Source organism: Melozone crissalis, unplaced genomic scaffold (assembly GCF_028551555.1).
Source record: "Melozone crissalis strain CALT ecotype California unplaced genomic scaffold, PUWL_Pcris_2 ptg000254l_1, whole genome shotgun sequence".
Classification (NCBI taxonomy): Eukaryota; Metazoa; Chordata; class Aves; order Passeriformes; family Passerellidae; genus Melozone; species Melozone crissalis.
The window spans coordinates 230231-348773 of record NW_026536012.1 but is presented as its reverse complement, the minus strand read 5'-3'; the positions used below and the strand labels follow the sequence as shown (position 1 = coordinate 348773).

At 51.9% G+C, this 118543-nt stretch overlaps 6 protein-coding genes across 9 annotated transcripts; 2 read left to right on the top strand and 4 right to left on the bottom strand.

Annotated features, from left to right (window-relative positions):
- The first annotated feature begins 4636 nt into the window (after positions 1-4636).
- Positions 4637-20810, top strand: SERBP1 (SERPINE1 mRNA binding protein 1). 2 transcript variants are annotated; one of them, XM_054294537.1, is made up of 9 exons: positions 4637-5114; positions 8166-8325; positions 9400-9537; positions 9656-9751; positions 10304-10378; positions 12102-12279; positions 17774-17947; positions 19567-19605; positions 20380-20810. In XM_054294537.1, the coding sequence occupies exons 1-9, from the start codon at positions 4754-4756 to the stop codon at positions 20434-20436; spliced, it is 1278 nt and encodes a 425-aa protein (XP_054150512.1). In that variant the 5' UTR covers positions 4637-4753; the 3' UTR covers positions 20437-20810. The 2 variants fall into 2 exon arrangements, with proteins under 2 accessions (XP_054150512.1, XP_054150513.1); XM_054294538.1 differs by having other exon boundaries at positions 4638-5114; positions 9680-9751.
- Positions 20811-24946: 4136 nt separating this feature from the next.
- IL12RB2 (interleukin 12 receptor subunit beta 2) lies at positions 24947-38260 on the bottom strand. The gene is made up of 15 exons (XM_054294564.1): positions 38203-38260; positions 37009-37335; positions 36522-36636; positions 35892-36070; positions 35531-35670; positions 34844-34988; positions 33134-33213; positions 30641-30857; positions 29397-29597; positions 28179-28280; positions 27947-28102; positions 26671-26805; positions 26286-26373; positions 25571-25670; positions 24947-25333 (listed from the first exon to the last, which is right to left on the bottom strand). Exons 1-15 carry the CDS (start codon positions 38258-38260, stop codon positions 24947-24949), a joined length of 2430 nt encoding a protein of 809 aa, XP_054150539.1.
- Positions 38261-41154: 2894 nt separating this feature from the next.
- IL23R (interleukin 23 receptor) lies at positions 41155-62230 on the bottom strand. The gene is made up of 17 exons (XM_054294562.1): positions 62035-62230; positions 60882-60959; positions 59741-60025; positions 59373-59496; positions 58854-58860; positions 58348-58507; positions 57740-57885; positions 57015-57174; positions 56531-56613; positions 56156-56372; positions 54168-54391; positions 53313-53370; positions 51682-51732; positions 49877-49973; positions 49316-49406; positions 47598-48142; positions 41155-41461 (listed from the first exon to the last, which is right to left on the bottom strand). Exons 2-17 carry the CDS (start codon positions 60937-60939, stop codon positions 41155-41157), a joined length of 2613 nt encoding a protein of 870 aa, XP_054150537.1. The 5' UTR covers positions 60940-60959; positions 62035-62230.
- Positions 62231-67410: 5180 nt separating this feature from the next.
- SLC35D1 (solute carrier family 35 member D1) lies at positions 67411-76222 on the top strand. Its single transcript, XM_054294548.1, has 12 exons — positions 67411-67562; positions 68083-68116; positions 68194-68280; positions 68644-68711; positions 69586-69657; positions 70179-70247; positions 70489-70591; positions 71049-71141; positions 74236-74303; positions 74645-74723; positions 74880-74962; positions 76108-76222. The coding sequence occupies exons 1-12, from the start codon at positions 67459-67461 to the stop codon at positions 76214-76216; spliced, it is 969 nt and encodes a 322-aa protein (XP_054150523.1). The 5' UTR covers positions 67411-67458; the 3' UTR covers positions 76217-76222.
- Positions 76221-80535, bottom strand: LOC128949653 (calcium-binding protein P-like). The gene is made up of 3 exons (XM_054294561.1): positions 80472-80535; positions 76828-77311; positions 76221-76785 (listed from the first exon to the last, which is right to left on the bottom strand). Exons 1-3 carry the CDS (start codon positions 80533-80535, stop codon positions 76302-76304), a joined length of 1032 nt encoding a protein of 343 aa, XP_054150536.1. The 3' UTR covers positions 76221-76301.
- Positions 80536-80571: 36 nt separating this feature from the next.
- Positions 80572-117956, bottom strand: MIER1 (MIER1 transcriptional regulator). 3 transcript variants are annotated; one of them, XM_054294531.1, is made up of 14 exons: positions 117884-117956; positions 117666-117758; positions 103823-103847; positions 102758-102903; positions 97324-97491; positions 94196-94328; positions 92610-92674; positions 92219-92291; positions 90476-90627; positions 89676-89757; positions 87804-87898; positions 86755-86882; positions 83774-83910; positions 80572-82039 (listed from the first exon to the last, which is right to left on the bottom strand). In XM_054294531.1, the coding sequence occupies exons 4-14, from the start codon at positions 102854-102856 to the stop codon at positions 81714-81716; spliced, it is 1458 nt and encodes a 485-aa protein (XP_054150506.1). In that variant the 5' UTR covers positions 102857-102903; positions 103823-103847; positions 117666-117758; positions 117884-117956; the 3' UTR covers positions 80572-81713. The 3 variants fall into 3 exon arrangements, with proteins under 3 accessions (XP_054150506.1, XP_054150504.1, XP_054150505.1); XM_054294529.1 differs by lacking the exons at positions 117666-117758; positions 117884-117956 and adding an exon at positions 116863-116968; XM_054294530.1 differs by lacking the exons at positions 117666-117758; positions 117884-117956 and adding an exon at positions 116863-116968 and having other exon boundaries at positions 87804-87895.
- Positions 117957-118543: the final 587 nt, after the last annotated feature.

The following is a 118543-nucleotide window of genomic DNA, read 5'->3' as shown; positions in this document are numbered from 1 at the left end:
ATACTATTTTGTTGCTTTGGACTCTAGCTTGTACTGGAGTTTTAGTGTGTTTGGCACAGCAGCGCTCAGCGGTGGAGTCACTTTATTTAATGCACGGCAGTTTACAGTCAATCCTTATTTTTTTTAGATTACACAGAGGCTAAATGGGGTTGTTGAAGGGTGAGCTGCAGAGGCAGCTGGAGCTGGCAGGGAGGAGCAGATTCTGCTCAGACAGCCACCAGCCTGCCCAGCAGGTTCCAATGGGCACGTCCCAGTCCTCTCAGCACTGCTGCTCTCGGCTGTTTCATGGAGACATCTCTAATTTTTCCCCCTGATTTCCCCCAGTAATGAGCGTGGGAAGAGCTGCTGGGGGTGCAGAGAGGGGCTCGGGCAGGAGGGCTTGGTGCCCAGCAGGAGCTGAGCCCAGCAGTGATGGGTCCTGTGTGTGCAGGCTTCCCTCAGTCCCACAGCGCTGTGATCCCCGTGCTCCTGAGCTCTCCTGAGCTTCCTAGGAGGGGAAACATAATTTTCTCCTCTTCTCTGTATTTTTAAATTAGGAAGGCAAAGCCTCTCTCCTCCAGGGCAGCTTCCAAAGGGGGTGTTTGGCCACTGCAGCCAAGGAGGCTCCCGTGTGCCCATCCCTGGAAGCGTTCAAGGCCAGGCTGGAGCACTGTGGTCTCGTGGAAGGTGTCCTTGCCCATGGCAGGGGGGGGAATGGAATGAGCTTTCAGGCCTTTCCAACCCAGCCCCTGCTGTGATTCCATGATTCCATCCCCCAGCCCCTCCTGGCACTGCCATTCCACAGCTTTGGGAGCCGGGGAAGGGGTGGCTGGAGCACAGCTCGCAGGAACCAGCCCAGCTCACAGAAATAGCAGTGACAGGAGGAGCGTTTGCTGTACCCGACCTTCTGCTTCGCGCGGCTCCAGTGCTGCTTCTCCAAACTAAAAATACCTCTTTACCTTGGCTGCTCCAAGGAAGAACACTTGCTCGGCAGGTTGTTTAGGATTCAGGGGAAGAGAGTTCAGGCAGAGCTCAATTAGTCTGCCTTAATTTACAAGCCAAGTTCTGTGTCTGCATGATTTGCTTCGCTCGTCTGTGCACATTTTAAAGCACGGAGCAATGCTGTGGGAGGGCGTTTTTCACTGCACGTACTTAGGGCAGAAATTCTGCTGTTATTCACATGTTTACAGCCCTCTTCGTAATGAAACTGCTGCATTTTCTGCCATATTAAAAAAAAAAATAAAAGAGCTGGCGATGTGCTGAAATGAGCAGGATATGTGGGAGGATAAAGATGTGCGTTGCAGATCGTGGATCTCCTCGTGAGCTCTGCCTTCCCCTGCTCGTTCCTGCTGTCCAGCTGGGCAGTGCTGGTTAATTCTGGGAGCTCTTCTCGGAAGGGATCCGTGTGCGGATGCAAGCTGAGAAGTTGCTACGTTTCTCTGTGATGTGTGTGAATTTTTTCTCACTCAGAAGTCATGGCCATACTTGACTTTATTTGGAAGCAATCTCTGTATTTCCCGTGGCCTGGAATCACAGAACCATTAAAGTCAGAAAAGACATCCAAGATCCAACCTAAGGGAAGAATTCTGATAAAAAAATCCTCCAAGCAACATCCTCCTTGTCCATAAGTGATTCTGTCAGCCTATGCTGACAGCAAAATAACTGAAAACCCCACAAACCGGATTTATAAAGTCCAGAATGAGGAAAACCATGGTTTTGGAATGGATCAGGGACCCGGCCGGACACTTTTCCCCCTGCTGCGAACTTGCTGCATTTCCTATTCCTGCTTATTAAGCAGGCAGCTGACAGCTGCTGGCAAAGCTTGGGAATAGCAGAGGGGCGCGGCGTGTCCGGAGGCTCTCCGGGCCTCTTTTGGGCAGCAGCTCGGGAGCAGCTCCTTAGGTGGGATAGCCCTGCGTGTCCCAGCCAGAAATAGCCCTGGGAATCTGCTCCCCTGGCCGCTGGGAACGCCGGGCTGCTCGCTGGGAAAGGGGAACACATGAGTCTGTGGTGCAGGAGGGAGCCAGCCCAGCCTTTGGTGGCAGCTCCTGGAGGATCTCTGGGTGTTTTGGGTTTTTAATCACCCCCTCGCTGTCTGAGTGCAGACACTGCCACCCATCCTCCCCTCGGAGGCTGCAGTGGGTCTGTGTCCTGATCCACTGTGGGCTGGGATTCCAGCAGGGCTCTGCCTGTCCGCTGGGGAAAACTCATCAATTTCAACGTGCCAATTAATGAGCTGATCTTCAAATTAGGCCTAAACACAGGTGACTTCTGTCCTGTCCTTGTCCTTCACATGAGCAATGACCTTGTGTGGGTGCAGCACTAGGATCTTCCCTCGGTGTAAAGAATTCCTTTTAGTTTAAATACTTTTAACACCCTTTTTTAAATATCAGGAATGGTAATGTTGTCTTGAGCCCGGAAGTGCCTGAAAACTGTGAATTATACTCGAGGAAAACGTTGTTTTTTGGACTTTTGACCCATGTGGCTGACTGTGGTGCCGTTTTAATGCGAACAGCAGTGTGCAAGCACGGCGTGTGACACTCCAGAGCGGAGCTGGAGCTTCCTGCAGGTGCAATTCCTGCTTCCTGCTGCACGGAATGCACACCTCTGCTGGTTGTGCCCACGTGGTGAGCATCTCCCTCTGTGTATTACGCACTCCAGCCTGTTTTCATCAGAGAATGGAATGGTTTGGGTTGGAAAGGACCTTACAGACTGTCTGGATCTACCATGGGTGGGGACACCTTCCATTGTCCCAGGCTGCTCCAACCTTGGACGTTCCAGGGATCCAGGGGCAGCCACAGCTGCTCTGGGCGCCCTGTGCCAGGGCCTGCCCACCCTCAAAGCCAGGAATTCCTCCCCAATATCCCACCTGGGAGAGGGAAACCATTCCCCTTGTCCTGTTTGGCATGTGTTTAACCCAAAGTGTCACCCCAAACCTTTTACCATTGGAAATTTGTGGGGTACTGAGCAAATATCAGCAGCACAGGGGAGCCCCTCGGAAAGCAACAAAAGGCAGATGCTCTGCCTCCCCTTGGAGCTGCAAATCCCAGCCCTCGGAGCCCATTTCCTGAGCAAATCCCCTCCCATAAAGCTGCCGGTGCCATCTGGCAGGAGCACGTCAGGGATGCGAGCGGGAATTGTTGCTGTTTTGTCCCTAAAACGTGCGTGTGGTGCCGTGTGCCTCGGAGCGTGTGACGGGGAGCCCAGGCTTTTCCTGGGAATGTCCTTTCCAGTAGGTGCTGCGTGGTGCCCTCTGATTCATCCCTAAAAGGCTCTGGGAGAACGTGTTCCGTCCTTAGGGTGTAATTTATGGGGATTATTCATATCCCACAAGAGGGGGAGCTGCTGCAATCCCCCTCAGAGTCGCCGCAGGAGGGGATTCCTCAAAATCCTCCCCAAAAGTGAGCACGGGGAGCTGTGGCACTGCAGGGAAACATAATACATAATATATAATGAAGAACAATCCATGAAACCAAAACTTTATTCATTTATTTGAAGAAACTGAACTAAAACCACCAAGCTTTGGCATTTTCCAAATGCCAATTTTAAGAAACTAAACTTTGGAGTTTTCCAAACCAGTTGGTGTTGAGTCTTGAATTTATGAGCAATACGCATCCAAGAACTGAACAAATGCAATTAAGTTAATTTTTAAAGCAATTATTTCAAGCTTCTTGGAGCAGGCAAAGCAAATATTGGAAATAACATCCTTGCTGAGGCACAAAGTTTATTTTATGACAAAGTGCCAAAGTGTTCTGATGACTTAGAGATATAAACTGTGAGCAATCAAATTGTGTTTTGAAGGACAAGTCAAATATGTACCTCTTTATTATGTTTTTTATATATTATGTTTTATATTGATTTCTTCATATAATGCCTTTCGGTTATAATCAGATACTACTATATACATATTATAATATATCAATATTATAATAGTGGTATGCTGATCTATAATTACATCAATATGTTACTATTAATATACAATAGTTATTATGTTAATATTAACATCAATTGTGCATTGCATGTTATGTATTATGCATGATGGATTGGTATTACATATGATACATTACCATAGATATTATAATATCCTATACATTACATATTGTTATATGTAGAAATATACAGTATTTATTTATATTGTATATTGCTATATTGATAACATGTATATATTAATGTATGTAATATATTAATATGTATAAATACAGCTAATATGTGTTTATACCACAAACATTTACCACCTCCACTTCACACTACCTGCTACCCTCGCCCGCTAATTAGATGAGCAGAAATGCCCACGAAAGCGGCAAATCTTATCATAACTTTCAGATCAAGGCCTAGAAATCAACTTTTATTAGTTAATAACGCCAAATCTTTAAATTCCGCTTTATTTAGGTTTTATTTCTGAGGGAGCCCTCACGAGGGAGGTACCATCTGCGGGCGAGGCGCGAGGGTCGAGGGGGTCGGCGGGGGGGGGCGCGGTGCGGTGCTCCGCCCCGCCCCGCGTCCCCCCTCCGCCTCCCCCGTCGATCCGTTCCCCCCCGTTCTCCCCGATGGTAGAGCCCACGGCGGGAAACCCCGCGCCCGCCTCACACAATGCGCGCGCAGTTCGCGGCGCGGCCGCTGGCGGCGCTGCAGCGCCCGCCCCGTGGGGGTGCCCGGATGTGGCCGCGCCGGAAGAGAAGCGCGTCTCCTCAGGGCCCGCCATCTTGTGCGGCAGCGAGCAGGGCGCGGGGGGCCCGGTAGCATCCGCGCAGGATCCCGCCGACGGGGGCCCATCATGCCCGGACACCTGCAGGAGGGCTTCGGGTGCGTCGTCACCAACCGCTTCGATCAGCTCTTCGATGACGAGTCCGACCCCTTCGAGGTGTTGCGCGCGGCGGAGAGCCGGAGGAAGGAGAGCGGCGGCGGCGGCGGCGGGAGCCAAGCGGGCGGCGGGGCCCGCGGCCCGGCGGGCGCCCAGAGCGGCTCCTCTGGCGGGGCTGGCGGAGCAGGCCAGGCGGGCGGCGGCGCGGGCAGCGCGGCCAAGCAGCTGCGCAGGGAGTCGCAGAAGGAGCGCAAGAACCCGCTGCCGCCCTTCGCCGGCGGGGACCGCCGGGAGGATGGCGGGGGCCAGCCCGGAGCGCCGCTGCGGAAGGAGGGTGAGCGGGCCGGGGGGTCGGCGGGGAGGGTCAGCCGGGCCGCACGGAGGGGGCCGGGGCAGGGCCGAGCCGCACGTGGGGCCGCGCATGGCGGAGCCCGCCGGGGCGCCCGCGGGGCCGGCGGCGGCGGCTCCGGGCTCGGCCGGCCCCACGTGTCCCGCGGCTCGGCCCGCGCAAAATGGAGTCGGGCGTGCGGGGCGGCTGGGGCTGCCTCCGTGCCCGCGGGAGGGAGAGGGGCAACGCGGAATGGGAAAGGCCAGCCGTGAGGGGAATCGCGGGGTGGCTCGCGTTGGAAGGGATGGGAGAGGCCATCCCGTTCCATCCCTGCCACAGGGCACCTTCCACTGGCCCAGGCTGCTCCGAGCCGCGTCCAGCCTGGCCTTGGGCATTCCAGGGATCCCGGGGCAGCCACAGCTGCTCTGGGCACCCTGTACCAAGGCCTACCCACCCTCCCAGGGAAAAAATTCTTTCCGATATCCCATAAAACCGGCACATGGAATCCTGGAGTGGTTCGGGTTGGAAAGGCCCTTCTCGTTCACCCCATGCCCTGGGCAGGGACACCTTCCACTAGGCCTGGTTGCTCCAAGCCCCGTCCACCCTTGTGTCCTGGTCTTGACTCGTGTTTCTGGGGCTCCGATGGATTTTACAGGATATCTGGAAGTTTCTTTGCTTTCCAAGATCCGTTTGGGTCATTTTCTAGGGGAACAGCGTTGATAGCCATCTTCCTGTTTTCCTCTATATTTAAATAATCACTTGCACGAATTCTTAGTTTCTCTAAATTTTCACGACATCTGACATGAAAAACTTTGGAAAAAGGAGATTGAAGCACAAAGAGACTGAAGAACACGCTTTGGGAGCTGGGAGGCCGGGCCCCACATGGACAGGGAGGGATGTGGGCACATGGCGTCCCGTGCGGGCAGCGGCTCCACCGCGCCCAAACTCCAGCGCTCGGCAGGTGGGTCACAGCTCGGGCTCCAAGGAATCCTTGGAAAAAAACCCCATCGGAGCGTGGTGGCAGCAGGGGACGTGGGAACAAGGGAATAAATAACAGGTTAAGTGCAATTTCAGCAAGCTTTTCACAGAGCACGGTGCAACATAAGAGCATCTTAATGCTTCCGCATTTATGTTACAAAGTGGTTCTGATTCTCCGCTGGTTTATGCTGTTGAAGAAATAAATAATTTTAGTATGTTATTCGTTTTGGAAAGTGGGTCTTGTAAATATTCGAAAGCAGCTTGTGAGAAGACAAATTTAGGAGCATGTTAGAAATACTCTTTGCTCGTGGATGTTGTGCCCATTAACGTTAGGAGTGCTTTCTGTGTGAGGGATGCAATAGTTTGTCCGGAGTCCCAGTTCTCCAAGGCAGTGTCCTCTGGAAGCCTTAGCGGGGTGCAGGATTGCCCCACGAGGTACACCTGGGACACCGCAGAGTCCTCGGCGCCACAGGAGGAGGGCTTTGGGCAGCCCCTCTTCCGATTTTCACAGCTTGTTTTCAAGAGCAGTGTGAAAAATAACTATTTTCGTGGTTTGTTGTGGTAGTGAAACAGAGAAAGTCGGGGCTGCTGTTGTAGCAGTGTGGTAAACAAAGTCAAGTTTGAAAATGTCTATTTTTGTGCGTGGCTGTTTTTGCAGTTCTGGCATCATAAAGGTGCTCGATGCCAGGGTTTGTTTCCTGTGCGAGTGTATTTTAAGCTATTCCACTGCTCCATAAGGCTGCAAGTGATTTGCCTGCTGAATTAGCAGTTCAAAGCTTGGCGATGCTGAGAAATAACTCGTATTTTGGGTTAGGCTTCAGCAGGAGCCGGGTTTTTCTGAGTGCAGGGCGTTGAACTCGAAATTCAGAAGCCGTGGCTGTTCCATTCCAGTTCTGCAGCATGCCTGCTCCTCTCCCTGCTTCTCCTGCTCACCGGGAATGCCCGTCCCCCCTGGAGAGCCCTTCTCCCAGTGCAGCCCGCTGGCTTTAACCCCTTGCTTCCCCAGGGAGTCGGGAATGCTCGGGGAGCTCCGTGTGCCATGCAAACTTCATGTTAAACACGGCTTGGAAGGTGAGGGAGGCATTGTTCATCTGGGTGTGTTGGCTTGGATATCATTACAACTGCAACTTCTGTGGCCCCACCCAAATTTGACATTGCTTGCTAGGCAGGAACTCGGTTCTTTAAAAAATAATTAAAAATCAGCTTTGAATTTAAAAGCTGGTTTGTTAATTTTGGAGCCAGTGCTTTGGCAAGAAAATGGTGTAAGAAATGTGTTTGTCCTCATCTTTTAAAGAAGAGTAAACAAGGCCTTTCACATGAGTGGAAAAGAAAACTGTGCTAGATCTTTGAGAGGGCTTGGTAGAGAAGAGAATGCCCACGGGAGGTTTTTATTTGCAATAAAAACCCTTTTAGGAGGCCTAGGCAGGGAGGAAGAAGGCTGGGCAGCTCGGTGGCACTGTGGATTCTCAGCTATTTTGAGGAGTGCTCCAGAAGGAGAATCTTTGTCAGGGAATGTTGGGCTGGGAGGATCCATGTGGGTGAGGAGCCCGGTTAGTCACTGACCAGCACCTGCAGGTGACACCTCTCCAGGACAGGTGGTGGCACTGCTGCCCAGAAGAGTTTCCAAGAACAGAATCACAGGATCATTCAGGTTGGGAAGCACCTCCAAGATCATGGGCTCCAGCTGTTAGAGCAGCACAGGATGACTGTCCTAGGGAGCACAGGATTGACTGGTCCTCGGGCCAGTGAGGTGATGCTCGCTTTGTTTGGCTGTTCTTCAAATGAAACCCACTTGTTTTACCTGAAAAGCACCTTTCAGTGGAAAAAAACAGTAATAAAATCCTGCTTACCTTGCTCTTTGTTTGAAAGTTGACCCTGTTGTTTCATTAGGGATTACCTGAGTTCTCAGTCAAACCCAGTTTGAAATCCCGGGTGAAAAAGGGACCGAGAAGAGCCAGGTGGGAGTGGGGCTGCTCAGTTAATGCAGCAATAAAACTTCTCTTCCCGCTCGGTTGCCCGGGGCTGGTATCTGTCCCCAGCACTGCACATTCCGTTGATGTGTCTGGCCTGATGTTGCAGGGATAAGGAGGATTGGCAGGAGGCCTGACCAGCAGCAGCAGCAGCAGCAGGGCGAGGGCAAACCCATCGACAGGAGACCCGAGCGACGGCCTCCCCGCGAGCGCCGCTTCGAGAAACCCGCCGAGGACAAGGGCGACGGAGGAGAGTTCTCCGTGGATAAGTAAGAGTTTTGGCTTGTTCATAAACAGCTTTCCTAGCTCTGACAGGCAGGCTGTCCTGCCTTCTGCTGCTCAGGTAAAGAAGCTGATTGAATCAGGATTGAATTCCTGTCATGCAAGTGATAACACTTCCCTTTGCCATGGTTTTGTTTGCAAACTTCAGTTATAGCCTGGGAGTGATGTGTGTGAACAGGGTCATAGGTGTAACCGAATTATGGTTTAAATCGGGATATTCACCATATTTCTCTACATCTACAGCAGGTAGCTCAGGAAGGGAACCCAAACATAGCTGCTTCCTGCAGGATGAGATTTGTTTGCTGTTACAGCTGTGGCTTTAATTTGCACAGCTGACTTAAAGCCAGCAAAAGTTTGTCCATGTAGGTGTGTGCACCCTGGCTGCAGGGGCTTCAGACCTGGAAGTGGTGAAGCCATCTTAGATCTATGTGAAATTTAAACTGTCTTGAGTATTGTGAGGCAGCCAGAATTTGAGTAATGTTCAAATATTAATGTTTTAGTTGCCAAAGTTAAAATCCTTTTAAAAGTAAGTTGGATAAAAGTGAGTTTAGTTGAAGTTTTAACATCAGTTAATTATGTAACAGAATACAAAGATTGAATTTTGGAATTAGTGCCAGAAGACACAAACAACAATCCTGAGTATTTGTTTCCAGATTCTAAAATCATGGAGCTGCAGAATGGTTTGGGTGGGAAGGGAGCTTAAAGGTGATCTGGTACCAGCCCATACCACAAGCAGGGGCACCTTCCACTATCCCAGGTTACTCCAAGCCCTTCCAGCCTGGCCTGGGACACTTCCAGGGATGGAGGAGTGATTTACCTGAAATTAGAGCCTGAACCCAGCTACAAACTAATTATCAAAGGAAAAACAAGTAAATAAAGTTCTCAGGGATGAAAAGGACCGTGAAGTACACGGTACATTTTTGGAAGCCGATCACTGGACCCAGCTTCCAGACAGTAATAATCAAAGCAAAACCAAGTAAATAAAATCCTCAGAGAGGGACGAGAGCATGAGATGCTGTGTGTTTCTGGGGTGGATCCTGACCTGTGTGTGTTCCATGCAGACCCATCCTGGACCGGCCCATGCGTGGACGTGGCGGCCTGGGCCGGGGCCGCGGCCGCGGGCGCGGGATGGGCCGAGGCGACGGCTTTGACTCTCGTGGCAAACGGGAATTTGACAGACACAGTGGCAGCGATAGATCGTGAGTCTTTGCCTTTTCCTGTCCCTCGTGGCTCTCCTTTACCTCCCTGCCCCCCGTTTAAAATTGATCTTTTGAATTTCTGTGTCTGGACACTATAATGTTAACTCAGTTTTGTTAGTTCTGTTTCACATTCACATTTCAGCGGCCTAAAGCACGAGGACAAGCGCGGTGGCAGCGGATCACACAACTGGGGAACCGTCAAAGACGAGCTAACGTTAGTATCCTGTCCGTTAGCACTATGTTAATCAGCCCTAATTATGGCTTGCAGAACACCCAGATTGAGCTGCATTTTTGCCTTTGATCTCCATGGTTTTTGCCACGCTTCTGCAGAGTTTAAAACCCCAGCGATTTCTTGTAGCATAAGAATAGCTTCACTGTTCAACCAGAGTTTTGGGGAAGTTTGGGAGGTCTTGTGCTGGTTTGGTAACAATTCTTGGTTAAAATGAAACTGTTCTACTTTTAGTAAATTTTGATCAGGATAAACACACATTTTGTAATACAAAAATTCAACTGTCCCATTGAGATCTATTTTTAATGCCCAGATCCATTTTGTATTGGGACAGTGGGAGCCTTTCAGGAGGGGTAGTAGGAAGCATTGGGGAAAACCATTAGTTAAGTGAAAAGCATAGAGTTTAAAAGGCACAGAGAGCACCAATCCTTACTGAAACAGTAAATCCACAGTAGATCTTGATGGTTAATCTTACATAGCTTTAAAGAGGGATGAAGTTGTAAAAAAGGCCCAACTCCCACCGTTATGTAATTGCAGTGAATTGGATCAGTCAGCTGTAACTGAGGAAACGCCGGAGGGAGAGGAGCATCCGCCTGCTGATTCTGAAAACAAGTGAGTACCACCCTCTCCGTGCTCCTGGGTTACCTCACAGGTGCTGCTCCATTCCCTTTAACCTCTGCTATTTATTCCACATCTGTTTGGCCAAACTCAGATTAACAGTAGATCATCCACAGTGCTGCTGAATGAGTCTCCTTAAAAACCTTGTGTCTGGAAATTGTTGCCTTTAAACTGTTCCTTGGAGTCCTGCAGGCTCTTTCAGATTTATTTATTTATTTATTAATAATAATTTCTAATACACTTTGAGTCTTGAGATTGCAGCTCCAGATTCCAAATCCAAAAGTGTCTGTGCTCAGACTAGGTAGCAGCACCAAGCAAATGGGACAGAAATTCCAGTGGAAGGCAACTTTTTAAACTTAATTTTCCAGAGCAGCCTTGGAGACTGTGTGACTGAGCTGTAGGAGAAAAGTTGTATCTTTCATTGTCCAGGCAGTTTTCAAAGTTACCTGGGTCTCTTCCCATCTCACTTGGACACTGTTACAGGAGGAACCAGGGACTGGGTGAATGAAAGAGTAACCAGAGAAGCAGAAGGCGCCTTAGTGATACTGAGTTGATGTAAAATACAATACAAAATTTTATGGTAGCCTAGTGTGACTAATGTTGTATTTTAATGAGGAGTGGGCTTTGAAGAGGGCTCAAAAACTTCAAACAGAATTTTGAAGTACTTGTTCCTAATGATTCCTAAGGTGTTTGCCATGGCTTGGTTGCCTCGCTGAAAAGTTCCTCTATATAAAAAAGCATCTCCACATGGGTAACTTTTTAATTGTCTGGTTTTATGTGGATCTTTGCTCTCAGAGTTTCAGCAGAACTGTAGCATGTTTTACTGCAGTAAAACAAACTTTGGCTAGAACAAAACAAATTCTGATTACATCCTATGTCAAAAATCATTCTCTCCTACACAGTGAGAAAAAGTTGAAATATGGGTAATTTGACATAAAACCTTTGCATTGTTGTTCAAAATTAATGGCTGTCAAATGAAAACCTTTGATATTGAGGCTTGCATGATCTTTTTGCTGCACATACACAGCATTGGTTTCCTATAAATCAGAAATTCAGTTGCATAAACACACTGAACAATGACCAGAGGCTTCCAGTGGCTGGAATATGATCTGTTATTGAGCACAGTGGTTGTGTGTTTTACTTAAAAATAGCCTTTGGCAATAGGGAGATGTGCTGTATCTCACAAATAACGTGTGTGCAGTTACTTTTCCAAATTAGCTGGAAGTAAAACTTGCTTGAATATATCTTTGGTTCAACAAAGGAAGCAAATTATCCAAAGCTTCTTAAATTCTGGTTTTTAAAATACTAAAAAGCTTGAAAACTGTGGGAAGAACAAGTTTTCACTGCTTTGACTTGAATGTTTATGTGAGATGTGTTTCAGAAAGGGGGAAGGAGCTCCAAACAAGTCACGCCAGAATTTGGGCTTTCAGATTTGGAAATAAAATTGACAGTAATGTGGAGATTTGATGGCATGTGCCAGTTTTAATTTTAACATTTTGCTGTGCTCAGAGGTGGCTGGGTGTAATTTTTTTGGCACTCCCTCTAAAGGAGATGAATTTTCCCGTGGTGGAAGTGGTGTTCATATTTTCACCCCTTAACTGCTAAATCCTTGACAAAGTTCAATTTATAATCTGGTACCAGCCAGCACATGGGGTTGGAATTGTATGCAGAGCGTAAATGCTCAGTTGTGACCATGATGTGCCTGAATTGACCACAGGGAGAACGAGGTTGAAGAAGTGAAGGAGGAAGGCCCCAAGGAGATGACCCTGGATGAGTGGAAAGCCATTCAAAGCAAGGATCGTGCAAAAGTCGAGTTCAACATCCGCAAACCAAACGAGGGAGCTGATGGGCAATGGAAAAAAGGATTTGTGCTCCACAAGTCAAAGAGCGAGGAGGTAAAGTGCCTTTCCATACTCTGAGCCTCCACCTTGTGAGGCTTTTGCTGTTGATGAGCATTTTTTGGAGTGGAAGCTCCATTTTGGGAGATGCTGACGTGTTGTAGGAAGTTTAGAAAGTGGGAGCAGCGTTTTAATTTGAACTTCATTCTTGTTCATATGAGCAGCATTCTTTAGCAGCATTGAACTGCTGCAGTAGCACAAGTGGCCATTCTGGCTGTGGCTGGCTTCAGGAGCTGAGCTGTGCCCTTAGCTTTGTGAGAATTGCCTCTTGGTGAGAGTTCTAGCGGAATGTTGTCAAGTCTGCTTCCTAAAAAAGGCAGCTTGTGTTATTTAGCATCTGCTCTGCAGTGCACAGGTTCATGGTACCTGCTAAGTGATGTCAGCTTGAAGGAGGACTGGTCATGCCTCAGAGACCTTAAACCCAACTGTGCATTTGAAATTGGTGGTGTGGGTGTCTCCTCACTTGGTGCTGTGACACAGACAAGCTCTTGGGGAGGCAGTTGGAATGATTTATGTGCTCCAGTGACACTCGCTTAGCTGCTGTAGAATTGTTTTAAATTTGTAGTTTCTCACTTCAGGCATCGCATAATGTTCATTATTCTGTTCCAAGAGTGGCGAGGGGAGATGCACCAGGGAGGGAAGTGCTGAGGGCTCTTGTTTTGTAATGCAAGACTGTGCTAATCTTTGGTTCTAATCTTTGTTTTTAGCACTCTGTAATATGTTAAGTAGCTCACTTAAAGAGATTGGTGGCAGCAACTTTGTATACTGATGGTGCTGAGTCCTTTGAAGTGCCTGGATAGTGTGTAATACTCTGTTTGCTCTCTAAAATGTATTCCTGCTTTTTCACACCTTGCCAATTTTTATCCTGGGAGCTAGGATGTAATACAGGGTGGGGGGCACTGCTCAGAGTTCAGTGAAAGTTCCATTTCTGCTCTGGTTGAGCTCCCAGTGAGGCTGACTTGGTGACAGACCAGGCTGTTTGTTTCCTTGCTGTGTGGGACAGTCCTTGGAGTGATTGCATGGCTGTGTCTCCTCTGAGCTGTTCACTAAATGCTGCTTTCTCTGGCTTGGGTAGAAAAGGGAATTTGAGTTACATTTCATGTTACTGTGTGCTGAAAGAATGTATTAAACAGAAGTATTTATGTACTTTACCAAGATTTACTAAATCTGGAGTTCTTCAAATTCCCTCAGTCTCTCTGAATCAGATTTATTTGACATTTACTCATCTGAGAGCACTTTTTTTAATATATGAGCCTATTTAATAGTAAAGGTGATGCTACTTGTGAGAAATTTAGAGGCTAGAAAAATCCAGACTGTATTTTCCATTTGAAAACTGAATCAGTTAACTCAAAAAACAACAACCAACCTAACAAAACAACCAAGCAAAAAACAATAACAAAAAATCTGAAGAAGAACTGTTAATAATCAAATTACTGCCGTGAAGACCTGACATAATTAGTAGATTGTTCTATTTAAGAGGTGAACTTCTCAAATAAACAAGTTGGATATTTTTAGCACCATCACACAAGAAGGTAACGGCCTCTTGCTGCGTAAGCATGAAAGTGAGGTATTAACAAATGTGCCTTCAAATTGAGCTGCCTGTAGCCTGCTTTATTGTCCAGCCAGCAGATGTGTCTCCCCATCTCCCTTCTTCATTGTTCCCTGATCCCATGGGAAGCAGTGTGGGGATTTGCTCTCAGGATTATAGGAGAATAGCTCTATAATACAGGCCTTAGGAAAGCTTCCACTGCAGCTCCTTTGTGAGCAGCTTTAGAAGGCAACATGTTTTAAAAAACCACCAATCACCTGCTGTTTCCTCTCTTTGTCCTCTTGGATGTACTTAGGAGTCAAGAAATTAAGGTTTTTCTGATTCTTATTGGTAAGAAGGAGATGATGGATGGAAGTGATTTGGTTTATAGGTAAATTTTGGTATTAGCCCCAAATCTTCCATACTCTTATGGCTGAAAAACCCTGTGTGCCCCAATGATCTCCCAGAAATCTGAGGTGTTGTGATGAGCACCTGCATTCCTGTAGCTTGGAAACTCCTTGGAGATGCCCCAGGAGTTGAGGAAAAGGGAGAATGAGGATCTGCTGCTGCTCATCCTTGGGAAGATCTGTCCTCCTTTTCCTCCTGGCTGAGGTCTGTGCTGTGTTCCCCTTTACTCTGCAGGTACTGGCAGAATGGACTCAGTTCTGTCTCAGGTTCTTGCTGCTTTAATGTGACATCCAGGACATCCATCTTCAGCAGCCCTGCTGCAAGGAGCCTCTTCCCAGGACAAGGGTTATGCCATAGCACAGAGTTCCTCTTTTTCTCTCCAGCTGATTTAGTGCCTTGAGTCTTCAGTTCCTACCAAAAAAAACCAGGAACGAGTTATATTGTGGACAGATCCTAAAATTCATCCCAAAAATGGAATCCAGGACTCCTGGAAAAACTGATACCCAGTAGAACACTGTCCCTGCTGTGCCTCTTCAAACCTCCTCACTAATCCAATCCTTCCTTAGAGGAGCTTGCACTGGGAGATTAGGAAATGTATTTTGGAAAAGAGTGATTCATCTCCTCAGAGCTGGGAGCAATGACTCTTGAATGAAGGCTCTGCAGAGGATTTCCATGAGCAGTGATTCAAACATCCCAGCTCTTCTCATCTCTGTGCCTGACGTGTGGCCATGCTGGAGACCAGCCTGCATGTGTGGTGTCTGCCAGGGCTTCCTGCAGCTCCTGGGCAACCTTCTGCTGTCCATCCACCTGAGCTTTTTCTTTGGTGTCCATCCCCCTGAGCCTTTTCTTTGGTGTCCATCCCCCTGAGCCTTTTCTTTGGTGTCCATCCACCTGAGCTTTTTCTTTGGTGTCCATCCATCTGAGCTGGTTTTTGGTGTCCATCTGAGCTTTCTCTTGTCTCCACCCTTGGCACCTCCATGCCGTGCTGTCTCTGGCTGCGTGCACAGCTGCTCCCTGTGCTGCTCCATGTGCTCAGTGCCATCTGTACCAGCAGCTCCTGTGACCTGATTACCTGTTGTTCCTGTGTGTAGTTGAGTCTCATTTCTCCCTTTTGTTTTCTCCCTTTGTTCCCTTTGTCACTTGGCGTGGACACACAACTGTCACCAGACAAAGGCGATGACAGAAATGCAGGGGAGTCTGCTGGATTCACATGAGGTACTGATCCTTTCTGTGTCACTGCTGATACCTGCTGTGAGCATCAGCCCCTTCAGCAGGGAGCCTTTGGATATTGAAAACTCCCCAAAAGAAAGAGTTTTCCTGATCATGGAGCTTTTCTGTCCATGCCTGTTGTCTCACTGTGCACCACCCAGCACCCACCATGGTTTTGGTCCCCTTGCTGCTCATCCTGCTGGTTTCAAACCTTACCATAAGAGCTTCTATCATGAGTTGTTTTTTTTTTTGTTGCTGCTGTTTTTCCATCTCTCATTGTCTGCCCTTGGCTCTCTTGGTAGTTTGTTCTTGATTTTTGACAGCCTTCCCTAAGACTCTTAAGGGCAGCGCTGCCTTCAAGAAGTGATCAGAAATTTAATGTTTCCCCAGATTTTTCAGGATAAGCAACTTGTTCAGTATGTCTGACTTATCACCCCAGTGATGGAAGAGGCTGAGGACAATGTGCCAAGTCTTTTGTTGGAGTTTTAAATGACCTTTAATTACTTTGGATAGAGGAATCATCAGGTTACGTAGGGAATTTGCAATGGTTGGTTCAGTGGTTACACCAAAATCAAAATGATTTTTAGTAAACTAGTGATTTGTTTTTAAATAAAAACAGCATAAGGGATGGAAACACACAGAAATATTGCACAAATCCACTGATCCCACCACTCCTTGTAATCCCAGGAAAAGGAATTACCACATGGCTAGCAGTAGTTGGAAATAGAATCTCAGTACCCTGCAGTGATAAAAAATGAAATAGCAAGAAAGGAATTTGGAGCATCTCTAAGGTGGTATAGTGTTTTACAGAGTGATGGTGTTAGGTTTGAGTAGTGCCATGTCAGGCTGAGGTGTGGAATACTTTCCTTTGTTGAGACAAACTTCCTAAGTCAGGCAAAGAAATTTCCAGGGGCAGGAAAAATGAAATGAGGAGTGGAGAAGGGACCAGCTGTTCTGTGGGATACATCCCAGTGGAATGTGTTGGAAATAAAGCAGCAGGGAAGGGATGTTTTGGATCAAATTGGGGATTCAGGGAGAGGACAGGGGGGAATGGCAGGGATAGATGGGATATTGGGAAACACCCATGGAATCCCTGGCAGCAGCTTTGGCTCCAGACCTCTCCATCCCCTGGCAGCCTTGTAAAGGCTCCACAAATGGTAATTAAAGATCACAGGGCTTAATTGCACAATGTGTTGCCTTTGAAAGTCCGAGTGTTGTGTAACTGCAGCAGGGCAGTCAGTTGGAGTTGGGAAGCTTGAGCCTGCACGTGGCATTTGTGTAGGAAAAGCAGGGAATTGATGAGTGCTGTGCCAGGAGCTGGGCCTTGGAGGGGAGGAACGTGTTGGATGTTGTCATGTTTGCAAAACACCACGGCTGAGCTGTGATAGGCAGGGTTTTACATTCTTTGTATTATCCTGGATGCCAGAAACTGCCTTGCACGTGGAAATCTTATTTGTGTGAAACAGGAGAAATAACTGCTTTAAAAGCACCTGGTGGGTTCAGTGAGTAACTGAAATTTTCCAAGGTTGCTGCTGTGGGTAACTCCTGGGAGCATCTCTTGCTCCTCCAGGCTCAGCTTTCCACCAAACGCACTGGGAACAAACCAGTAAGGAATATCCTGGGAAAGGTGCTGAGATCCACATTTTCCAGTGTCACTGCTGAGACTGGTTGTGTTTTAGCTCCTTCACCTCCTTGTGTTGGAGCTTTCTGTGCCTCATTTGCTGTTACAGTGAGTGCAGAGCAGTGAGGGATTCTCAGCAGATCCCTAGCCTTAAATATTTATCAAGGGCTAAAGCAAAAAAAGTGTGAATCCTCAGGCAGAAAAATCAGGGTGGGTGATCAAGAGTGGAAAAAGAATGGAAGGAATTGGTGGAACCAGGACACAAAATGGGAGTTGCTACAACATGAGATTCAAGCCAGTACGCTTGGTAATAGTAGGTCTGGTCTGGGATTAAGGACATGTTGCTGTGGTGGAATTTTGGGAAGGATTTCCCCTTGGAAAAGGAAAGGTCAGGAAAGGGAGGTCAGGCATTGGAAGGAGCTGTCCAGGGAGGTTTGGCGTGCCCATCCCTGGGGATGTCCAGGGAAGGACTGGATGTGGGCTGGTCACAGGGTGGGGATTTGGCACAGGTTGGACTCAATCCTGGAGGACTTTTCCGACCTCAGCGATTGTGTGAGCTCATGAATTATCTTGCAAAGGCAAAATACTTTGGTTGCTAAGAAATTCCAAGTTTCCCAAGGGAAAAGCAGGAGTGGGTGATGGGGCTGTGCTGGCAGAGCCCAGCTGCAGTGCCCGGGAGGGGATTTGCTGCCGTTCCCCGGCTGATGGAGGTGTGCTGGTTGCAGGCTCACGCTGAGGACTCGGTCATGGATCACCACTTCCGCAAGCCGGCCAACGACATCACATCCCAGCTGGAGATCAACTTCGGAGATCTGGGCCGCCCCGGGCGCGGCGGCAGAGGGGGCAGGGGCGGCCGGGGCCGCGGGGGCAGGGCCAGCCGTGGGGGCAGGACCGACAAGGTGAGCACCGCCCACCCCAGAACACGGCCCTCACTTCCCGCCCTCACTTCCCGTCCCGCTGGCGCCTTCCCCCTTCCCGTCCCGCTGGCACCTTCCCTCACTCCCTGTCCCGCTGGCGCCTTCCCTCTTCCCGTCCCGCTGGCGCCTTCCCTCTTCCCGTCCCGCTGGCACCTTCCCCCTTCCCGTCCCACTGGCGCCTTCCCCCTTCCCGTCCCGCTGGCACCTTCCCCCTTCCCGTCCCGCTGGCGCCTTCCCCCTTCCCGTCCCACTGGCGCCTTCCCTCTTCCCGTCCCGCTGGCGCCTTCCCTCTTCCCGTCCCGCTGGCGTCCTTCCCCCTTCCCGTCCTGCTGGCACCTTCCCCCTTCCCGTCCCGCTGGCATCCTCATCTTCCCGTCCCGCTGGCGTCTTCCCCCTTCCCGTCCCGCTGGCGTCTTCCCCCTTCCCGTCCCGCTGGCATCCTTCCCTCTTCCTGTCCCGCTGGCACCTTCCGCTTCCCGTCCCACTGGCATCCTTCCCCCTTCCCGTCCCGCTGGCATCCTCATCCTCCTGTCCCTCTGACACCTTCCCTCTTCCCGTCCCGCTGGCATCCTCATCTTCCTGTCCCGCTGGCGCCTTCCCTCACTCCCCGTCCCGCTGGTATCTCTTCCCCTTCCCATCCCGCTGCCATCCTCCTTTTCCCATCCCGCTGCCATCTCTTCCCCTTCCCGTCCCGCTGCCATCTCTTCCCCTTCCCGTCCCGCTGCCATCTTCCTTTTCCCGCCCTGCTGCCATCTTCCTTTTCTCTGCCAGCAAACCGAGTGTTTTAAGCCCAAGTGAAAGCCCTTCTGTGCAAAGCTGACTATAAACCAGGCTGTTAGCACAAAAGGTTGGAGCAGTGCTGTCACCAAACACAAACAAGGGAGGGTGGATTTTTAGCGTGCCTGTCTTTGTGTCTGAACCTGAGGAATGACTTCCCAGCGTGGACAGGTCTGGATGTACCGTGAGCTGCCTGAGGTGGTGCCCCAGCAGAACCACCAGTGCTGGTTATTTTCAGCCACAGCCAGGACACTCTGTGTGCATTGTGACCTGCTGGGGGTGAAGGACTGCTTGTACAGCTGCATGTCACATCTTGAACCTGAGGAATTCACATTTCCCAGCTGGAAACAGGGCTCTTCCTGGTTTTTCTCTAACCTCCAGTGATGTTTTTCCCTTCTTTGGTGCTAAGGCACAAGGGGAATATACTGAAAAAATACTCATTGGAGTTTGGGAGACAATATGTGAAGTTGAGGCACTGCAGTGTAGCTACAGTGAAGATTTGATTTATTATGAATCACTTACTTGCCTTAAAGGCATCAGTCAAATGGTTACTGGTTGGAAAATGGGCTCAGTCTGTGTGCTGTGGTTTCCTTCACACAGATTTGCTTGGTTTTGTCCCTTCTGGCAGACACAGACTTCACAAATTTTAGTTTATTAGTTGGGAAGCTCTCTCCTGACAACAGTATCAGAATATTTTAAGGAATTGAAATTAAACAGTGGTGGCTTGGTTTGAGTTCTTTCACTAATACTCTTCAAGAATGCTGCCATAAAGTAATTCCAGGCTTTCCTGCACCTGACTTTGTGTTGCTTTTGTTTCCTTGCAGTTGGTCAAGGAGTTTGATGTGATCCACACGCCCAACCAGGTGGGTGAGCTCTGCATGAGCATTCCCTGGGATCAGGGACCAAAACTCCCCTCCTTTTTCTGGCTGTTCCTGTTCTTGTGTGCTGAGCAACTGGAGATGCTGAGCCTGTGGCTTAAGTTACTTTTTAATTCTGGTTTGTGGCCTGTGGAGTCTTAGGTAAGGCAGAGACTCTGCAGCTACAGGTGTTGATGCAACTCTCATTTTAAATATATTTCTTGATAAATTAATACCATGACAGAAAGTTCCACTATCTTCCTATTCTTCTCCAAAGACCAAGAGTATGAAATTCCTTATTTCTGCTCTGGTTTTTAGATGTGGTGCAGAGTCTTTCAGAAAACTACTGAGGAGATCCTTGGCTAATGCGTGAAATTTTAGGGCTAAAAATTTGGCACAAAAATTATTTTAATCAACACCTGGTTTCTGAGAAAAATTAAATATGAAAAACTTAATTTGTGCTCCAGAAAGGGCCTTTTCAGTTGTGTCCCTCAGTAAGGATTGTCCACAGGGAAGGATCAACCCATGGCAGGAGGTTGGAATTCAATGATCTTTAAGGTCCCTTCCAACCCAGAGATTTGTTTAAGAAGAGAATTGTGCAACAATGATGTGCAAACATCAATTTGCCTACAATTCCTCTCCAGATAAAAAAAACCAGTATAGAAGGCGTTGTAATGCTTGGAATAAATAAAAAAGGGTTGTTTTTGTAGTGATTGCTCCGTCCCCGAGGTGCTGCCACCTCTGCCTGCAGGCAATAACTGTGTGATGTTTCTCTTTCAGTCAAGTGCTTCTGCTCCTGACGTAGATGACCCAGAGGCTTTCCCAGCTCTGTCCTAAACTGGATGTCATAAAGCCAACCCTGCCCTCGTCGGGCCTTCCTCTCCGAGGCTTGCATGCTTAAGGATCCTAAAACAACTAAGAAATTGAAAAAAACAAAACAAAACAAAAAAAAAAAAAAAGAGACTGTCATTCATACCATTCACACCTAAAGACTGAATTTTATCTGTTTTGAAAATGAACTTCTCTCGCTACACAGAAGCAACAAAATATGGTAGTCAAGTTTTGTATTTAGAAATGTAATGGTAGCAGGGATGTTTTCATAATTTTTTCAGAGATTATGCATTCTTCATGGATACTTTTTTGTATTGCTGCTTGAAAATATGCGTTTCCAAACTTGAAATATAGGTGTGAACAGTGTGTACCAGTTAAAAGCTTTCCCTTCATTTGTGTTCATTTTTTTTTTAATTTAAAGTCAGCATTTTAGACTTTCCCCTTTCCCCCCACCCCAAACTCCAAACTAGGTTTTAATTATTACACACTACTTCAGTTTCCTTAATTCCTCTTTGGCAGATTTTTCTCAGCCCATGGAATCTGTGGAATATTAATTTAGCAGGCTGTTAGTGCTGAATGGAATGAACTCCTGGAGTACTTAACTTTTAATGCTTCACTTCCAACATGGAAAACCAGTCATATTTTCATCTCTGTTGGGTAGTTTGTTTACACAAAATCTTTCTAGAAAATTGAAAGCAGATACTTGAAATCAAGAGTCAAAGCACATTGGTTTATGATTCAATACCTGTGTATGGACCCAGCAATGGGTAACTGGTCTGAAAACCAGGTTTTTAAAATTCCTGTATCCTACCTTGCACTCCCCCTCTGGACCTTTATTTCCTCTTCCTTCCCTTCAAGAGAACAAGATGCTTTTTTGGCAAAAAAGAAAAAAGAGTTTTTTAATGACCTTTGCTTTTTGTTTGAGAGGATATCCTGAGATTGGGGGAATTCCTGTTATTTGGAGCTGGGATACCCTGAGATAGAGGGAATTCCTGTCCTTGGAGCTGGGATTCCATGAGTTCAGGGGAATTTTTGGTCCTTGGAGCTGGGATTCCATGAGACTGGGGGAATTTTTGGAGCTGGGAGTGGGGGGAAGGTGGCAGCCGTGGCTCTGGCAGCCCAGGTGATCCCAGGTGGGCTGTGGGATTGCACCCAGGTGCAGCAGTACCTGAGGCATTCCCAGCTCTGCTCCAGGTGTTCCCAGGAGGGAGCTGGGCTGGCTCAGGAGGGAGCTGGGGCTCGTGGTTTTGGGCTTGAACAATGGCAATCTGTGCATGGGACACCAAAAATCCACCCCAAAACCTCAACACTTCACCTCTCCATCCAAATGCAGCTCTGGCTCAGTGCAGTGCTCAGGATCTGCTTGGGACATCACCAAGGAAAGTTTTTCCAGGGAATGATTGTAAGAAATTCCTTCTCCCTCAAAATCCACCATAGGTTCAGTTTCTTCCCTGTGTATCCCTTCAATGCACAAAAGGGGTTGAGTGAATGGCTAATAGGGGATTTTGTAGGGGTTTTATCAGCATTTGGTAGGAGAATTGGAACAAATCTCCCATTTTATTTCATGTTTTCCTCTTTGGCCGTTAGAGCATGTTGGTAGTTTTGTAGGTAGGTAGAAAACGAAAGGTAACCCCCTATTTTTGTAAAAACTGTGCAGGACAGGCAGGAAGTGTTGGAGACCTTGGAATGTGGAATAGCAGCCTGCTCAGCTGGGGTGTTAGCAGCTGCCTTTGCTTTTCCTGAGCTGTTCTCCACCAGAGCTCCAGTTGGGACCCGCTGTGAGTACCATGGATCAGTTCCCTCACCTGCATCTCCAGCCCCAGGCAGGAGGAGGAGGCAGATTTTCCATCTGAGGGTGGGAGAATCCCTTGGTTCTCCTGACTCTGCTCTGAGTGTTGTAGGAGCTCAGCTGTTCCTTCTCCCACTGCCTGGTGGGATGTGCTGCCCTTCCACCTTGGGGACAGCCTGATAACACCCAAACAGGTGGAGCAGAGCTTTCCCTGGACACAGCCCCTTCTGGATCCAAACTGCTATTCCAGTTGCCGCCCAGGTGATGTTGCTGGCTGGATTTTCCCTTTTTCTGCTCTAGAGCATTCCCACATGGCACCTAGAGTGATTTTCAACACAGCTTGTAACTCAAAATTGGTCGTTCTGCCAGATGTAAATTCACCTCTTTCAGTCCATTTGTGTCAAGAACTAAAACTGTGAACATTTATCTTTAATATTGGTGGGTGTTAACTGAAATAAAGGTTTATTTTCATGCTCTTTTAAAAACAATGTGCTGAAAACCACATGGAAATGAAACCACTGAGGTTCCTAGTGGCTCACCTAGGGTCTGCCCCAGGAAGTCCAGTTTGCATTCCAATTCCCAGGATGGATTTTGCCTTGGAAAAGCATCTCCTAAGTAGGTTATTAGTGATGAATGAACTTGCTTTTAGTAACATTCTCTGTCCTCTTGCTTGCTCCTGCTGTCACACTGAATCTAGGGGACTGCAACTTTTAAATTCTCATCCTTTGGAAAAGAGAGCAGAGAAAGTTGGAGGTGTGCAGCAGATTGGCTGTGGAATGAGCAAGGGCAAGGTTTGAGCAGGGGAGTTATCAGAGCTGGAATGCTGGGAGGGAGCAGGGGGGGTTGATTGGTCAGCTCCAAGAGTTAGCTGTGTGGGAAAGGACAAGGATTCTCCTGGAATGTCAGAAATCAGAGGGAATGTGTGGTGGAGCTGAGCCCACCTGTAACTGTACTCACAGGGATGGCTTTGCAAAGACAGAGCTCTGGTTTAATAAACCCAACACTCACAGCCAGCTGTGCCACTTGCAGCTGTGCCAGCTTCTGCTTCCCCAGGGTCACCCCAGGACCCACCTCCCTGCCTTGGGCACTCTGGGCTGCTCTGCCCCAGCCAGGTTCCACTGGGGTGTCCCCAGGACAGCCAGACCTGGTATTGCTGCTGGAAAGGGTGTCCTGGGGGGGAATCACCTCCTGGGATGCTCAGGGACAGCGCTGGGAGACTGCCAGGCTGGAGTCACAGAGCTCTGCTCCTTGTCTCTTGGAGTGAGGCTGGACACGAATCCCACTTTGTGATTGATTTGGAGATTTGTGGGGTGAGGACAAAATTAATTCCAATCCTTAGGGTGAGGTAGAAAATCAGCATTCAGACAAATATGAATGGCAAAATAGTGCTTTATGAAAAAAACCTGGTTTTTGGCATCTGATTTGCCTTTCTAGCCCAGTTTGGTTTGCAGAGCTGACTGGAGGGGCTGAGTTGTGGTGCTCAGGCAGAACCCTCTCAGCAGGGTGGTTCCCAGGCAGCAGGTTCTGCTTTTTTGGATGTCTGACCCAGTTCTGAGGGAGATGTTTGCCTTTGGTGCCACCCAGCCAGGTGACACAGGTGGGAGCAGAGCTCAGAAGCCCAAAGTGCTGTGGCTGAGCTGGTATTTGGCAATAGCCAAATCTGCACTTGAGTGGTGGCGGCAGCAGCTCTGTCCCTGCTTGGGGATGCTCCAGGTAAGTTCATACCTGGGCTGCTCCTTCTCTAACTGCAACCTTTCAGCTTTAGTTTTAATTTTTAATTGTTCTGTGTAAAGCTGGAGCTTGACCAGAGAAAACAACAGGAAGCCAAGTTCAGATTTCCAACATTTTATTTCTATACACACACACCTGGTAAACAAAGTCATTAAATGTGTAACACCCTTGCAGCCTGTAATTAGAACACTCCAATAAATCACTGAAATTCCTCTTGACAATCCATTTGACTGAGTACAGATGCTGCCTGATGCTTTAGTTCTGGTGAGGAATTTTCCTGCCCTGAGCTGAGGCAAGGAAGGGGCCCTGGCTCTGGTGCTGTGTCCCCTGTGGGTCTGGTGACACTGGGGACTCGACTTGGTGCCAGGGGAGGAACAAGAGGTGCTGAGCTGTTCCATCCTTCCCTTTTGCAGTTTCATCCTTCCCTTTTGCAGTTCCATCCTTCCCTTTTGCAGTTCCTTGCTCTTCCTGGTGGAAATGATGATTTTTAACTCTGATTCTGGAACAGGGCTGGAGGCAGCCCAGGCTGCAGGAAGGGCTCCCCAAATCCCCAAAATCCAGCTCTGGCATCCCCAGTGTGCCTCTGCAGAGGAGCAGCCACGTCCTAAGGTGAGGTGTGACTGGGGAAGGGTTTTGTCACTCGGAGGTGTCACACGTGAGGGACTGGATTGGGTGTGCTGAAACACTGAAATATTTCATAAATGCTAAAATCCAGGCTGGGCTCACATCAAAACACACTGAAATACTCTGTAAAGTGCCAAGATCCCGGCTGAACTCACATTGAAACACCAAATACTCTGTAAAGTGCCAAGATCCAGGCTGAGCTCACATTGAAAACACCGAAATGCTTTGTAAAATGCCAAAACCCAGGCTGAGCTCGCATCAAAACACACCGAAATGCTTTGTAAAGTGCCAAAATTGCTGCCGGGCTCACATCGAAGTACTCTAAAGTGCCAGAATTCTTGCCGGGCTCACACCGCCCCCTGCCTCCCTGGGTCAGGAGCTGCCGCTGAGTTTCACTCGGTCCAGAGTCAGGTTCCCCGGGCAGCCGAGGGCGGCGGGCAGGAACGCCGAGGTCGGGAACACGGACAGGGGGCTGGGCTCGGGCTCGGGGGCCGGCTCCGGGGCCGGGCCGCCGGGGTTGCAGATGTACTCGGCCGCGGGCTCGGGGGGCTCCATCGCCTCCAGCAGCAGCCGCTGGTACAGCTCCGGCAGCCGCTGCTCCTCCGCTGCCCACTCGCCGTGCCCCCCGCTGCCAGCGCTGCCCGCCTCCTCCTTGTCCGGGGGCTCGGGCCGGGCCGGGCTCTCCTGCACCGGGCTCGCTTCGGGCTCCTCGAAGGCGCCGCCGGGCAGGAAGGGGCTGGAGGGAGCGCTGAGCTCCGCCTGCGGGGGACACGGAGTGAATCCCGGAGTGAATCCCGGCACGGAGCTCCGGGACGCGCTCCCCACGGCCGCTCGTCCCGCTGGAAACGGGAGAGCTGCGCTTTAATTCCCCCAGCAGAGATTATCTGCTGCCACAGATTGCTGGATTTGCTGCTTCGGGAGATTACTGGCTCGCACGGCTCCAATTGCTTTTTTAATGAAGGGTGTGGGATTAGAAGGAAAACCCCTCTAATTTACCTTGGCAGCCGCTAAGCTCTTGGCCCACGAGGCGTTGGCAGGGTCGGGAATGGCTTTGCTCTGCCACTGCGGCAGCAGGAGGGACAGGAGCCGCTGCAACCTGCAGGGGGATACATGCAATTAAAAACGTGAATGGTGAGACCTGCAGCGCCCGTGTGCTCCTCGGGTGGGGAATTAACCCAGGTGTGATCGTGGATCCGCCCTCAGAGCTCTTGGCTGGGTGGGTATAATTCCCAGGGATTGCTCCCCTTCAGTTTGGTTTCAAGATCTGGTTGAAAATTCACAGTATCTATGGGATACAGGTGTATTTTAAGCTCAGAGCCTGTTTTTATTATCATTCATGTACCTGAAACCTTAATTTTTAACAATCCTCACTGTTCCATGCTCATGAAGGGGCATGACCATCCTATGGTCATGGGAAAGGGACAAAGGGAAAATGTTTTTAAACTGAAAGAGGATCTATTTAGATTAGATGGGAGTGAAGATTTTTAAAATGCCCTGGCACAGGGTGCCCAGAGTAGCTGTGGCTGCCCCTGGATCCCTGGCAGTGCTCAAGGCCAGGCTGGACACCTTGGGGCAGTGGGAGGGGTCCCTGCCATGGCAGGGTGGCACTGGGTGGGATTTAAGATCTCTCCCAACCCAAGCCTTTGTGGGATTTAATCCCTCCTGATAACCACCCTGGTTTTACTGGGACACAGCTGATGGATCCACTCACACTCTCCTTGCTGGAGGCACAGAACAAAGGCAGGCTGAGAGGACGAAGAAGCTGCAGATGAGCCCCAGAGTCAGCCAGTCCCCAGCACCTGGAATGCAGAGCAGCCACCATTCAGCTCCAGCAGAAAGAGGAAAAAAACCCCAAATCTTTCTGTGCTCCATGGATAAACCACCCTTCACCACAGAGGAAAGAGCACAGCACTTCGGAATTTGAAGGCAAAGAAAAAGATTCCACATCCCAAACCCAGCTGAGACTGCAAATCTTCAGCACCAAGAGATCTTCAGAACACTTGGAGAGCTCCAGTGACTGCAGAGGAGCAGGGAAAGCGTTCCCAGAGAGCAGGAAAGGGGATCCAGGGCCAGGAGCACCCACACCGTGTCCTCACCGTCCAGGCAGACGCTGTCGCTGTTGCCCCGGGGCCCCTCCCCGGCCGCGGTCGCCGCTGTCACCCAGAGCTCGTGGGGCTCGCCCGGCTCCAGGTGAGGGAGGTGCAGGGAGCGAGGAGCCCCGGCGGGAACGGCTGCGGGAAAACGGGGATGGAAATGGAGAGCCTGGCACCGGAATTACTGCCTGCAGCTGGAACCGGGCTCTCCGTGAAGGCAGGATGGGGAGGAAGAGGAAGAGGAATAGGAAAAAAGAAAAGGAAGAAGAATAAAAGGGGGAAAAGAGAAGGAAGAAGAAGAGGAGGAGGAGGACTAAGGAAAAAGAAAAGGAAGACGAGTAAGAGAAAAAAAAAGAGGAAGAGGAACACAAATAAGGGAATGAATAGGAAGAAGAGGAAGAAGCAGAAGAAGAGGGGAAAAGAGAAGGAAGAAGAGGAGAAAGAGGAATAAGGAAAAAGAAAAAGAAGATGAGTAAGAGAAAAAAAGAAGAGGAAGAGGAAGAAGAGGAGGAATAGGAAGAAGAGGAGGAGGAATAAGGAAAAAGAAAAGTAAGAAGAATAAGAGGGGAAAAGAGAAGGAAGAAGAGCAGGAAGAGGTTTAAGGAAAAAGAAAAGGAAGATGAGTAAGAGAAAAAAAAGGAGGAGGTGGAAGATGAATAAGAGGAGGAATAGAAAGAAGAAAAGGAAGAAGAATAAAAGGGGAAAGGAGGAGGAAGAAGAAGAAGAGGCAGAAGAGGATTAAGGAAAAAGAAACGGAAGATGAGTAAGAGAAAAAAAGAAGAGGAAGATGAATAAGAGGAAGAATAGGAATAAGAAGAGGAGGAGGAATTAGGAAAAAGAAAAGGAAGAAGAATAAGAGGGAAAAAGAGAAAGAAGAGGAAGAGGATTAAGGAAAAAGAGAAGGAAGATGAGTAAGAGAAAAAAAGAAGAGGAAGATGAATAAGAGGAGGAATAGGAAGAAGAGGAGGAGGAGGAGTAAGGAAAAAGAAAAGGAAGAAGAAGAGGAAAATGGAGGAGGAAGAGAAGTAAGAGGGGGAATAGGAAGAAGAAGCAGAAGAAAGAAGAATAAGAAGAGGAATAAGAGGAGGAAGAAGAAAAATAAAAGGAGAAGAGAAGATGAGGAAGGTAAGGAAGAAAAAGATAAAGAGGAATAAGAAGAGGAGGAAGAAGAATAGGAGGAGCAGGGAGAAGTGATATTTTCAGGCTGAAAGTGATCCCACAGGAGACCCTCAGCAATGACAGGGGAGCAGGGGAAGCATTTCCAGTGCCAGGCACTCACTGTGGACCTCGGGCTGGCCCTGCCCATCCTTCCTGTGCAGGTAGATGTGGTACCCAGTGATGCAGCCCCTCTGCTGGGGCGCTGGGATCTCCTCCCAGGAAACCAGGACGCCGCTGGCCCAGGGGGTGCTGAACATCTGCGGCCCAGCTGAGGGGGCTGCAAGGCACAGGAGTGGTGTTAGAGCTGGGCTTAAACGCCTTACAAACACCTGGACAGCATTCCTGGGGTTTACCTTGAGCTGTGGAGTTTCCCCTGACTGATGCTGCCTGCCCAGCTCTGTCCTGATAAAGTGCAGACACGTGGATCTGATAGCAGACGTTATCTCTGATGTGCTCTGGGGGGAGAAATTGCAGCTGCAGAGCTGCTCCTGCAGGGATTTGGGGGAGAAATCGCAGCTGCAGAGCTGCTCCTGCAGGGATTTGGGGGAGAAATCGCAGCTGCAGAGCTGCTCCTGCAGGGATTTGGGGGAGAAATCGCAGCTGCAGAGCTGCTCCTGCAGGGATTTGCAGTCAGGGCAGAAATATTGCAGCGGCTGCTTAAATCTGAGATAAATCTTGTGATTATTGATAGATCTTTCATAAAGAAGGGAAAGAATTTTTTTCTGATCTATTGAGCCTGGCAGAGCCTTACTGGGCTTTAAACTGGAAATTAATGGTTGCCCACTGCCAGAAGAAAGGGATAAATAGGATATTGGGAAGGAATTGTTCCCTGGCAGGGTGGGCGGGCCCTGGCACAGGGTGCCCAGAGCAGCTGTGGCTGCCCCTGGATCCCTGGAAGTGATTTTAGTAAAAATGATAGAAATATATAGAAAATATATAGAATATATAGAAATATATAGACTATAGAATATGGACTATACATAAATATATTTATATATATATATAAATGTATAGAAATGTATAGAAATATAGACTCCCAAACTGGTTTGGCTTGGGAGGGACCTCAATGCCCATCCAGTGCCACCCCTGCCATGGCAACACCCCCCACCATCCCAGGCTGCTCCAAGCCCCATCCAGCCTGGCTGAGGAGCCCAAATTCCCACCTGACTTGTTGCCAAGGATATTTTCCAACCAAGCTGGTGCCGTGCCAGCCCGGGGTGACATTACCTGCTATCACAGGTGGCATTACTGCTATCACAGGTGGCATTACTGCTGTCACAGGTGACATTACCTACTATCACAGTGGACACGTGACATTACCTACTATCACAGTGGACATTTCCTGCTGTCACAGGTGACATTCCCTGCTGTCACAGGTGACATTACTGCTGTCACAGGTGACATTACTGCTGTCACAGTGGACAGGTGGCATTACTGCTGTCACAGGAGGCATTCCCTGCTATCACAGTGGACATTTCCTGCTGTCACAGGTGACATTCCCTGCTGTCACAGGTGACATTACTGCTGTCACAGTGGACAGGTGGCATTACTGCTATCACAGGAGGCATTACCTGCTATCACAGTGGACAGGTGTGTCGGGGGCAGCTTCACCCAGCTGTGGGGGGGCTGCAGCTGTGGCTCCCCCCAGGGCTCTGCCCACTCCACCAGGTACCCCCCGAGGGGCAGGGCGGCTCCGGCAGGGGGGCTCCAGCTCACCAGGATGCTGCTGTTCCCCAGGCCCACGGCGCTGACGCGCTGGGGAGGGGGCAGATCTGGCAGGGGAGAACAAAACCCAGAGTCAGCACAAGGTTCTGGCAGCCTCAGTCCACCCAGCGATGTGGGGTTTGCTGGGTCTCATCCACTTTGGCACCGTGGGGAGGATAAAATGAATTGTAGTGAAAGGGAAGGTGCTGATGGCAGGGTGAGGGTTTGCTGGCAGGATCAGCGACATTCCTGCCTTTTCTCATGGATGGGACACCCACAGCTCGGCCTGGCTGTGCCATCCCAAGCTCTGGCAGGGCACAACCCAGCACCCTGCCCCAATGGAGGCACTGGGATGTGGAGCTGCTGCGGTGATTCCAGAGGAGGAACGGGGACATCCCGAGGGCTGGAGCCCCTCTGGCTGGGAGAGCAGGAACCGCAGGGAAAGGGGATCTGCACGTCCCTGAGGGTCACTGAGGTGAGCACAAGGCGGAGGCACCGCAACCCCTGCAGGGGTGTGGCCCGGCAGGGGTGTGGCCCGGCAGGGGTGTGGCACAGCAGGGGTGTGGCCCGGTAGGGGTGTGGCCTGGTAGGGGTGTGGCCTGGTAGGGGTGTGGCCCAGCAGGGATGTGGCCCGGCAGGGGTGTGGCCGGTAGGGGTGCGGCCTGGCAGGGGTATGGCCCAGCGGGAGTGTGGCCCGGCAGGGGTGTGGCCCGGCAGGGGTGTGGCCCGGTAGGGGTGTGGCCCGGCAGGGGTGTGGCCCAGCGGGAGTGTGGCCCAGCAGGGGTGTGGCCCGGCAGGGGTGTGGCCCGGCAGGGGTGTGGCCCGGTAGGGGTGTGGCCCGGTAGGGGTGTGGCACGGCAGGGATGTGGCCCGGCAGGGGTGTGGCCCGGTAGGGGTGTGGCACAGCAGGGGGGTGTGGCCCAGCAGGGGTGTGGCCCGGCAGGGGTGTGGCCCGGTAGGGGTGTGGCCCGGTAGGGGTGTGGCACAGCAAGGTGTGGCCCAGCAGGGGTGTGGCCCAGCAGGGGGGTGTGGCACAGCAGGGGCGTGGCACAGGGGAGGTGTGGCCCAGCAGAGCAGTTCTCCCAGCCATCCCCAGCCGCAGGAGCCTTACCTGGGCTGCCCAGGTGTGTCAGGACGGTGGCAGGGGCGGAGCTGCCCCGCGGGCTCTGCGCTGTCACCGTCACCCTGTGCCCCGCCCTGGGGGTCACCCTGGAGAAGCTGGTCTGGGTGGTGCGGTGGGACTGCGCCGGGAGCTTCCCCTGCTCCAGGGCTTCCAAGGTCACGTTGTAGCACAGGATCCTCCCTCCTGCCTCCCACCTGCTCAGAGCCTGCGGGGACAGGGCCTCTGTCACCGGCTGTGAACGAGGGGCTGCCCCCTGGGAGTGCTGGGGATGGGCACGGAGGGACAGCACACAGGGAATGGCTTTACAGGGACACAGGGCAGGGAGGGATGGGATGTTGGGAATCGGGAATTGTTCCTGGCAGGGTGGGCAGGCCCTGGCACAGGATGCTCACAGAAATTTTGGCTGCCCCTGGATCCCTGGCAGTGCCCAAGGCCAGGCTGGACACTGGGGCTGGAGCACCTGGGACAGTGGGAGGTGTCCCTGCCAGGACAGGGGTGGCACTGGGTGGGATTTAAGGTCCATCCCAATCCAAACCATTCCAGGATTTATTTGTCCCACCCAATTCCAGTTTTGCTGTGATAGCACACTGAAACCCTTCCTGCCCTGAGGACATTGAAACCCTTCCTGCCCTCAAGCTGAATTCACACTTTTTTTTTCACTGAACGCCACACTTTTTCACAAGGAAGGCAAAAAAAAGATGATCAGCTGCTCAGCTGGATTTGTCAAAATGACCAGGTTTTGCTTGGGAGGAAAACCCTGGATTTTACTTAAAGCCACCATAAAGAATTATTTAAATTGAGCCACTCAGAGCACACACCTCTGCCAGTCTGCGGAACACCACACCCTGGTTTTACTCCCCTCTGGGCGCCTGCAGTTGTAGTCTCAGTTTTAGTTTCCTGATGTTTCTGTGACATTAATTCATTTATTTAGCTGATGTTTGTCATAATGAAACAAAGCACAAACCAAAACGTTTGCAAAGCTTTGGGAGCAGCTCAGGCCTGAGGCAGCGCTGCAAACCTGCTGAAGTTAAATTTTCAACCCTTTTCCTGGGTGTTTGTGTGAGAACAAGGGCACACCCTGGGTAGGAAGTGGTGCTGAGTGTCAGCCTGGCCTGGGAGCTGCAGTGAAACCTCTAAAGGCAGTTTATTACCCTGTTTTATGAATGATGCTGCAGGAAGTTACCCCTGATAAAGAAAGTGCTGCAAGATAAAGGTCTGCAAGCTGAAGCCACAAAGTCTGGGGTCACAGAATTACATGAGAATTTCTGCTTTCACTTGCAGCGTGGTGTTGTGTGGGGGGAACACAGTGAATTTTTTTACCCAACTCTGGTGGGTTTTAAACCAAATTCTGTGTGGAATGTGCCCTGTGGGGTTCCAGCCCCCAGCTCTGCCCAGCAGACCCCAAAAATGCTGTCAGGTGGGGAATGTGGAGAGGGGCTTGGGATAAAGGGAGGGACGGACAGGACACAGGGAATGGCTCCCACTGCCAGAGGGCAGGGCTGGATGGGAGATTGGGAATTGGGAATTGTTCCTGAGAGGGTGGGGAGGGGTTGGATGGAATTCCCAGATTTGCTGTGGCTGCCCCTGGATCCCTGGCAGTGCCCAAGGCCAGGCTGGATGGGTTTGGAGCAGCCTGGGACAGTGGAGGTATCCCTGCCATGGAACAGGATGACATTCAGGATCCCTCCCAATCCAAACAATTCTGGCATTCCGTGAAATTGCAGGCAGAAAAATGCTGATGAGTAAGAGGAGGAATAGGGACGGGACCCTTGGTCTGTGTCTCTGTCCCTCGGAACTGGTGAAACCTTTGTGCTCCTTCCCTGCCATCCTGAAAATCATCATTTCCCCTCTCACCTGGCTCTGGTTTCATTTCCCCTCTCACCTGGCTGGGTTTTGCTGCCTCTGCTGGGCTATCCTGGGTTACCAGGTGTGCCTGGGGCTGTGTGTTCTATCCCATCTGTCAGAGGTGGGGCAGTTGTCTCTGTTCATTGGGCAGCTTTCTTTATCCCTCCCATACCCAATCCTCCCTCCAGGAGATCTCTGCTGTCCATGGGCCATTAATTATTAATTATCTGCTGTCCATGGCCAGTGAGTGTCCCTGCATGGCTGATCCAATCCCATCATCCCATGGGGAGATGCTCCGCCCAGGGGAGGAGCCAAGCATTCCTACCTGGGTACAATCTGAGCTTTGGGACAACAGAAACAGCCTTTCCCTGCATTCCCAGAGGAGCAGCTTTCTCCTGCTCTCACTCTGGCAGGTTTGTTTTGTATTTCTGCATTTTCATTTTATTTTTATTTTTTCCCTAATAAGGACCCTGTAATTCCTTCTCCCGCATCTTTGCCTGAGAGCCCCTTAATTTCAAAATTATAACAATTAGGAGGGAGGGGGAATCCTTTACATTCTCCATTTAAGGAGGCTCCTGCCCTCCTGAGCAGGCACCTGTCTGTTCCAGCCAGGCCGTGGGGTCTCACTGCACTCACCTTCCAGAAAAAGGAGAGGTTCTGGAGCCCTGAGCCCAGCTCCTGCTGCCGGTACCACACATCCAGGGTCCCTGTTGGCACTGGAGACAGGGAAAAGCAGAGCAGAGGCAGTGGTTGGGGCTTGGAGCCGACAAACAAGGAGGTAAAACCCCTGAGAAAATTCAAATGTAATCCTTTAAATGGCCCTGAAGTGCTGCAGGGTGTGATAACCCGGGTTTGCTGCTGTTTGGCTGCTTTGAGGGTGGGATCAGGAGGAGAACAAGAACCCAGGGAGAGGAGCTGGGGTGTCCTGACCTCAGTAAATCTGGGTGGCTCCCAGGGGAAGCCACACATCAGAGCACAGCATTAGCTCCTGTCTTTGCATAAATTTGAGGCTCCTCAAGGTCCTTGGGCTTGGCTCCATCCATCCCAGAATAACAGGCAGCCTCGGATGAGGGCGTTTAGGGGATGTGTGGGATTTTACTGTCCAGTAAATGCCTTTAACAGCTTCAACCCCTGTTCCTTCCACAGTTCTGACTGGAAACTCTTGGTATTTTGAAGAAACCTCCCAAAATGGCATCAAAAGGAAGAGCTGGCTCCCAAAATCCAGCACCAGAGGTGAATGGGGAAGGAAAGCTGAGGGGACAGGGGATGGCAGAGCTTTGCTCCTTGAGCAGCACCAGCTCATCAATTGAAGCATGATCATTGACAGCTGGAGCAGGGGCAGCTGAGGAGCACCAGGGCTGTGGCACAAACCCCTCCAGGTCAGCACGATGGGAGCAGCTTGTCCTGGGGTGACTGCAGAGAGAGACAGGAACAGAAACAAAAAGCAGCAGCAGAAATAAAACCAGAGCACTGGCTGCAAGCTCGGAGCAGAAAAATCCCAATATGGGATTGCATCTGCTGCCCTCCAGCCTGGCTTTGAAAGCCTGTGAGCCACACGAACCGGGGCTTTGGCAGCTCACACAAAAAGGAGCAGGAGCAAGAATTTCTCCTTGGGAAGGGTTGATTTTGGGTGATAACTTGTGGAGAAGCTCAGCTCCTGCAGCACCGGGCGGTGGGGAGGCGCCCAGAGCTGCTCATGTGCAGCCTCCCCTCGCTCTGAGGGCACAAAGCTCAGCTGAAAACCCCCGGGGCAGGGTGGGGGTGACAGCCACAGACTCGGGGTGCAACCAAACGGGGAGAAGGCTGTTGAGAGGAAGGTGGGGGAGGCAGGGAAAAGTTCACACCTCCCAAATCAATCAATGTCTCTTACAGAAATCGCTGCTGTCACGGGGGAAAGGGGAACTGGGTGAGTCAGAACAGCACCAGCCCCACGGGCTGGCAGTAATTCACAAAAACGAGCAGCCAAAGCCAAGCTGGAGAGCAGAGAATCGCAGAATTACTGGGGCAATCATCTCATTCCAACCCCCAAATCCTTCAGCTCTTCTCAGGGAGCTCTGGTTTGGAGCAGCTTCACTCTTTGCTCATTAAAAACGCAATTTTCTTACAGAAACTTCTCCCTGTTGGCTCGGGGTCTGGATGTGGAGCTTGCCCAGAGGAGCCCAGCAGCAATTTGGGCTCCTGAGCTGGAGTTTGCTGTGGGTGCAGAGCCCAGAGCTGGCTCAGGCAGGGCAGATCTTTACCAATTTCCCAGTTTAACACCAATTCACCTTTACCTGCTGCCGGGGTGCTGCCCTGGGCAGGGCAGATCTTTACCAATTTCCCAGTTTAACACCAGTTCACCTTTACCTGCTGCTGGGGTGCTGCCCTGGCTGCTGCTCCAGTCGCTCCACAGCCCCCGGCCCGGCAGCATCCTGCAGCTCACCTGGAACTCGTGGGCTGTGTCGGGCTCCAGCCCCTGCAGGTGGAATCTCTCCCTGCTGAGGCTCTCCACCTTCAGTGGGGATGGAGAAATTGGTGTTAGACTCCCGAGGAAACGAGGGCTGCAGGCAGCGAGAGGCCGAGCTACAAATTCAGACACGGATTTAAAAACAGCAGCCTCAGAAACTCAAAGAATGATGCAAGGGAATCGTCAGGCCTGCAGGGTTTAATCTGAAAAATCCCTCATAGCAAAATCTCTATTTTAAAAGCTCCCAGCAAAGCGTTCTTTTTGCCACTTACAGTAAAAATTTCATGGAATCGTGGAATGGTTGGGTTGGGTTGGGCTGTCCCAGCCTGGCCTTGGGCACTGCCAGGGATCCAGGGGCAGCCACAGCAAATCTGGGAATTCCATCCCAACCCCTCTCCAGGGAATAATTCCTGATTTCCAATATCCCATCTCAATCTACCTTCTTTCAACTCCCAGCCATTCCCTGTGTGCTGTCCCTCCATCCCTGTCCCCAGTCCCTCTGCAGCTCTCCTGGAGCCCCTTCAGGCCCTGCCAGGGGCTCTCTCCTGCCCAGCAGCTGCAGAATTCCAGAATCCCATCAGGATTACCGTGCTCCAGCCGTGCCTGCCGAGGGGACGGTGCCTCAGCCTGCAGTGCTGGGCCTGTGCCTCGTGGTGCCACACGATGGTGCAGCTGGTGCCTGAGGAATCATCAAATTCCACCGAAAACTCGGGAGGGAGCGGCTTCACTGGCACCCAAACAGAGAAACAAACAGAGAAACAAACAGAGAAACAAACAGGGCTCAGTGAGGCAGCACGGCCCTGAAGGGGGTCAGGTGGGAAATAGGATTGTTGCTTTAGGCTGGATGGGTGGTTTTTCCAAGAGGTTTAATGTTTAACGTTTTTTCCAAAAGGTTCTGACTATTTTCAGGTGTCCCCAAGGTCTGGAGCTGTCTGAGGGGTGCCTTACCTATGTCTACCAGCGTGAAGGTGAGCGGCTGGGAAGAGGCATTTCCTAATGGATTGGAGGCAGAAACCACCACGCTGTAATTGGAGCCAAAATCCAGCCTGCTCAGAGCCCCAGAGCCAAACAACACCTGGCTGGGAGCTTCTTCTGGAAAGGAAAAGGTGTTGGTGCCGTTGGAGAGCCTGGAGCAGGAGCAGAGGATTGGTTGGGTTTCTGTGGAGCAGGAAAGGTGAGCTCTGGGGTGTGGGGTGTCCTGGTTTAGGGATTCACCCCAGGACAGGGTCAATCCTGGGGTGTGGGGTGTCCTGGTTTAGGGATTCACCCCAGGACAGGGTCAATCCTGGGGTGTGGGGTGTCCTGGTTTAGGGATTCACCCCAGGACAGGGTCAATCCTGGGGTGTGGGGTGTCCTGGTTTAGGGATTCACCCCAGGACAGGGGGACAGGGTCAGTCCTGGGGTGTGGGGTGTCCTGGTTTAGGGATTCACCCCAGGACATGGGCACAGGGCTCCCTTTCCAAAGGGATGGATTGGCACAGCCCCTTCACTGAACCCCGAGGGGGCTGGCAGGGCACGCTGAGGAAGCTGCTGCAGGGGATAATTAGGCGTTAATTGCATTGGCACCCCAGCACTCACTGTATCCCATAGGCAGTGGGGAGGTAGGTGAGCCTGCCCTTGTGCCAGGTGCAGGTGGGACGTCCCTGTGTCCCCTTCTGGATACAGGACACGTTCCTGGGCTCGTCTGGAGGGTCTGAAACAGAAATTCCTGTCAGTCCTGACATCCCTGATCTCTCAGGATGGTCCTTCAGGCCAACACCTCCATCCAGAGCAGGCTGCCCAGAGCTCCAGTGGCTCTCCCCAAAGATGTGGGTAGGGGACACGGAGGGGATGCAGGGCAGGGAGGGTGGTGTTTGCTCTGGGCAGGGACATTTGTTGAGCCTCCCTCCCCTCAGGAATATCAGAGCTGCCCAATTCCAGCCAGGAATATTCCCATGGGACTCCCAGCAGCAGCCCTGGACAAAGCCACCCCCTGGCAGTGCCTCTCGGGCTTCCCTCTCCCACAGGGGAGCTGCGAGAAGCAATGGAGAGCTTCGGGCAGCGATCCAGAAGGGATTTTCCTTACTGCCACAGTGGATATCGATGCCACAGATGAGCGCTGTCCTGCCCCCGCCGATGCACTTGCAGGTGAAGTAGTGCCTGCCCTGGGCGGTGACCAGCAGGGTTTTGCTCACCGAGCCCCCCTGGGCTCGGCTTTGCTCGGAGCTGTTGAGGAAAATCGCTGCCCGGCACCAGCCCCGTGCCCGCGGGGCTGCCAGCTGGCACGACAGGGTGACGTTGGTGCCCGCAGGGACGGCGCAGCAGGGGCTGGCGCTCATGGTGCCCTTGGCACAGAGCTCTGTGGCACCGCGGGCGGCTCTGCCGGCGCTCGCTGCCCCCCTCCTGCAGGGCCCTGCGAGGGAAAGGCAGGAACAGAACCCTCAGCAGAGCCCTCGCTGCCTGCAGGACGGGCTGTGCCCCAGCAGGAGCCTCCCCAGGGGTTCGGTGGGGAAATGCCAGGCTGCGCACAGGAACTGCTGGCACCTGTCTGGGATCAGCAGCCACGGGCCGCTCCCAGTCCCCAAAATCCCAGGTAAACACAGGTAAGAACTGCCAGAACCCTCCTTTTGTTGGGATGGGGAAAGTGCCTGGGTCAGCAGAGGAGCAGGAAGGACCTGGAGCCAGGCTGGGACACCTGGGGGGGCTCACCTGGAGAGGAGAAGGATCCAGGGAGAGCTCAGAGCCCCTGGCAGGGCCTGGAGGGGCTCCAGGAGAGCTGCAGAGGGACTGGGGACAGGGATGGAGGGACAGCACACAGGGAATGGCTGCCAGGGATGGATGGGAGATCGGGAATTGAAAATGTTCCCTGGCAGGGTGGGCAGGGGCTGGGCTGGAATTCCCAGAGCAGCTGTGGCTGCCCCTGGATCCCTGGCAGTGCCCAAGGCCAGGCTGGAGCACCTGGGACAGTGGGAGGTGTGCCTGCCATGGCAGGGGTGGCACTGGGTGGGATTTAAGGTCCTTCCACCCCAAACCCAAATTCTGGGATTCTGTGAACCCGTTTTTTCCTGTTTATGAGCTCTGCCTGTCCCAGTGCCTTTTCTCACAAACCCAACAGCTCTGCCTGGAACTGAAAACCAAACAAACTCCCTGCATCACTGATGAAACCCAGAAAGGAAAATGTTCACTGGCACTTGGGGCAGAAGCTGGAAAAACCCCACCCCAATTAGGCTGAGTGCTTCATCTCAGAGTTAATTGCTGTGTAGGAAGAAGCCTCTCTTACCTGCTGTGAGGTGCAGCACCAGCCACAGTGCTGAGGGCACGATCCGTGGAAATGGCATTTTGGTGCCTGGGGAGAGAGGAATTCCTGTTACCAGCTCCAAAAACGTGGAGATATCATGTACACATCTTGGTGGTTTTCTAATTTTCCTGCTTTACCACTTTCTACTTTATTGCAAAGTAGAAAGTCGTAAAGTAGAAAAAAGATTTGTTCAGAAAATCCCAAACGCTCATTTTGTGAGACCTTTCTAGTGAACATTCTCTGGTTTTGTTTGAAGCCAGGGGCTGTGTTGTTGTTCAGCAGTGTCTCAGCCCAGCCAGGAGCTGGTGCCTTCTGTAGGTGATTCGCAAGTGCCAGGATGAGCAATCTCAGCAGCTTCTTCAGGGAAATGCTCTGCCTTCCACTAAGCCTGGGGGCTGTGTCAACAGCCTGCGAACAGCTGCTGCTCACAGCGAAGGGCCCGAAATATCTGAGAAAACGGGCAAAATCCAGCCTGAAATCCAGCCTGAAATCCAGCTTTAAAATCCAGCTTTAAAATCCAGCCTTAAAATCCAGCCTTAAAATCCAGCCTAAAATCCAGCCTGAAATCCAGCTTTAAAATCCAGCCTCAAAGTCCAGCCTAAAATTCAGCCTCAAAATCCAGCCTGAAATCCAGCCTCAAAATCTGGCTTCAAAATCCAACCTTAAAATCCAGCCTCAAAATCCAGCCTAAAATCCAGCCTCAAAATCCGGCCTTAAAATCCGGCCTCAAAATCCAACCTCAAAATCCGGCCTTAAAATCCGGCCTCAAAATCCAACCTCAAAATCCAGCCTCAAAATCCAGCCCTGCTTCAAAGCCTTTGGTCAGAGGATGTGAGCTCTGATGGGAGTAAAGGATGAGAAACTGCTGAGGAGCAACTCCAGCTCAGAGCTGAGAAAAAGGGAAATTAATGGGAAATTCGGGTGGATTAATAGAGGGAAATTAATGGTAAATTCGGGGGAATTAAAAGGGGGAATTAATAGGGGGAAATTCAGGGGAATTATTAGGAGGAAATTCAGGGGAATTAATAGGGGGAAATTGATGGGGAATTCAGGGGAATCAATAGGGGGAATTAATGGGAAATTAGTAGGAATTATTAGGGGGAAATTAATTGGAACCCCCCTCCCAGGTGGCACAGCAGGGAGGGAAATCAGCCTTGCTGGTTGGAGGGTACTGAAACACCCTCAGGGGCTGTCTGTGGGTACCAGCCTGGTCTGTTCATGCTCTTACCCCAAAATCTCCTCAGAGAGCCCCAGGCCACCCTCTCTGGCCCCCGAGGATGTGCCCCAGGGACTCTGGCTGTCCCTGCAGCTCCGAAGTGAAAGCAGCTGAGAAGCACCACAGCCCAGAGCTGGCTTTCAACCCCACTTGTCCCTAAAAAACCTCTGCTGTGCTTTCCAAGAACCGGCAGGAACAGCAGGCTGGGCAGCAGAGGAAAGAGGAACATCTCAGTCATTTCAGGCACAATAACCCCAAACGTGTGCCCCGAATCTCACCCATCCCCAGTTCCTGGCACTGGGTGAGTTTCTGGGGAAGCTCTGTGAGGACAGTGGCACCCCGGGTCACCCCAAACCTCCGCACTGTCCCACCCGGGGCTGTTCCCAAAGCTGCCAGGAGTGAGGGATGGAATCAGAGCCCAGGGATGCCAGGAGGGGCCTTGGGCACTGCTCTCCTGGGGCTGCTCCATCCCAGCCTGCAGGGAATATCTGGGATGGTGAGAATTCCTGGGCAGCAGCATGGCCGGAAAACACGGATCCCGAGGCAGGAAAATCCCGGGACAGAAGCACCCCAGGGCAAAGAAGATCCCGGGCAAAGAAAATTCCAGGTAAGAAAAATCCCAGGTAAGGAACATCCTGGGGCAAAGAAAACCCTGGGGCAGCAGTATCCCAGGGCAAGGAAAATCACAGGACAAGAGCATCTCACAGCAGAGAAAATCCCGAGTTAGAAGCACCCCAGGGCAAGAGAATCACAAAACATTGAACATCCCAGGACAGCAGCATCCCAGGGCAGGAATACCCCAGGGCAGGAGCATCCCAAAGCAATGAACATCCTAGAACAGCAGCATCCCAAAGCAATGAACATCCTAGAACAGCAGCATCCCAAAGCAATGAAAATCACAGGGGCAGGAGAATCCCGGGGCAAAGAAAACTCGGGGGCAAAGAAAATCCCAGTGCAGGAACATCTTGGAGCAAGAATATCACAGGGCAGCAGCATCCCAAAGCGGTGAAAATCTCGGGGCAGGAGAACCCCAAAGCAATGAAAATCCCGGGGCAGGAGAATCCCAGGGCAATGAAAATCCCAGAGCAGCAGCATCCCGCGTGGTGCCGCCTTTCCCCGGTGCCCCGGCCGGGGTTCCTCACCCCGAGCCCTTCGGGGCTCCCCCGGCACCCCCCGGTTCCCCCACCAGGGTTCCTCACCCGAGTGCCGCCTGTGCCCCGGGGGATGCTCGGGACGGGAAAGGAAAGGAAAAGAAAACAAAGGGAAAAAGGGAAGGGGAGGGAGAGGCGAGGAAGAGGAAAAGGAGATTAAAAATAGAAATTTTGCTCAGAGCGAGGGGCTCGTCCAGAGGCACATCCACTCTCATTTTAGCTTCTCTGTCAGATGATTTTTGCTTTCTCTCATTTTTTCAGCACTCCCGCAACCCACCGCCGCATTTAACAGAGCTTTAAATTAATTAATATCCTGCTATTGTTGTTCCTTCTCTTTTCAGGCCATCAATGACATAAACTCGGCTTTTCTGCCTGACTGCGATCAGCTTTCCTTACCTCGGACGCCTCAGCACGGGTGTGTCAGGGCAGCTCTAGAAACGAGGGGACACAACATGTGCAGCCCCCAGGAACCCCAAATCCTGCCTTTGAGCCTCCAGCTGCTTTTCCTGCCCCCAAACCCCAGGAAGGAGCACCATTTGGGCTCCTTTCCCGATCTGCCAACAATTATCATTCATTTGCTGTGGTCGGCCAGAGGGGGGTTGATACCCCCCGAAATCCCGAATATCCGAAGCTCCGTTTTACCTCTGGTTTCCCGTCTGTGCTCATCGGTTTCCGCGTTGGTTCCCGTGTTCCGGAGCGGTCCCAGGGGCTCGGTGGGACGCGGCCCATGCGCTCCATGCGCTCCGGGGCCGTTCGTGCCCGAGCTCCGCCCGGAGCGGGGCCGGGCCGGTGCCGCCGCCCCGGGGCCGGTGCCAGCGCGTTCGGGGGACGGTGCGACGGATGGATGGACGGCTCCGGTGATCGGCTCTGCCCGCTAGTGACAGGCGGGAGGAAATCACCAGTCCACCGCTTGTTTCCTTTTTGCTTCTATTTTTTTTTCTTGTTTCCTTTTTCTTCTCTTTTAAAAAAAGTTTTGGTTTTTCTTTGTAAATTTTCTTGCCTTTATATAATTGTTTGCCACTTTTCTTTTTTCTTTTCCCCCCCTTTCTCTTCTTTCGTGGTTTTTCTTTGCCTTTGTCTTGTTTAATTTTTCTTCTTTCTTTTTCTATTGCGTTTTCTTTCTTCTTTTTCTTTTTCTCCTTTTTCTTTGTCCTTTTTCTTTTCCTTTTTGACCCGTTTTCCTTATTTTCCCCTTTTCTTTTTCCTTTATCCTTTCCCCCTTTTTATATTTTAAAATATTTTAAAAATACTTTATATTTTTATATTTTTAATATTTTTATCTCTATCTTGTTTCTTTTTATCTTATCTTTTTGTCATCTTTTTTCTTTATCGTCTTTTTCATCTTTTTCCCTTTCGTTTTATCCTTTTTAATATTTTTCCCTTTCTTTTTTAACTTTTATCTTTTTATCTTTAATCTTTTTATCTTTTTTATCTATCTTTTTTCTTTCTTTTCATGTTTTTATCGTTTTTATCTTTTTCATCTTTTTTATCTTTTTATCTTATCATCTCTTTTCTTTATCATCTTTTTCCCTTTCTTTTTTATATCTTTTTATCTTTTTTATAACCTTTTTTATCTTTTTTATCTTTTTATCTTTTATCTTTTTATCTTTTTTCTTTCTTTTTATGTTTTTTATCTTTTTAATACTTCTTATCTTTTTATCTTTTTATCTATCTTTTTTTCTTTATTTCATCTTTTTTATCCTTTTTTAATCTTTTTCATCATTTTTATCTTTATATCTTATCATCTCTTTTCTTTATCATTTTTTCCCTTTCTTTTTATATTTTTTTACCTTTTACCTTTTTATCTTTTATCTTTTTATCTATCTTTTTTCTTTTTATGTTTTTTATCATTTTTATCTATCTTTTTTATCTTTTTTATCTTTTCATCTTTTTATCTTTTTATCTATCTTTTTTATATTTTTTATTTATCTATATATTTTTAATCTTTTTTATCTTTTTTATCTTTTCCCCTTTCTTTTTCCTCCATTTTCCTTTCCTGCTTTCCCCTCTCGCACACTTTTAAGCCCCAAACTCTGCTTTTCCCAGCAATTCTTACTGCAGGAGTAGCAGTTCTCATGGAACGCTTTGGGTTGGAATGGACATTAAAGCTCATCCAGCGCCACCCCTGCCATGACAGGGGCACCTCCCACTGTCCCAGGTGCTCCAAACCCATCCAACCTGGCCTTGGGCACTGCAGGGATCCAGGGGCAGCCACAGCAAATCTGGGAATTCCAGCCCAGCCTCTGCCCACCCTGCCAGGGAACAATTCCCAATTCCCAATCTCCCATCCATCCCTGGCAGCCATTCCCTGTGTGCTGTCCCTCCATCCCTGTCCCCAGTCCCTCTGCAGCTCTCCTGGAGCCCCTCCAGGCCCTGCCAGGGGCTCTGAGCTCTCCCTGGATCCTTTTCCTCTCCAGGGGAGCACCCCCAGGTGTCCCAGCCTGGCTCCAGAGGGGCTCCAGCCCTGCAGCAGCTCCATTGCTCCCTCCTGGTGTCCGTCTGTCCTTCCCTGGAGCTGGCCATGGAGCTCTGCCCCAGCTGCAGCAGCAGGAGGAGCCGTCCTTCCCCGCAGGTGGCTGCTCTGGGGTCCCCCTGCCGTGGCTCCTGTTTGCCATCCCTTTGTGACTCTGCTGTCCCCAGCAGGATGGAATGAGTCACCCAGCCTGGAAAATCCCATTGTTCATGTTTCTCCAAGCTGCCAGCCCGGCCAGGGAGGGCCCAGGGAGGCTTTGGGTCCAGCAGTGCCCTGGGGGATTGGATGGTGCACAAAACACATCCACAGCTGCATCCCAGCCCTGCTGCCTCATCCCAGCCCTGCTGCCTCATCCCAGCCCTGCTCTTTCATCCATCCCATCCCTGCTCCTCCATCCCATCCCTGCTCCTCCATCCCATCCCTGCTCCTCCATCCATCCCTGCTCCTTCATCCCAGCCGTGCTCCTCCATCCATCCCATCCCAGCTCCTCCATCCATCCCTGCTCCTTCATCCCAGCCCTGCTCCTCCATCCCAGCCCTGCTCCTCCATCCATCCCTGCTCCTCCATCCATCCCTGCTCCTCCATCCCAGCCCTGCTCCTCCGTCCCATCCCTGCTCCTCCATCCCAGCCCTGCTCCTCCATCCCAGCCCTGCTCCTCCATCCCATCCCAGCTCCTCCATCCATCCCTGCTCCTCCATCCCATCCCTGCTCCTCCATCCATCCCTGCTCCTCCATCCCATCCCTGCTCCTCCATCCCAGTCCTGCTCCTCCATCCCATCCCTGCTCCTCCATCCCAGCCCTGCTCCTCCATCCATCCCTGCTCCTCCATCCCATCCCTGCTCCTCCATCCCAGCCCTGCTCCTCCATCCCATCCCTGCTCCTTCATCCCAGCCCTGCTCCTCCATCCCATCCCTGCTCCTCCATCCCATCCCTGCTCCTCCATCCATCCCATCCCTGCTCCTCCATCCCATCCCTGCTCCTCCATCCATCCCATCCCAGCTCCTCCATCCCATCCCTGCTCCCAGGGCTCTCCCAGTGCCATTCCCATGGGATTTGCCCTCATGGGAAGGTGGCACTGGGGGCTGGCACTGTTGGGGAGCCTGGTGAGACCCAACCACAGCCTCCCCTCTCACATCCCCTGCTCTGAGTCACCAGCCTGGTTTCAGTCTGAGCTCAGCCCTGGGCAGGGCTGCTCACCCTCCTCCCCAAACCCCACAGAGGCTCAGGGATGGCAGAGGCTCCCCAAAATCCCATCATTTTTAAGGATTATCCCCAGTTTTTCTGCGAGGCCGCCCCAGCTGCTGCTGGCTTTGCCCTGGCAGGTTCTCAGCAGGGTTCTGCTGAGCCAGGCACTTCTCTCTGCAGCTTTGCAGAGCCTGGGTCGCAATCTGGGCTTTGATCTGCACTCTGTGTGCTCAGAAATCCCCCGAGGCCTGGGTGTTACTGAGCTCTGTGAACCCTCCCTGCCTGGAATCCAATTTTAGCCCTGCAGTGCCTTTATCAGCCACGATCTCTCCACAATTCACTGACAGCCGGGCCCTGGCAGGGTGGGCAGGTGCAGACAGGAGTGAACCCAGCAGCGCCAGGTTACTCAGAGCAGGTTTCTGTCACCTCCTGCTGCTCTTCCCAAGGGCTTTAAGGGGTTTTTGGCCTTTGGTGCTGAGGCTTTGCCAGCTGCAGGAACCCAGACTCTGTAGATAAGGAACGAATGAAGTGACGCCATCAGTTGGTGACTAAGCTGAGCCTAAACCCAGCTCTCTGTGCTGCCAGCCTCAAACAGAATGAATCCCACTCCTCCTGCATGGCAGTGGCACGAAGGGGTTAAAACCGCAGCTCAGAGGCACATTAATACACCGTTTATTATGTGTTGAATTTATTTATTGCTTCTTCAGTCTCGTTTCAGGTTCAATAATTCCAGGCTGACTTTTTGGGGAGGTGAACAAATCCCACAGGGGAGCCTCTGGCTGATCCCTGGGGGTGCTGGGACCTCCTTGCACCTTGAGCTCCCCCTGGTAGACACAGACACCCGAGACAAAAAATAGGATTTTTGCTCAGAGCAAGGGGCTCATCCAGAGGCACATCCACTCTCATTTTAGCTTCTCTGTAAGATGATTTTATATTTTTTATCTTTTTAATATTTTAATCTTAAAAACTCATCTGGAGTTCAGAGCAGGAGTGAGTGCCTCTCTCTGTTTTCCAACCCCCCTGAGCTGCCTGCACCCAATTCCTTGTTCCTTTTAACTTGTTCCCTCCTTCCCTTATATTTATAAAAAAATGTCTTTTTAAAAGAAATATTCTTTATAAAAAAAAATTCTTTTTTTTAGAACTTCCGTGGTGATGAGACAACACCGTGGTGCATCTCTGTGGGTCCTGAAAATCATGGAATTCATTCCTGAGCTGATAAACAAGAGGGAATCTCTGCCACTGGATCTGACTGCCAATGGTAAAACCGAGCTTAAAACAGGGGATAGAAAATCCTGATACCAAAAATGAGGGGCTTTGGAATATTTGAGGGAAGGAGGGAACCCTGAGAAGTTAAATCAGCTGGGAGTGACAGTGTGATGGGATTCATGGGATGCCCCATCCCTGGAAATGCTCCAGGCCAGGCTGGATGGGGCTTGGAGCAGCCTGGGATGGGGTTTGGGGTCACAGAATCCCAGAATGGTTTGGGGACCCTTAAATCCCACCCAGTGCCACCCCTGCCATGGCAGGGACACCTCCCACTGTCCCAGGCTGCTCCAGCCTGGCCCTGGGCACACCAGGGATGCAGGGGCAGCCCCAGCTGCTCTGGGCACCTGTGAAATCTATCCTGTAGCAGAAATATCCCCTTTATTAGCAGAAATATTCCCTTTATTGGCAGAAATATTCCCTGTATCTCCCAGGGATCAGGGCAGGATGGCACTGGTGGCTCTCTGGTGTCCATCCATGCTGGGAGCTGGGAATTCTCCATCCCTGCTCCTGGGAATGCAGTGCTGCTCTGCCCAGGGGGATCTGCAGGGTTCCTGGGGCTGGGAATGCACCCAGCAGCTCCTGGAGGGCAGCACCAGCCCTGTTTGGCTGGGGAACAATTCCCCGCCAGGTTTGGCAGCTCAGGTGAAAGAGCAGCACAAGCCTCAGGATGTGGACTCTGCAAAAAACCCTTCCCCTCCTCACGCTTGGGCTGCTCAGAGTCCTGTGGTGTTCTTGTACAACTTCCTTCCTGCTCAGGCAGCACTCTCTAATTCAATTTATTCAATTTTGGGCTCCCTGCCCTGCCACACTCCCATTTCTGTGCTGGTTTGCTGCTTCTGAGGGGGAATCCTCCCCTCCTTGCAGGTCACTGCTCCTCTAGACACTGTGACAGACTGCTGGGGCAGGGAGGAACCAGCACAGCACACACCAGGGGGATTGGGAGTGTGGAGGGCAAGCAACAAAATAAATCCATTTGTGCAGCAGCTGGTGGAGAAATGCTCACAGTGCATAGGAAAAACAATAGGGAAAAAAATGGGAATATTTTGTAAGTCCCAGGACACCTGGAGATGGTTTCAGGGCTGCTGAAGGAAGGCAGCTGCTGTGTTTTACCAAAGATCCAAATCCATGCTCATGTGCCGGGTAAATCCCATTTTCCTGTGCCACACTGCCCTTCCCACAGCCAGGCTGGGGGGTGACAGGGTGCTGTGAGATGATAAATCCCTCACCCAAAGGGAAGCAGTGACCACTTCAGAGGGGTTTTAAATCAGTCTGGCAGGAGGTGGAGGTGTGTTCTCACCTGAGTGGGTTTTTATTGGGAACGGGAGGAAAATGAAATATGGAAAATATTCCATGTTCTTGGTACCACTGTGACACATAAATCCTCCTTGGTGCAGTGCCTGTTCATCAGGAGCAATCCCAAAATATTTGCCACATCTCTGCCAGGATGTCTGGGGGACTTTTATATCCATTTTAGCTGCAATTACCTCCAGGAATGAAGTGCTCCAAACAATTGGGAATGAAGTGCTCCAAACAATTGGAAGGCCATGCTCCAAAAATTTGAGAATGAAATGCTCCAAACTTCTGAAAATGAACTGCTCCAAACTCTTGGGAATGAAATGCCCCAAACCTTTAGGAATGAAGTGCTCCAAACAATTGGGAATGAAGTGCTCCAAACATTTGGGAAAGCCATGCTCCAAAAATTTGAGAATGAAATGCTCCAAACATTTGGGAATGAAATGTCCCAAACCCTTGGGAATGAAGTGCTCCAAACCCTTAACAGGAAGATGATGCTGAGCAGTAATTGAAGATTTTGCATCCTGCAGGAATCTCCTGCTTAGCATCCCAGGAATCCAAGCTTTATGGCTTTTTTTTTTTTTTGCTTCTGGCAGTGTGAGGTAAGGTTAAAATCAGAATTTGCTGGCCCAGGATTCCCAGTTAGCCCCAAGAAGCTGCAGTGGAGTAAGAAGGCACAATTCCAGCGGGGAGCGTTGCTCTGGCTCTGCCGTTGGCCATCCCGGTGCTGACACCACCTGTGTCCCCACTCCAGGTTTATCCCCAGTCCCAGCTGCCCTCAGAGCAGCCCTGCCATGCCGTGTGGGATGCAGGGTCCCTGTTGGTGGCCCTCAGGCAGGACAGCAGCTCCTCGGGCACCAGCATCTGCTCGGGGCCGGGCTCCCAGCGCTGCTCCGGGACGGCTCCGTGTCCGTGTCCGTGTCCAGGGAACTCCAGGCTGCTGTTGAGCACCAGGTTGATCTTGTCCAGCAGGCACAGCTGGGGGGTCCCTCCCTGCGTGTCCCACAGCTGGGGGACAGGGCTGGTGTAATCCTGGGAGAAGATTCCCACCTCTGGCTGTGGGACGGGCGTGGGTGGCTGCGCCGGGCAGATTCCGGCAGCCACGTACCCCAAAGTGTTCCCGTCGGAGAGCTGGGGTTTGTAGGCACCCAGCTGCCCTGGGGCCGGGCTCCTGGGGGCCACCACGCCCCTGGGCACCTCCCTGGGCTCGGCCACCCCTGCCCTGGCCTCAGGGTCCCGGCGCTGGGGCCGCTCCTGTGCTGGCACCTCCTGAACATCGGAGACTGCGGGGTCCAGGAAGGGCTCCTGGAGGCTGGCACTGGGGAAATCAGCCTTGTCCTGGGGAAACGAGGATAGCTGTGCCACCTTCATCCCAGCCCTGCTCCTTCATCCCATCCCATCCCTGCTCATCCATCCCATCCCTGCTCCTCCATTCCAGTCCTGCTCCTTCATCCCAGCCCTGCTCCTTCATCCCATCCCTGCTCCTCCATTCCAGTCCTGCTCCTCCATCCCAGCCCTGCTCCTCCATCCATCCCAGCTCCTCCATCCCATCCCTGCTCCTCCATCCATCCCTGCTCCTCCATTCTAGTCCTGCTCCTCCATCCCATCCCTGCTCCTCCATCCCATCCCAGCTCCTCCATCCCATCCCTGCTCCTCCATCCATCCCTGCTCCTCCATTCCAGTCCTGCTCCTCCATCCCATCCCAGCTCCTCCATCCCATCCCTGCTCCTCCATCCATCCCTGCTCCTCCATTCCAGTCCTGCTCCTCCATCCCATCCCAGCTCCTCCATCCCATCCCTGCTCCTCCATCCCATCCCTGCTCCTCCATTCCAGTCCTGCTCCTTCATCCCATCCCTGCTCCTCCATCCCATCCCTGCTCCTCCATCCCATCCCTGCTCCTCCATTCCAGTCCTGCTCCTTCATCCCATTCCTGCTCCTCCATCCATCCCTGCTCCTCCATTCCAGTCCTGCTCCTTCATCCCATCCCTGCTCCTCCATCCATCCCTGCTCCTCCATCCCATCCCTGCTCCTCCATTCCAGTCCTGCTCCTTCATCCCATCCCTGCTCCTCCATCCATCCCTGCTCCTCCATCCCATCCCTGCTCCTCCATTCCAGTCCTGCTCCTTCATCCCATCCCATCCCAGCTCCTCCATCCCATCCCTGCTCCTCCATCCATCCCTGCTCCTCCATCCCAGCCCTGCTCCTCCATCCCATTCCTACTCCTCCATCCCATTCCTGCTCCTCACACACCTGCCCTTCCCCATCTAACAGGGAATGTTGCCAGAGGAGATGGCCTCAAGTCATGCCAGGGGAGCTTTGGGCTGGATTTCTGGGAAAATGTCTGTGTGGAAAGGGCTGTCCAATCCCTGTGGCTGTGGCACTTAGGGACACGGGGCAGTGGTGGTGGTGGTTGGACTCGATGGTCTCAGAGGATTTTCCAACCTGGATAATTCTGTAAAGCCCAGCTTTAATCTGAGGGGAAGCAGAGGCAGGAGATAACCCTGCCCTCACCTGGAGTGACTTCACCACGGTGCTGTTCTCCATGTGGGGAAAGTCCTCAAACATCCACCTTGGCAAGAGGGACACGAGGGTGGCCTTGACCCTTCGCAAAAGGGAAAAACAAACCCCAAATGTTACTGCAGTGTGTTATTCAGATATTCCTCATGCAGGATGAAACTGTCTGGGTGGGAAGGACGCATGAAGAACACCCAGCCTTGGAAACTCTGGGTTCCTCATTCTTAAATTTCACCAATTTCATGTTTATTTGACTTTTTTTTGTTGCTCTCTGCCTTACTGTAGAGCACCAAAAAGTCCTTTCATATGATAAATGTGTGATATTGCCCTCAGGCTGAGGTGAAAGGGAACCTGTAGTTGATTTTAAAACATCCCAGAAGAAATTTTATATTTCTTCTATATATTAAAAAAAAAAAAAAAAAAGAAAAAAGAGGAAGAAAAAAACCCCACAAAACCCCCCAAAAAATCCCCCCAAAACCCCAAACACCTCCCCAAAAAAAGGGGTAAAAAATTCTGAATTGGGAATAAGGAAAGAAGGCATGGAGGAGAAAGGAATACCTTTTCCTGACTGACTTTTTAAACATCACAACTGCAAAAAGAACGGATAATCCGACCACGCTGAGGCTCAGTCCCAGGACAACTTGGATGTCATCATCTGCAGGGGATGGAAGGGAGGAGGTCACGGCCTGGTGCTGCCCTCACCATTCACCATTTCCTGCCCCAGAAGTGCTGACGTGAATTCCTCAGCCCGGGCTGGTTTTGCTTTTGGTTTAGGAGCTGAAACAGACCGTGACCTTTACCAGAGGATGTGCAGGCTGAGCATCCCCAGACGGGTGGGAAATGCTGAAACACGTCCCTGGTCCCAGCTGCACGGTGGAATCAGCCTCCTGCATGGGTTAATTCGGTGTTTCCTGGGTTTGACACCTCCCCTTGGACTGGGCATTGTGTTTTGGCCTCGTTTGAGAGCAGAACTCAAAGCTCGCATTCTGTGGGTGCTGCTCATCCTTCCCTGCACGTGGGGAAAATCTCCTTTATCGGCCCTTGTTGGAACCCAGGAAATCCCTCTGGCTGCCCTGGAGGGCTCCAGCCCCTGCCTGGGGGCTCACAGACCTCAGCACAGAGCGCAAGGCCCTGTGCCTTTGGTCTTGATCCATGGAAAAACAATTACCAACCTTGTATGAAGAATTACAAGTCAAAAGAGTTTAAGTAGAAAAATAGTTTGTCACAGAGTGAAAAAGAGATTTTTTCAGGGTTTTTAGAATGGGTGTCCAAGGGGTAAGATGGAGGAATCTGTGTCCAGCCTTTCTCCTTCTTCTTCCTCTTGGCCTCCCTCTCCTGCTGTGATGGTGGCACTTTGGGATTGGTTTAGAGTAGAAGCTCACTGTCTAACACAGGTGATAGGTATTGGGAAGTTATGGTAAATATTGTACAGGTAGTTTTCAGTATAAAAAGATAACACTGCCCCAGAGCAGGCAGAGTGTGTCTGTCTGTCCTGCTGAACAGACCTTGGCAGGCCAGGAGAAAGAATTTTATAGATAAGGAACAATAAACAACCTTGAGAATGAGAACCCAGAGCATCTGGGAGCTCTCAATTCCCGCTGCCAGGAGCTGCCTGGGTTAAACCTCCCACAGGACAAAGCCTGGCCTGGCAAGGCAGAGTTGCCACAGGACAAAGCCTGGCCTAGCAAGGCAGAGCTCCCACAGGACAAAGCCTGGCCCAGCAAGGCAGAGCTGCCACAGGACAAAGCCTGGCCTAGCAAGGCAGAGCTGTCACAGGACAAAGTCTGGCCTAGCAAGGCAGAGCTGCCCAGAGCACAAAGCCTGGCCCAGCAAGGCAGAGCTGCCACAGGACAAAGCCTGGCCCAGCAAGACAGAGCTGTCACAGGACAAAGCCTGGCCCAGCAAGGCAGAGCTGCCCACAGGACAAAACCTAGCCTAGCAAGACAGAGCTATCACAGGACAAAGCCTGGCCCAGCAAGGCAGAGCTGCCCACAGGACAAAACCTGGCCTAGCAAGACAGAGCTATCACAGGACAAAGCCTGGCCCAGCAAGGCAGAGCTGCCCACAGGACAAAACCTGGCCTAGCAAGGCAGAGCTGCCACAGGACAAAACCTGGCCTAGCAAGGCAGAGCTGCCACAGGACAAAGCCTGGCCTAGCAAGGCAGAGATGCCCACAGGACAAAGCCTGGCCCAGCAAGGCAGAGCTGCCACAGGACAAAGCCTGGCCTAGCAAGGCAGAGCTGCCCACAGGACAAAGCCTGGCCCAGCAAGGCAGAGCTGCCCAGAGCACAAAACCTGGCCTAGCAAGGCAGAGCTGCCACAGGACAAAGCCTGGCCTAGCAAGGCAGAGCTGCCCTCCTTACCCTGGGACATCTCGCTGTAGGTGCTGCCCAGGAGCGGCTCCTCTGCAGGGTCTGGAATAGGGAGGGGAAAATGTCTGTGGGTCCTTCCGAGGGCTCTGGGTGACACAAAACCTGCCTTGGTTCTATCTTTTCAGAAAAATAAGCAATGATTTTGTAACTTTTTGTAATTTTGATGTGTAATGAGAGCAATTAAGCTCCCTGAAGCAATGAGTAACTCCAGCTCTTCTGGGCTCTCCACATCATCCCCACAATTAAATGAGATGTTGATCAATCCTGTCCCCACCTACAGAACCTCTTCCCTGCACATCCCTCCCTGCCCTCAGCACCCAAAACAAGGATTTATTCCCCCTGGGGAGCTCCATCATTTTCCACAAGCACTCCCAGGTTGTTTAACAGCTTTTCCAGAGAAGTTGTGGATCCCTGGAGTGTCCCAGGCCAGGCTGGAGCAGCCTGGCACAGGGGGAGGTGTCCCTGCCATGGCAGGGCTGGCCCTGGGTGGGCTTTGAGTCCCTCCCAACCCAACCCATTGTGAGATTCTGTGAGATTCCCAAAGTGCCTGCACCCCTTGGGAATGGATTTCCTGATTATTTCTGTGCAGTGGGGGAAGATCTGCAGCTGGAGGCCCTGCCATGGCAAGAAGCCTCTTTCTGCTGAGATAAGCAGCCAGCTTTGATCCTGGCCAGTTCAGCAATTCCCTCTGATCCTGGCCAATTCAGCAATTCCCTTGGGATCCCTTGTCCCTGATTTGGTGCCACAGAGGAGACCCCTGCCCTGAGAACCAACAGCCAGGGCCAGCTTGGGACACCCATCTAGGAATGTCTGTTTGCATTTCCTGGCCAGGAATGTCTGCTGGCATTTCCTGGGAACAGCTGCCCTGCTCCAGGGGCTCCTGCAGGGCCACGGGGCTGCTCTGGCCCAGGAGAAACCCCTGTGCAGCCACAGAGGGCCCATCTCAGGTGGCATCGGAGCCAGGAGCTGGGGACACTCTCAGGTGTCACCTGCAGGTACTTCGGGCTCTGACAGCCCTTGATGGCCCAGCCCAGCCCCAGCTGGCCCCAGGGTGGGCTCTATTTAAGCCCAGCCCTGGCCCTCAGCCCTGGCTGGGCTGGGCTGGGGCAGCTCTGAGGCTCAGACCCTGCTCTGGTGTCCTCACCCTCCTGGGGACCTGCCCAACTCTGAGGGCACCCAAAGCTCCCCCCAGTGCTGGAAATGAGGTTTTCCTTCCCCAGACCCTTCCCAGCACTGACCCAGCTGCAGATGTCCCTCGCAGGGCTCTGTGACTCCAGGTAGGAAGGGCAGGCTGGCTCTGCCCAGCTGCTCCCTGGAAAAGCTCTGTGCTGGATTTTGGTTTATCTGCACAATCTTATTGTGAGTTCTGCATGTGCAACCTCACTTTTCTGCCCTGGAAAGGGACAACAGCTCCACTGGTGCCTCTGCTGATGGGAAATGAGGTTCTAGGCTGTTCTGGGTCTGTGCAGGGAGCAAACACCAGCTGGAGGTGGGTCTGACACCAGTACATTGATTAAATGTGTTCTATCCTTTCCTGCCCCGCTGGGTGGGAGGGTTTGCGCTGTTCCCAGCCCGGGGAGCCCCAAGGGGAGCAGCAGCAGCAGTTTCCCCGTCAGGCTCACCTGGGCTGGAGCGGGGAGCGCTGATCCCGCCGGGATACACCGCGTACAGCCGCACCTGCTGGAGAGCCGCTGTCCCTGCCGGCAAAGCACAGATTTACCTTCAAAACGGGATTTTGTCTGCTGGGCTGGGCCAGGGCTGGGTACAGAGCGGTGACAGCAGCTGGGTTGGCCCTTGGGGGACTGGGGTTGTTCCTGGCCCACCAGCTCATTTTTAATTCATTAAATAATGAATGCATTTAATTCATTTTCTTTCCCTCCCCATCCCCTGTGATCTTCACCCGGGGACCCAAATCCCACTGTCTGCCCTCAAATCTCCAGCTGCTTCCCTCCCCTCCTTCCCTAAGTGCTCTTCATGGCCCCACTCCCTCCCCCCAAAAAGTGGGCAGGGGCTCAAACTCAAGTGAAGCTGCCTTGATTGTCTGGTTTGGATTTATAATCTAATCTGGATTGATAGTCTGATTTGGGTTTATAATGCAATTCAGATTGATAGTCTGATTCGGATTTATAATCTAATTCAGATTGATCGTTTGATTTGGATTTATAGTCTGATTTGGATTTATAATCTAATCCTGATTGATAGTCTGATTTGGATTTATAATGTAATCTGGATTTATAGTCTGATTTGGATTTATAATCTAATTCAGTTTTATAGTCTGATTTGGAGTTATAATCTAATTCAGTTTTATAATCTAATTTGGATTTATAGTCTGATTTGGATTTATAATCTAATTCAGATTTACAGTCTGATTTGGATTTATAATCTAATCCAGATTTACAGTCTGGTTTGGATTTATAATCTAATCCAGATTTACAGTCTGATTTGGATTTCTGAGGTCCTGAGGAGCAGTGCCCAGCAGCAGGGGCTTCCTGGGCTGTCCCACCTGGGATGTAGGTGTGAGTTTGGTGTTTTGGGATTCTGTCCCAGCTGTGCTGCTCCTGCAGGCCGTGCTGGGGGCCGGACAGCCACTCCAGGATGAACCAGAGCAGGGGGCTCTGGCTGGGCTGGGGGCGCTGCCACCGCACCAGGACCCTGCTCTGCTGCTCCTGCTGCACCTCCAGTGCCTCCGGGGCCGGGAACTCTGTGGGGAAACGGGGCAGGGGCAACTCAAACAGCCCAAACCCATCCCTGGGGACTGGGGAGGGTCAGCCCAGCCCAGGGGAAATGTGGCTTTCCTGGAGGGGTTTGAAAGCTGAATTGTGAGCAGGGAATTATAGAATGTGGAGGGTTTGTATATAAACTATATATATATATATGATATATATTTTTATATATTTACATCAACACATATATATATTATATATATATATATGTATATGTATTGATCTGTATTTCATAAAAATATTCAGGTTGGAAAAGACCTTAAAGATCAAGGCCACCACTGTCCCATGTCCCCAAGTGCCTCATCCATGTGGCTTTTGCATCCCTGCGGGGATGGGCACTCCACCCCTGCTCTGGGCAGCTGTGCCAGGGCTGGGGAACCTTTCCATGAAGGAATTTTCCCAAATATCCACCCTGAGGCCATTCCCTCTGCTCCTGTCCCTGCTTCCTGACTGTCCCCCGGCTGTGCCCTCCTGTCAGGAGCTGTGCAGAGCCACAAGGGCCCCTGAGCCTCCTTTGCTCCAGGCTGAGCCCCTGCCCAGCTCCTCAGGGATTCTGCAGCCCCTGCCCAGCTCCTCAGGGATTCTGCAGCCCCTGCCCAGCTCCTCAGGGATTCTGCAGCCCCTGCCCAGCTCCCTCAGGGATTCTGCAGCCCCTGCCCAGCTCCCTCAGGGATTCTGCAGCCCCTGCCCAGCTCCCTCAGGGATTCTGCAGCCCCTGCCCAGCTCCATTCCCTGCCCTGGGCACTCTCCAGCCCCTCACTGTCCCTCATGGGGACAGTCCCTGCCCTGCGCCTGGCACAGCCCAGGTGTCCGTGGCCCTCCAGCTGTGCTCCTCCCCAGCCAGATGTGGAGCTCTGTGCTTGCAGACCCCGCACCCTCAGCTCTGAAATGCTTCAGCTGTCCCTGCTTACCAGAAACATGCAGGGTTCTGATAAGCATCAGAGCCGAGAGAGGTTTTTCCACCTTATTTCTCTTCAGTTTCCTTTTAGTCATGTGTTTGTCCTCAGCCTGAATGGGACTTTCCCCTCCCATTGCTCATTCAGAGACGTTTTTCAGAACGAGCAAAACGTGGTTGTGGGGGGAAACCACACCTCGGGGCACAGGGACCATAATGCGGCCCTAAAAGGATTTAAAAGGATTTTTTCCCCCCCTTCTTTTTCAGTTTGCAAGGACCCAGCTCCCAGGAGCAGCCTGGCACCCTTTGCTTTGCCAGCCAACATGGGCAGGGCAAACTTAAAAATGAGTTTGTTGCTGTAGCCTTAGGAGGTGCTGCAGGGCTGAGATTCCAGGGCCTAAAGGAGCTGCAGGAGAGCTGCAGAGGGACTGGGGACAGGGATGGAGGGACAGCACACAGGGAATGGCTCCCACTGCCAGAGGGCAGGGATGGATGGGACATTGGGAATTAGGAATTGTTCCTGGCAGGGTGGGCAGGGGCTGGGATGGAATTTCCAAATTTGCTGTGGCTGCCCCTGGATCCCTGGCAGTGCCCAAGGCCAGGCTGGACATTGGAGCAGCCTGGGACAGTGGAGGTGTCCCTGCCATGGGACAATGAAATGAGCTGGGCTTTAAGGTCTCTCTCAACCCAAACCACTCCAGAATTCCATAATTCCACATCCAGCTGGGGAACACCTCCAGGGGGCCTGTCTGGAGGGCTCTGTGCCCCTGGTGGAGCGGGCAGAGCTGTGCCAGGGCTCTCCCGGTGCCCAATCCGGGCAGGGTCGGTGCCGGCGGTGCCCCCGTACCTTGCGGAGCTGCCGCCCAGTTCAGGGGGATGCTGGCGGGGCTGGAGGCGCCCTTGGCGTTGCGGGCGGTGACGAGGAGGCTGCGGGCCCCGGGCGGCACCAGCAGCGAGCACTCGGTGCCCGCGGTGAGGCACAGCGGCCGCAGCGCTCCCGCGGGGCCCTCGGCGCTCACGGCGTAGCCCAGGATCCTCCCGCGGGCATCCCGGGCCGACAGCGGCTGCGGGGGCGAGAGAGGCCGGGATCGGGGGGTCTGAGCCCACACCCGGCCGGGATCGGGGGGTCTGAGCCCACACCCGGCCCGAGGGCTCCGCAGGGAGGCGGCACCGGCGCTGCCCGGGGAGGAGCGGCGGAGCCGAGGCCGCCCCGAGCCCGTACCTTGATCAACACCGTCACCTCGTGGCTGCCGTTCGGCAGGGCCCGGCCCAGGCGCCGCCACACGGCGGGAGCGGCGGCGGGGGCTGCGGAGGAGCGGGGACACCGCGAGTGACACACCGCGGGGGACACCGAGGGGACAGCGTGACACACCGGCGGTGACACTGGGAGTGACACCGTGACCGACCGGAGGGCACCCGGGGCTCCCACCCACCCGCAGCCCCTCTCGACGGGTTGACAGAGGAGCAGGAGTGGGCGCTGCTGTTTGGGATGAGCCGCCCCCGTTCCCGCTGGCACCGGCACGGGAGGGCAGCGCTGCCTCGCTCATCCGTGCCAGGCTCGTGCCAAAGCCAGCAGCTGGCACGGATGGGCGGAGCTGGCTCAGGGTGACCGCGATTTGTCGCGACACCTCGGCTGGTGTGGTTTTCCCACCCAGGGCAGCAAGCGGGGCACTGAGGACCGCGGGTGTCGCCGGCGCTGAGCGCACCTGCCTCGGGGGTGCGGTACAGGAACGGGGGGCTCCAGGCGCTCCAGGGGCTGCGGGCGCTGCCGAGCCGGCACCTGGCCTGGAACACGAACTCGGTGTCGCTCTGCAGCTCGTGCTGCCAGCGGGGACCCTCCGGGGGCACCTCGGCACACGGCTCCACCTGCCAGGGAAGCACAGGGGCGCTGGGGGTGACGCGTTTTACGGGCGAGCGGGACACAGCGGGTCCCTGTGCCACCCCTGCGGGATGGGCAGGACCCGCCCTGTCCCCTCCGGTGCCACCTTGCGTGGCACTGCCAGAGCCCCCAGCCACACCGGGAGTGCCAGCACGGAGATTTTGGGGCTCCTGTGGCAGCGGGGGTCCAGGCTCAGCCCTGGCAGCACTCAGGGATTTTCCATCCCTGCCCCAGCGTGGGTTTGGGGTTTTTTGTCTGGGGTGTGCTCTGAGCGTCCCCAGGATTTTGTGCCTTGTCCTTGCAGAGCAGAACCTTTGGAAACATTTGGAATTCCGTGTTTTTGCTCAGAAAGCCGAGCTAACCCTGCCCACGAGGCCATCCGCTGTCCCTCCCAGGTGGCACCAGCTCTGCTGTCCCCTGCCTGTGGCCGGGGGTGCCCGTTTGAGCACGCCAGAGCACAGGGGTGAGTCTGGAATACCCCCAGGTATTCCCATTGCCCGGGGGTCTCCAGCAGGAGCGGGACTGGGGTAGTGAGGGGGTTTGGGCTCTCACGTGCCACGCCGGGGCCCCCCTGGCCCTGTGCCTCTCCTGGCAGCGCACGTCCCTCAGGCGCGTGAGGCTCCTCCAGCGCGTGGTGGTGACGGCTGGGGACGTGTCCGTGGTCTCGGCGCCCATGGGCACGGGCAGGGCGGGCACCACTGCGGGCACAGCAGGGAACGGGGCCGTGGGGACTGTCCCTGGGCTCAGGGGTGTCCCCAGAGTGACACGGCAGGGCAGGGAGGCCAGGCATGGCCGCAGCACGCCATGCTGCTCATGGGGGGACAGAGGGAGGGATGGTGGAGGGATAATGGAGGGATGGAAGGATCGATGGATGGAGGGATGGATGATAGATGGAGACATTGATGGACAGATGGATGGACGGATGTAGAGGGATAATGGAGGGATGGAAGGATCAATGGATAGATGATGGATGGATGGATGGATGGACTGACGGATGGATAATAGATGGAGACACAGATGGACGGATGGATGTGGAGGGATAATGGAGAGATGGAAGGATCAATAGAGGGATGGATGGACAGATGGATGGATGATAGATGGAGACACAAGATGGACAGATAGAGGGACAGATGGATGGACAGATGGACGGATGTCCTTACCCAGCTCCTGCAGGCTGAGGCGCTGAGGGGCCGAGCGGGCAGTGCCCAGCGCGTTGCTGGCCTGCACCCACACCCAGTACTGGCTGTCGTTGTGCAGCTCCCTCAGCAGCACAGGTGAGTCTGCAGGGAAGGTCTTTTCTTCCTCATCATCCTCCTCATCCTGTGCCACCACCCTGGAAGCAGAAGGCAGCCCTGTCAGTGCCCATTCCAGCACCACATCCCCGCTGGCACAGCCACCCCTGCTCCTGGGGTGTCACAGCTCGTGACCAGGGCATGGCCACCTCCAAACCTGGTGTTTGTCACCCCTAAAGCAAGCTGGGAATTCATTCCTTTCCCTGACACTGCTGCTGGGGATTTGTATTTCCACAATGGGGAGAGAACTCCTTCCTCCCTTTCTGGCTGCACGGATCTGTTTGATCCCAAATTTCGGCAGGAGCTTTGTCCCTTCTCCTCACAAAGCTTCCATGTGATGGGATTTAATGCCTTTAAAACTGAGTCAGGAGAACTGACAGCCTGCAGGGCTGGGGCCATGGGGACCAGCCATGGCATCCTGGCATGGGTGTGACATGCCAGGTATGCCATTGGGATCAGCCATGGCATCCTGGCATGGGTGTGACATGCCAGGTGAGGACCTTAGTGGCAGGGAGCATCCCGGGTGGGACTGTGACACACTGTGTGGCAGCCAGCACCTCTGCTTCAGCTTCCAGCTGGGCTTTGGGGTTTGGGCAGTGTTGGGGTCACCCTCTCCTTACCCCGGAGGGAGCCCCAGCCGCTGGAAGCTGCAGCTTCCTGTGGCAGGGCACGGTGGGACGTGAGCCAGGGCGCTGCGGTGAGCGTGCGGCTCTGGGGCAGGAGGTGACAAAACGTGAGCTGAAGGAAGTGGAACTGGGACACGGCAGGGCCGCTGTCACCGGGGTCTGTCACCCGGAGCTATCACCCGGGATTGTCACCGGGGTCTGTCACCCGGGATTGTCACTGGGGTTGTCCCCAGGGCTGTCACAGGGGCTGCCGCCCCCGAGGCTCACCTGCGCAGGTGGAGGCTGTGCCGGGTGGGCAGGTGCGTGGTCCGGCCGCGCTCCCATCCGCACCGCAGGTGCTCCGAGCCCTCGGCGATGGCGCAGCTCAGGTTCCCGGGGGGGTCCGGGGGGTCTGCGGGGCGAGCCCGGGTGAGGCGCGGCCCCGGGACAGGGGGCGACACGGGGGGACACGGGGGGACATGGGGCACTCACACCCGGCTCGGGGGCACACGGGGCACTCATAGCCCGACACGGGGGCACACGGGGCACTCACAGCCCAGCCCCGGGACACGGGGGGACACGGGGGGACACGAGGGTCCCACGGGGCTCTCACAGCCCAGCCCCGGGGGAACACGGGGGTCCCACGGGGCACTCACAGCCGGCCCGGAGCTCGGTGCCGCACACCACGCGGTGTCTCTGGGCGCAGCGGGAGAAGCAGGTGACGGTGACGAGGGGCAGCTGGAAGCGGGGCAGGTGGAGGCGCTCGGCGCCGTCGCGCAGGGCCAGCAGGGAGCTGTAGTTGAGGGAGATGAAGAGCTGCTGCGGCGAGGGGCAATCCAACGAGGACTCGCAGCCGATGGAGATGTCGGAGCCCAGCAGCACCACGGGCCCGGGCTCGGGCTCGATCCACACGCGCCCGTTGCACGTCAAGTTCGCAGCACCTGCGCCAAAGCGGGTGAGCTATGCCGGATCTATCCCGGGGCTGTCCCGGGGCTATCCCGGGGCTGCAGGGCTCGGCAGGGAGCGGACCCCTTCCCTGGGATGCCCTGCAGCCAGGGGATTACAGCCCGCCCTGCTCACCTTCAACCCCGTGGGATGCAGGTAAACTGAGGCACGAGTGATGCCGGGGAGAAATTGTCCCCCTGAGGGTGCCCAGAGCAGCTGCGGCTGCCCCCTGACCCCTGGCAATGCCCAAAGCCAGGCTGGATAGAGCTGGGAGCGCTCTGTCCCTGCTCCAGGTCCCTCCCACCCAAACCAGGCCTGGGATGCGCCCCCCGCCCCCGCTGCAGCGCCCCGGCCCCGCTGACTCATCCCGGCCGCTCAGAAACGGCCCCGTTCCGCCGGTTTCACCCATCGCGGGGCCGCTCTAACGTTAAATGAGTGCAGGGAAATAACCCGAGCTCCGAGAGCTCTGATCCCCCAGATTAACGCGGCGGGGGCGCGTCCCTTCCCTATCAGATGGAGCTCGGCAGCAGCGCCGGCTCTCGGCGCTATCGGCTCCATCTGCCCTTCCTGGAAAGGGCAGGGCTGAGCCCGGGGGCTGCAGGGGCAGGGGCAGAGCTGGCACGGGGGCTGCAGGGCCCTGGGAATGTCCCCGGGATCCTGGGAATGTCCCTGGGAATGTCCCCGCTCCAAGGAGGGAAGGGGAAGGAGAAGGAGCTCAGGGCACGGCACCCCTCCCACAATGCTCCCCTCAAACCCCACAGCTCTGGAATTGTCCCGTGGCCACCCCAAACCCCCCGCGGGCCCGGGGCGCGGCTCGGGTGCCATCCCGGTGTCCCTGTCACCGTCACTCACCCGGGCACAGGCAGCAGAGCAGGACGGGCAGCACCAAAGCCTGGCCGGGCCCCGCCATGGGCTGGGCTGCGGCATCGCCTGGGGGTGGAAAACCGTGGAGAAATTCCTGCAGGGAGGATGTGGGGTCGGGGCAGGGAGAGCTGAGCAGCCCTGCCCTGGAGAAGGTGGGACCGGGGGTCTCAGGGGGTGCTGCCCCTCTGCTCAGAGCCCCCCGGGTGCTGCCTGCGGGGCTGGGGACCCAGGGACACGGCGGAGATGGGGATGCGCTGGGATGAGGTCCCCGAGGGTCAGCAGCACCTGGGATGTGTGGAAGGGCTGGGGGAGCTCTGGAATGAGCCCCCCGAGGGTCGGGAGCACCTGGGATGTGAGGAAGGGCTGGGGATGCTCTGGAATGAGCCCCCCGAGGGTGTGGAAGGGCTGGGGGAGCTGCTCAACCTGGAGAGGAGGGGCTCAAAGGGGATCCTTGGGGATGGATGTTTGATGAGGAGTAAAGGGGAGCGAGGCAAACTCCTCCCAGCGACAGGACAGGAGGCAACGGGGTCAGGAAATCAGGAAATTCCAATTTAACATAAAAAAGGCTCTATAAATGTCAGAGTGGGGCTGGCTGCCCTGAGGGCTTTGGTCCTGCAGTCTCCATCCCCGGGGCTGCTCAGACACACTTTTATAGGATGGAAACTCCCTGTTTCCATCGCATCTTCCCCACAGGTCCTGCCCAGGCTGAGCCAGGCTCTTCCCAGCACTGAACCCCCAGAGACAGCCCCAAAATCCCAGGCCATGCTTCCCACCCTTGTGCCTGCACCCCACTGCTGCTCAAATCTTCCCCTGCTCCCTTTGCCTCTCTCCACAGCCTCTTTGGGAGAATTCCCACAAGCCAGGAAAGCAACCCCAGCCTCACCAGCCTGGTGGGGCTGTGTTTGGGGCTGGAAGGGCTCTGCAGCACCCACAGACTGGTGAGGAGCAGGGAGATGCAGCTCCCGGGGGGGAATTGCTCCTTTCCATCCCCCTGGAGGCATCCCCTGGAGCTGGGGTGGCTCCAGCACCCCCAGGCCCCTCTGGGGTCACAGAGCAGACCCCAAACCAGCCCTGCCACCCCACTCTCCTGCCTGGGCTGAGCAGAGCCCACGCTCCCTCATTCCCCGTCCCCGTGCAATACCTGCTGTCAGCAATGGCGAGTTTCCCTGGAGGGAGGCCAGAGTCCTCGGTAAAAGCCTCAAAACGCAGCTTTTCAGCCCAAAGCAGGCCAGCAGCAGCAGCAGCAGCAGCGAGTGCTCTGGTGCTCCTCGTGCGGGGTGAGGTGACCTGGTTTGGTTTTGGGGCTGATCAAGCGTTCGCCGTGGGTGACTCAAACCTCAAGTGCCTCCCTATTACCTGACCTACAAAGAGAGGCTGTCACTTCCCAAGTGCCCACGAGCCTGCTGCAAACCAGGGCAAGTGAAAAAAATGCATTGGGGTCCTGTGAGAAGAGCTGGGAGCTGTGAATGTGCCCAGCTCTGCCTCCTCTGGAATCACCTTTGTGTTTTTATTCCAGTTTAGAGGCGTTTGCAGACTCCAGAGCCAAAGGAACGAGGCCATTGGGAGATGCTGGGCTTTGAGCTGCTCTGCTGGTGCATTAGGGCTGAGGAAACGGGAATTCAGCAGGAAGGGAGAGGCTGCTCCGCGGTGCCAACCCAAACCCCACAGAACCTTCCCCGGGGCTGTGCCAGGAGGGACAAATGCAGGAGCAGAGGGTGAGGAGCAGCAGGGGACGTTTTGGGTGAAATCAGGGGCTGGGAGCTGGGCAATGCTTACCTTGGCAGCGCTCAGGACGTGTGGCACCGCCGGGAGAGGGCACAGAGCAGCCGAGCTCCCTCCCGGTGTGAGTCAGTCCTTGGGGAAACCCAGCGTCCCCTCGAGGGGAAGGGAAGGTTTGGGAAGGTTTGGGAAGGGAAGGTTTGGGAAGGTTTGGGAAGGTTTGGGAAGGTTTGGGAAGGGAAGGGAAGGGAAGGGAAGGGAAGGGAAGGGAAGGGAAGGGAAGGGAAGGGAAGGGAAGGGGCTCCTCGGCGTCCCGGCAGCGTTTGGGCTCAGCGTGGTGGAGCCGAGCCCATCCCCACGGTTGTTTTTTGTCCTCGGAGCACGGCAGAGTCCCGAGAGCTCTCAGGGAAGGAGCTTCTCCTGCCGATGGAAACTCCTTAAGGAACGGGGGTGTTGTCACCAGCACCGAGTGTCACCCCTCGGTGACACCCTGTGCCACCCCTCGGTGCTCGTGCTGTCCCCAGCTGTCACAGGCAGCCATTCCCAGCGCGGGGATGCTCCGGGGATGCTCCGGGGATGCTCCTGGGCTCCGCACCCCCGGCTCCCTCCGCGGCTCCCACAGCACAGCCCGGCGCTTCCTTCCCTCGCCTCCTCAAGAGTTAAACCTCAAAAACAGTGTTAACCTCATTAGACACGGCAACCACAGGAAACCCCGCACTGCTCCCGCCTCCGCCTCGGGGAGGAAACGTCGGGGAGCAGAATTCACCCCCGGGGAAGGCAGAGCCTCCCCTGCCAGCAAACCCCGGTGCTCCGGGATTTGCCTGATCCACGGGGAGTTTTGTGGAAGGGAGAGCAGGAGCCTGCTGGGTGGTGTGGTTATGTAATGTATATAATGTGTTTAATGTGTATAATGTGTGCCATGTGCCTGTGTGGCGGCAGGAACGGCTGGGTTTGGGTGGTTACACACACCCCGAGCAGCACTGGGGGGTTCAGTTGTTCAGTTTTAGTGGGAATTTCAGCTTTGGGATGTCCTGGGAGTGCTCAATGCCCGGGGCACACAGCTGGGGCTGCACGGCCAGCGTGCACATCTGGAGCCAGGGCAGCACATCTGGAGCTGCACAGTGCGGGGGGATGTGGAGCTCTCCCGGCACAGGTGAGAGCTGCGGTTCCCGCATTTCCCAGCCCCATCTCCCTCGGCCTCTCTGCGCTCTGCTCGGGTGTCCCTCAGAGCCCGATGGAAACTGAGGCAGGGTCAGGCTGGGTTCGAGCAGGAACTGCTCCCTGTGAGGCTGGGGAGGCCCAGAGCAGCTGCGGCTGCCCCTGGATCCTGCAGCGCCCAGGGCCAGGCAGGGAGATGAAAACATCATTAGTGGATCAATGGAACATTTGATTTGTTATCCTTGGTGGGAGCGCTCGGGGATGAAGGGAAAGGTCGGGAGGGAGACGGCTCTGCTGCTGGGGGACACGGGGGACACAGATGGGGCACAGGAACAGGCCTGAACCCTTGTGTCACCCCCAGAGCCAGGGGACACAGGAACAGGCCTGAACCCTTGTGTCACCCCCAGAGCAGGGGGACACAGATGGGACACAGGAACAGGCCTGAACCCTTGTGTCACCCCCAGGGCCAGGGGACACAGATGGGACACAGGAACAGGCCTGAACCCTTGTGTCACCCCCAGAGCAGGGGGACACAGATGGGACACAGGAACAGGCTCAAACCCTTCTTGAGCTGCTGGCAGCTGCCAGGGGACACTCGGATATTTGATCCCAAAGCTGCCGCGGTGGCACCTGAGCCGGGCTGAGCACACTGTCCCTCCGGGGCTCCCCCGTCCCCGCGGTGGGACAGGGACACGCCAGGGACACAGGAATGAGCGCTGCTGGCCTCAGCCCCGCTGGCACGGCGCTCCGGGCACGATTCGGTTCCTCCCCGCGCTGGAGCAGCCGCGGTTCCCTTCCCGAGCCCGGGCTCGCTGCAGGAACAAGGAAGGTGATGCCAATGTCAGAGCTGTGATTTTTGGCTGGGGTAAAAGGGCACCCGAGATACGGGGAGGTTGCTCCCGGACTTTAAAGCCGGTTTGTCCTTCCTGTAACCCTGCCAGGGAACAGCCCCTGCTCCTTGCAGCAGCACAGAGGGGAACGGGCCGGGAAAAGCAAAGCTCGGGCAGGGTTGGATTTTCCCCGCCAGGCCCAGCCCGGCGTGCCCGGGCAAGCGAAGCTCCTGACCCGGGGCCATCGTCCTCCACCTCCCTGCGGAGCCTGCAGGCCCTGGCTGTGCCCAGGCAGGCCCTGGCAGCGGGGAAATGGGGAATAACCCTTCCCAAAAGGGGCTGTAAACACCGCCCTGGCCACGGGCAGGGAACGTCCCGCTGCTGCCTTCCCTCCTCACTTGGGGAGCCATCCCCAAACCAGCCCTGCAGGGATTTAAAACCGTGTGGATGCACAGGGGATGGGGGTGGCCTTGGCTAGATGGGCTTCGAGGGCTTTTCCAACCTAAACGATCCCAGGTTTGATGGGATTGCTGCCGTTTCCAGGCTGAGCTGATCCCTCATCCCCATTCCCACCTCCATTCCCCCCACACCCCCGGAGCAGCTCCCCCGAGGCTGCAGCTCTGTCCCCCCACCCGTGCCCTGTCCCCTCGGGGGCTCCGGGACACCCTGGGGACGGAGCTGTGCCAGGAGGGACCGGGCTGACAGGAAGGGATTCCCTCGGTGACACCGAGGTGTGCGTGTCACCCCTGTGCCCCCACACCGAGGTGTGCGTGTCACCCCTGTGCCCCACAGACACCGAGGTGTGTGTGTCACCCCTGTGCCCCACAGACACCGAGGTGTGTGTGTCACCCCTGTGCCCCACACCGAGGTGTGCGTGTCACCCCTGTGCCCCACAGACACCGAGGTGTGCGTGTCACCCCTGTGCCCCACAGACACCGAGGTGTGTGTGTCACCCCTGTGCCCCACAGACACCGAGGTGTGTGTGTCACCCCTGTGCCCCTGACAGACACCGAGGTGTGTGTGTCACCCCTGTGCCCCCACACGAGGTGTGCGTGTCACCCCTGTGCCCCACAGACACCGAGGTGTGTGTGTCACCCCTGTGCCCCACACCGAGGTGTGCGTGTCACCCCTGTGCCCCACAGACACCGAGGTGTGCGTGTCACCCCTGTCCCCCCACACCGAGGTGTGCGTGTCACCCCTGTGCCCCACAGACACCGAGGTGTGCGTGTCACCCCTGTGCCCCACACCGAGGTGTGCGTGTCACCCCTGTGCCCCACAGACACCGAGGTGTGTGTGTCACCCCTGTCCCCCCACACCGAGGTGTGCGTGTCACCCCTGTGCCCCACAGACACCGAGGTGTGCGTGTCACCCCTGTGCCCCAGCCCTCAATCTGCCCGCTGTGTCCCGCAGGGCGGGGGCGGTTTTGTGCTCCGAGCCGCCTTGTTTTGGGATTTTTCCACTTGGCAGAGCGTGGCCCGGAGGGGGAGATTTAATCTCTGCAAGGGAAGGGCCGGTGCCAAAACGCTGCGTGCGGGGTGAGCCGAGGGCAGCAGCCGGCAGGGCGCGGGGCCCGGGGCCGCCGTGCCAGGGACAGCGGTGCCAGCTCGGCTCTGATCCCCGGCTGTGCCCCGGGGAGGGCGGAGGGGCCCTGTGCCCCTGCCCGCACGGGGGACACGCGTTTGGTGTCCCCTTGTCCCTGCGGTGCCACCCCATGTGTGGGCTCACCCACTCCCCTTCCCTGCTCATGCCCCCCGTGCCAGACCCGGGGGTTCCCCTCACCGATGCTGCCCACCCCAAACCCCCTGCGATGTCCCCCTTGCTGTGCCCCCGCACCAGCCCCGTCCCACCCCGTCAATGCCCCCAATCCCGTCCCTGTGCCTTGCCCACCCCTGCCCGCAGTGTCCCCAGCCCGTCCCCGTGCTCTGCCCACCCCAGGCAGAATCCTCCTGTCCCAACCCCCCGTTCTATCCCAGCCCCCATCACATCCTGCCCCCATCAATGTCCCCATCCCAGCCCCTGTGCCACCATCCCACCCCATCACTGTCCCCATCCCAACCCTCTGTGTGGTGTCCCTTCATCCCAGCCCCCTGGGCGATGTCCCCCATCACTCTCCTCCAAACTCTGTGTGATGTCCCCCCGTCCCATGCACCCCTGGCCATGTCCCCATCCCTGTCCCCATCACTTTACCATGTCCCCTTCCCTGTTCCTCCTCTGTGCGCTTCCCCACCGCTGTCCCATCCCCATGCCATGTCCCCCATCCCTGTCCCCATCCGTCTCCCTCCCTGGGCCATGTCCCTGTCCCTCCCTGGGCCATGTCCCCATGCCTGTCCCATTCCCTGTACCATGTCTCCATTCCCATCTCCACCCCTGTCTCCTGTGCCACATCCCCATCCCTGTCCCTCCCCTGTGCGCTGTCCCCATTCCTGTCCCCATCCCTGTGCCATGTCCCTATCCTTGTCCCCATCTCCCCATCCCTCTCCCCATCCCTCTCTCCATCCCTGTACCGTGTCCCCATCCCTGTTCCCACCTCCGTCTCCATCTCCACATCCCTGCCTCCCGCCCCATGCCATCTCCCCATTCCTGTCCCCACCCCCGTCCCCCCGGTACCCCGTCCCCCCCCCCGTGCCCGGTGTCCCAGGCCCCGCCCCGTTCCCTCCCGGTCCCTCCCGGTCCCTCCCGGTCCCTCCCGTTCCCGCCGGTCCCTCCCCGCGCCTGCGCGCTGCCGCCGCTCTGGCCCCGCCCCAGCCATGTCGGAGCCGCGCAGACGCCCCGGGGCCGCGGCCGGGGGGGGGCCCGAGGGGGCGGCCGAGGGGGGAGCCCCCGCCGGAGCCCCCGCGCCCGGCGATGCGGAGCGGGGCATGGCGGCCCCGCCGCTCTGCCTGCGCCTGCTGGCCGCCGCCTTCTACGGCCTCAGCTCCTTCCTCATCGTCGTCGTCAACAAGAGCGTCCTCACCTCCTACGGGTACGGCCGCGCCGCCGGGACCCCCTCCCCGGGAGCGGGAGTTCCCTCCGCTTCGGGACCCCCCACCTTGAGATCGGGGATACCCCCGGGACTGGGACCCCCCCACCCTGGGATCGGGATACCCCCCCGGGATCGGGACCCCCCACCCTGGGATCGGGATACCCCCCCGGGAATGGGACCCCGACCCCCCACCCTGGGATTGGGGTACCCCCTGGGATCGGGATACCCCCACCCCCCCGGGATCGGGAATGCCCCCGGGGTCGGCGTGGGGACCCCCGCGGGATGGGGATCGGGACCCCGCCATTCACTCCGGTCCCTGCGCTCGGGTCCCCCCCTGTGTCCCCCCCCTGCCCCGGGTCCTTCTCAGCCCTTGCCCCCCCCCGGTTTGGGGCTGCCGCCCCTCCATGCCGTCCTGTCCCCTCCCCGACCCCGGTGTCCCCATGCCGTGTCCCCATGGCCGTGGGGCCGTGTGCGGGACCCCCGGTGTGGGACCCCCCTGATCCGCGCTCTCCTCCCGCAGGTTCCCGTCCTCGCTGTGCGTGGGGCTGGGCCAGGTGAGTGGGACCCCGCGGTGTCCCCGCACGCCGTGTTCGGGGTTGGGGGGCCGTGGGTGACCCCTGCTCTCTTGCAGATGGTGGCCACGGTGGCCGTGCTCTGGGCCGGGAAGGCGCTGCGGGTGGTCAAGTTCCCTGACCTGGACAGACACATCCCCCGGCGGGTGAGACCCCTCCCCGGCACCCAAATCCCCTTTCCCAGCACCCCAATCCCCTCCCCGGCACCCATTTTCCCTCTCCAGCACCCCAGTCCCCCTCCTCGGGCACCCAAATCCCCTCTCCAGCGCCCAAATCCCCTCCCCGGGCTCCATTCCCCATTGCCGGGGTCCCTGTCCCACAGGGGCTCTTTGGGATGCCCGTGCCCGTTCCGGGGATCCCGGAGCTCCAGACACGTGTGAGTGTGTATGTGAGTGTGTGAAGGTTTCCATGGCGGGTGGGAACAATTCCGTTCTATTTTTATCCCCCGAGGCTGCTCGGGGAGCTCCCGGCTCGCTCCCACAGCCTCTTTTCCCTCCTCTCCTTTCCAGACATTTCCTCTACCTCTCCTGTACTTCGGGAACCAGATCACAGGACTGTTCAGCACACAGAAGCTGAAGTAGGGATGGGTTTCCCGCCCGGGAGGGTTTCGCGGTTCCTCGGGGCTTTCCGGGGTTGCCGGGGAGCCCAGCGGGCCCCGGGGCTGCGGGTGATGGGGCTCGGAGAGCCGCTCGGGGCCCTGCGCTTCCCTCCCTCCCTCCCTCCCTTCCTTCCTTCCCTCCCTGCCCACGCCGGGATGTGCCACGTGCGTGTTCCCAAACGCTCCCCGCGGGCAGGGAGGGACACGGGGCTGGCCCTGAGCACGGGCTGAGGGCTGGGGGTGTCCCTGGGGTGCCCTGTACCCGCAGGCTCGGATCTATGGGGTGTGGGAACTGTGCCATTCCCATGAGGGAATTCCCCACTAAGGGCAGGAGCCAAGCCCATAGCCCTGCTCCCATCCCATATCCCTGCTCCAGTCCCCTATCCCTGTCCTGATCCCATGTCCCTGCTCTGATCCCATATCCCCGCTCTGTTTGGGATCCAGTATTCCTGCTCTGATCCCATATCCCTATTCTGATCTCATATCCCTATTCTAGTCCCATATCCATACTCCAATCCCATATCCCTATTCTGGTCCCGTGTCCCGATTCTGATCTCATATCCCTATTCTGATCCCCTATCCCTGCTCCCATCCCATTTCCCTGCTCCCATCCCCTATCCCTGCTCCCATCCCCTATCCCTGCTAACCATCCCATATCTCTGCTCCCATCCCCTATCCCTGCTAACCATCCCATATCTCTGCTCCCATCCCCTATCCCTGCTCCCATCCCATTTCCCTGCTCCCATCCCATATCCCTGTTCCTGTCCCCTATCCCTGCTCCCATCCCGTACCCCCGCTCAGTTTGGGATGCAGGGAAGGGGTCACAGCCCCTCAGCGCTGCCCTTCCCCGCAGCCTGCCCATGTTCACGGTGCTGCGGAGGTTTTCCATCCTGTTCACGATGTTTGCCGAGGGATTCCTGCTCAAGTGAGTGCTGGGGCCGGGCTGGGTTTGCCTCTGGGAGGAAGGGGTGGGTTTGGAGCTGCCGGATCCATCCCATCCCATCCCATCCCATCCCATCCCATCCCATCCCATCCCATCCCATCCCCTCCCATTATCCCATCCCATTATCCCATCCCGGGGCAGCTGGCAGAGGGGTTTGTGCTGCTCTGGCTCCCCTGTGGGAGGTGTGGGGTGCTGTGCCAGCCCCAGCTCCTGCAGGGACCCCAGAGCCCCTGGGCAGGGCTGGGGCTGCTCCGTGCCCGGCTGAGCCTGCCCTGCCCTGCCCCAGGCAGAGCTGCAGCTCCTCCAGCCTCAGTTCTTCATCTTCTAAAAATCACAGAGATAATTGTCTAAAATGTGTTCACTCACAGCTCCTGCAGGGGTTGGTTTGGGGTTGTTTTGGGGTTGTTTTGGGGTTTTCCCCCCTTTCCTCAGGAAGAAAAGCTGCTCCCTGCTCCGGGTGTTGCCAAGGCCTGATGCCAGGTCCTGCTGCCTGTGTTTTGCAGGAAGAAGTTTTCCTGGAGCATTCAGATGACAGTGTTTGCCATGATCTTTGGTGCATTTGTGGCTGCCAGGTGAGCTGTCCCCATTCCCATATCCAGTGCAGTTCCCTGGAGTGTCCCAGGAGCAGAGGGATTCCACACTGACCTTCCCCGCTGCCAGACGTGCTCTCCAGTAGGAAAGAATGTTTTCCTGACCCAAATCCCACCCCCTCCTGCCATGATGAACTTTTCCTGGCTCCAGAGAAGGTGGAGGGACCCTTCCAGCGCTGTCCCTGCCCAGCCAGAGCTTTAACTCCTGATTTCCCCTTCCCAGTGCTGACTTGGCATTCGACCTGGAGGGATACATCTTCATCCTCATCAACGACGCCTTAACAGCTGCAAACGGTGCCTACGTGAAACAGAAGCTGGATTCCAAGGTGGGATGAGCTCTGGCTTCCTCTGGGATGTTGGGATTTTGGTTTCTGTGAGGGCGGAGGGGGAGGCTCAGCCATCCCATTCCCAAAATCTGTCCAGAGCTGCAGAGGGGCTGGGGACAAGGGATGGGGGGACAGGACACAGGGAATGGCTGGAAGCTGAAAGAAGGTAGATTGAGATATTGGGATGTTGGGAAGGAATTCCTGGCTGGGATGGGATTCCCAGAGCAGCTGTGGCTGCCCCTGGATCCCTGCAGTGCCCAAGGCCGGGTTGGATCCCTGGGATGGTGGAAGGTCCCTGCCCGTGGCACTGGATGAGCTTTAAGGTCCCTCCCAGCCCACAGCAGCCTGGAATTCCATGAGATGTGAGAATTCCCACCTGGGTTCAGCTCCAGGCCCAGTGGCAGTGTGAGCAGGAATTTCTGTTCCCGCTCCAACCCTTGGGTGTTCCCATTTCCAGGAGCTGGGGAAGTACGGCCTGCTCTACTACAATGCACTGTTCATGATCCTGCCCACCCTGGCCATCGCCTACATCACTGGAGATGCACAGAAGGTAGGACAGCCATCCCAAAATCCATCCCAAATCCATCCCAAATCCATCCCAAACCCCATGGGTTCCGTGGCACACTGTCACATGGGGAAGGGGGTGCCCCAAAACCACCCCAGCAGAAAGGAGCCACAGCTTCGACGTTGGACCCAAACCCACAGAGTTGCTCCATTCAGGCATTTTTGTAATGCCTGAGGAATGGGGAAGTGGAGGGCGAGGAGAAAACCCAAATATTATTTAAAGAAGCTGAGTAATTTTAGAATCAATGAGTTTATTCAAACTTTCTTTTTCCCCGTCCTTCCCCTCTCGCTGGGGCAGTTTTGTGGAGCTGCTGTGTGGGTTTCCTTTGTTTGTGGTGCCTGTGATCCTGGAGATGATAATAATATTAATAATACTAATAAATAAATAAAATAATAATAGTATTTATAATAGTAACAACAATAATAGCATAATAATAATAATAATAATAACGACAACAATAATAATAATAGCGGCTATGGTTCTGAATACATGAAATTATTCTTTATTTTTACTATGATCATAATTATCTACCTGTGGTCCTGTATACTTGAAATTATTAATTATTATTATTATTATTATTACTAATATTACTAATATTACTATTATAGTTATTATAATTATTACCATTATTATTATCATCATTATTATTATTAATTGTTTTTGTTGTTGTTGCCCTCACTGATGTGCAGCTGGCTCTCCTGAGCAGCAAATTCCTTTTTCCTGCCTGTTTTTTGGGATCTCCTCCACGTGCAGGGAATTGAGAAGAATCCTCTCCCCCAAAGGCTGGAGGTGCTGCCCACCCTGGGGGTGGCCCTGCCACCCTCCCTGTCCCCCAGCCTGGTGGCTTTGTCCTCGTTAGGAGCTTAAAGCGCGGGGATAATGAGCTGGGCTCAGCAGGGATGGCAGGAGGGTGAAGGTGGCTCAGCCCCGCCCTCTCCCAGGGCTGCATTTGGGATCAAAGTGCTCATTTAGGAGCAGGAGCTGGGCCTGGGCAGGAAAACGTGGCTGTGAGCAGCCTCTGTTCAGCCCGGGGAGAGAAATGGCTTTTTGAAATTTGCTTTTCCCCTGAATAAACTCCTTTCTGGGCTGCACAAAGATGTGCTGTGTGCCGGGGCTGCTGCCAGGAAACTGCAGCCCCAGAACCCCTGGGAAGGGCTGGGAAAGGGGGGCCGGGCCCCTCCTGTGCCTCTGGCTCTGGCAATTGCTGTGCTGGCTCTGGGGCAGCCCAGGTAACACATCCTGCTCTGGATGTGCAGGATTCCTGGGCCGAGGGGAGGCAGGAGCTGCAGAGGGGCCCCCCCAGAGGGGCTGGGATTTGGTGTCCCTGGGGGAAGGGCATCCCCAGGTGCCAGGCGGGAGCCCTGGGTGCCCTGGCATCCCCTGCCCAGCCGGGAGGGGGTGAGGGGAGCAGCTCCTGCCCCGTGGCTGAGCTGGAGCAGGTGAGATTCCACCTGGATTTTGGGGTGTCTCCAAGGCTGGAGGCTCCCCCGGTTCCCCGGGGAAGCTTTGTCCCTCTCCAAGTGCTGCAGCCACCCAGGGGGACCTCCCTGGGTGTCCCTGTGTGCCCCTGTGTGTCCCCTGTGTGTCCCTGTGTGTCCCCTGTGTGTCCCCTGTGTGTCCCTGTGTGCCCCTGGGTGTCCCTGTGTGTCCCCTGTGTGTCCCTGTGTGTCCCTTGTGTGTCCCTTGTGTGTCCCTTGTGTGTCCCTGGGTGTCCCTGTGTGTCCCTGTGTGTCCCCTGTGTGTCCCCTGTGTGCCCCTGGGTGTCCCTGGGTGTCCCTGGGTGTCCCTGGCTCTGGGGTCCTGTCCCTGTGTGTCCCCTGTGTGTCCCCTGTGTGTCCCCTGTGTGTCCCCTGTGTGTCCCTGGGTGTCCTGGGGTGTCCCTGGGTGTCCCTGTGTGTCCCCTGGGTGTCCCTGGGTGCCCCTGTGTGCCCCTGGGTGCCCCTGGGTGTCCCTGGGTGTCCCTGGGTGTCCCTGGCTCTGGGGTCCTGCCCCTGTGTGTCCCCTGTGTGTCCCCTGTGTGTCCCTGGGTGTCCCTGGGTGTCCCTGTGTGCCCCTGGCTCTGGGGTCCTGTCCCTGTGTGTCCCCTGTGTGTCCCCTGTGTGTCCCTGGGTGTCCCTGGGTGTCCCTGTGTGCCCCTGGCTCTGGGGTCCTGTCCCTGTGTGTCCCCTGTGTGTCCCCTGTGTGCCCCTGTGTGCCCCTGTGTGCCCCTGTGTGTCCCCTGTGTGTCCCCTGTGTGCCCCTGTGTGTCCCCTGTGTGTCCCTGGGTGTCCCTGGGTGTCCCTGTGTGCCCCTGGCTCTGGGGTCCTGTTCCTGGGTGTCCCCTGTGTGCCCCTGTGTGCCCCTGTGTGCCCCTGTGTGTCCCCTGTGTGTCCCCTGTGTGTCCCCTGCGTGTCCCCTGTGTGTCCCCTGTGTGCCCCTGTGTGTCCCCTGTGTGTCCCCTGTGTGTCCCTGGGTGTCCCCTGTGTGCCCCTGTGTGCCCCTGTGTGTCCCCTGTGTGTCCCTGGGTGTCCCTGGGTGTCCCCTGGGTGTCCCCTGTGTGCCCCTGTGTGTCCCTTGTGTGCCCCTGGCTCTGGGGTCCTGTCCCTGGGCACCTTGGGCAGAGCCTGGCTCCTGGGTGACACCCTGAGTGTCCTCAGGGCTGCTCCAGCCCTTGGTGGCCCCTCTGGGCTCTCTGTGGCCCTGGATCCAGCCCTGCAGGTGCTCCCCAAGCCCAGAATCCCAGGGAAAGCCCTGCCCTGAAACCCAGGCTGCCTCGGCAGCGTCCCCAGGCCACAGCTCCCTTGGGATGGAGTTGTGGTTTGCAGGGAGCGAGAGCCAGAATGATCCAGTCCTGGGGAGCAGCCAGCTGGGAGAGGCCTCTCCTGAGCCCTCTGGCTTGTCACACTCCTTCGCTGCCCTTTCCAGAGGGAGTGAGCTGAGAGCTGAGCCTGGAGGTGCCGCCAGGGGGGATCCCCAGCTTTGGGGTGTCACTGCAGGGTTGGTTTTTCCTGCTGTGAGGTGACAGCAGTGCTGGGGGTGCTCCTTGTCCTGCTGGGAGCCGTGTGGGTGCCAGGGCTCTGAAGCAGGTGCTGTTCTGCAGGCGGTGGAGTACCGGGGCTGGGCTGACACCTTCTTCCTCGTGCAGTTCACGCTCTCCTGTGTGATGGGGTAAGCAGGGGCTGCTGGGCTGGGGCAGGGAAGGCACCTCCATCCCAGAAATGGGGATTCTGGTGCCCTGGTGTTACTAAAAACCGTCACAGTCCTGCTGGGGAGACCATTCCTGGGAGCTCTGGTGTGTGGGGATTATCTCCCACCCTCCTCCAGTGCAGGGTTAGCTGAAAAAGTGGGAACAAAGGGTGGGAATGGATCCTGGGATCCTGGAGTGCTTTGGGCTGGGAGGCACCTCAGGCTCCCCTCATGCCCTGAGGGGCAGGGACCCCTCCCCAGGCCAGGGTGGGGGCATGAGGGGGTTCCCAGGGGCTGTCCCTGATGGTGGCTCCTTTCCATAGGTTTATTCTGATGTATTCCACGGTTCTTTGCACTCAGTACAACTCTGCTCTTACAACTACAATAGTTGGCTGCATTAAGGTGCGTGGCATTCCCCAAAAAAGCCCCTCACTTATCCCTTGGGAATTGTGTTAACCCTCGTGTTCCACCCCCTGTGGTCCCTTTCCCATAAATTCCATTTTTCATACAATTCCCTCATCTCAGGCTGTTTGTTCCTCCCATCTTGTTCCTTTGCAGAATATTTTAATAACCTATATTGGGATGTTTTTTGGAGGAGATTATATTTTTACATGGATGAACTTCATTGGTCTAAATATCAGGTAAGAGCAGAGGTTTATTTATGAGTTGTAAGTGAAAACTGGGGTGAAACTGAAACTATTTGACACATTTAATGGATTTCCCCCCCCCCCAGAAAACCCCCATGGTTTTGGGCTTTTGTACTTGATTATTTTTTGTGCTTGTGCTTGGGTTTTGTGCTTTGTGCTTCGGTTTTGTGGGATGTTCCCAAACTTGGTTTGTTTTAAAGCCAGGAGAACCCACAGGGGTATTTTAGCAGGAAAATGGAGTTTTCCCTGAGTTACCAAGCAGAGTCATGGAATTAAGGCAGCAAAAGAAAAATTTTGGGAATTATTCCATTTGCATTATTATTTTTGGGGGTTATTTCAATTCCAAGAATTTGGGGATTATTTCTTATTATTCTTATTATTTCTTATTCTTCTTGTTATTATTTGGGGATTCATCTTATTATTCTTATTATTTGGGGATCCATCTTATTATTCTTATTATTATTTGAGGATCCATCTTATTATTCTTCTTATTATTTGGAGATCCATCTTATTATTCTTATCATTATTTGGGGGTTCATCTTATTATTCTAATTATTATTTGAGGATCCATCTTATTATTCTTATCATTATTTGGAGATCCATCTTATTATTCTTATCATTATTTGGGGATCCATCTTATTATTCTTATTATCATTTGGGGGTTCATCTTATTATTCTTATTATTATTTGAGGATCCATCTTATTATTTGAGGATCCATCTTATTATTATTATTTGGGGATTCATCTTATTATTGTTATTAGTATTTGGGGGTTCATCTTATTATTATTATTTGAGGATCCATCTTATTATTCTTATTGTTATTTGAGGATCCATATTATCATTATTTGGGGATTATTATTATTATTATTATTATTATTATTATTATTATTATTATTATTATGTTAATCTTATTATTCTTGTTATTGGAAAATATAATACTGGACAATATCTCCTTTGTGGGCTGTGTGGTGGGAGTCTGTCCTGTCCTTTGGGGTGGCACAGATGTGGAATGACACAAAGCTGTGGGTTTGGGAGGGAAGCTGGGGATTCTGCTGGGGCTCTGCCTTTCCCCGGGGTGTGTTTGATTGCCGTGAGTTTCCCGGAGCTGTTCCCCACGTTCTCCCCGCATCCCCTGCAGTATTGCCGGGAGCCTGGTGTACTCGTACATCACCTTCACGGAGGAGCAGCTGAGCAAGGAGCCGGAGGCCGGCGCCCGGCTGGACCTGCGGGGCAAGAGCTCGGTGTGAGCCCGGCGCTGCTCCTGCCGGCCTGATGCGGGCAGGGAGCCCGGGGTGCTGCTGATTAGCACGGCTGAGATCGCTGCCTTCCTTCTCAAACCCTCGGCACCGCCCGCCCGGCCTGCGCGGGGAACGAGGAGCCTAATTGAGCCTGATTAACGGGAGGAATTAACGGGTTTCTAATCAAGGTGGGGCTGGCAGTGGAGATGGGCACGGGCAGGGCTGGTAGCTCTGCCCCGGGGTGTGCCAGGGTGTCCCTGGCTGGATCTGCTTGCTGGGATCCTGGATCTGCTCCCTGGGGTCCTGGATCTGCTCCCTGGGATCTGGATCTGCTCCCTGGGATTCTGGATCTGCTCCCTGGGATGCTGGATCTGCTCCCTGGGGTCCTGGATCTGCTCCCTGGGGTCCTGGATCTGCTCCCTGGGATCTGGATCTGCTCCCTGGGATTCTGGATCTGCTCCCTGGGATGCTGGATCTGCTCCCTGGGGTCCTGGATCTGCTCCCTGGGGTCCTGGATCTGCTCCCTGGGATCTGGATCTGCTCCCTGGGGTCCTGGACCTGCTCCCTGGGATCTGGATCTGCTCCCTGGGATTGTGGATCTGCTCCCTGGGGTCCTGGACCTGCTCCCTGGGATCTGGATCTGCTCCCTGGGATTGTGGATCTGCTCCCTGGGGTCCTGGACCTGCTCCCTGGGATGCTGGATCTGCTCCCTGGGATCTGGATCTGCTCCCTGGGATGCTGGATCTGCTCCCTGGGATCTGGATCTGCTCCCTGGGATCGTGGATCTGCTCCTTGGGATGCTGGATCTGCTCCCTGGGATCTGGATCTGCTCCCTGGGATCATGGATCTGCTCCCTGGGATCTGGATCTGCTCCCTGGGATTGTGGATCTGCTCCCTGGGATCTGGATCTGCTCCCTGGGATTGTGGATCTGCTCCCTGGGATGCTGGATCTGCTCCCTGGGATCTGGATCTGCTGATCCCGGCGGGCTGGGAGCTGGGGCTGGCTCTGTGCCCAGCCTGCTCCCTCTGGCACAGGGCAATGCCCTGGGAGCTGCTCCTGGGCTGGGCTGAGACCTCCTGGGTGAATGTTCACTGCTCTCTGGACTGAATTTCAGCTGTTTTCTGTTGGTTTTCTGTTTGTTTGGCCCATTAACCCACTTTCCAAGCTGGGTTTGCCCTCCTGGCTCTGTCAGAGCCCTGCATCCACCTCAGTCTCTCCGGGGCTGGTGACATTCCCAGCAGGAAGGGTTTTCCTGCCCTGCTGAGCTCTGCAGCCTCCCTTGGGTCCAGCCTGGCTTTGGGAAAGCTGCTGCCTCACTGGGAGCATCCCAGGAGAGCCAAGGTGGCACAACTGGCACAGCACATCAGGGAATCGCAGGGGCTGCAGCTCCCAGCCCTGGAAGAGGCACAAGGACTTAAATCTTCTTTTTTGGCAAGTACAGGGGGCCCCATAATTCTTGTTTTCCATGGAATGAATCACCCTGGGTTTGTGACCCACTAAAAGAATGGGAACTGTAGAACACTGTTCTACACTGTTTAGTTCAGTGATTTTTAAAGGTTGTCTTACCCAGCGCCTCTTTCCAGGTTGTCTTTTGGTTTTAAAAGGATTGTTTTTAAGCTTGGTTAAAAAACTTTTAGTAAAATAATGTATTTAAAGATTTTTGTACCCTAACAGCTTCTCTAGACACTGACAGTGGGATTTTTTTAGGAGATACTTGCTTAAGCTGAACTGCTGTTGGGCAAAGCTGCATTTGTTGGAATTTTCTGGAGGTTTTTGGATGGGAAGGAGATTTTCTGTGAGGGTGCAGCTCCAGCCTGGTGTGCTGGGGAAGGTGTGGAGCGAGTCAGCTGCTGCCTGCTCCAACATCCCACTCCTGGAGCAATTCCAGAGCCACAACTCCCCTTTTTTGGGGGATTTTGTGGTCACTGCAGGCATTTGGGGTGTCCTGGAGCAGCCCCTCTGCACATTCCCCCTGTGAGCACAGTCAAAAAGAAATCCCTGATTATTTTGTCTCCCAAAGTTCCAGTAAAACCTTGGCTTTGTACCGGGCAGGGAGGGTCCCAGTACTGGTTCTGGTTTTGTACTGGTTGTTCTGGTTCTGTCCTGGTTCCCAGTGCCCAGGTGCTCCTGCCCTTGCTGCAGCATTCCCAATTCCCAAATCCCAATTCCCAAATCCCATTTTCTCCCCCGTGTGCTCCAGCTGCACCGTGCTGAGGTCACAGCCAGCAGGGTGATTCTGCCAGAGGGGTTTTTATGATTTTCTGTTTGTTTTTGAATCTACTGGTTAGATTTGCAGTTCTAACAGAGAAGGATTTTTAAAGCTTTTTTTTGTCCGTGCTGGGATCCTGCTGGATCCTAAACACTGGGAAAGCCAAGAATTCCTCTAACAGTATTTTCTATGCTATTAATTGACTAAAAAACAAATGTTTTCTATAGAGAATCTATTTACAAAATGAGCATTTTAGTGATGAAAACCTGAATGTATGGCAGGCTGTGGATGTGAGGAGTGAGAGCAGAAAGGATTTATGTGCCTCTGTATTTTTGTATTTGCTTCCAATAAACCAATGAACCAAAGCTGCTGCTGCCTCAGCCTCTCTTCCCTGGTGGAGAGGATGGGAATGCTGGGGTGGATAAATCTGGGATTTAGGGGCTCCTCACAGCCCCCAGGCCCTGCAGGGTGAGGGGGGAAATTCTGGGTTTCCAGCTTTGAATATTCCTTGGGAAGGGATTTGGAAACATTACGGGGAACGAAGGGAACAGCGGGAAGGTGATGCAGAAAAATGGGTTTTGTTTCCATGGGTTTCAGTGCAGAGCACCAGAGTCACTGCTCTCCCAGCCTCTGAGAGGGAATATTCCACCCCTCTGGAGCAAGGAAATCAGGAATTTTGGATGCAGACAGTAAGTTTAAAAATATTTTAATAAGCTTTTCCAGAATTGCAGACGGGGAAGGGGAGGAAGAGGAGGGAATTACCGACAGTGCAAATACTGTGTGGAAAAAATGTATCCAAATAATCTGTGGGGTTTGTGTGTGTGGGGGGAATTTATAGCACATTGAACCCTCTGGGAAGCCCAAGGATTTCCTGTTGGACTGGATTCCCAACTGTACAGAAGGTTTGGAAAATGAAAGCAAAGTTAGCAGATTTCCAGGATTTTCAATAGCTTTAGTAGTGCAATGACTTATTGAGTTACAGTGGCTGCAGTTTGAAACATGAACAAATATTGTATAAAACACCAGCATAAACAAAAGGTAAATTAGAATTAAATATTCTTAAAGTCTAGCTGAGCATTACATAGTGGATTATGGAATGTCAGGTCTCTTCTAAGTATCACCAAAAGAAAAAATAAAAATAAGGAAAGATAAAAAACAAAGCAACACTCCTGAAAATATACACAGTGCTGGATTTCACACACGAGCCTGAGACAATTCATTTGGAAACTTTCCTATGGATTTTTGGGAAGTATTTCCAACTTGCAACCGAGAACAAAGAGCATCAAAATGAAACTGAAAATAGGATTCTGCTTGTGTGGAACCGTCCTTGAGGTTCTGCTCACGACCAGAGGGGAGAGTTAACAGCAACCTCTGCCTCAGGCATTAATCACTGCATTCCTTAATTAACACAGGCCTCAATTAATGAGCCTCACCCAGAGGCTCTCCAGGAGCAGGGCTGGCAGGCAGAGCTGATCATTCCCCAGGGTTCCGCATCCACAGCCCATCCTCATCCCCAGGCTTGGCTCATTCCTGATCACAAAGTCCAAGGGAAGGTCAGTGCAGAAGAAACCAAATCAGCCCAAGCCCTCAGCACTGGGGTTTGGGTTGAAACATCCATTTCAAACCATTCAGTTCAACTGCAACCATAAAGAGCATAACCCTGCAGAGAAAATAACCAGTGAAGGATGAACAGCACACCTGTGAGGAGGAGGAGGAGGACACGGGGTCAGCAATGGTACAATTGAACAATTATCCCGGATTTGAACAGAGCAGAAGTGGAGCTGGGCTGAAGAAAACAACCAAACAAAACCAAAGTGAATTGGGATTTCAAACGTTCCTGATTGCTGGATGTAAATCCTACACCCACAACTTCTCACTGGTGCTGCTGGCAGGGTGACAGCACCCTATTGCCATTTATTGATGAGGAATTTTTGGTTCTCACACTGGAATTAGCTCTCCCCAGCTCAATGTGAAATTCCTGCTCTCCCTTCTCCAGGTGAGTGTGTCCCTGTGCACCAGCACAGAATTCCAGGATTTCCTAGGCTGGAAAAGACCTTTGAGCTCATCAGGGGCTCTCGGTGCAGCCTCCTCAGCAATTCCATCCAGCCCCAGCTGCATTTCCAGCCCTGCTGTGCTCCCTGAGCCCGGCAGGGCACGGTGGAGCAGCTGGACCTGCAGAAGGTTCAGCAAACTCCACAATTTGGCTGCTGGGAGATTTCTCTGCCTTCCAAACAAAGGGAGAAAGAAAGCAAGGAAATGTGTGCAATGCAAGCAGCATGCTTAACAAAAATTGAAACATCATTGTTTGCCATAAAACAAGAAAATAAAGCACATTTCCAAAATCAAATGCCTCCTAACCATTCTTATGTTAATTATTTACCAGTTTCTGGGAAGAAAATTAACACGTTGGTGATTAATTTTTAACTCCATTGGTTTGGTTTGGTTTGGTTTGGTTTTTTTTTTGTTGGTTTTTTTTTAGAAAAGACTTCAGCAAAATAAAAGGAAGCTGACATTAGACTCAGGGTATCAACTCTCTCATAAAAGTTTACCAACTGTACAAGGTAAGAAAATTATACAAGCTTTTGTTTTAAGAAAGGACAGTTCAATCAAGACATAAGTACTGTAAAAATCTTTCAAAGGCTACAAAGAAATCTGGAAAAATACAGAATGTATTTCTTTAGCCCAGATAAAGAATATGGAAAGACATCATTGATGTCAACAATTTTACATAGACAAACCTGACCTGGTTTATTTATTTACCTTTTAAAACTTCTATATATAAAAATAGTTGTGCTCATAACTTTCAGGATTCATGAGGGTTCCTTAATGATGGGATGACATTTTCCTCTCTCCAGCAGGAGTGGAAGTCTCTGTGCCTGCTCTGTCTTGGCTTTTCCTGTTTTATTTTAACTTCCTGCAAAGCCCCAAATGCTTTGTTCACTTGTACACTGATTAAATGCTGTTTTATACATTAAATGCTGTATTAACACATTCTTTAATGTATTAGGCTGGGAATATTTTTGCAGCAACTCACTGCTTTGTTCCTTAAATATTTAAGAGCCTTTTAATCCCAGAACTGCAGCTGCCAGCTCTGAGAAATCCAATATTCTCCTGCTGCTTTTCAGCACTGAAGAAAACCAAATCATCGGATCTTTAGAGCCGACTAGAAGGTCTCAGGAAACAAAAACAAAAATCTCAGATTGTTTATGGAACTGGACTTTGGAAGGTAACCCATCAACCCTGAAAATTTTAGACACCCAGAATTTACTCCAAGGAATAAAATCAGCTCCCAGCACTCAGTCTTCCAGAGTTTCCAGCTCCTCCAGCTTCCCGTGGGAGTTGGTTTCCTGGAAGAACTCCGCAGCACCCGGGCTCTCCTTCCCGTTGCTGTTCATCCTCCTTCTTTTCAGAGGCCTCTCGCTCTTCTCCTCCAGCTCAGGCTCGTTCCTGGGGGCTGAGTGAGCCCCTTTGGGCTCACTGGGGAGGTTTTCGGGCTCGTAGCCGTTCGTGTCCAGCTCTGGGTGAGGAGTTTTCTTCCCACTGCAAGGTCCATTGGCGTGCAGCCCCTCCAGCTTGGCCTCCTCCTTCCCTGGCACCTCCCCTGGGCCGTTGGCAGAGACACCTGGCAGGGAGAGAAACCCTTCAGCGAGGCTCAGCAGCACAACTGCCTGGGCTGCCTCAGCAAAGCGCAGTTTGAGCTCAAATTCATTTAAAATCCAGGGGTTTTCTCCTTCTCCTCACTGTGTGACTGATGTGCACACAACTGACAGAACCCATGGAAGTGCTTAAAAGGAACAGAGAATGTCCTGGAATTCCAGGACCCCAGGTGAGCTCTCCTCAGGAAAGCAGAATTTGAACTCAAATTCCTTAAAAATCCAGTGTTTTTCTCCTTCTCCTCACTGTGTGACTGATGTGCACACAACTGACACAGGGAGTTCATGGAGTGCTTAAAAGGAAGAGAATGTCCTGGAATCCCAGGACCCCAGGTGGGTTCTCCTCACCTAGGTTGGCTCAGGAAAGCAGAATTTGAACTCAGAATTCATTAAAAATCCAGTATTTTTTCCTTCTCCTCACTGAGTGACTGATGTGCACACGGTTGACACAGGGAGTTCATGGAGTGCTTAAGAGGAGCAGAGGATGTTCTGGAACCCCAGGATGCAGGGCTGCAGGTGGGCTCTGCTCACTGGGCTCTCTGTGCAGCTTCCAGGAGATTTCCAGGCTCTGAGTGAGTCCCCAGCTGCTCCCTCAGCCCAGCTCTCCCCCCTGGCTCCTGTCCCATTCCCAGCCCTCAGAACAGCTCCTGAGGAGCAGCAGGAGCTCCCCAGGGCCCAGCTCCCGACTCCCCACAGCCCTGAGTTCCACCTCTGCACGGCACAGGGCACGCAGGAACCCACAAACCTCAGGTCACAGGAAATTCCTGGGGGCTTTATCTTCCTGACAAGGCCCTTGCCCAAATGCAAACATGGAGGGGTCTTTAAAAACCAGTTTGAACTTGAAATAGGCTGCTTGTCTGTGGGGGTGCCCACCTGGAGAAGAGGAGGCTTTGGGAGAACTCAGAGCCTTTTCCAGGGCCTAAAGGGGCTCCAGGAGAGTGACTTGGGACAAGGCACGGAGGGACAGAACACAGGGAATGGCCAGGGACAGATGGGACATGGGGAGAGAGGAACAGGAGCAGCCAGGGAGGGTGGGAGGGGCTGGGATGGAATTCCCAGAGGAGCTGTGGATGCTGCATCCCTGCAGTGCCCGAGGCTGGCTGGGGGCAGCCCGGGATGGGGATGGTGTCCCTGGCAGGGCAGGGATGGGGATGGTGTCCCTGGCGGGGCAGGGATGGGGATGGTGTCCCTGGCAGGGCAGGGATGGGGATGGTGTCCCTGGCAGGGCAGGGATGGGGATGGTGTCCCTGGCAGGGCAGGGATGGCTCCCCAGGGCAGCCCGGGATGGGGATGGTGTCCCTGGCGGGGCAGGGATGGGGATGGTGTCCCTGGCAGGGCAGGGATGGGGATGGTGTCCCTGGCGGGGCAGGGATGGGGATGGTGTCCCTGGCAGGGCAGGGATGGGGATGGTGTCCCTGGCAGGGCAGGGATGGGGATGGTGTCCCTGGCGGGGCAGGGATGGGGATGGTGTCCCTGGCAGGGCAGGGATGGGGATGGTGTCCCTGGCGGGGCAGGGATGGGGATGGTGTCCCTGGCAGGGCAGGGATGGGGATGGTGTCCCTGGCAGGGCAGGGATGGCTCCCCAGGGCAGCCCGGGATGGGGATGGTGTCCCTGGCAGGGCAGGGATGGGGATGGTGTCCCTGGCAGGGCAGGGATGGCTCCCCAGGGCAGCCCGGGATGGGGATGGTGTCTCCCCCCTCACCGTTGGGGGTGCTGCTGGAGGCGCTCTCGTCCCGCTCCGACTGGCTGGCGCTGCTGTTGGAGGCCGTGGGCGGCGGCGACGGGGCCCGGCTGGAGGCGGCGCTCTCGCTCTCGTCCAGCAGGCGGTCCATGTAATCCCTGCGGGACAGACAGACAGACAGACACAGCTGGGACAGGATCCATGGAATCCCTGCGGGACAGACAGACAGACAGACACAGCTGGGACAGGATCCATGGAATCCCTGCGGGACAGACAGACAGACAGACAGAGCTGGGACAGGATCCATGGAATCCCTGCGGGACAGACAGACAGAGCTGGGACAGGATCCATGGAATCCCTGCGGGACAGACAGACAGACAGACAGAGCTGGGACAGGATCCATGGAATCCCTGCGGGACAGACAGACAGAGCTGGGACAGGATCCATGGAATCCCTGCGGGACAGACAGACAGACAGACAGAGCTGGGACAGGATCCATGGAATCCCTGCGGGACAGACAGACAGACAGACACAGCTGGGACAGGATCCATGTAATCCCTGCGGGACAGACAGACAGAGAGACAGAGCTGGGACAGGATCCATGGAATCCCTGCGGGACAGACAGACAGACAGACACAGCTGGGACAGGATCCATGTAATCCCTGCGGGACAGACAGACAGAGAGACACAGCTGGGACAGGATCCATGGGATCCCTGCAAGACAGACAGACAGAGCTGGGACAGGATCCATGGAATCCCTGCGGGACAGACAGACAGACAGACACAGCTGGGACAGGATCCATGGGATCCCTGCAAGACAGACAGACAGAGCTGGGACAGGATCCATGGAATCCCTGCGGGACAGACAGACAGACAGACACAGCTGGGACAGACCCATGGTATCCCTGCGGGACAGACAGACAGACAGACACAGCTGGGACAGGATCCATGGGATCCCTGCAAGACAGACAGACACAGCTGGGACAGGATCCATGGAATCCCTGCGGGACAGACAGACAGACAGACAGAGCTGGGACAGGATCCATGGAATCCCTGCGGGACAGACAGACAGACAGACACAGCTGGGACAGGATCCATGGGATCCCTGCAAGACAGACAGACAGAGCTGGGACAGGATCCATGGAATCCCTGCGGGACAGACAGACAGACAGACAGAGCTGGGACAGGATCCATGGAATCCCTGCGGGACAGACAGACAGACAGACACAGCTGGGACAGGCTGGAGATGCTCCTGCACACACTGCAGCTGTGGGAAGGTTTCCCATTGGCAGAGGGCAGGGAGGGCTGGGATTTTGGGATGGCATTGCTCCCTGGGATGGCATTGCTCCCTGGGATGGCATTGCTCCCTGGGATGGGATTGCTCCCTGGGATGGCATTGCTCCCTGGGATGGCATTGCTCCCTGGGATGGGATTGCTCCCTGGGATGGCATTGCTCCCTGGGATGGCATTGCTCCCTGGGATGGGATTGCTCCCTGGGATGGCATTGCTCCCTGGGATGGCATTGCTCCCTGGGATGGCATTGCTCCCTGGGATGGCATTGCTCCCTGGGATGGGATTGCTCCCTGGGATGGCATTGCTCCCTGGGATGGGATTCCCCAGCAGCTCTGGCTGCCCCTGGGTCCCTGGCAGTGCCCAAGGCCAGGATGGACACTGGGGCTGGAGCACCTGGCAGTGTCCTCTGCCCCCATCCCTGCCCGCTGGATGGGCTCTGAGCTCCCTCCCAACCCAAACCATTCCATGATTCCAAACCCTTCATGTGCTCCCAAGGGGATCCCTCCAGGCACTAAACCTGAATTTGCTGAGCCCCCAATACCAAACCATTCCAGTAAAAATAAATCCCATTTGTGCACAAAAGCCCCAAAGGGGTCAAGCTAACAGCAAGTGAAAAACTCCGGAGTCCAAGACATTCCCATCTGTGCCATTTATTCCAGAGCTCCAGTTCAGGGCAGGATGAAGGTGGAAACCAAGGGAGCTGGTGGATTAAACCCTTGGATGTGGTGGGAGGGCTGGAGTAACTCCAGAAACTCCTCCTGACACGTAATTATCCTGGAATTCCACCCTGAATTCCCTGAATTTATCTGCAAAATCATTCAAGAGCAGACAAGTCCAGTCCTTAATGACACTGCTGCTGCACCCAACAGCAGGAAGAGACCCAAAAATGTCTCATTTGGGGAAAATGGAAAATAGGGAAAATGGGGGGAAAAAATGGAAAACAGGGGGAAATGGAAAATAGAGAGAAATGGAAAATATGGGGGAAAAAAACCCACCAAGAGATGGAAGGGAAGGGGGAGCCAGGCAGTCCCTGCCAGGTAAGAAAGTCTCTGTAACACCCACAAAGTCCCTGATGGCACTCTGGGCGTCCCAGAGCCCTGAAATGTTTGGAGGAACAATAATATTCCAAAGAAGGATCAAGAGAGGAGCCAGGAAGAAATGAGGAATGAAAATAATAGTAAAACAGCTTGGCAGGAGGCAGTGGAAAGAGTGGGACAGGCAGATCAGAGCTTTGGAATGAAGGGCAGCAGAACAAGCTGGGAGCTCTGCTCACACATCCCCTCTCTCCTCAGCAAGGATGGGAATGGGGAAGGAGCTTTGGAGAGCCCAAAATCCCCTGGGATTTGTGTTGTGCTGGCCAGAATGATGGACAAACAATGCACCACAAATTCCACCTGGGAATGGGAATTCATGCTTTTGTAGAAAATATATTTAATTAAAACAAACATTAAAAAAAACCCTATTAACATTTAAAAAGTAAACCAACCAAATCCTGACAGAACTCAAACTCAGATTGCCCCTCAGTGCAAAGTGTTGGCCTTGCCCCAAATAAATGTATTTTACGTATTATTTATACACACTTCGGGCATTTTTTTACACTTTGGCTGTTTTCCTGCTGCAAATTAGGCTCTGAATCCCTGAATTTTCAGCTGAGAGGAAGACAAAACAAAGACTGAACCCCAAAAATGATGAAATCAGGCACATCTTACGTGACCCCAGGGTGCAGGTTGTATTTTTTCTTCCCAAAGCGGGTCTGCTGAGCGAAGAAATCGTAACGTTCTGACTTTTTCCACATGTAATAAAAGGCCACACACTCCCCCACCGAGCGGGTCCGCACCTGCAGCACGCACAGACAACTTCTGGTCAAAAAAAATTCAGAATTTCTAGCAAAAAGTGACAAATTCCAACTCGACGCTGCGTGGAAGAGGGGAAATTCTTGAGGTAAAATTTCAAAATTGAGAGGGAAGTTCAGGGTGCAAAAATATTGGAGGGAAAAAAGGAAAGGGAAAGGGAAAGGGAAAGGGAAAGGGAAAGGGAAAGGGAAAGGGAAAGGGGAGGGAAGGGGAAGGGAAGGTTTGGGAAGGGAAGGTTTGGAAAGGAAAGGAAAGGAAAGGAAAGGAAAGGAAAGGAAAGGAAAGGAAAGGAAAGGAAAGGAAAGGAAAGGAAAGGAAAGGAAAGGAAAGGAAAGGAAAGGAAAGGAAAGGAAAGGAAAGGAAAGGAAAGGAGAGAGGAAGAGTGGAGGAGAGGAAGAAAGAAAGAGAGGAATAAAGAGAGAGAGAAAGAAAGAGAGGAAAGAAAGAGAGGAAAGAAAGAAAGAAAGAAAGAAAGAAAGAAAGAAAGAAAGAAAGAAAGAAAGAAAGAAAGAAAGAAAGAAAAAGAAAGAAAGAAAGCAAGCAAGCAGCTCTTCCCACAGGATTTTTGCACTTCCAGTTACAAATTCTGGGCTTTGAGAAACTAATTTGGATGTAAATATTGGGCAAAATTTGAGGAGGAAAAAATTGAGGAGGAAAAAATTCCTGCCTGGATCCATCCCTGGAAGGGTCCAAGGCCAGGCTGGAGCAAGGTTGGGATATCCCAGCAGGTTGGGATACTGGAAGTGTCCCTGCCCATGGGATCTTTAAGGTCCCTTCCAACCCAAAGCATTCCAGGATTCTGATTCAACAGAAAAAATGAAATAATTTTGTCCATTTCTTTGTGAAGTAATTCATAATTACTTTGTTTTAAAATGTAAAAAGTGAGAATTGCACTTCAAGTTTACCTTATTTGCCTGAATCACGTGGAAATCCTTGCCATAGACTTTCAGCCCTTGCTCAAAGTTCCTGCACTCCTCTTCTGTCCAAACAGATAATTCTTCTACAGCAAAATCAAAAATAAAAGCAATAAAGAAAATAGTTAATTTAAAAAGGCAACTGAAGTGACAGAAAAGATCTGGGCCCTTTCTCCAGCTGCTGATTCCATAGGAACCAGCCGAGGAATTTCACTTTTTGTTGAAAAATGGGAATTCTCCTTGGAAGAACCAGACTGGGAAATGGGAGGAGCTGGTTTGTAGGGACTCTATAAAGAAAATCTGATCTGGTCTCATTGATCCTTTGGGTCACAGTAAATCAAATGGTGGGAGAGCAAAATAATCACATTTATTGGATCCCTCCTGCCTGTGATGTGCCCAGGGAGAGCTTTGGAAGCTGAGCTCCCCCAGTTTGCTGTGCCTGACTGCAGCGTTTGTAATGTTATTTTTGTAAAAGAAAAGGTTTATTTGCTCCTTTATTTAGGATTATTTCACTTTATGTGTCAGGGTTTTTAATGCTACACTCTGTAAAATAAAAAATTAATTTGCTCCTTTATTTAGAATTAACTCATTTTACGTATCAGGGATTTTAACCCTATACTTTGTAAAATAAAAGGTTAATTTTCTCCTTTATTTAGAATTAATTCATTTTATGTGGCAGGGTTTGTAATGTTATACTTTGTAAAATAAAAGGTTAATTTGGTCCTTTATTTTGGATTGTTTAATTTTATATATTAGGGTTTTAAGTGCTACACTCTATCAAATAAAAAATTAGTTTTCTCCTGTATTTAAAATTAGTTTCGTTTATGTATCAGGGTTTTAATGCTACACTCTTTAAAACAAAAAAAAAAGTTTCTCCTTTATTTAGAATTAACTCATTTTATGTAGAATTTGTAATGTTATATTTTGTATAATCAAAGGTTAATTTGCTCCTTTATTTAGGATTATTTAATTTTATGTATTAGGGATTTAAATGCTACACTTTGTAAAATAAAAAATTAGTTTTCTCCTTTATTTAAAATTAGTTTAGTTTATATATCAGGGTTTTAATGCTACACTCTGTAAAACAAAAAATTAAATTTCTCCTTTATTTAGAATTAACTCATTTATAACATTTAATGTTATACTTCATAAAATAAAAGGTTTATTTGCTTCTTTATGGAGAATTATTTAATTTTATGTATCAGGGTTTTTAGCTATACTCTGTAAAATAAAAAATCAATTTTCTCCTTTATTTAGAATTAACTCATTTTATGTATGGTTTGTAATGTTATACTTTGTAAAAGAAGAGATTTATTTGCTCCTTTATTTAGGATTATTTAATTTTACATATCAGGGGTTTTAATGCTATACTCTGTAAAATAAAAACTTAATTTGCTCCTTTATTTAAAATTAATTCATTTTACGTATCAGGGTTTCCAATGCGACACTCTGTAAAATAAAAATATAATTTACTCCTTCATTTAGAATTAATTCATTTTACAAAGCAGGATTTGTAATGTTATTTTTGTAAGATAAAAGGTTTATTTGCTCCTTTATTTAGAATTATTTCATGTCTCATGTTTGTTGCATTCACTTTGATGACTGAAAGGTCTAGAAGAGCACAATAAAATACCTAAAAAATGCCCAGGTGAGTTGTCAAGAAGTAATTTTCAATTTGAATTTGGGGCTGAAATCCCAGACATTTGTATCAAATATGGCCAGGAAGGGAATTTGCACATCTGCTAATTCCAGTCTCCCAGAGAACAAGGAGAGATGCATTTAAATGAAGATTAAACCAATGTTCTGAGCCTGTGGCAGCCAATGGGGGTGGGAATCAATGGGGACTGAGGAACAGAAACTCACCCCTGGCTGCTTTGACATTGAACCTCAGCCTCCTCAAGGACTCCTCCGTGTCAAAATTGCACTTCACCAGCTCATAGAGGGCCTGCAGGGAGCAAAATGCACAGGGACCCTGCAGAGCCACCCAGACCCTGCTGAAAGCCCTGACACCTCTGAGGATTAAAAACAAACCCTTGGAACCAACACAGAGTAATCTAAGACGTATTTACTGAGTTTACACTTCCAATCTCTATTTACAGAGCCAAGAAAATGCCCAGGCAGAGCGCTGCAACTTTTTCATCCACTACACACATTTGTAAAACTGATGGAAGGGTTTTTCTGCAGCTTTTTCACCCACTACACACATTTGTAAAATTGATGGAGGGTTTTTTTGAAGCTTTTTCACCCACTACACACATTTGTAAAATTGATGTGTAGGGTTTTTTTTTGAAGCTTTTTCATTCACTACACAAATTTTTAAAATTAATGTGTGAAGTTTTTTGGGGTATGAAGAAAAAAATTAAGTGTGCATTCATAAAGAATTTAATCATTGAAAAATTCTGTACCCGAGAGAATTAATTCATACAGATTTTTATATATATATATAAAATTTTAATTTATTTTTTATGATATATTTATTTTACATAAAGCAACATTAAGCCCAAGTTAACAGTTTAATATTCTCTGAGAGGTAAAATCCTCATCAAATTTCTATTTCCACAAGGAACAATAAAACTTCAAACCCAATTTCACCTCTTGGGAGTAAAGTGAAATAAAAAGATGATTAATTCTAGAAAATAAACCGCATGTTTATTTTTTTATACCTGCTCATTGTCTTTAATGTGGGAGCCCTCAGGAATTGCATCCAGGCCCTTCTCCTCTCCCGTGCGCCTCGAGGCCTCGTTGAGGAATTCTATGACTTTGTCCTCTGGTAAAAAGTCAGGGTTCCAGAGCAGCTGGTCATCATTTTCATACACTGGACAGACCCCAGGGAGAGCACAAGAAAATGACACCATTATAATAAAATGAAATAATTATAAAGGTAATTATTGTCTCTGATCAACCCTGGGGGATCATGGGGGCACCATTAATCTGAGATCCAAATGATCTCGGTTTTGGTCTTGGGGTTTGGACTTTGCTTTCAAATCTCTGGCATGATCTGGGTTCTGGATTTTAGAACTCATCCTGCAGCTCCAGAATTTAAATCTCCACCTTTTCCAGAGCTTTCACAGGAGTTTGAGAGCAGGGAAGCCACAGTAAACTGAATTTAATGGAGAAATGTGGGCCAAGTGAGATATCTCCTGATTATTTTGGAAGAGTTTTATTTTGGAAGAGCCAAGCTCGGACTGCAGCAAAATAAAGTGAAATTCTGGCTATTAAAGTAGGAAAATATCCAGAGCTTGGCTGTGGGCTCCAACAACCTGAGGAAGAGCAGCAAGGAAGGAATTTGGGCACTGATTCCAAGAGGAATGCTTGGGACAGAACAGCCAGCTCAGGGAGGGAGGTGTGGGGGAGCTCAGGGGGCTCAGACATCAATCTCTACTTGGAAAAAGTATTTTATCATGGAAATAAATACAAATAAACCCCCCAAGGTGGTAAAGAAATCATTAAATGTCTTGCAAAGAAAGCAGCTTCACTTCCCCCAGGACACACTTTGGGAACAGCTCCCAGGAGTTTTTGGGGTTTTTGTTCCAGAGGTTCCCACTCAGCTGATGTTTGGCTGCTCACTCAAGAAAAATAAAGAGTTCTAGGAACCCTCAGAGAATCCTGGAATGGTTTGGGTTGGAAGGGACCTTACAAAGCATCCAATTCCACGGATTCCCCTGGGAGGAGGGATCTCCACTGTGGCAGGTGCTCCAAGCCCTGTCCAGCCTGGCCTGGGATCCCCAGGGATCCAGGGAATCCAAACCTCCCTGGGCAGTGGGATAACTGAGCACAAACTTGGGTTCTGGGAGGGTTCCAGGTTATTTAAAAACTAAATTCTACACAGCTACAAAGAAATCCATTCTCATTGACCTGCAGTGTGAGCAAATCCTTAGCAATGGGCTGAATGAGCAGGAAAATTTCCTTTTTCTGCTCCCAGCTGGGTTCAAACTGGATCTGCCTTTCCTGACAGCATCCAGCCAAAGCCTCTGCTTGGGATGAGGGGAAAAATTGCTGGGAAAAAAATCCACAAGAGCAGAACTTCTTCTTCCTGATTGAAGAGGTACAAAATGTGAAAAGCAAAGCTGCTGGTACCATTTTGCCCTTTTTACTGTGATAATCCAGTTCCAGCAGTGCAATTTCTCCATTAGCTGTTTCATTTCACACAAAAGAAATCCAGAAGTGAAGAGGCTGCAGCTTGTGTGGACCACTAAATCAGAATCCAAGGGTTCAAGAGGCACCAGGCCAAGAATAAAATCCTTCTTTTCCTCTTCCTCCAGCTCTGCTGAGCACAGGATGAGCTCTAATGTGATGATGGTGGCTCTAATTGTCACTCATTTATTAAGACACATGACATCAATCCAGTCTTTTCCTTCTCCTAATCAGACTTGGATCCCAAGCAGCAATAAATGGTCAAATCTCACCTTTTTCATTCTCTTTGTATTTGCAGGTGCCAGCTGGAATTTCAGCCTGGAACATAGAGCCCACCATGATTTCCTGAGCGGAATAAAAAGAAAAAGTGAAACCCCCCCTGAGATTTTTTGTTAGCAAACAGGAGCATGTTCACATCTTTTTTCCTCCCCTCTTGAAACTTTTGTTGTTTAAAATCTAAAAATGCAATTAACAGGTTCAAAATTGAAGGCAGCTATATGGAAATGGATTTTTGACTGCTTGGGGAGGATTTAAAGACTTCTCATTACCAAAACTCTGCTATTTATGGGGAAAATCTGCAGAGGATTTAGGTGCTCCACAGAGCTCAGAGTTCCCCAGTAACAGATTAATTAATTATTCATGAAATGTGGGCTGAATATTTACCTTTTTCCAGTCTTCTGAGGGAATATAATCTTCATCTTCTTCAGATTCCTCCTCTATTTCACTATCTGCAAGGAATTTCACAGACATGTGAGCCAGAGCAGCAGGGCTGGCAGAGCCAGCAGCCCCAGCCCTGCTCCCTGCCTCCCTCCTTATCTCAGGGACACTTTTGGGGACAGCACTCCTGGCTCAGCAGTGACAAGATTAAAAAATGACCCACCCAGATTTGGATTAAGATACAAGCCAGGCTCTGAGAAATTGAGACATAAATAAAAACATCCCTAAATTTTGTTACTAAATTCACATTTCTTTTCCCTTGGCTTTGAAGGATCCCCATCCAAGTTTATTCTGAATTTGTGGGAATATTTTTGTGGGTTTCAAGCCCTTTTCCATCAGCTCCTGGCTTAGTTGCTGCTGGTTTTTTCAGGGAATTTCAGGTAGATCTCAGCAGAAGGTGGCAGAAATCTGGGAGTGTTTCCTCCTGGGATTTGGGAGCCTGGGATGCCCAGCAGCACTTCAGGAGATTATTTGGGATAAGGACTGGCAGGAATGTTAAGCTCTTTATGGTACAGGCCAGCTGCCTTTCCCAAGGTGCTGGTTTCTGTACAGGATGGGATACAGCAGCATTAAAATTATCTAGACATTAAATGACATTTTATAGACAGCTGAAAGCCGTGGAAACCCCCAAACTTATTGCAATACACTTGAATTAAGTTAATTCTGTGCTTAAAAATAGGAATTTATTCAATATATTTGCAATCCTCTGCACAGCTACATACTTGGCAATTCTTCATTTAAATTTAAAGGTTCCTTGGCAATTTTGGATTTAAATAAACCACAAAATAATAATTGCATTTCTAACTAATAATTATCAAGTGTAAGGTATGGTGAGGAACCTTTTATTTGTTCAAACACAGAACAGAAGGAATTCAAATTGCAACAGCCACTTTTATTGAAAAAAAGATAAAATATCTGCTTTCCCAAGCAGCCCAAAAGGGTCAGATCCCATCAGGGGAGATTCCAGGGAAATCAGAGTTCAGGATGCAAAATCCATTTGTAAACAAAATAAGTATGAGAATGATCAGCTCAGTGCTGGCAAAACTGGAATTCTTGAAGCAAATTTTCTTCCTTGTGACCTCCCCCTTCCACTATTTCAGGGTTAGCAATTCTTGGTCTTTTCAGATTTTATTGCTTTTCTGTTTCTGAGGAAATCTGTGCTTTATTTGTAGGAAATTTCAGTTGATTCTTCCCTTCAGGTGGACTCTGAGCTCCTCTGGATAAGGACAGAGCCCAGGCTTTGGCAAATAACCAGAGCACACCAATTAATTTGAACCTGTAAAATGTCAAATTTCAATTATTCATTTTCCCAAATCTTTCTCGTAAAATCAGAGATAACTCCTGTCCTTCCACAGAGCCAGCAGAGCAGCCTCAACCCTCAACTAAAACCAGGACTTCCCTTCTTTGTTTTGAGCATGATTCTCATGCACAGCAGTGCCATGAGGAGGAAAACTCAATATATTTTTTTAGGGCTCAAAATGCATTTCTGGCTCAGGATACTGGGATTTTGGGGCTGATGAAACTGGACTTACTGGTATCAAAATATTTACAGCGCCGAGGGCGAATGATCTCCTGGGGGTCCTGAGAGGCCACAGACGGGGCTGGGTCATCGTTGGAGGACTGGGTCTCATCCTCCTGCCCCGACGAGTCCTTGATGGTCTCCTCCTGCCACAACAGCAAACCACAACCAATGGGGGAGAAAATCAGCAGCACCTCACTCATCCCTGGCAGTGAAAAATCTGCTTTTGGCAATATTTTATTAATAGATTAACCCCAAATCACTTTTATTTGTGGCATGTCCAGGCTGAGCCACCACAAATGTAACTTCTTATCGTGTGAACACATTTTGAGGTTGTTTTTTAAGCAGATAAAACTTAAATCTTTGCTTTTTTAAATTCACATGGTTTATATTTAATTTCATTTCAATGACATTTTACTTTGGTCTCCAAAATAATTTCTCATGAATTTTCAATAAAAAAGGGAGAGATTTGGATGGAAATAGTACCTGCCATAAAAATCCAAGTGAATTGGGTGGTTCAACCCCACAGGAAGAACAGGCTTGGCTCAGTACATTGACACAAGATCAAAAATAAGAATAAATTCCTTAATTAGAATAAATTCTTTTATTAGTAACATTTTAATGCGTGAACATACTCTGAGGTTGTTTTTAAGCAGATCAATAGAACAGCCAGACTGTAACAAATCAGAAATATGGATCCAAAGGAAATCTGAATCTTTGCTTTTTTTAAATCCTTGTGGTTTTTATTGAATTTAATTTCAATGAAATTTTACTTTGGTCTTTAAAATCCTTTCTCATGAATTTTCAATAAAAAAGGGAGGCATTTAGATGGAAATGATACCTGCCATAAAAATCCATGTGAATTGAGTGGTTCAACCCCACAGGAAGCACAGGGCTGGCCCAGTACATTGAGCTAAAAATCCAAATAAATTCCTTTATTTGCAGACAAACCACCACAACTACAGGAATTATTACAGGCAGAGAAAATGATAAATATTTTTTTAAATGGATTTTGGTGCTCCCAAGGCTGCTGCTGCACGTGTGGTGCTCTGTGCTGGCCACCCAGGGGCTGTGAGGAGCACCACGGCCAGCACACAGGGTGTGCACTCCAGCAGAGCCCTGTCACACGTGCAGCTCAGAGCAGATTAAAAATAGCAGCAGTGAGGGCAGGGAGGGAAACGGGCTGGGAGAGCTGAGAGGAGAGAGCTCTGATCCCACGGTGCTGCACCCCCACAGCAACAGCCTGCAGCGCCCCGAGCACAGCCCCACAGCCAGGGAGCACACACGGCTGGGGGGCTGGGGGGGATGGGATGGGATGGACTGGGATGGACTGGGGGGGCTGGGATGGATTGGGATGGGCTGGGGGGGGATGGACTGGGATGGACTGGGGGGGCTGGGATGGACTGGGATGGGCTGGGATGGACTGGGATGGGGGGGCTGGGATGGACCTGATCCTAGGGCTGGGATGGACTGGGATGGGCTGGGATGGGCTGGGATGGACTGGGCTGAACTGGAGTGAACTGGGATGGGAATGGGGGGTGCCTCCTCCCATTGTAGGGCTGTGATGGGCTGAACTGGTGTGAACTGGGATGGACTGGGAGGGCCTGATCCCAGTGCTGGGCTGAACTGGGATAGGATGGGATGGGCTGGGCTGAACTGGCGTGAATTGGGATGGGCTGGGCTGAACGGGTGTGAACTGGGATGGGAGTGGAGGGTCCTTGCTCCCAGCGCAGGGCTGAACTGGTGTGAGCTGGGCCAGAGCTGCTGAGGGCAGAGTGGCAGCCCTGCACTGTCCCTGGAGTGGGGCCCTGCAGGGCACAGGACAGGGGTGGCTCCTGTGTGGGACACAGGGACAGCACAGGCAGGGCCTTCCCTCCATCAGCTGCTGGGAGCCCCGAGGACAGCCAGGATGGCATTTGTGCCAGCAGGGACTGAGCACTGAGGGCACAGCAGCAAGTGACCCTGCAGGAGCAGCACCGAGCTCAGCCAAACGAACATCTGGGCCTTAGTTTGATTCTGCACAGGGTGACTGAGGTTGGAGAAGCCCTCCAGGATCACCCAGCCCAAGCTGGGACCCAGCCCAGAGCCCAGAGTGTCACAGCCAGGGGCTCCCAGGACACTCCAGCCCCTTGCAAAGCCTGACCACCCTTTCCATGAGGAAATTCTCCTGAGAGAATTTTCCCTGACAGAATTCTCCCTGCAGCCTTCATGTTACATAAGTTTCTCCCCCTCCCCTGAACCTTTCCTGATCCAATCCCACTCTGGATCTTCCTTTTGAACTGTTCAGCCCCCACAAAGAACAATCCTCTCCAGCACCTGTCAAGGCAGCTTGTAAATCCCAGCAACTTCAGTTCCTGACTCAGATGCACCATTCCTCATCCCTGCGTGCCATTCCAGGGTTTCTCAAATAGGTGAAGGTACCAAAGCCCAGAATGGATCTCTTTTAAAGCCACATTAGGAAATGAAACCTCCTCTAAGGCCTCAGCTTTTGTGTCACTGACAATTCCAAGGAGTTTGGATCTTAATGGAATTCAGGATGCAGCAGCTGTGCCCATGACAGGACTCTACATTCCAAGTAGAAAAATCTCTTCTTTAAAATCAGAAAAATATTTGAAGGTAACACAGAAAAGGAGTTTCAAAATGCTAAGCTCAAAACTAAACATTTGGCAAAGATACTTGAAGCATTAGGGTGAGTTAATTCAAGTACAACCAGGCTGGAAAAACACAATTTAAAAGGCTCAGGCTGGAAAACCTGCAGGATTTCCAAGAGCCAGAGCCACATTTAATCCAGCAGTTTGTGCAGTTTCAATAATCAGCTTTTCTACTCCAAGTGAGTGTTCAGCTGTATCCCTAAAGGTGTCTGCAGGCATTTAAAATGTCAGTGCTGAGGCTGAAGGACAATTCCCATCCCTCACATGATGCTGCATCCAGGGATTTTCAATTGCCTCTGCTTGGGATGAGAGAGATGGAATTAAGAGCAATTAAGAGAAATACAGATTGGTAATTAAGAGTAAACCTTATTAGTAAAGCAAGGTTTATGAAATCAACTCTATTACAAATTAGCTCTGCCATGACCTGGGACACAGAGTAGTGCGGGTATGCAAATCACAAATTTACATATGCAAATGAGCACGCATTTACCTTGTTTTCCCCACTGCAGCCGCTGTTGTCATCGTTATCGACATCATCGTCGTCTTCTCCCTCCTCCTCCTCCTCTTCTTCCTCCTCCTCCTCCTCCTCCTCCTGCAGGGGCACGGTGCCGTCGTAGCCGTAGCGGCTCAGCAGCTCCTGGATGGGCATGTCACTCTCCTGGGGACCCAAGAGAAACTGGGATTAATGGGATACCCCACAGGAACTGCTCCATGGCACCAAGGCTCTCACCACAGCACAGGGAGCGGGGCACCAACCCCAAGAGAAACTGGGATTAATGGGATACCCCACAGGAACTGCTCCATGGCACCAAGGCTCTCACCACAGCACAGGGAGCGGGGCACCAACCCCAAGAGAAACTGGGATTAATGGGATACCCCACAGGAACTGCTCCATGGCACCAAGGCTCTCACCACAGCACAGGGAGCGGGGCACCAACCCCAACAGAAACTGGGATTAATGGGATACCCCACAGGAACTGCTCCATGGCACCAAGGCTCTCACCACAGCACAGGGAGCGGGGCACCAACCCCAACAGAAACTGGGATTAATGGGATACCCCACAGGAACTGCTCCATGGCACCAAGGCTCTCACCACAGCACAGGGAGCGGGGCACCAACCCCAACAGAAACTGGGATTAATGGGATACCCCACGGGAACTGCTCCATGGCACCAAGGCTCTCACCACAGCACAGGGAGCAGGGCACCCACACCCAGAATGGTCACTATGGACTGGCAAAATTAACTGGAAGTTTGGGCTCCTAAGGAAAATGTGGGGTTTCTGTGTGGGATAATTTATTTCCCAATCCTTGATTTATTTGCAGCAGAACTCCAACCCCAAGAGGATCTCCTGCATGGGCATGTCACTTTCCTGGGCAAAATTCAACCAAAACCTGGGAATTAACAGGGATATTTCACAGGAATTTCTCTGCAGCACCATGGTTCTCACCAAAGCACAGTGATCAGAATGGTCACTAGAACTACACCCAGATTGGCCACTATGGGCTGGCAAAACTGGAAGTTTGGGCTCTTAAGGAAAATGTGGGGTTTCTGTGTGGGATAATTTATTTCCCAAACCTTGATTTATTTGCAGCAGACCTCCCACCCCAACAGGATCTCCTGGATGGGCATGTCACTCTCCTGGGAAAATCCCAACAAAAACTGGGAATTAACGGGGATATCCCACAGGAATTGCTCTGCAGCATCAAGATTCTCACCAAACTACAGGAATCACTAACACCCACACCAAGAATGGCCATTCCAAAAGGAATTCCTTCCCCAGCTGGAAACAAACCTGCTAAACCTTAAAAAATTTTATTTAAACATCATGAAAAAGCTGGTCTGCTCTGAGGAGACATTTCAATTTGTACTGTCAGGTCTCAAACTAATTCAAGTACAACAAAGGCTCCCAAACTCTCACCTTTATTAATAAAAATTACTAATACATACTACTAATAAATACTTTTAATTAAATTTGGTTAATAAATAGTATCAGTAAAAATTGCTGGCTCTGCTAATTAATTTCATTATTACTTTTAATCCTCAGTGTCCAGCCTCTCTCCCTAAGTGAGATTTTTCAGAGCAGAAATTCTCAGGGATCATTTAAAAATTCTCTCTCAAAGCATCAAATCCTTTGTTTATTATTTGGAGTTGTGTGCTTGCTCTAAACAGTTTTTTCCTAGTATCTAATGCACATGTTGGCTGATAATCAGATATTTTTAGTTATTGGCTGACCTTAGACTTCCTATCCTAAGGGCCTGCCCTGATCTAATTTCTGGAAACATCCCAATAATCCCAATGACAAAAGTGGAGCTGGTTGTGCTCTGTAAAAACAAGAGTGACAGGGGTTATCTGTGCTTATTTTATTTTATTTTATTTTATTTTATTTTATTTTATATTTTATAGAACTGAGCCATTCTAGATCTTATTCCCCTACTCTCTGGTTAAGCTTTACACCCAACCATACAAAAAACATGGAATTAAATGGTTTTTTTTGGTCCCCACAGTGCCACTTGATGGGGAATAAATATTTTACTGACACAGATAACATGAAAGGCCTGTGCTCTTAATTAAACTTGGCAGTAGAGCCAGCAGAAAAATCATCCTGGAATCATCCAAATGCGCTCCAGGACATTTTGGAAAGTCTTTAAGCACTCCAATCCCACAGAGCTGAGAGTTAGAAATGAAAAATTGGAATTTGCATTTTTTTGGGGGAATTATGGAACAGAAATATCATTGACCCTGTGTTACCCAGCAAAGGGGTTTGTATTTATAATGTTTTTTCTGTATTTATAATGTTTTTCTGTATTTATAATGTTTTTCTCAGGTTAAGCCTCTTAACTTCAAATAGTCCATTGCAATTCCAACAGCTCCAGGGACCAGCAGCTCTCCAAGAGAAAACAAAAATTGGGATTTCTTCATCGCTTCAGGGTATTGCAAAATGGAAAAGGTGAAAAAAATGAATGTATTTATTTATTATTTACCCACAGCTAGAGGTAACCACTGGCTATGAGGGGATAAACTGAAGGGCTGTAATGTGGTGAGAGAGTTACATGAAATACGAAGGGAAAAAAGCCAATTTTCAATTTAAACCCCACATGAGAGACATGTGGAGCTCCACTCCTCATTTAATCTACATAAAGCACATTTAGATTCACCAACTATTTATGTATCTTTATGTTTTCCATTTAGTATCAACCTGGAAATTAGCAGATTAAAAAAAAAGATAATTTCCACTGGAAATATAGATTAAATAGAGTAAATTAATTTCAAGTCCTATTGGCAGAATCACTTAAGCTAAATAGGATTTGTACATCAAATATTCATTAGTGAATCATTAATGATCTGTTCTGGAGGCCAACAAGGCCACAGACAGGATCTAAATTACTCTGCATTTATAATGAACCCACTTGGTAATTTAAGAATATTATTCCTGCCTGAGAAATAATTGAAGACAATACAGAAGTGACAGTAGAACCAGGAAGAAATTAGCATTTACACTGGAAATATTGATTAAATGCACCAAATTAATTTAAAGTGCTATTGGCATAATCATTCATGCTTAAATAGGGTTTGGACATCATTTCCTCTGCATCTTCCTTTAAATGAGGCTATTCCTAAGTGCTCCACTAGTTCACAGATATCTGTATCAAAATGCACAAGAAATGTGAATTATGAGAGGTTTTGTTTTAAAATAAGAACCTACAAGCACTACTCTGGTGCAGCTGGAATACACAAGTTTAGTCAGATGATATTTTAATTTACAGTAGTTCTAAAATTTACATCCTGTAGATGCAAAAAACAACTAACCAAGCACATTATAAATATTTATGTACCATTTATTTCCCCCAATTCTTGGTAAATTTATTCAGCCTTTCCCTCTCTTTATTATTTATGTATTAATTTTTTTTGTTTGTTTTTTAATTCCTGCATGTTTTGTGGGTGTGCTTTGGGATCTGTTCCAGATTGCAAGGCAAGATGTATTCTGTGTGTCAGTTGTCTTTTGTCAAGTGGGCAGTTTGCCTTATCTCTCTGAGTGACCACAATCACTCCTCCCTCAGGGGAGATATCTGCTGATAACAGCTATTGAATGATAACAGCTATTGAATGTCCCTGCATGGCTGATAAGAACTACAGCATCCCATTGGGAGATGTGAGCCCAGAGGGAGGAGCCAAGCATTCCTGCCTGGATATAATCTGGAGATTCTGGAACACCAGCCAAGCATTCCTACCCGGATAGAATCTGGAGATTCTGGAACACCAGCCAAGCATTCCTACCTGGATAGAATCTGGAGATTCTGGAACACCAGCCAAGCATTCCTGCCTGGATAGAATCTGGAGATTCTGGAACACCAGCCAAGCATTCCTGCCTGGATAGAATCTGGAGATTCTGGAACACCAGCCAAGCATTCCTGCCTGGATATAATCTGGAGATTCTGGAACACCAGCCAAGCATTCCTACCCGGATAGAATCTGGAGATTCTGGAACACCAGCCAAGCATTCCTGCCTGGATAGAATCTGGAGATTCTGGAACACCAGCCAAGCATTCCTGCCTGGATATAATCTGGAGATTCTGGAGCACCAGCCAAGCATTCCTGCCTGGATAGAATCTGGAGATTCTGGAACACCAGCCAAGCATTCCTACCCGGATATAATCTGGAGATTCTGGAACACCAGCCAAGCATTCCTGCCTGGATAGAATCTGGAGATTCTGGAACACCAGCCAAGCATTCCTACCTGGATAGAATCTGGAGATTCTGGAGCACCAGCCAAGCATTCCTGCCTGGATAGAATCTGGAGATCCTGAACACCAGCCAAGCATTCCTACCTGGATAGAATCTGGAGATTCTGGAACTCCAGCCAAGCATTCCTGCCTGGATAGAATCTGGAGATTCTGGAACACCAGCCAAGCATTCCTGCCTGGATAGAATCTGGAGATTCTGGAACACCAGCCAGGCTTCTGCACTGGATTGCCCAGAGGAACAGCAGCTGCCTCTGCCCCTGGATCTTCCACCCTTCTACAGGGAACCACCCCTGACACTGCAGGAGGGCTGAGCCACAATTCCAATGGGATTCTCCAGGATCCCTGCTCCAGCAGAACCACCCTGACACTGCAGGAGGGCTGAGCCACAATTCCAATGGGATTTCTACAGGATCCCTGCTCCAACAGAACCACACTGACACTGCAGGAGGGCTGAGCCACAATTCCAATGGGATTTCTACAGGATCCCTGCTCCAACAGAACCACACTGACACTGCAGGAGGGCTGAGCCACCATTCCAATGGGATTTCTACAGGATCCCTGCTCCAACAGAACCACACTGACACTGCAGGAGGGCTGAGCCACAATTCCAATGGGAATGTCACAGGATCCCTGCTCCAGCAGAACCACACTGACACTGCAGGAGGGCTGAGCCACAATTCCAATGGGATTTCTACAGGATCCCTGCTCCAGCAGAACCACACTGACACTGCAGGAGGGCTGAGCCACAATTCCAATGGGATTTCTACAGGATCCCTGCTCCAGCAGAACCACACTGACACTGCAGGAGGGCTGAGCCACAATTCCAATGGGATTTCTACAGGATCCCTGCTCCAGCAGAACCACACTGACACTGCAGGAGGGCTGAGCCACAATTCCAATGGGACTGCTGCCAACACCCTGACCCACAGGGTGACAGGTTGGGTTCTGACTCTGGCAGTGTTGTTTAGTTTACTGCATTGTTTATTTTATCCTTTTATTTCCTTCCCTATTACAGAACTGTTATTTTCTGCTCCCATACTTTTTGCCTGAGCCCCTTCATGTAAAATTCATAGCAATTCAGAGGGAAGGGGTTCACATTCTCCATTTCAGGGGAGGCTCCTGCCCTCCCTAGCAGACTCCTGTCTTTCCAGACCCAGACAGGCTCCTGGAGGCCACCTACCCTGTTGAGATCCTCGATTTCAGACCTGAAGTTTGTCTCCCCTTCCATCATCTCCTCCTCCTCTAGTGTGCGCTCGTCGTCGAAGTCGTGCACCAGCATGTCAGCCGAGGGGTCGAACTCATGGTCGTCAGAGGCTGCTGATCCTCCTGGGAACATTCCAGAAACAGCTCAACCCCAGCAGCCTGCAGCTCTGCTGGCCTTCAGCTGTGTCTGCAGGGGAGGCTCGCAGCAGAGTTGTGAGCAGAAATTCCAGTTATGGCTCCTCTGCCTCTGCCCAGGGAAACTCCCCCTGTGGGGAGATCCTGGCAGGAAGGAGCAGGAACCCCCTGCACAGCACATGGGAAATTCTATCTGGGAGCATTTCAGCCTTAAATAATCACAAACCTGCCTCCACTGAGCTCTACAGAGTCAAAACCTCACCATTAAAAACTCACAAATCAAATCAAATAAAAAGTCAACAAATAAAAACTCAAAAACTAACTCGCAAATAAAAACAAATAAAAACATGCAAATTAAATCTAACTCACAAATAAAAACTCACCAAATAGAAACTTATAAAATAAAAACAGATAAAAACTCACAACTAAAAACAAATAAAACCTCACAACTAAAAATGCAGCAGGTAAAACAAAAAACCTCACAAAATTCTCCCTTAATCCCAGTCCTGCTCATATTTACCCCCTTTTCTCCTGATTTTAATCCCAACCCTGCTAATCTTCTCTCCTGAATTTTAATCCCAGTCCTGCTCATATTTTCCCCCTTTTCTCCTGATCTTTAGCCCCAATTCCGCTCATATTTTCCCCCTTTTCTGATTTTTAATCCCAACCCTGCCCATATTTTCCCCCCTTTTTTCCCTGGACAATTTAAATTCCATTTTCCAAGCCTTGCCCCACACTGAGGGTGTGACAGGGAGGAGTGACTCTAAGATTTAATTATGAAGCACTTAATTATTTCTCTGAAAGAAATAAAATCTCAGGAGAAAACAACAATGCAGCTGAAGGAACTCCTGGAAAGTTTTCCACCCATAAGATGCCCAAACCCTTGGAAATTATTAAAAATATTTACCTGGGCTTGAAGACTCAACAGAAGGCTAAAAAAAAAGAAAAGAAAGGAAATTATTTTTGGTATGTTGAACCTGTGTAAATAAAATTATTTAGCTGATAGAGAACAATTCACTGCAGAAAAACAGATTTATAAATAATAAATTTTAAAATAAATTTATAAATATTATAAATAAATGTCTATAAATAATAATTAAATTGATAAATAAATGTATACATTTATAAATAAAATTATTTACCAAGGTAAACATTACTTTCATTTTAGCTGTGATTGAACTCCAGGTATAAATCCCCTTTTCCACAACCAAGGGATATCCCAGATTCCACTGCCAGTGAGTCTCAGTTTAAGAGGAATTATTAAGGAATTATTTAATTATCATTTAATAAATTAAGAGGAAGCTGAGCACAAATTCCCTGTTCTCCTTCAATTCAGGGACACACTTTTTAAAAAAATCCCAAATCATAATAAGAACGCCTTACAGAATAAAGGAAAAAAACCAATTTAATCTGAATCTCTAACTCAGATGTGAGGAAAAATGAAAAAATATTATTTTTGAGATAAAGAAAATTATTCCCTAATTATCCAGGTAGCAGAGCCCCTCTTTGGCCCAAAATTTGGTACCCTGGTCTTTACAACCCCCACAAACAAATTCTCCCATAAAATCCTGCTTTCCCTGTGCCTTGAACCCCTGGGGGGAAATTTGCATGTCAGCCATTCAAAGCTCATTTGTTTGGATAATTCAAGCAAATGCTCCCACTCTTTTCAGGCTCACAGTAATGAAATGTTTATTTCCAAGGCAGGAAAACTGAATTTTCCCCGTGGTGCTCCTGCCACCTCCTGCAAACTCAGATATTGTTTGGCACCGTGGATTTTGCTACATTAATTAATGTATAATGCTGTCCTCAAGGAAAAACTTGGATTTTCTGAAGGGTTTTCCTTCCCCTTGCCTCCTTCTCAACTCAGGCTAGTGATGCAGCAAAGCAAAAGCTAAAACTGAAAAAATTCTGTCTGATTTGAAGTTTTTTTATATCAAAAGCTAAAACTGAAAAAATTCTGTCTGATTTGAAGTTTTTTATAACAAAAGTTCCTCAAAGAGAGAAGAGACCTTCTTATGGAATAATTTCCCTTGCATGTCCACCTCTCTTTTGTGGGAGTCCCCAGTGTATCAATGGACTCCAGAAGTGTCCAGAATCAGGAAAATGCAGAATATAAACACTGAATTCCCTGCCAGCATCCCATCCCTCCCTGTGTCCCCTTGTCCCCCTCTCCAGCTCTCCTGAGGCCCCCCAGGACTCCCATAGAAATTCCCATTAATGGGGAAACCCCACAAATGTTTTTGCAGATTGTTGCACAACACCAGGGGAAGTTTTGCTAATCACTACACCCAAAAAAGTCTTTATTTGCAAAGATTATCTTAACAAATTCCAGAGTCCAGGACTCCTGATCTGGAGCTGAATATCAGGATCAGCAGCCTGGACTGGTCTTTATTTGGTGATTTGTTTGTCTGATGAACCTGCATAATTAATAGAATGCAATACATGACCATTAATACAAATTAACAAAGTCTTAACGAGTTTATTGCAGCAATCTTTGGTTGGAAACTGTGAGAAATGAATTTGCAGAGAAATCTTAAAGTGTGACCCAACTATTTCTTAGTTGCAATACACTATAAACATTTCTTAACCTATCAACTTTCATAACAGTATGTTAAAAATACCTTAAAACCAATAATCTGAAATGACCCCTCATAAATCCTACTATAATCCACCTTTCATAACTGTATTTCTCCAAAATATCACATCTTTTTTACAAAACCGCTCTTTAAAACTTGTTTCTAATTCCATTTCTCTCTCAGCAATTTCTATCCTATTCCATTTCTAAATCAACATTTCTTATCTCAACATTTACATAGAAATCCACACTATGGGAATCTTCTGTCAGACTTGAACATTTCTCTACAAATCCATTTCCCAGAGGAAACCAAATCAATTCAATCTTCCCAGACCAGGAGGGAAGCCACAGAGAGCCTCCCCTTTTCCTCCTGGAAAGGGCTGGAATCAGCACCTGCAGGTGTCCCAAACCAGGTGGCACTTGGGGACATGGACTCATGGCATGGATTCTATGATCTTTTCCAACCTTAATTCCAGGATGAAAAATTATTCCAGCAATGACTCTGCCCTCCAAGGAACAGAGCTGGATTCAAAGGCCTGAGGAGAATTTATTCTGAGGGATAAAATAATTTCCTTAGGAAACAATCAATTCTGCAAATACCATCTTAGAACTCCTCTTGAATTAAAATTATTAAAGCTTTAGCTGTGATCTAACTCCAGGTATAAATCCCCCTTTCCACAGCCCAGGGATATCCCAGATTGCACTGCCAGTGAGTCCCAGTCCAAGAGAAATCATTCCAGTTTGAAGCTGAGCACAAATTCCTGTTCTCCTTCAATTCAGGGACACACTTTTTAAAGGAATCCCCAACCACAATGAGAACTCCTCATGGAATGAAGGAAAAGCCATTAAAGTGTGTTGTTATTGGGAGCTCTTACCCAAATTGACACTCACTTTGCCAAAAAAACCTCTTTCCAAAACATTCCCTGCTTCCCTAGATAATTTTGGCTGTAACAGAGGAGTTTTGAGGAGGTCTCAGCTGCAAAGCAGGTTATGGGTTTATCACTCAGCAGTGCCAGCCCTGATTTGGTGACAATCCATGGGAATTCTGGCTGCTCCATGCCCAAGGGGCTGACCCAGCTCAGCTCCAGCCTGGGCAGGGAAGTTCTGGGAAAGGCCCTGATGCAGAAGGAAGAACAGGACACAAAGCAGGGATCAGGGGAGTTCAGGGAGCTGTGGCTCCCAAAAGCAGCCCCTGGCTCTGTGCCCCTTCTCCCAGGCTTTGCCAGTGACACCTGCCCTGCCTGTGCACTCTCCTGTCTGCATTCCTGCCCTTCCAGCCTGGGACGAGCTGCCAATCATTTCCTGCTTCTATTTCCAGCCCTGAGCAGGGTCACACTCCTGCTCATCTTTATTAATGCCCAGCTGCAGCCAGGAGCAGCCCTGGCCTCTGGCACCCCTCCAGTGCCAGCTGTGCCAGCCCATCCCCAAGGTGACTGGCACCACTTCTGCAGCCTCTCCCTGACTCTGGCCTCTGTGAGTGCCAGCTGTGCTGCAAACACCAGTCTGGGGCTGGAAAACCCTGCAGTGCCAGGCTGGCAGCGCTGAGGGTGAGGGAGCAGCCTCTGGTTGCAGAGCTGCTCCAAGACAAGGCTGGTCAGTCCCATTCCCTGCCTCCAAGGGATGGTGGCTCTGGCCAGGGCACAACAGATGGCTTTGGGGGCATTTAGTGAGGACAATTTCCTGGCACTGCTGAGGGTCACATCACAGATCCACACTCACAAGGATGGCACAGCCACGGGACAGGAATTCCTGGGAAAAGGCAACAGGAATTCTATCACAGAAGAACTGATAGGATTCTTGTTCTTCAGTGGATATTCATTTCCTGCCCAGCCATTCCCAGGGAAGCACAGAGCACTTTTTGCCTCAAGGGCACTCCTGGGAACAACGAGCTGCCACCTATCAAAGGATAATGGGATCCAAGGCCCGGGAGAGAAAAATGCAAGAAAAATCAGGGATAGTGACCATCCACAGGCAATGCACGCTGCAATTGTTCTGGAAGCGCACCATCAGCAAAGGTAACAGTGAGCAGCCTGCTGTGAGCTCAAAGGAATGAAAATCACCCAGGAACTCCTAAGTCATGGACACTGAGCAGATCTCCAGTGAGCAAGGACTCCTGCTGCAGGGATACACCCAGGAGCTCTCCTGCCAATGCTCCAGGGCCTGGAGGGAGCCCAGCTCTGGGGGCTGCAGGAACAAACCCCAGGCAGAGAGGGAAAGCACAGACACTGAGCCCCAAAGCACCAGCACTGCTGGAATGTCACTGTTGGATTCCAGGGGTATTTTCAGGGAACTCAGGAAAGACAGGACTTCCCAAGGTGAGGGACACTGGCAGCAACAACCAGCCAGATCACATCCAGTGCTTTCCCAGGATGTATCCAATAGGATATGGGATGGATGGGATCTATCCCTATCCTCAGGGTGTGGATATGGGGTAGATGGACAGATCGCATCCAATCCATTCCCTGCATATGGGGTAGATGGGACAGATCCCATCCAATCCATTCCCTGCATATGGGATAGATGGGACAGATCGCATCCAATCCATTCCCTGCATATGGGATAGATGGGACAGATCGCATCCAATCCATTCCCTGCATATGGGATAGATGGACAGATCCCATCCAATCCATTCCCTGCATATGGGATAGATGGGACAGATCGCATCCAATCCATTCCCTGCATATGGGATAGATGGGACAGATCCCATCCAATCCATTCCCTGCATATGGGGTAGATGGGACAGATCCCATCCAATCCATTCCCTGCATATGGGATAGATGGGACAGATCCCATCCAATCCATTCCCTGCATATGGGATAGATGGGACAGATCCCATCCAATCCATTCCCTGGATATGGAGTAGATGGACAGATCCCATCCAATCCATTCCCTGCATATGGGATAGATGGGACAGATCCCATCCAATCCATTCCCTGCATATGGGATAGATGGACAGATCCCATCCAATCCATTCCCTGCATATGGGATAGATGGACAGATCCCATCCAATCCATTCCCTGCATATGGGATAGATGGACAGATCCCATCCAATCCATTCCCTGCATATGGGGTAGATGGGACAGATCCCATCCAATGGGACAGATCCCATCCAATCCATCCCCTGGATATGGGAGAGATGGGACAGATCCCATCCAATCCATTCCCTGCATATGGGATAGATGGGACAGATCCCATCCAATCCATTCCCTGGATATGGAGTAGATGGACAGATCCCATCCAATCCATTCCCTGCATATGGAGTAGATGGACAGATCCCATCCAATCCATTCCCTGCATATGGGATAGATGGGACAGATCCCATCCAATCCATTCCCTGCATATGGAGTAGATGGACAGATCCCATCCAATCCATTCCCTGCATATGGGATAGATGGGACAGATCCCATCCAATCCATTCCCTGCATATGGGGTAGATGGGACAGATCCCATCCAATCCATTCCCTGCATATGGGATAGATGGGACAGATCCCATCCAATCCATTCCCTGCATATGGGATAGATGGGACAGATCCCATCCAATCCATTCCCTGCATATGGAGTAGATGGACAGATCCCATCCAATCCATTCCCTGCATATGGGATAGATGGGACAGATCCCATCCAATGGGACAGATCCCATCCAATCCATCCCCTGGATATGGGAGAGATGGGACAGATCCCATCCAATCCATTCCCCAGGCATGGATATGGGACGGGTGGATATGGAATAGGTGGATATGGGACAGGTGGATATGGGACAGGTGGACATGGAATAGGTGGATATGGGACAGGTCGATATGGGACGGGGATATGGGACAGGTGGATATGGGACAGGTGGATATGGGACAGGGGGATATGGGACAGGGGGATATGGGACAGGTGGATATGGAATAGGTGGATATGGGACAGGTGGATATGGGACAGGTGTATATGGGACAGGTGGATATGGAATAGGTGGATATGGGACAGGTGGATATGGGACAGGTGGATATGGGACAGGGGACAGGTGGATATGGAATAGGTGGATATGGGACAGGTGGATATGGGACAGGTGGATATGGAATAGGTGGATATGGGACAGGTGGATATGGGACAGGTGGATATGGGACAGGGGACAGGTGGATATGGAATAGGTGGATATGGGACAGGTGGATATGGGACAGGCGGATATGGGACAGGTGGATATGGAATAGGTGGATATGGGACAGGTGGATATGGGACAGGTGGATATGGGACAGGTGGACATGGAATAGGTGGATATGGGACAGGTGGATATGGGACAGGTGGATATGGGACAGGTGGACATGGAATAGGTGGATATGGGACAGGTGGATATGGGACAGGTGGATATGGGACAGGTGGACTGAAGCTGGCCAGTGTCCCTCAGACACCTGTGACTGCCAAGAGGCGAAGGCAGCAGAGATGTGTCACACATGGGAACAACCCCAGCACTCCCTGAAAACATCTGCCTGGACTTTGGGATCTGGCTCATCCCCTCCCTTGGGATGGCAGTGACACACCCCCCTGAGCTGGCACTGTGACAGCTCATTCAGTTCAGGTGGAATGGACTGGGATACTCCAGGGAGGATGCACTGGGATACTCCAAGGGGGATGCACTGGGATACTCCAGCACGTGGAATGCACTGGGATACTCCAAGGGGGAGGCACTGGGATACTCCAAGGGGATGCACTGGGATACTCCAAGGGGATGCACTGGGATACTCCAGGGAGGATGCACTGGGATACTCCAGCACGTGGAATGCACTGGGATACTCCAAGGGGGAGGCACTGGGATACTCCAGGGAGGATGCACTGGGATACTCCAAGGGGGATGCACTGGGATACTCCAAGGGGGATGCACTGGGATACTCCAAGGGGGATGTATTAGGATACTCCAAGGGGGATGCACTGGGATACTCCAAGGGGATGCACTGGGATACTCCAAGGGGGATGCACTGGGATACTCCAAGGGGGATGCACTGGGATACTCCAAGGGGGATGTATTAGGATACTCCAAGGGGGATGCACTGGGATACTCCAAGGGGATGCACTGGGATACTCCAAGGGGGATGCACTGAGCTTTCTCTCCCCTACAGCAAAACCACCTGAACAGAAGGGACAGACACTGCACAGTTTCACTCCTGCCCACAAAACTCTTGTCTCTGCTAACACCTTTCACACTGTTTAACAGAACTGATTAATAATGAAACATCTTAAAATTTGCAGAATAATCTGAAGTGTCTACAAGACAAATACACATCCTGTCCAAATTGACTCAGTTATCTTTAATAGCTCCTGAAGTGTTACATAAAACACTTAAAAACGAGAATTAAATTCTCTTTATATTGATAGAAATATGCCTGACAAGCCCATCAATTTGTCCAGGTTTTGAACTCTGCAACAGCAAAATATCCCAAAGTTAATAAACTCTCCTGTGAGCTGGGCCTGGAGAACAGAACTGGGTAAAATAGGGAAAAACACCTTTTATTCCAGAGGGAATGTGTCCCTTTCCATAAGAGGAAGGCTACAGTCCCAGCCTGCCCCTCTCTGTGTGTTGTGTTGCAAGTTAACTTGTGTCAAAATATTTTAAAAAAAGGCCACATTTTTATCTTGGGGAGAAAATGGCAACATTGAAGCAAGGAAAAAAGGAAAACCACTTCTGGTCCTCTTTTCCAGTCCTACATGTGAACTTTTGCACAGCCCAAACTGCAGTGACATCCCTCAAATGGAAGCCTTTACACCCATGGATTTTCACTTTTTTAAATTCCTGTCCTCCCAGAAGACAAGGATCCAGAGCAGTGTTTGAACTCCCAGATCCCAAATGTGACCCTCAAAGCCTTGCAGCTTCCACCTCAGCAAAGCTGCCCTGGCCATTTCCCTCTGAGACTCGACCCCTGTATCCACAGGACTTTTCCCAAGGTTTTTCTCTGGAAGTTTTCAAGACCAGGCTGGAGGCAGCCCTGAGAGCAGAGAAGGTCCCACCAGAGACCTCCTGAGCTGCCTTCCACCCCAAATCATCCCACAATGCTGAGCTCTGAGATTCCTGAGAGAGCTGTGCCTGTTCAGCCTGGAGAGGAGAGCTTGAACCCTCCCTGCCATGGCAGGGACCCCTCCCACTGTCCCAGGGTGTCCAGCCTGGCCCTGGGCACTGCAGGGATCCAGGGGCAGCCACAGCAAATCAGGCCACCTGTGCCAGGGCTGCCCACCCTCACAGCCAGAATTCCTTCCCAATATCACCTAAATCCACCTTCTTTCAGCTTCCAGCCATTCCCTGTGTCCTGTCCCTCCATGCCATGTCCCAGTCCCTCTGCAGCTCTCCTGGAGCCCCTTCAGGCCCTGGCAGGGACAGGGCAGGGCAGAGAGGTGACAGGGGCACCAGAGTGCCAGGCCAGCAGCTGATCCCCCTGGACCCCTGCACTGAAGGACTGGGCTCCATCCCAGCTGGAACCCCTCCTCTGCACACCCTGCAGCTCCTGGTGCCGAGGCACACCAGGGACAGGGCACTGCAGGGTGCTGCCCACGGCTTCTGCCCAAGGTGCCACCCAGCATCCAGGCAGGCATTTCCCAAGGGACTGGCCTCAGGGAAGCGCTGCTGCTCCCGCCTGAGGAAGCTGTGCAGGGACAGGAGATGAATCCCCTGCAGCTTCCCCAGGAGAGCTCCCCATTCCAAGAGAAGGCTGGGATCACAATCACAACTCCACCTGCCCTGCCTGAAGGACACAGTTCCACACTTCCCCATCTCCTATTCATTTTCACCTTAACTTCCTGTAATAATCTAAAATACCATGCTAAGAAACCTGGGATTTTATGGAGTGATTGGATCCTGCTATAGAATCCCAGAAGCAACCAGCCCCAGTCATATGCCAGGCAGCACATGCAAACATTCCTATGGACAATTTGTGACGTGAATGGATTAGGAGGGAAATATTAATGCAGCCTGGGGCTTGTGGCCAGGAAAAGGCTCAAAAAAGAAACAACTTTACAACAATTCCAGCCTCTGCCTAAATCCCTCTGCTGCCTCAGGAAGGACTTGAAGTCCTGACTGGAAGCCCACAAACATCAGTGTTTGATCACATGTGGAAAATATCCTCAAAACTCTTCTACTACGACAAAAGAACTCAAGGGCCACCCTCTTTTTAAGATTAGAAATGCAGAGTGCCACTGTATCCCTGCAATTCCCTTGAGGGGGTCCAAGCAGTGCCTATAACAACCACTTTGGGGTTTATTCCCTCACCAAGGAAGGGAAAATCCAGAATTGCCAGCTCTCCTTTAGGTTCACTGCTACCTCAGTGCAGCATTCCACAAACATGGCTTAAAATGACACAAAACCCCCAATTAGTTACAGCTAAGATCAAACCAGGAAAAATATGATTGACTGCTGTCAATGCCTGATTTTAATGGTGATTTAGATCAGTAGGAAAACTGGATTTAATCTATTTTAACCTTGTTCTGTATCCAGGAGCTCCTCAAAAACCCTGACTGTTCAAACAGCTCAATTAGCAAACACATCAGCGACTGTGTGAACTTCCTACTACACCTTAGTTCAACAAAAAGACCGAGAAAGTGAAAAGGTTGCTCAGAACAGTTAGCAGGTCACGTATTCCTTCAGCACTGAAGCTGTTCCAAAACAGAAATCAGAAAGTAATGCTCCAAGTATGAAAACAGAATTCAGTGACATTCCCAAAGTTTAAAATTCTTCAGCTGAAAGAAGCAGAACATGGAGGAAAAGGGGAATTTTTCCAGACAATAGGGATTTATAGATGACTTCTTAAAGCACACCATGTCAATGAACTAATTTTTTGGTTGAACACAACTAAACTTTCAGAAATTGAAAAACATCGAAGTGCACTCAAAGAAATTAGGTTGAGACATTGAACTGTCCACTGACACCAGAGGAGAGCTCCTGCTCCTTCCCATCCTTTCCCAACACCATAAAATGCCAGTCCAGATTTTTAACCCCTCAGAAATTCCCTCTGCAGAAGCAAAACTTTAGTTTTTATTTCAGCAAGTCAGAAAATTGAGGAACCTCAGGCATTCTGTGTGAGAACCACACGGAGCTGCTCAGCTGCCTGTGGAGCTTTGGGAGAAACAGGAATTATGTTCCAGCATCAGTCACGGGAAGGGAACCATGGAATCCTCTGGGTTGGAAAACATCCCCAAGCCCATCCATTCCAAGCTCTGCCAAGGCCACCCCTGCCGTGTCCCCAGGTGCCACATCCACAGGGGTTGGAATCCCTGCAGGGATGGGCACTCAGCCCTGCCCTGGGCAGCTGTGCCAGGGCTGGGAACCTTTCCATGGAGGAATATTCCCAAAATCCACCCTGGGAACCTTTCCATGGAGGAATATTCCCAAAATCCACCCTGAGCTGCCCTGGCCCAGCCTGGGCCGTTCCCTCTGCTCCTGTCCCTGCTCCCTGTTCCCAGCCCGACCCCCTGGCTGTCCCCTCCTGGCAGGAGCTGTCCCCTGACCCTCCTGGGGACCTGCTGGCCCCAGGGCTGCTCCTGCTGGATCTCTCCCTGCCTGCCCTGAGGTTCTCAGCAAGATGGATCAGCCCATGGAAGCTCAGGGCCAGGACACAAAGGCAGCAGGAGCAGGATCTCCCCTTTAGGGACCTGTCACACCCCTAAACCCAGAGCTAAACCAGCCTGCAGGGAATTCCAAGCTATGCCAGCCAAAAACCAGGGATATTTAGTCCTCAGTGCTCCCACTCACCTCTGACCACACATGGCCACCCTTTCCCCACTCCTGTTCACTGAAGGACAACAAAAACCCCAAACCCCCTCTGATTCCCTTCATTTTTGCACGCTCAGTACCCTGGCAAGGATATCCTGCAGGAACCTGGCTGGTGCATCCCTTCACGGAACACAGGGAACAGCAGGGATTGGCACTTCTGGAAACGACAGCAGGTACTGAGCTGCCTCTGCTCAACACAAAAGCCTGACCCCAGCTCTTCCAGTGGGGATCAGAAGATCTCATTCTCTCACTTACATTTCACTCCACCACTATAAAGGCTGAATTTACAAAACCCATTCTCTTTCAGCTGCTAATCAAGCTTTTCAGCACCAACCTTTTCTTCTCAGGAGGCATTAAAATACTTATTTTGGAGAAAATCTGTGTGTATCAGCATTCCCTCCACCAAAAGCACCCTGTAAGCAGCTTAATGCAGGATACTGGAACAGCCACAAAGCTTCAGCTGATCTTAAGTTAGAGATATTTTCTTTCCAGTTTATGCCTGGAACAAACTTCTGGCATGTTGGAGTATGAGGAATCATGTAAAAGGATCCCTAACACAGGTTATTAACCCCAAATTTAATATATATTCAAAATCTTTTTTTTTTTCCTCTTTGTCTGTCCTGTATTCAAATCGCTTCTGCAAAAGTGAAGCAGCACTTTTGGTGAATTTAGTTTCACTTTCTGGCCTCCAGCCCTGCTTTCTGAAGGGCCTTCCTGTGCAACCCAACAAGTTCCAGAGCCACACTGGGCTTGGAGGGCTGTGCCTGTGGATGGGCAGGATGGGCTCTGTGCACCCCCAAACAGCAGCACGAGGTTCTAGGATGGCTCTGAGGGCAGGATGGGCTCTGTGCACCCCTCACAAGGTTCTAGGATGGCTCTGAGGGCAGGATGGGCTCTGTGCACCCCTCACAAGGTTCTAGGATGGCTCTGAGGGCAGGATGGGCTCTGTGCACCCCTCACAAGGTTCTAGGATGGCTCTGAGGGCAGGATGGGCTCTGTGCACCCCCAAACAGCAGCACAATGTCTGCCACTGGCACAAAGGATGGCAAAGAGGGCAGGAACCATCAGCCTGCCACCTTCCCATCCATACTTTGGTGATCTGCAGCTCCTCCAGGCCGGTGGCTGCCACCACAGCTATGAGGAAATGCTATGCTAAGGAGAATTCCCACTCTGCTCCCTGTGGGTTTCCTAAGTTCATGAAATCCTGGCATGCTTGGGGCTGGAAGGAACCCTAGAGATCATCCATTTCCAGCTCTGCCAGGGGCAGGGACACAAACCGAGCTGGAAACTGTATCCAGGACCTTAAATCACTCTGAGTATCAATTTTTTAAATCATTACTGTTTCCCCATGAAGATGCAACAGTTGCCTGGGGATGTACTCACCCACAGGCTGATCAAACGCCGCCCCTGCCCCAAAAGAATAAGGAATTCACCTCCAAAAAGGCCAAGATGAAACCCCTGAGGTCCCAGAATTGGGACCTCAGCCACAGGAGCCACATCCACAAGGGAAAAGCCACAGGTGGGCAGCCCCACATCCCGGTGGGACCTCCCTGCCCTGGGGCTGGCACAGCGAGCAGGGACTGACCCAGCTCAGCCCCACACGACACAGAGAGATTGTCACAGGAAATTGGGGTTAATTCACCAAAAAATGGACAAAAACTCCAGCCAAACATCCCCAATACTCTGATGCCCACAGCAAAGGCACCACTGCCTCTCCAGCTCTGTAGGAGTGGGTTTCAAACCCACATTTTTGGGATCAGACCTGTGATTCCCTCTGGAGATACAAAACCACCCAGGCAGGTTCTTAGAACTTCTAAGATTAGCTCAGGACGTGTTGTCCCAACAACAGGAAGAGTGCTCCATTAAAGGTTTGGTTTGGAAGGGAAAGAGAAAGCAATTTGAGGGGAAAACCCCATCCATGCAGGAATTTCAAGGGGAGAAGCTCCATCTGTAAAATCCAAAATCTGGACACTCCCAGCTCGCCCTGGGAGCAATACCTGTCCCACAAATTTTACTTTACCAAAGTATACTTTTTAAATTTCCATTTCCAACACGTTTGTCAGCACTGTTAGAGCAGCAAACAGCCCCGAGATTGCGATCTGGGGATAATTTGGGGAAAACTTCAGAGAATATCCATTCACCAGCCCCCTCCTAAAAGGGAAAGAGCTGCTCCGATTAGGACGGGCCAATCCAACCCCAGCAACCCAGCCCTGCGATAAAGAGGCTTTTTTCCCATTTCCCCATTATTTCCCTATCATTATCATCTTACATCCCACAACACAACTCCCATTATCCCCAGCTAACCCCCCCATCCCCGCAAATCCTGGGAATTCCACCAGAAAGCTCTCCCGGGCTGCCTTTTAAGCAATTCCCCTTTGTTTTAGGGATTACAAAAAAGATATTTAAAGGAAATAAAGCGCTGGTTTAGCTTATGCGCTCCTATAAGAACCGGGAGGCGCCGCGCTCGGTCCCGCCCGCTCCCCTCAGGCGCCTTCAGCCCCCGGGACGGCCCCGAACGGGAGCGGGCGGCTCCCTGAGGGGAGCGGGCGGGACCGCCGGTGCCCGCGGGCCTCCGCTCCCCGCAACAAACTTGCGGCGCCGCGCAACAAGTTCCCGGGCGGGCCCCCGCCGCTCTCACCTCAGCCATGGTCGCTGGTATTCCCGGGCAGGGGTCACATCGCCGGCAAGCGCCGCCGGGTCCCGGGGGGAGCGGCGGGAGCAGCGGGGACGGGACCGGGAGCGGCGGCGGGGCGGGAGGGGCGTGGCCACGTTACGCACGACGTCACCGCGCACCGCGGGAAGCGGGCAGGGCGCGTGCGGCGCCTGTCAGTCAGGGGAGGCCACGCCTATCCGCGCCTGTCAGTCAACGGGAGGACACGCCCACTCGTATGTAATATAGCGCTGTTCAACCTGTCAGTCAGGGCGGAGGACGCGCCCCCTTCCTGTCACTTGGGGGATTGGCCACGCCCTGGCCTGTCACGCAACGCACAGGCAAGGCTGCATCTGTCACTCAAAGTCTAAGGCCACCTCCTTACACGTCAATCAAAGCGCACACCGCTCCCCACCGCCTGCCACTCAGCACACACGCCACGCCCCTCGTTTGTCACGACGCCACAGGCCCCGCCTGTCACTCAAACCGCAAGGCCACGCCCCCAGCCCGCCGAGGCGCGGCCGCCGCGGCCCCCTCATGCCCATATATGTCATTCGGCACAAGCCACGCCCCCTCACGTGTCACAAGGAGCAAGCCCCGCCCCTCACCTGGCAATCACGCTGAGGCCACGCCTCCTCTGAGCTCATTCAATGCCCGGGCCCCGCCCCGGCCGGTGCTCGGTGCCGAAGCTCCCGCTCACCACGGCCCCCGAGTGCCCCCGGCCCCGCCCGCCGCCTCGGCATCATCGCCCCGCTCCCCCTCCGCAGCCCGGCCGCGGCCGCCGTACTCACGCGGGGAGCCGCAGAGGCGCGGGGGGAGTCTCATCGGCCGTGAGGCGAACGGGGGGTCCTCGGGGAACGGGGGCTCTTGCTGGGCGTGAGGCTCTTGGGAGACACAATAACAGCTCCAGGTTACACACAACACCCGTAACACCACCCCGAATAAACAGAACAAAGATGCGGACCCGGCGGTCGTTCACCGTGTCCTCCGTGCAGCCCCAGTGCCTCACCTGCCCCGCTCAGCGATGTCCCCGGGCCGGCGCGGGGCAGCGCCCGACGCGCCCGTCGGGCATCGCGGCCGTGTCACAGTGAGGACACCGCGGCCTCGGCCGTGCCCCTGCAGAGCCGCGGCTCACGCGCGCCCGGCGCCTCCGCCCAGGAGCCGCATCCCCGACCCTCACACGGTCCCCGCGGGCGGTGCCGAAAGAGCCGGCGGGCGCGACTTTGCTGACTCAGGGGTGAATCCCCCGCGAGCGAGGCGCCGCAGCCCCGCGGGAAGGCCGAGCGGCGGGCGGGGCGGTGTCGCGGCGGGCGCGGGCAGCGCCGGTTCGGTGACACGGGGCGGGGGCGGGGGCGGGACCCGAACCGGGGCCGGGGACGGCCCGGGGCTGCGGCCGCGAGCACAGCGCGGCCCGCGCGCCGCACGCCGACCAATCGGCGCCGCCCTTGCTGGCGGCCAATCGGCGCGCCGCGTCTTTGGCGGCGTTGTCACGGTAACGGCGCGACGCCATGCAGGGGCCGCGGCCTCCGCGGTGAGTGGGAGCGGTCCGGCCTAAAACTGCAACGTTATGGAAATTAAAAAGATTTAAAGCCCTAAAATGCCTGGGAATAAATGATAAATTGTAGTACAGACCCAGTTATAACAGATCATTAGTTATAATTTATGATGG

Bases quoted from the DNA above. Each gene is read 5' to 3' on its own strand.
- SERBP1 (XM_054294537.1), top strand. From the start codon at position 4,754: ATGCCCGGACACCTGCAGGAGGGCTTCGGGTGCGTCGTCACCAACCGC. The intron at 8,326-9,399 runs GTAAGAGTTTTG...TGTTCCATGCAG, and splicing joins GGAGAGTTCTCCGTGGATAA to ACCCATCCTGGACCGGCCCA. The intron at 17,948-19,566 runs GTGAGCACCGCC...GTTTCCTTGCAG, and splicing joins GTGGGGGCAGGACCGACAAG to TTGGTCAAGGAGTTTGATGT.
- IL12RB2 (XM_054294564.1), bottom strand. From the start codon at position 38,260: ATGCCATTTCCACGGATCGTGCCCTCAGCACTGTGGCTGGTGCTGCAC. The intron at 33,214-34,843 runs GTAAAGGTGAAC...CCCTGTCTCCAG, and splicing joins GGGCAGCACCCCAGCAGCAG to TGCCAACAGGGACCCTGGAT. The intron at 30,858-33,133 runs GTGAGTGCAGTG...CTGTCCCCGCAG, and splicing joins ACCTCTCCTTTTTCTGGAAG to GCTCTGAGCAGGTGGGAGGC.
- IL23R (XM_054294562.1), bottom strand. From the start codon at position 60,939: ATGGCGGGGCCCGGCCAGGCTTTGGTGCTGCCCGTCCTGCTCTGCTGC. The intron at 57,175-57,739 runs GTGAGAGCCCAA...CTTCCCTGGCAG, and splicing joins GGGGGGCCCCGGCGTGGCAC to GTGGAGCCGTGTGCCGAGGT. The intron at 49,407-49,876 runs GTATTCCTTTCT...CCTTTTGCGAAG, and splicing joins AAAAAGTCAGTCAGGAAAAG to GGTCAAGGCCACCCTCGTGT.
- SLC35D1 (XM_054294548.1), top strand. From the start codon at position 67,459: ATGGCGGCCCCGCCGCTCTGCCTGCGCCTGCTGGCCGCCGCCTTCTAC. The intron at 71,142-74,235 runs GTAGGACAGCCA...GCTGTTCTGCAG, and splicing joins TCACTGGAGATGCACAGAAG to GCGGTGGAGTACCGGGGCTG. The intron at 74,963-76,107 runs GTAAGAGCAGAG...CATCCCCTGCAG, and splicing joins TTCATTGGTCTAAATATCAG to TATTGCCGGGAGCCTGGTGT.
- LOC128949653 (XM_054294561.1), bottom strand. From the start codon at position 80,535: ATGCAGCTGGGGCTGGATGGAATTGCTGAGGAGGCTGCACCGAGAGCC. The intron at 77,312-80,471 runs GTCTTTTCCAGC...GCTGAAATTCAG, and splicing joins AGCCCCTGATGAGCTCAAAG to TCCAGAGAGCAGTGAACATT. The intron at 76,786-76,827 runs GTCCAGGACCCC...CCCAGGGAGCAG, and splicing joins ATCCAGATCCCAGGGAGCAG to ATCCAGATCCCAGGGAGCAG.
- MIER1 (XM_054294529.1), bottom strand. The intron at 86,883-87,803 runs GTAAACTTGAAG...TGCGTGCTGCAG, and splicing joins ACGTGATTCAGGCAAATAAG to GTGCGGACCCGCTCGGTGGG. The intron at 83,911-86,754 runs GTAAGATGTGCC...TCTGTCCCGCAG, and splicing joins AACCTGCACCCTGGGGTCAC to GGATTACATGGACCGCCTGC.